Below are 144,179 nucleotides of genomic sequence, written 5' to 3'. Positions count from 1 at the left end.
TTTTGAGACTGCATCCAAGTACTGCATTTTGGACTCTTTTGTTGTCTATGATGGCTACTCCATTTCTTCTAAGGGATTCTTGCCCACAGTAGTAGATAATGGTCATCTGAGTTAAATTCATCCATTTCAGTCCATATTAGTTCGCTGATTCCAAAATGTCGACGTTCACTCTTGCCATTTCCTGTTGACCACTTCTAATTTGCCTTGACTCATAGAACTATCATTCCAGATTCCTATGCAATATGCTCTTTTACAGCATCGAACCTTGCTTCCATCACCAGTCACATCCACATCTGGGTGTTGTTTTTGTTTTGTCTCTGTCACTTCACTCTTTTTGGAATTATTTCTCCACTGATCTCCAATACAATATTGGGCACCTACTGACCTGGGAGTTCATTTCAGTGTCCTACCTTTTTGCCTTTACATACTGTTCATGGGGTTCTCAAGGAAGGAATACTGAAGTGGTTTGCCATTCTGTTCTCCAGTGGACCACAATTTGTCAGAACTCTCCACCATGACCTGTACATCTTGCGTGGCCCTACACAGCATGGCTCATATTTTCACTGAGTTAGACAAGGCTGTGGTCCATGTGATTAGGTTGGTTAGTTTTCTGTGATTGTGGTTTCTGTCTGTCTGCCCTCTGATGCCCTCTCTCAGCGCTTACCATACTACTGGGGTTTCTCTGACCCTGGACGTGTGTATCTCCTCACGGCTGGTCCAGCAAAGTGCAGTTGCCATTACTGTCCTTCACCCTGGGGTATCTTCTCTTAGCGGTTTGCTGCTCCAGTGCCACACACCTGCTATACAGTGCTGCAGCGCCGCCTGGCACTCACTTCACTGTTATGTAAATACTGCTAATGGTCTTTTACTTTATTTTATTTTTATTGGAGGCTAATTACTTTACAATATTATATTGGTTTTGCCATACATTGACATGAATCCACCCGGGTGTACATGTGTTCCCCTTCTTGAACCCCCTTCCCACCTCCCTCCTCCCCTTACCCTCTCTCTGGGTCATCCCCGTGCACCAGCCCCGAGCATCCTGTATCATGCGTCGAACCTGGACTGGTGATTCATTTCACATATGATAATATACATGTTTCAATGCCATTCTCTCAAATCATCCCACCCTCACCCTCTCCCACAGAGTCCCAAAGACTGTTCTATACACCTGTGTCTCTTTTGCTGTCTCGTATACAGGGTTATCATTACCATCTTTCTAAATTCTATATATATGCGTTAGTATACTGTATCGGTCGCATGAGGTGGCCAAAGTATTGGAGTTTCAGCTTTAGCATCAGTCTTCCAATGAACACCCAGGACTGATCTCCTTTAGAATGGACTGGTTGGATCTCCTTGCAGTCCAAGAGACTCTCAAGAGTCTTCTCCAGCATGGGGTCGCAAAGAGTCGGACATGACTGAGTGACTGAAGTGAACTGAACTGAACTGATACTGTATTGGTGTTTTTCTTTCTGGCTTACTTCACTCTGTAAAATAGGCTCCAGTTTCATCCACCTCATTAGAACTGATTCAAATGTATTCTTTTTAATGGCTGAGTTAATAATCCATTGTGTATATGTACCAAAGTTTCTTATCCATTTGTCTGCAGGTGGACATCTAGTTTGCTTCCATGTCCTGGCTATTATAAACAGTACTGCAATGAACATTGGAGTACATGTGTCTCTTTCAATTCTGGTTTCCTCGGTGTGTATGCCCAGGAGTGTGATTGCTGGGTCATATGGCAGTTCTATTTCCAGTTTTTTAAGGAATCTCCACACTGTTCTCCATAGTGGCTGTACTAGTTTGCATTCCCGCCAACAGTGTAAGAGGGTTCCCTTTTCTCCACACCCTCTCCAGCATTTATTGCATGTAGCCTTTTGGATAGCAGCCATTCTGACTGGTGTGAAATGGTATCTCATTGTGCTTTTGATTTGCATTTGTCTGATTATGAGGGATGTTGAGCATTTTTTCATGTGTTTGCTAGCCATCTGTATGTCTTCTTTGGAGAAATGTCTGTTTAGTTCTTTGGCCCGTCTTGACTTTGCCCAAAGCCCTGAAACTTGTATTTCTAGAAAACTGATGTAACCTGGCTCTCTGCTTCATTGCCTCCCATTCAAGGGAGTGGACTATCTCTTGTGTATTAATGTGTTTACTAAGGAACGCAATAATAATACTCTCTGGATCTGTTTCTTAAATTTCCTCTTCCATCTCCTTCATCTCTTTCTCCACCATCTCTCCCAGTTTTGCTCATGATGTATATTATACAGAAGCATTAAGTAACAGTAGGCACTGGTGAGATGATGCAGCTATTCAATCTCTAGATTCTATTTGCTCAGAGTCTGTAACATTAGCACTTAAGATAATGTGTCCCTGGGCTTATGCTGGCTAAACCTGGAAGCTATGGATTGTCCAGCACCTGCCAGATAGATTATATAAAACATCCTTCCAATGAAATTTTCTTGTCAGCATTTTAACAAAATGTATGGAAATCCCAAGACTATGTTACAGAATGCCAATCCCCCAATATAGTTTTTGTTTTACTTTATAGTTTTTCCATAGATACAATAGGCAGAGTAAAATACATGCATTTCCATCATGTCTTGGAAGAAAATCTATGACAATCTTTGTGTATTAAAAAGCAAACCTTTGCCAACAAAGGTCTATATAGTCAAAGCTATGATTTTTCCAGTAGTCATGTACAGATGTAAGAGTTGGAACATAAAGATGGCTGAGCACCAAAGAATTGATGTTTTTGCACTGTGGTGCTGGAGAAGATTCTTGAGAGTCCCTTGGACAGCAAGGAGATAAAAACAGTCAATCTTAAAGGAAACAAACACTGAATATTCATTGGAAGGGCTGATATTGAAGCTGAAACTCCAATACTTTGGCCACCTGCTGCAAAGAGCCAACTCGTTGGGAAAGATACTGATGCTGGGAAACATTGAGAGCAGAAGAAGAGGACAACAGCAGATGAAGTGGTTGGATGGCATCATTGACTTAATGGACGTAAGTTAGAGGAAACTCCTGGAAATAGTGAAGGATAAGGAAGCCTGTCATGCTGCCGTCCATGGGGTTGCAAAGGGTTGGACACGACTGAGTGACTGAAGAATTAACATCCTGTTAATTTGCCTTTACTCCTGAAAGAGCAGTCCCCAAATAAAGGCACATAAGTTTTTTTCCCCTAGATGTTTTCCTCATGGGTTTTCTCTCTCAACTCTCACTCCCCATCCCTCACCGACATGTCATCTCTTTCTAGCTTCCATCACTGTGTGTCTGTTGATATAAAAGTTTAGAGTTTATAAATACTTTATGTAAAAGGAATCAGTAGGTATCCATCTTATTTCTGGCTTATTTTATTCTATATAATGTTTCTGAAAGTCATTCACACTGTGTAGCAGTCATTTCTTTTTTGTTCTGTGATGCTTGCCTTGTCATTTGGTATGTCATTGTGTACATGTATGGCATTTTGTTAATCTGCTGTCTTTGTTGGGCATTTGACTGACTTTCATTATTGACAGTCATGAAACTGCTGAATACATGATTGTATTTTGGTGGAGATGTGCAATTCATTTCTGTTGGAAATTGTTATGGCTTGAATTGTGCCTCCCCTAATTCATTTTTTTGAAGTCCTAACACTCAGTATCTAAGAATGAGATCTTACTTGGAAATAGGATCACACAAACATAATCAGTTTAGAGGAGGTTATCCTGGAATAGGGTAGTCCTAATCCCATATGGCCAGTGTCCTTATGGAAAGGGGGGATTTTAGATATACATGCACACATAGGGGAAATGCCATGAGAAGACTGCAGTGCTTTTACCAAGCAGTGTTGAAAATGTTAGTCACTCAGCCATGTCCAACTCTTTGTGACCTTTGTCCATGGGATTCTCCAGGCAAGAATACTGGAATAAGTAGCAATTTTCTTCTCCAGGGGATCTTCCTGTCCCAGAGATCGAACCTGGGTCTCCTTAATCACAGGCAGATTCTTTACTGTCTGAGCCACCAGCGAATCCTAACCACCCTGAACACAACCGATCTTGTCTACCAGACAAGGAACTACCTAAAAGCCAGGACAGACATCTGAAACAGCTTTCTTTAGTGCCTTGAGAGGGAGCAATGGTCCTGCTGATGCTTTGGTCTCTGACTTCTAGCATCCAGCATGGTGAAATAATACATCTCTGTTGTTTCTGTCATCCAATTTGTGTATTTTGTTATGACAGTTCTAGAATACTAATATAGGTATACACTTAGAAGTAGAATTGCTGAGACACAGGGTAAGAATCAGTTAAACTTTGTTGTAAACTACCAATTTCCTAAATTGTTACACATTTTACAGTCCCAAAAGCAGTGTACATTTGCTTTATTCTTAGCATTTGGATTATCTGTATTTTTCATTGTGGTCATCCCAGTGAGTGTGTAGTGATTTTTCATAATAGAATTCCTTTTTGCATTTCTCTGGTTAATAAATTAATGTGAGCATCTAATCATATGTTTACTGACTTTATGAATGTTTTCTTCGTGAAGTTTCTGTTCAAGTCTTTTGTTAATTTTTGAACTCGGTTGTGTTTTCATTGATGTTAGTACATGTTTGTCTCTTCTGAATAGAAGTTTTTATTATATATATATATATATATATATACACACAGCATATATATATCTAATATACTGAATATATTTTTTCTCAGTCTATGCCTATTTTTTCCCATATTTCAGGTGATGTATTTGACAAGTAAAATATTAAATTTTGATGAAAAGTGAAAGTAAAGTCACTCAGTCGTGTCTGACTCTTTGCAGCCCCATGGACTGTAGCCTACCAGGCTCCTCTGTCCATGAGATTTTCCAGGCAAGAGTACTGGAGTGGGTTGCCATTTCCTTCTCTAGAGAATCTTCCTGACCCAGGGATTGAACCCGGGTCTCCAGCATTACAGACAGATATTTTTCCATCTGAGCCACCAGGAAAGCCCAAACTTTTGATGAAGACAGTTTTATTTTTTTATTCTTCTTTGGTTAATGCTGTTTGTATTTTTTTCTAAGAAACTTTTGCTTACTCCAGAACCAGGAAGATATTTCCTTTTGTCTTTAAGCAGAACTGTATGGTTTTAACTCTTTTCACATGTAGCTTTATAACTTATTTCAAATTAACTTTTGAGTATAGCCAAAATCTCAAGGTTTGCTTTTTTCACTTTTATGTACAGAAACTGTTCATTTGGTCAAGTTGGGAGACCCACAATTCAGTTCAGTTCAGTTGCTCATTCATGTCCGACTCTTTGTGATTCCAAGGAGAGGGCACACCAGGCTTCCTTGACCATCACCAACTCCCAGAGCTTGCTCAAACTCATCTCCATCAAGTCAGTGATACCATCCAACCATCTTATCCTCTGTCGTCCCCTTCTCCTGCCTTCAATCTTTCCCAGCATCAAGATATTTTCCAATGAGTCAGTTTTCACATCAGGTGGCCAAAATATTGGAGTTTCAGCTTCATCATTAGTCCTTCCAATGAATATTCAGGGCTAATTTCCCTTAGGATTGATTGGTGTGATCTCCTTGCAGTTCAAGAGACTTCTCCGGGTCTCTTGAACCACAGTTCAAAAGCATCAATTTTTCAGCACTCAGCTTTCTTTATAGTCCAATTCTCATATCCATATGTGACTACTGGAAAAATCATAGATTTGACTAGATGGACCTTTGCTGTCAAAGTAATGTCTTTGCTTTTTAATACGCTGTCTTGGTTGGTCATAGCTTTTCTTTCAAGGAGCAAGAATCTTTTAATTTCATGGCTGAAGTCACCATCTGCAGTGATTTTGCAGCCCCTAAAAAAAAAAAAAAAAAAAAATACCCCTAGACTAGGCCAAATGTAAAGGAACTTAAGGAGAGGGTTGAGATGCCAAATGTAAAGGGGCTTAAGGAGAGGGTGGAGATGGATTCAGTTCAGTTCAGTTCAGTTCAGTCGCTCAGTCGTGTCCGACTCTGCGACCCCATGAATCACAACATGCCAGGCCTCCCTGTCCATCACCAACTCCCGGAGTTCACTTAGACTCACGTCCATAGAGTCGGTGATGCCATCCAGCCATCTCACTCTCTGTCATCCTCTTCTCCTCCTGCCCCAACCTTAGGAATACTTATTTCAGATTCAATCAGAAGATTTAATTAAATTTAGCCACATAGTCAGAGAAGGCAATGGCAAGCCACTCCAGTACTCTTGCCTGGAGAATCCCATGGATGGGGAAGCCTGGTGGACTGCAGTCCATGGGGTCGCTAAGGGTCGGACATGACTGAGCGACTTCACTTTCACTTTTCTCTTTCACACATTGGAGAAGGAAATCGCAACCCACTCCAGTGTTCTTGCCTGGAGAATCCCAGGGACTGGGGAATCTGGTGGGCTTCCATCTATGGGGTCACACAGAGTCGGACACGACTGAAGTGACTTAGCAGCAGCAGCAGCAGCCACATAGTGGCTGCCAAAAGTAAGTTTATTTTTAAATCAGTGGCAGAGCATTTGTGAGACAGTGGGAACCATGTGAAGCAGAAGCCTGTGGCTAGACACTCACTCTGACTCCGTCCCCAAACCAAGGTGCACACGCTACTGCAGCACACAATCTGCCACATCCATTCCTACAAATCACATGGTGACCTTGTTAGGTTGGATCTGAGATCATGCAAGTAGTGGGGATCTTGTGGCCAACAGTGGGGACAGAAGGAAACAGCCATCTGGGGGTGTTAGCAATGCAGCTGCAGAGGACTATGTGCAAGCATGTGTGCATACACACATATATGTGCATTCATTGCATGTGCATATGTGTGTATGCACATGTGTGTGAGTGCATGTGTGCTATGTATTCATGTACACGTGTCCTCTCCAGAGTATGGGTCAGTCCATGGTGTCGGGTACACTCCCTTACAACTCCAAAACTCCTCCAGAAGAAATGGACTATGTACTCACTGTTGATCTTCAAAATTTACCTTTTCTTATGTATTTTTATCTTCTCATCATTTGTCATTTATTCAACATTTTGTTTACTTGCTTTTGTTTTAACTTTCAATGTTTTTGGAGGAGGAGTGGAGCATTGCATTTTTTTTAAATTCTAAGAGCTTCTTTCTTCCTTCCTTGCCTCCTTCTTTCTGTTCTTCCTCCGTCCTTCTGCCTCCTTCTTTCCTGCATTTTCTTATCTTTCTTTGTCTCTTCTTTAAATAGCTTGTTGCTGTTTTATGGAAAAAATATAATTTCAAACTTCACTAAGGATTCTAGACTTTAAAAATGTTAATATACCTTCCATTTCCCCAATTACCTGTTTGGTCCACTGTCAGATTTTGTTACTTTTCCCTTGGCCAGTCATTCATTCAGCAAATATTCATTGAACATCTTCAACGTGCATCAACAGTTCTAGTCCTTGGGGTACATCAGTGATCTTTCTTTAAATGTCTGGTTTTCTTGGTTGTCATTTTTAATTTCATATCTAAGACTGAAGCAATAATAAACTTGAATGGCATCTGGTCCCATCACTTCATGGGAAATAGATGGAAAAACAGTGGAAATAGTGTCAGACTTTGTTTTTTGGGGGCTCCAAAATCACTGCAGATGCTGATTGCAGCCATGAAATTAAAAGACGCTTACTCCTTGGAAGGAAAGTTATGACCAACCTTGATAGTATATTAAAAAGCAGAGACATTACTTTGCCAACCAAGGTCCGTCTAGTCAAGCTATGGTTTTTCCCGTGGTCATGTATGGATGTGAGAGTTGGAATGTGAAGAAGGCTGATCGCCGAAGAATCGATGCTTTTGAACTGTGGTGTTGGAGAAGACTCTTGAGAGTTCCTTATACTGCAAGGAGATCCAACCAGTCCATTCTAAAGGAGATCAATCCTGGGTGTTCATTGGAGGGACTGATGCTAAAGCTGAAACTGCAATACTTTGGCCACCTCATGCGACGAGTTGACTCACTGGAAAAGACTCTGATGCTGGGAAAGGTTGGGGGCAGGAGGAGAAGGGGACGACGGAGAATGAGATGGCTGGATGGCATCACCGACTCTGTGGACATGAGTTTGAGTGTACTCCGGGAGTTGGTGATGGACAGGGAGGCCTGGCGTGCTGTGATTCATGGGGTCGCGGAGAGTCGGACACGACTGAGCGACTGAACTGAACTGAACTGAACTGCGAGCCTGTGAGTAGGGATTGTCTACTGGAGCCCTTCACCTTGAAATGAGCAGATTAAGCCTCAGCCAGCCGGGCTTCCCTGGTGGCTCAGAGGTTAAAGCGTCTGCCTCCAATGCGGGAGACCCCGGTTCGATCCCTGGGTCGGGAAGATCCCCTGGAGAAGGAAACGGTAACCCACTCCAGTATTCTTGCCTGGAGAATCCCATGGACGGAGAAGCCTGGTAGGCTACATGCCCACGGGGTCGCAAAGAGTCGGACACGACTGAGCGACGGAACGGAACGGAACAGCCTTACTGAATGGAGGAAAGGGCAGGACCATAAGACTGCATACTTATCTCAAGTCTTCTAATGACCATATCAGACACTCTAAATCTTGAGCAGCTTGTTCATACCTCTCCACCGGGAGAGAACCAGTCTGGCTACTGAGATTCTTTTGTGTCTGTTGTTTGTGGGTGATGACATGGTAATAGGAATCTACTACTCCATATAAAAATTTAATTATTAACTTTCCCAACAACCAAACCTGCAAATGCTACATAGAGCCAAAACCATTCAGAGTTGAGGACAGTTGACACCTTTCGGTAATTCTGAACTTTCCCAAGCATCCATGTTGCATCTAATTTTTTGTGAACATTCTTTTATCTTCTTTATGTCTTCTTGAACTCAGTTTAATTCTCTTTTCTGCAAATGTTATCTTCTTGAGTCTTCTCTTTGCCTTGCTTTCATTTAAATGAAATCCTGGGAGGGAGAGAATATAAATGCATGAGGTCAGTCTACTACTTGGGACTAAAAGCTTGATTGGAAATTTTTGAATGTGTAGATCAAGTAGAGAAGAACCAGTGTTTTTACAATATAGAGCTTTCCCAGTCAGAAGCATAGTATGCCTTTCTGTTTGTTCAGATATATTTCATATTTCACATTTTTGGATTATCTTGATATACTTATGAGATTTATTTTTCACATAACTTGTCTTTCTTTTTGCTAGTATGACTGATGATTTTTCCCCCTGTAGGCAATTTTGTTGTTGGTTCCTGATGTTACATAAGAAATTTCATTAATACTTATATTAATTTTAATTTGAGTTTTTAAATTGAGCTCATATTGATTCAATTAATTTTTCAATTGATTATCTTATATTTACATGGTTAGCTATCTTGAAAAGTGAAACTGAAGTTGCTCAGTTGTGTCCAACTCTTTGTGACCCCATGGACTGTAGCCTACCTCCATCCATGGGATTTTCCAGGCAAGAATACTGAAGTGGGTTGCCATTTACTTCTTCAGGAGATCTTTGTGACTCAGGGATTGAACCCGGGTATCCCAAATTGTAGGCAGACTCTTTACCATCTGAGCCTCCAGGGAAGTCCTCAAACTATCTTACTGTCTACAAAAAAATAAGTTTTGATTTTTCCTATCTAACATGAAATCTTATTTGGTTGATATTTTTGATTAATACATAGTAAGAGAGCTTTCAAAGGTCATGACTAATAGCAATGATTGAAGCCATCCTTATCTTAAAACTGTTTCATATGGATGTCTAATTTGATGTTTCCTTAGATTTCTTGGAGAAAATGCCTAAAAGATATTTCCTTTTATTTTTGGTTTACCTGCACTTTTGTGTTTGTTTTTCTTTTCATGAATGCAGGGTGAATTTTGGAAGATATTTTTCACCTTCTATCATGTGCTGTTGCTCAGTTGTACCCAACTCTTTGAGACTCTATGGACTGTAGCCCACCAGGCTCCTCTGTCCATGGGGATTCTCCAGGCAAGTTTACTGGAGTGGGTTGCCGTGCCTTCATCCAGCTGGTCTTCCCAAACCAGGGATCAGACCCAGGTTTGATTTGTCGTGTAATCATATGCTTTTATCCTCTTTTTAATTTGCTAAAATGCACTAATGACTTAACTATCTTTACTATATCTCATTTTAATTGATCTATTCAAGTTTTCTATTTCTCTTTGAGTTGGTTTTAATAATTTATTTTTTTCTAAATAGAACATATATTTTGCATCAGTTTTCAAATTTATATATAAACTAAACATAGTATTTTATGCTCTTCTATACTTTATTGCCTCTATTTGTGTTTTTGTGATTCTCCCCCTTCTGGATCACAGCCGTAACATGGTGAAGGGGCTTGCTTAACTCAATGAAGCTATGAGCCATGCTGTGCAGGCCACCCAAGACAGACAGATCACAGTGAAGAGTTCTGACAAAACATGGTTCACTGGATGAGGAAATGGCAATCCACTCCAGTATTCTTGCCTTGAGAACTGCAATGAACTGTAAGAAAAGGCAAAAAGATATTACACCAGAAGATGAGTCCCTGAGGTCAGAAGGTTTCCAATATGCTGCTGCGGTAGCTATGCTACTGGGCTATTACTAATAGCTCTAGAAAGAATGAAGCGTCTGGGACAAAGCAGAAACAACACTCAGCTGTGGATATGTCTGGTGGTGAAAGTAAAGTCTGATGTTGTAAAGAACAATATTGCATAGGAAACTGGAATGCTAGGTCTACAAATCAAGGTAAATTGGATGTGGTCAAGCAAGAAACAGCAAGAGTGAACACTGACATTTTAGGAATCAGTGAACTAAAATGGACAGGAACGGACAAATTTAATTCTGGGGACCATTATATCTACTACTATGGAGAAGAAGCCCTTAGAAGAAATGGGATAGTCCTCATAGTCAACAAAAGAGCCCAAAATTCAGTACTTGGGTGCAATTTCAAAAATGACAGAATGATCCCAGTTCCTTTCCAAGGCAAACACTTCAACATCACAGTACCACAAGTCAATACCCCAAATACTGATTCCAAGGAAGCTGAAGTTGACTGGTTCTGTGAAGACCTACAGCATCTTCTAGAACTAATACTAAAAAACAATTTCATTTTCTTCATAAAGCGATGGAATGCAAAAGTAGTAAGTCAAAAGATTCCCACAATAAAAAGCAAGTTTGGCTTTGGAGTACAAAATGAAACAGAGGAAAGGCTAATAGAGTTTTGTCAAGAGAACACACTGTTCACAGCAAACACCCTCTTCTAACAATACAACAGACAACTCTACACATGGACATCACCAGATGATCAGTACTGAAATCAGATTGATTGCGTTCTTTGCAGCTGAAGATGGAGAAACTATACAATCAGCAAAACTAAGACCTGAAGTTGACTGTAGCTCGGGTTATAGCCTATTATTGCAAAATTCGTACTTAAATTGAAGCAAGTAGAGAAAGGCCTAGGCTTTTCATGTATGACCTAAATCAAATCCCTATGACTATACAGTGGAAGTGAAAAATAGATACAAAGGAGTAGATCTGGAAGACAGAGTGACTGAAGAAATATAAAAACCATCCCAAAGAAAAAGAAATGCAAGAAGGCAAAGTGGTTGTCTGAGGAGGCTTTACAAATAGCTGAGGAAAGAAGAGGCATGAAAGGCAAAGGAGAAAGGAAAAGATATACCTAACTGAATGTAGAGTTCCAGAAAAAAGGCAAGGAGAGATAAGAAGGTTTTATTAAATGAACAATGCAAAGAAATAGAGAAAAACAATAGAATGGGAGCTAGTGGAGGTGATGGAATTCCTCCATCACCTCCTCCAATATTTTTTTTTTTTTTTGGTATCTGAATGTCAGTCTTCTTATTTTTTTCCCCATGTTAAATTATTTTCACCAGGTTATTTTACTGGTTCCTTAATCCAAGTTGAAATTTTACAAATCTTAGCCTATAAGGTGATTTGCTAAGTATTATACAGTACATAGTGAAAGAGTGGACTTGGAAGTTAAAGATTGCACAATAAAATTAAATTTTTCTCTCAACTTGCCAGTATGCATTTCTAGACATGGTTTTCCTTTGTTTAATTATTATAGTTCTACATTTGGCCTTTAGATAAGCAGAATTAGACCATCACCTTTGAACCTTCATCACCTTCATCACCAGTTGAACCACATCACCTCCATCACCTTCATCACCAGTTGAACTCTTTAAAATTCTAAAAGATAATGCTGTGAAAGTACTACACTCAATATATCGGCAAATGTGGAAAACTCAGCAATGATCACAGGACTGGAAAAGGTCAGCTTTCATTCCAATCCCCAAAAAAGGCAATGACAAAGAATGTTCAAAATACAATACAGTTGTGTTCATTTCACATGCTATAAGTTAATGCTCAAAATCTTCCAAATTATGCTTCATCAGTGTACGAACTGAGAAATTCCATATTTATAAGCTCAGTTTTGAAGAGACAGAGGAAACAGAGATTAAATTGGCAACATTTGTTACATCATGAAGAAAGCAAGGGAGTTCCAGAAAAATATCTGTTTCTGCTTATTTGACTATGTTAAAGCCTTTGACTGTGTGCATCACAACAAACTGGAAAATTCTTAAAGTTATGGTAGTACCAGGCCACCTTACTTTTCTCCTGAGTAATCTGCATGCAGGTCAAGAAGTAATAGTTAGAACTGGACATGCAACACAGATTGGTTCAAAATTTGGAAAAGAGTACTTTAAGGCTGTCTATTGTCACCCTGCTTATTCAACCTATATGCAGAGTAAATCGTATGAATTAATGGGCTAGATAAATCCCAAGCTGGAATCAAGATTGCTGGGAGGAATATCAGCAACCTCAGATATGAAGATGATACCAATATAATGACAGAACCTGAAGAGAAACTAAAGAGCCTCTTAAAGAGGATTAAAGAGGAGAGTGAAAAAGCTAGTTTGAAACTCAACATTCAAAAAACTAACATCAGGCATTCAGTCACATCACTTCATGACAAATAGATGGGGAAAAAGTGGAAACTAACAGATTTTCTTTTCTTGGTCTCCCAAATCAATGCAGATAGTGACTGAAACCATGAAATCTAAAGACACTTGCTCCTTGGAAGGAAGGATATGACAAACCTAGACAATGTAATAAAAAGCAAAGACATCACTTTGCAGACAAAATTCTGTATAGTCAAAGTTGTACTGTTTCCAGCAGTTCCATACGGATGTGAGAGTTGGACTATAAAATAGGCTGAGTGCCAATGAACTGATGCTTTCAAATTGTGGTGCTGGAGAAGATTCTAGAGCTCCCTTGGATTTCAAAGAAGTCAAACCAGTTAATCTTAAGGGAAATCAACCCTGAATATTTATTGGAAGTTCTGATGCTGAAGCTGAAACTCTTATACTTTGGCCACCTAAGGTGAAGAAGGGACTCTGCAAAACTAGGAAAGATTGAGAGTGAAAGATGGGGGTGACAGAGGATGAGCTGTTTAGACAGCACCATTGATTCAATGAACATGAATTTGAACAAACTCTGGAAGACAGTGGAGGACACAGGAGCCTGGTGTGCTGCAGTCTATGGGGTTGCAAAATGCTGAACATGACTTAGGACTGAACAATGACAACAACAATTTATGTTCTTTGTCTCCTTAATCAATTCCAAGTTTGAAATTTAGTCCTTCTCAAGTTTTTTTGTATTTAGTTCAGTTCAGTCGCTCAGTCGCGTCTGACTCTCCGCGACCCCATGAATCACAGAACGTCAGGTCTCCTTCTCCATCACCAACACCCGGAGTTCACTCAAACTCATGTCCACAGAGTCGGTGATGCCATCCAGCCATCTCATTCTCTGTCGTCCCCTTCTCCTCCCGCCCCCAACCTTTCCCAGCATCAGAGTCTTTTCCAGTGAGTCAACTCGTCGCATGAGGTGGCCAAAGTATTGGAGTTTCAGCTTTAGCATCAGTCCTTCCAATGTTCACCCAGGATTGATCTCCTTTTGAATGGACTGGTTGGATCTCCTTGCAGTCCAAGGGACTCTTAAGAGTCTTCTCCAGCACCACAGTTCAAAAGCATCAATTCTTCGGCGATCAGCCTTCTTCACAGTCCAACTCTCACATCCATACATGACCACGGGAAAAACCATATCCTTGACTAGACGGACCTTTGTTGGCAAAGTAATGTCTCTGCTTTTTAATATACTATCTAGGTTGGTCATAACTTTCCTTCCAAGGAGTAAGCGTCTTTTAATTTCATGGCTGAAATAATTATCTGCAGTGATTTTGGAGCCCAAAAAAATAAAGTCTGACACTGTTTCCACTGTTTTTCCATCTATTTCCCATGAAGTGATGGGACCAGATGTCATGATCTTTGTTTTCTGAATGTTGAGCTTCAAGCCAACCTTTTCACTCTCTTCTTTCACTTTCATCAAGAGGCTTTTGAGTTCCTCTTCACTTTCTGCGATAAGGGTGGTGTCATCTGCATATCTGAGCTTATTGGTATTTCTCCCAGCAATCTTGACTTCAGCTTGTGCTTCTTCCAGCCCAGCGTTCCTCATGATATATTCTGCATATAAGTTAAATAAGCAGGGTGACAATATACAGCCTTGACGTACTCCTTTTCCTATTTGGAACCAGTCTGTTGTTCCATGTAGAGTTCTGACTGTTGCTTCCTGAACTGCATACAGGTTTCTCAAGAGGCAGGTCACATTTTATTATATTGGTTTCATAGAATCAGATTTTTGCTTTTTTGATCAAAAATATTATTTTTCTATTATTTGTTTTTATTAAATTATGCTTCTTAAAAATTAATTTCTAGTGTGTCTTACCATATGTTGCTCCTCTTGTGTTTCTGCATACTCCTTTTCCACAGGTTTTGAACCTGCTGTCAGGACCAAAGGAGGAAGCACTCAGGTTTTCTTATTAATTAAGCCAGATGTTGGAAAGAAATTGAAGGGGGGCAATAGGATTTTAAAGCTGTCATCAGACAAACATTAAACATAGAGTCACGCTCTTTAGTAAAGATGCATAGATTTTTGTGTCTCCTAAAGGAGACCAATCCTGGGTGTCCATTGGAAGGACTGATGCTAAAGCTGAAACTGCAATACTTTGGTCACCTCATGCGAAGAGTTGACTCACTGGTAAAGACTCAGATGCTGCGAAAGGTTGGGGGTGGGAGGAGAAGGGGACTACAGAGAATGAGATGGCTGGATGGCATCACCGACTCTGTGGACATGAGTTTGAGTGAACTCCGGGAGTTGGTGATGGACAGGGAGGCCTGGCGTGCTGTGATTCATGGGGTAGTGGAGAGTAGGACACGACTGAGCAAATGAACTGAACTGAACTGAAGACAAATGCCCAGGAGTGAACAGTATGTTTAGTTTCATTGTTTAAAAGATGCTGTCAATCTACAAACTCCTTTTCAGAGTAGCTATAACATTACACATAGTAATATACAAGAAATGCAATTCCTTTTCAGGCTCACCAGTATTTCTAATTGTCACTGTTTTTTAAACTGCTCTAACAGTTGTCAGACTTTATTTTTTTGGGCTCCAAAATCACTGCAGATGCTGATTGCAGCCAGGAAATTAAAAGACGCTTATTCCTTGGAAGGAAAGTTATGACCAACCTAGATAGCATACTAAAAAGCAGAGACATTACTTTGCAACCAAGGTCCGTCTAGTCAATGCTATGTTTTTTCCAGTGGTCATGTGTGGATGTGAGAGTTGGACTGTGAAGAAAGCTGATCGCCGAAGAATTGATGCTTTTGAACTGTGGTGTTGGAGAAGACTCTTAAGAGCCCCTTGGACTGCAAGGAGATCCAACCTGTCCATTCTATAGGAGATCAATCCTGGGTGAACATTGGAAGGACTGATGCTAAAGCTGAAACTGCAATACTTTGGCCACCTCATGCGATGAGTTGACTCACTGGAAAAGACTCTGATGCTGGGAAAGGTTGGGGGCGGGAGGAGAAGGGGACAACAGAGAATGAGATGGCTGGATGGCATCACCGACTCTGTGGACATGAGTTTGAGTGAACTCCGGGAGTTGGTGATGGACAGGGAGGCCTGGAGTGCTGTGATTCATGGGGTCGCAAAGAGTCGGACACGACTGAGCGACTGAACTGAACTGAACAGTTGTATATTGTTATGCTAGTGTGATCACAATTTCTATCTCCCTAATTATTAGTGATGTTAAACATACTTCCATGTGCTTATTTGTCATCTGAATATGCCTTTTGGTGAAATGTCTCTACACATTTTTTATTTTTAAATTGGACTGGTTGTTTCTTTAATGTTGAGTTTCTTTCCTATATTTTAGATCTGAGTCCTTTGCCAGAAATGCAGTTTGAAATATTTTCACATAGCCTGTTGCTGATCTTTTCATTTCTTAGGAGGGCTGTTTGCAGAGGGAAATTTTTAATTTTTATGAAGTCTAATTGTTTGATATGAACATAGACATCTCTTTATTTTGATCCTGTTTGATTTCTTTCATAAGTATTTTATATTTTTCAGGATACAAATTCCACATATGTTTTGATAGATTTACACCTAAATATTTCCTTCTTTTTTTTGACCAACTAAGTTGTATTTTATTTGTGAGTATAAAAAATACAGTTGAATTTTTAATGTCAATGTTGTGCTCTATAAGCTTGCTGAACTCACTGATTAGTTTCAGAAGTTTTTTGTTTGTGTGTAGAATCATTGTCATGTCATTTCATCCACAAATAAAAACATTTATTTTCTCTTTCTAAACTGTATGTCTTTTATTTTCTTTACCTGTGTTATTATACTGATTGGAACTCCCAGTACAATATTAAATTACAGTGCTAATAAAAGAGATCCTTGTCTTTTCTCAGTTTAAAAGGGGTAGAACATTGAATTTTTCATCATTAAGTGTGATGTCAGCTGCAGTTTTTTTATAGATGGTCTTCATTAAATTTAGAAACATCTCCTAGTTGTTCCACTCTATTTATAGTTTGTTAAGAGTTTTGGAAATCACAAATGCATGTGAAATTTTGCAAAGTGCTTTTGTGTATCAACTGATAAGATCAAATGGTTTCTGTTTAATTTGCTGACATGGTGAGTTACATTTTCTGATTTTGGAATGCTGAACAACTTTTGTGTCTCTGGAATAAAGCCCACTTGGCCATAATGTTTGTTGTTTATACATTGTTGGATTCAGTTTTCTAGCATTTTGTTAAGGATTTTTCCACACCAGTTCAAGAGGAAGAGTGTATATTTTTTCTTTTCTCTTTTTAGTACTGTGTCTGGCTTTGATGCCACTGTACTACTGGCTCATAGAATAAGTTCAGAAATTATACATCTTAGTCTATTTTCTGGATGAGATTTATGTAAAATTAGTTTTAATTGTTTAAATGTTTGGTATAGTTTACCTTATGATGCTCATGGGTCAAGATTTTCTTTTTTTGTCTAGAAAAATATTTCATTATAAATTCAATTTTCTTGATAGCTATGGGGGCATTCAAGTCATTTATTTCTTATTGGGTGAATAGTGATAGTTTAAGGTAGATTTTGAGGAATTAGCCCATTTTATCTAAGTATTCAAATTTATAATTAGAGTTGTTTATAGTCTTCTATTATTATCATTTTGAAATCTATGGGATCTCTTGAAGTATCACCTGTTTCATTCTTGATATTGGTGATCTGTGTCTTTTCTCTTTATACATTGTCACTCTTGCTAGAAGTTTGTCAATGTTACTGATCCTTTCAAAGAACTGAAATTCATTGACATCCCTATTTGCTTTAGTTTTAACTGATCTGCTCTTATCTTCATCATTTCTTTCCTTCTCCTTGTTTTTGGTTTACATTGCTCTTTTTTTTCCCAGCACCTAAGGAGTCCAAGTCCCTGTTATTAATGTTTATATATAATTTCCCAGCCACAATCACAGGCAATGAAGAAGGCCTTACCCGCTCTCCCCGCATAGGCTTGGTGCACAGCTACTGCAATGCAGCCTCTGAAGGGAGCTGCAGTCAGGACGCCTTCTCTAATTCATGTTCTTTCCTAGCCCAGACACCACCATTCAGAGGCCTCTTGATTTGGCTCTTCAACCAACATCATCCCCAAATCTTCCCTTTCAATCTTCCTCAGGCCCTTGGGTCTACAAAACACAGGAGCCTTTTGTTTAGGGCTTCCTTTGGTGGTGAGACAATCTGTGTGTGTCATCTATCTGATCTAACATGGACAACATCCCCCTGGGAAATGTAATAGGAGATGGCCAGCACGTTCTGCAGTGCAGCCTCCTGCTTCTATTATTGCAGTTCATAATTTAAAATTACTGTTATTTTCATTTTGTTGTTGTCTAACTTGCTGCTCCTACATCTGGCCCCTCTGCTGTCTCTCCAGCTGAGCTGAGTCCTTGACAAACATCAAACAGGATAGTCAATTAAGTACAATGCCATTATGGAAGAGTAAAAGGCTTGAAGATATCATAGGGCGCCTTTGGAGGGGGCTAACAGAGAATGTGGGGTATTCTGGAGGGGTACTAGTAAATCATTTGCAAGAGTATGAAAGTTTTACAAGGCACTTTGCCAAAAGATCTTGGAAAGTACTAGAGCTTCCCATGGGGTGCTTTATTAGCCAAGCCAGTGAGTCTTGGGGAGAGCTAATAGAAGTCACAGAGCATTGTTGGAGGATGCTAAGGAATTGTTTATGTAAGTTATTTGGCTCCAAGGGGAAACTTTTGGTCCTTCTGTTTAGCCTGGAATTCCTTTGATGAGTTCCTCTTGTAAGTTAACTTAGACACACCAACAGAGGAGTTCAAAAAAGTAAAGACAAACCGCCCCAGCACTGCCTGCAGCAATCTGACAGTGGAAACAGAGAGTGGGGAGCCTTCATGAGTTGAGTAACTCCAAGCAGTTATCAAACACAGATAAATGTCCTGAACCACAGCAAGCTGTTGATATTTCAAAAGGGATAAAAGAATGTAGAGCCGTTTGAGATCACTTTGACCAGTGACCATGAAGAGGCCTTAGAGATGTAATTAGATGATCTTAAGAGATAATTTTGATAAATTTAGTAAGGGAGAGTGGCATGATGTGGCATGCACTACTAAAATCCTCTACTTCAGAGTGCCCCGACAGTGGCTGATGCCGGGAAAACAGAAGTCAAGCAGGAACATCAAGAACTTTCTGAGTGCAGAAGTCTGGGCTCTGCTGGAATGAGCCTGTGCTATGCTATCCCTGGAGTCCTGTCCGGGAAACGGCTGTCTACCCCAGATTGGTTCTCCACCTGGCTCTGTACACTTTCCCCTAACCCCAGAAAACTCGTGACCAAAGCTGAGAGATGACCTTATAGAGATTTGTACTTTGGCAAATTCTGTGATTGATAAAGGGGCGGTGTCTTCTGCATCTTTCTATGGACCTCTGGATAGGTTGGAGGGATCAATTTCTTTTTTTCAGATTGCACAATTGTTCAGAAAAAAAGCAATATTAGTGGTTTGCTAAGACAATGTCCCTCTGTTCCTACAAGAGATCAGAGGCAATATGCCAAGGTTGAAAGTCCATGGAGAGGTAGGGAAACTGCACTGCTCACATCATTTAGAATCGGCTACACAGATAACACACTGTCCCTGCCGTTGAGATGAGGTGGAAAATAGCTCTCTGCTTTGGGGTCTGAGGTCACCAACACCAGAATACTTGGCCAAGCCTGATTATAGGTAGGTTCTTTTGGGTATCTACAAAACTTTATTGCTATGGCCCCTACTACTGAATTTATTATGGGAATTATCTATGTACATCCCTCTTACTCTTCCCCCCTCCCCAAGCCTTAACAGGAATTACTGCAGTTATGACCATTAGTGTAGTGTGGAGGAACACTATGAACTTCATAGGCTACTGTTAATGGCCTGGCCATTTGACAAGACACTGGCAAGCCTCAGGCTGACATATAAAAGAAAGTAAACATTAAGTACTATAAATTTAATGCTGCACTTAATGCTCCTCTTAATGCTGCTCTAGTAGTGTTTTGAGGGAAACATTTTGTACATTGTCTTTTTGTTTTCATCCAGATCAATGTAATTTTAATTTCGCTTGGGACATCTCATGAATAATGGATTACCTAGAAGTGTGCTTTTTACCTCCTAATTATTTGGAAATTCTTCTGTTACTGTTACCTTATTGATTTCTAGATTTATTGTCAGATAACTGCATGATTTCAGTGTTTTATTTGTTGAGGTTTGTTTTATTGCCAAGAATATACAGCTGGTCCATGAACAATGTGGGGGTTAGGGGTCCCAACTCTTTGTGCAGTTGAAACTCTGCGTATCGAGTTTGGCCTCTGTAGTCAGGGTTCCTTATCCATGGATTCAATCAATCATGGACTGTGAAGTACTATAGTATTTATTGAAAAAAAAAACTGCATATAAGTGGACCTACACAATTCAAACTTGTGTTCTTCAAGAGTAACTGTGGTCTATTTTTGTTATATGTTCAGTGTATTATTGAAAAGACACTTTTTGGGGAGTGTAATGTTCTATAATGTTGATTAGTTCATTTTGGTTGATGGTGTTGAGTTCTCTTCTTTACTTAATCTTCTGTCAAGTTGGTCTACCAATTGTTGAGAGAGAGGTGTTGATGTCTTCAAATGTAACTGTAGATTTGTGTAATTCTCTTGTTTCTTCATTTTTGCTTTGCATAGTTTCTAGATTTGTTGTGTTTTTGGTGCACATACTTTTAGGATTGCTGTGTCTCTTTGGTATATTGATTATCATCATTAGGTCTCTTTACATACACTATTTTTTTGGCTCTGAAGACAAATTTATATATTAGTATAGTTGCTCCTACTTTTGATGGATGTTTGCACAGCATATTTCTCCATACTTTTGCTTTTAACCTACAAATATCACGGTATTTTAAAGTGTGTTTCTTGTAGACAGTATACGAATTGGTTATATTTTTGTCTTCTTGCCAATTTCTGACTTTTAAGTGCTGTATTTAAATTATTTGCTGCTGCTGCTGCTAAGTCACTTCAGTCGTGTCCGACTCTGTGTGACCCCATAGACAGAAGCCCACCAGGCTCCCCTGTCCCTGGGATTCTCCAGGCAAGAACACTGGAGTGGGTTGCCATTTCCTTCTCCAATGTGTGAAAGTGGAAAGTGAAAAGTGCAAGTGAAGTCGCTCAGTTGTGTCCGACCCTTAGCGACCCCATGGACTGCAGCCTACCAGGCTCCTCCATCCATGGGATTTTCTAGGCAAGAGTACTGGAGTGGCTTGCCATTGCCTTCTCCGGTATTTAAACTATTTACATGTAATGTAATCATTTCTTTTTCAGGGCATTGTTTTTGTTGTTCTATCACTCAGTTGTGTCCAACTCTCCGTGACATCATGGACTACAGCACACCGGACTTCCCTGTCCTTCACTATCTCTGTGAGTTTGCTCAAACTCAGGCCCATCGAATCAGTGATCTATTGAAACACCTCATCCTCTGTCGCCCCCTTCTCCTCCTTCCCTCAGTTTTTACCAGCATTAGTGTCTTTTCCAGTAAGTTGGCTCTTCACATCAGGTGGCCGAATTATTGGAGCTTCAGAGTCAGTATCAGTCTTTCCAATAAATATTCAGGATTGATTTCCTTTAGGATTGACTGGATTGATCTCCTTGTGGTCCAAGGGACTCTCAATAGTCTTCTCCAGCACCACGGTTCAAAAGCATCAATTCCTCCACACTCAGCTTTCTTTATGGTCCAACTTTCACATTTGTACATGACTACAGGAAAAACCATACTTCAACTATACGGACATTTGTCAGCAGAATGATGTCTCTACTTTTGTAATACACTGTCTAGGTTTGTCATAGCTTTAATTCCAAGGAGAAAATGTCTTTCAATTTCATGGCTACAGTCACTGACAGCAGTGATTTTGGAGCCCAAGAAAGAAAATCTGTTACTGCTTCTACTTGCCCCCCTCCATTTGCCGTGAAGTGATGGAAATGGATGCCATGATCTTGTTTTTTGAATTTCATTGAATTTTTGAAATCATTTGAAGTTTATTGAGCTTTAAGCCAGCTTCTTCATTTTCTTCTTTCAGCCTCATCAGAGGTTCTTCACTTCCTCTTCAGTTTCTGTCATTAGAGTGGTATTATCTTCATATCTGAGGTTATTGATTTTCTCCTGGCAATATTGATTCCAGTTTCTGAGTTATCCAGCCTGGTATTTCACATGATGTACTCTGCATATAAGTTAAATAAGAGGGGTGACAATATACAGTCTTGTACTCCTTTTCCAATTTTGAATCAGTTCATTGTTCTATGTCTGACTGTATTACTTCCTGACCTGCAAACAGGATTCTCATGAGACAGATAAATTGGCTTGGTATTCCCATGTCTTTAAGGATTTTCCACAGTTTGTTGTGATCTACATAGTTAAAGGCTTTAGCATAGTCAATGAAGTAGATTAGATGTTTTTCTGGAATTCCCTATCTTTCTCTATGCTCCAACAGTTACTGGCAATTTGATCTCTTGTTCCTCTGCCTTTTCTAAATCCAGCTTGCACATCTGGAAGTTCTTGGTTCATATACTGCTGAAGCCTAGCTTGAAGGATTTTGAGCATTACCTCTGTAGAATGTGAAATGAGTACAATTATACAGTAGTTTAAACATTGTATGGTATTTTGAACACTTGTTGACATTGCTGTTCTTTGGGATTAGAATGAAAACTGACCTTTTCCAATCCCGAGATTTCCAAATTTACTGGCATATCAAATACAACATTTTAATGGCATCATCTTTTAGGACTTTAACTAGCTCACCTGAAATTCCATTACCTCCACTAGCTTTGTTTGTAATAATGCTTCCTAAGGTCCACTTGACTTCTCACTCTAGGATGTATGGCTCTAGGTGTGTTATCACACCATTGTGGTTATCTGGGTCATTAAGACTTTTTTTTTTTTTTTTGTAGTTCTGTGCATTTTGCCCCCTTTCCTTAATCTCCTCTGCTTCTGTTAGGTCCTTTTCATTTCTGTCCTTTATTGTACCTATCGTTGCATGAAATGTTCCCTTGATATTTCTGATTTTCTTGAAGAGATCTCTAGTCTTTCTGATTCTATTGTTTTCCTCCATTTCTTTGCATTTAAGAGGCTTTCTTATCCTTACTTACTATACTTTGGAACTCTGCATTCAGGTGGGTGTATCTTCCTGTTTCTCCTTGCCTTTTGCTTCTTCTTTTTTCAGCTATTTGATAAAACATCCTCGGGAAACCATTTTGTCCTTATGCATTTCCTTTTTTGGGGGATGGTTTTGGTCACTGCCTCCCATACAATGTTATAAACCTAAGTCTGAATTTTGCAATAAGGAGCTCATGATCTGAGCCAGAGTGAGCTCCCAGTCTTATTTTTGCTGACTGTATAGAACTTCTCTATCTTCTGCTGCAAAGAATATAATCAATCTGATTTTAGTGTTGACCATCTTGTGAGGTCCATGTATAGAGCCGTCATGGGTTGTTGGAAGAGGGTATTTGTTATGACCAGTGTATTCTCTTGGTAAAATTCTGTTAGCCTTTGCCCTGCTTCATTTTGTACTCCAAGGCCAAACTTGCTTGTTACTCTAGGTATCTCTTGACTTCCTCCTTTTGCATTCCAATCCTCTATAATGAGAAGGACACCTTTTTTTGTGTTAATTCTAGAACCTCTTGTAGGTCTTCAGAGAACCATTCAACTTTTGCTTCTTTAGCATTAATGGTTGAGGCATAGATTTGGATTACTCTGATGTTGAATAGTTTTCCTTGGAAACAAACCAAAGTCATACAATAAGCTCTGACAAGCTATGTATATGTAATATGCATATTATTATACATATATACACAAGTCATGTATGTGTAGTATATACTTATATATAGATACATACACACATATTACATATCATAACTTGTCAGAGTCTATATTTGTTGACATTTTGCTAATTAAAATGGTGTCTAAAATTTTTGTCCCATTAAGTCCCCCATTATAATATAATGATGTTAAATATTTCCTCCACTTTTATTGATAGACACATAAGACTATGTAATTCTTTCATCTAACACAACTTATAAAACTCAAGGGAAAAATTCAAGAAGAAAAACAAAGTCTACTGTATTTATTACTCTTTTTACTCTGACCAATTTTCTTTCTTCTTTCTGATATTTTCAGATTCCTATTTTTATTGTTTCCTTTCTGTTCAGAAATATTTCCTTAGGCAGTCTTTTGGTATAGGGAAAATTCTCTTAGTTTCTTTTCACCTGACAATGTTTTGATTTCCCTTTCATTCTAAAGGGTATTTTTACTGGATATAATATCTGGGTTGAGAGTTTCCTTTTAATTCCTGAAAAATGTGCCACTTCTGACCTCCCTGATTTCTCATGGGAAATGAACTTCATTTGACTTAATTTTTACTTGCAGTTAATATTTAACATTTGCTTTTTTCAAGATTTTTTGTGCTTAGTTTTCACAAATTTCACTAAGATGTGTCATAGAATGATTTCCTTGGGTTTATACTGTTTGAAATATGCTCAAATTCTTGGATATGTAGGCCTACACTTTTGTCAAATTTAGAACTTTTTGGCTCATTATTTATTCAAATAGTTTTTGGCCCTGCTCTTGTTTTCCTTTCCTTCTAGAATTCCAATGATATGTACATATATATCTTCTGTTACAGCCTTGCAGGTCCCAGAGGCTTTGTTCATCTTTTTGTCTGGGCTATTTGTACATGGTTGTTCAAATTGGATAATCTCTGTTATTATAGCTCCAAGTTTCTCTTAATTTCTCCTTTTTGTTGTTCTGTTTTCCTCTTATGAAGTTTCATTTTGATTATTATATATTTCAATTATAAAAAGTGAATTTGTATTTTCTTTATATCATTTGCTTGCTAAGATTTTCTATTTTATTTATGAGGCTTTCTATTTTTAATTTGTTTCAATTGCTTGTTAAAGTTTCTTCTATTAGGGCCATTTTAATTTTTGTGAGATAACTCTAACTTCTGTGCCCTTTTAATATTGACATCTGTTTGTTCAGTGTGATGTTTTTCTGTTTATTGGGATAATGAGTCATTTTTATTGACAATCTGAGCATTTTAGATATTATATTGTAAGACTTTGGATCTTATTTAATCTTGTTTTAGCAGTTTTCTTATGGCACAGCTTCTTTGAGAGAAGGCAGCTGCTTCCTTATTATTGCCATATGGGAAGTTCAGGTTCACTACTCAGATTGCATTGCCACCATCTGTCATTCTTTGCATCCTGATGTCCCTGGCTAGTTTTCTTATCTACCTTTTAGAGTATTCTTACATTTGTTTTAAGTAGACTCTAGGTTTTTATGAATTCCACTGTTACATAATAAGGTCAGTGGCTCATGTCTTCTTGGTGGACTTGGACCTCAGCATACTGTCTGATAGTAATTTAACAACTACTCCTTTTTTGCTCACTTCATCAGTAAATCTATGTTACTATCTTACAAAGTTTCTCGTATGTTTTTCCTTCGTTTCTCTCTTACCCTATTTGCAAAAAAAAGGGAAAAAAGCAACCCGATGCAGGTTTCTACGTCTTTATAAAAGAAATTCAATTAATATAATTATATTTATAATTAATATGGTTATTTTGGTTATATTTTAATTGATATGATTAGATATATGTGCCTGTGTGCTCAGTCACCCAGTTATGTCTGACTTGTTGTGACCCCAAGGACTCCTCTGTCCTTGGAATTTTCCCAGCAAGAATACTAAAGTGGGTTTCCATTTCCTCCTCCAGGGAATCTTCCTGACTTAAGAATCCAACACCCATCTCCTGCATCTCCAACATTGCACATTGCAGGCAGCATCTTTACTGCTGAGCCACGGTGGAAGCCTGGTTAGATATATTCCTTTTACTTATTTCACAGTTGCCATTTGTAATATTTCTAGTGTGTTTACTTCCTTAAATTTTCTTCTTCTTTTTTTAAAATTTATTTTAAATTTTTATTTAGTAAATGTTACAAAGCACAGTGCCAAAAACATTAACAGTTAAAATTTCACCAAATGAAAAAAATACTATAGAATATACAGTTGCAAAAAAGCTACATTATTTTATTTTATTTTTTTTTTAAATTTATTGGTTTTTTTTTTTATTGGAGGCTAATTATTTTACAATATTATATTGCTTGGTTTTGCCATACATTGACATGAATCCGCCCCGGGTGTACATGAGTTCCCCCTCCTGAACCCCCCCTCCCACCTCACTCCGCCCTTTATCTTCCCTCTGGGTCATCCCCGCACACCAGCCCCGAGCATCCTGTAACATGCATCGACCCTGAACTGGTGATTCATTTCACATATGACAACATACATGTTTCAGTGCCATTCTCCCAAATCATCCCACCCTCACCCTCTCCCACAGAGTCCCAAAGACTGTCCTATACATCTGTGTCCCTTTTGCTGTCTCGTATACAGGGTTATCATTTGCATCTTTCTAAATTCCATATATATGTGTTAGTATACTATATTGGTGTTCTTCTTTCTGGCTTACTTCACTCTGTTTAATAGGCTCCAGTTTCACCCACCTCATTAGAACTGATTCAAATGCATTCTTTTTAATGGCTGAGTAATACTCCATTGTGTATATGTACCAAAGCTTTCTTATCCATTCGTCTGCAGATGGACATCTAGATTGTTTCCATGTCCTGGCTATTATAAATAGTGCTGCAATGAACATTGGAGTACATGTGTCTCTTTCAATTCTGGTTTCCTCGGTGTGTATGCCCAGGAGTGCGATTGCTGGATCATATGGCAGTTCTATTTCCAGCTTTTTGAGGAATCTCCACACTGTTCTCCATAGTGGCTGTACTAGTTTGCATTCCCACCAACAGTGTAAGAGGGTTCCCTTCTCTCCACACCCTCTCCAGCATTTATTGAATGTAGACTTTTGGATAGCAGCCATTCTGACTGGTGTGAAATGGTATCTATTGTGGTTTTGATTTGCATTTCTCTGATTATGAGGGACGTTGAGCATTTTTTCATGTGTTTGTTAGCCATCTTTATGTCTTCTTTGGAGAAACGTCTGTTTAGTTCTTTGGCCCATTTTCTGATTGGGTCATTTATTTTTCTGGAATTGAGCTGCAGGAGCTGCATGTAAATTTTGGAGATTAATCCTTTATCAGTTGCTTCATTTGCTATTATTTTCTCCCATTCTGAAGGCTGTCTTTTCACCTTGCTTGTAGTTTCCTTTGCTGTGCAGAAGCTTTTGATTTTAATTAGGTCCCATTTGTTTATTTTTGCTTTATTTCTAATATTCTGGGAGGTGGGTCTTGGAGGATCCTGCTGTGATTTATGTCAGAGAGTGTTTTTCGTATGTTCTCCTCTAGGAGTTTTATAGAATCTGGTCTTACATTTAGCTCTCTAATCCATTTTGAGTTTATTTTGGCGTATGGTGTTAGGAAGTGTTCTAGTTTCATTCTTTTACAAGTGGCTGACCAGCTTTCCCAGCACCACTTGTTAAAGAGACTGTCTTTTCTCCATTTTATATTCTTGCCTCCTGTGTCAAAGATAAGGTGTCCATAGGTGCGTGGATTTATCTCTGGGCTTTCTATTTTGTTCCATTGATCTATATTTCTGTCTTTATGCCAGTACCATACTGTCTTGATGACTGTGGCTTTGTAGTAGAGCCTGAAGTCCAGCAGGTTAATTCTCCCAGTTCCATTCTTCTTCCTCAAGATTGTTTTGTCTATTCGAGGTTTTTTGTATTTCCATACAAATTGTTAGTTTATTTGTTCTAGTTCTGTGAAAAATATCATTGGTAGCTTGACAGGGATTGCATTGAATGTATAAATTACTTTGGGTAGTATACTCATTTTTACAATATTTATTCTTCCAATCCATGAACACAGTATATTTCTCCATCTATTAGTGTCCTCTTTGATTACTTTCAGTAGTGTTTTATAGTTTTCTATGTACAAGTCTTTTGTTTCCTTAGGTAGATATATTCCTAAGTATTTAATTCTTTTCGTTGCAACAGTGAATGAAATAGTTTCCTTAATTTCTCTTTCTATTTTCTCATTATTAGTGTATAGGAATGCAAGGGATTTCTGTGTGTTGATTTTATATCCTGCAAATTTACTGTAATCATTGATTAGCTCTAGTAGCTTTCTGGTAGAGTCTTTAGGGTTTTCTGTGTAGAGGATCATGTCATCAGCGAACAGTGAAAGTTTTACTTATTCTTTTCCAATTTGTATTCCTTTTATGTCTTCTTCTGCTCTGATTGCTGTAGCCAAAACTTCCAGAACTATGTTGAATAGTAGTGGTGAGAGTGGGCACCCTTGTCTTGTTCCTGATTTTAGGGGAAATGCTTTCAGTTTTTCACCGTTGAGGATAATGTTTGCTGTGGGTTTGTCATATATAGCTTTTATTATGTTGAGGTATGTTCCTTCTATTCCCACCTTCTGGAGGGTTTTGATCATAAATGGATGTTGAAAGAAGTGATTACATTAAGTTATTTTACAACTGCCTCAAGCTGCAAAAAGAAAAAAAAACCCAATGCCATACCTAAGTTATCCCTCTCTCAAAATAATACCATTTATATTATAAACCACAAGCTCCCCATCAAAAGACGGGAACTGCTTTTGTTAATTTATATATTTATATATATATATATATATATATATATATATATATAACTGTATCACTTTGCTATACACCTGAAACAAACAAAACGCTGTAAATAAAATATAGTACAATATAAAAAAAAAGTAAGTAACAGACCTTTGGGGCTTTACACCGAGTTAGAGTTCCTATCAGAGGGATAACAGCACCACAGCCGCACTGAATCCTCATGAAGGAGGCACACGAATGACTGGGTTACAAGAGTTACAGGAATGAGAGCTGCTCACTTCCCAGAAACTACAGCTCACAGAAAACCAACAAAGGCACGAGATACAGACCATTCACTTATGAATGTGTAAAACTCAAGAAAGTACACATCACTCCTACAACATGTCGAAAGTGCCTCAGAATTCACACAATACCAACTTTCTCGTGGTTCTGGTTAAATTACATATACCAGTTTATAACAAATGGCAAAATCTGTAACTCTGTTCAAAGTTTTAAAAGATTACTTAAGAATAGTTTCTTGTATTTCTATGCCACCTTTATAATTCTGGTTTCTCATTTCTTAATTAGTAAAGTCAACATACAGGTTCTATCCCAGTCTAATGTATACACTTCCAGAAGGAACGGCCTCTTAAATCCACAGAGTGTTGAGGTGGGGAGCCCCCAACTATGTCAGATTCATTTCACATATGATAATATACATGTTTCATTCCATTCTCCCAAATCATCCCACCCTCGCCCTCTCCCACAGAGTCCAAAAGATTGCTCCACACATCCAAGTCTCTGCTGTTGTCTAGTATACAGGGTTATCGTTAACCTCTTGTTATATTTCATATCTATGTGTTAATATACTGTATTGGTGCTTTTGTTTCTGGCTTACTTCACTTTGTATAATAGGCTCCAGTTTTGTCCACCTCATTAGAACTAATTCAAATGTATTTTTTTAAATTGCTGAGTAGTACTCCATTGTGTAAATGTACCACAGCTTTCTTATCCATTCGTATGCGGATGGACATCTAGGTTGCTTCCATGTGCTGGCTATTATAAACAGTGCTGCGATGAACATTGGGGTACATGTGTCTCTTTCAATTCTGGTTTCCTCAGTGTGTATGCCCAGGAGTGGGATTGCTGGGTCATATGGCAGTTCTATTTTCAGTTTTTTAAGGAATCTCCACACTGTTCTCCATATATCTACCTAAAGAAACAAAAGAACTATATATAGAAAACTATAAAACATTGGTGAAAGAAATCAGAGAGGACACTAATAGATGGAGAAACATACCATGTTCAAGGATTGGAAGAATAAATATTGTGAAAATGAATATATCATCTGAAAGTAACTTATAAGTTCAAGGCAATCCCTATCAAGCTACCAACGGTGTTTTTCACAGAGCTAGAACAAATAATTTCACAATTTGTATGGAAATACAAAAAACCTCGCATAGCCAAAGCAATCTTGAGAAAGAAGAATGGAACTGGGGGAATCAACCTGTCAGACTTCAGGCTCTACTACAAAGCCACAGTCATCAAGACAGTATGGTACTGGCATAAAGACAGAAATATAGATCAATGGAACAAAATAGAAAGCCCAGAGATAAATCCATGCACCTATGGACACCTTATCTTTGACAAGGAAGGCAAGAATATTCAATGGAGAAAAGACAATCTCTTTAAAAAGTGGTGCTGGGAAAACTGGACAGCCACTTGTAAAAGAATGAAACTAGAACACTCCCTAACACCATACACCAAAATAAACTCAAAATGGATTAAAGGTCTCAATGTAAGACCAGAAACTATAAAACTCCTAGAGGAGAACATAGGCAAAACATTCTCCGACATAAATCACAGCAGGATCCTCCATGACCCACCTCCCAGAATATTGGAAATAAAAGCAAAAATAAACAAATGGGACATGATTAAAATTAAAAGCTTCTGCAAAGAAAAGGAAACTATAAGCAAGGTGAAAAGACAGCCTTCAGAATGGGAGAAAATAATAGCAAATGAAGCAACTGACAAAGGATTAATCTCAAAATATACAAGCAACTCCTGCAGTTCAATTCCAGAAAAATAAACGACCCAATCAAAAAATGAGCTAAAGAACTAAACAGACGTTTCTCCAAAGAAGACATACAGATGGCTAACAAACTCATGAAAAGATGCTCAACATCACTCATAATTAGAGAAATGCAAATTAAAACCACAATGAGGTACCATTTCACGCCAGTCAGAATGGCTGCTATTCAAAAGTCTACAAGCAATAAATGCTGGAGAGGGTGTGGAGAGAAGGGAACCCTCGTACACTGTTGGTGGGAATGCAAACTAATTTTCTTCTTATTTTTATTAAATTGATCTCTTAAAAAATCTTGCTTTCTTTTTTTTTTTTTGTAAAATGGCATGTTCTTTTCTTGTCTTGTTTTACCAGTGGTCATCTTGCAGTTTATTTTGGTTTAAAGATTAATGGCTTTTTTTGAGGGAAAAAATTCCAGCATCTTAGGAAAGTGAAAAGACAAACCAAGTGCCACCACCCAACATTAATTAATGTTTATGAAATATTATTCCAGAGGCCACCCAATGAGACTGGTTGAATAAATCTTTAAATAAACTTAACATTTAAATTATAAAATGTTGAAACAAAAATTAAGTAGGAGGCATTGTTGATCACTGCCTAAACCAAAGGAGATATGAGATTCTAAACAACTCAGAAATTAAGAGGAGAAAACAGAAAAAGGTAAAAAGAAATGAGTGATTGTTTATGGTTATTTATTGCCATTCTGTGATTTGAAAACTATTTCATCTTTAGAAAGACTACGGTTGTCCTGCAATTAGTGATGAAGACGTCAGCTCATCCACACTTTCTCTTCCTCTCCCACACCATCTTTTGTTCGATCTCTAGGGGCTCTAATCTCCCTTTACCTCTATAATGACAACAATCTCCTGGAGCAGCTAAGAGTAGGCCTCCTTTTTCCTAGAGTGTCTTCATTTTCATGTATATTCCTCAGTGCAAGAGGGAGGAGAGTCTGTGGAGCTTCCTTGGTGAAGAAACAGGAAACACAGGGGGTCAGAAGTGTGTTTTCTGATTGTCAGAACTGGCTACCCACCTCTGTGCTCTTTCCAATATGCTAATACTTCAGTTTAATCCCTATTCCACATTATCCATTTCTGAACCATTGGGCAAGTTCTTTCAAGTATCTAAATTCTCTATACATCTATCCTATTCTACTTTCCAGGCACTTTCAGGAATAATCATACTTGCAAAAGGGATATTAAAAGAACAAAGTTTGATGCACATTTAAAGATGATCACTCTTTTAATTATTTTTTCTCTAGTCTCCTTTATGTGTTTAAAATTATTTTGTATTAAAGTGAAATTGATTAACAATGTTGTGTTAATTTCAGGTGTATAGCAAACTGATTCAGTGATACATATCATGTACTTATTTTTTTTCAAATTCTTTTCTCATTTAGGTTATTATAGAGTATTGAGCACTGTTCTTGTGCTATACAGTAGGTCCTTGTTGGTTATCTCTTTTAAATACAGTAGTTTGTGCATGTCAATCCCAAAGTACCAATCTATATATTTTTTAATAATAGGCAACTGTTAAATAACAGGCAACTCTGGATTTTTCTTCTTCCCAAGATTCTTATAATCATACCAATCCAATCTGTTTTATCTCTTTTTCTCTCACTTTTAATCATAAAGTAATCAAGAACTTTCAAACTTTACCATTTTCTTCCTGCAGCCTACAGTCCCTCTGTATGTCTCCTTTGCAGCAGCCTTAGGATCTTCATCTCACAGCTGCTGTCAGCTGAGATTTTCTACTAGAGAAGTCCTTTTGTATTGCATCCGGATAATCATGGTGTGTGCCTTTTAAGTTCTTTTGAGTGCAAGAGTTCTCAAGTAACAGTCATTCTTTTCAGGAGAATCATTAGTGAGGCTGATGTTCAAATGTGGTGAATGAGAACATGTAGGCAATGAGCTGAAATCATTTGCTAAAGATCACATCCTGAGTCAAGGGCTGATATGGAAACAGATGAAAGCAAACTGAAAGTTTGATGTCTTCAGAAATATGACAGCTTTTATGGAGAATATTGTTGAGATTGTTGATCTTTGCTATTTCCTCCCTTCACTTTGACCCTTTTTGGACACTTCCTAAGAATGTGTATGTACATTTTGGTCTCAAGCTTACCAGTGTTCATTCTGTAGCCACATTCAAGCATAAAAACCTAGTCCTAATCTGTTTCCCAGCTCATCTGCATCCTCACTCCTTCTATCTCACCACAGCCACCACTCCCATCAACATCACCATGACCAATACCAAAAGCAGCCACAGCTCTACCACCAAAACTCTGACAAGACCAACGTTGCCAACACCACCACTAATACCACCACCAACAACATTATTGGTGCTTCAAGCACTGCCACTGCTACCGCTAGCACCATGATCATCATCATCATCATCATCATCATCATTGCTCCCACTCTTTCATCATCACACCAACACCTCCAACACCACCAACACTGCCACAGTCTACCACACTAACCAGCATTTACCACTACTGCCAGCAAACACCACAGCCATGAATGCCATCACCACCACTATTGAAACTGTGTAGATGAGATGACTGGTATGGAGAACTTCTTTTATTGAGCTTTGCATTTGTGGATAATTATAAATTCACTAACAGTTGAAACATTAATAATGTAGAGGTCCTATATTTCTTTTACCCAACTTCTCTTGTAATAGCACCTTGAAAAACTATAGTTAATTTTAGTAACTAGGATATTGACATCAATACAGTCATGATACAGAATATTTTCAGAAATTCTCACAAAGATACTATACGCTGCCTGCCTTTTAACAGCCACACCTACTTTCCTCCTGCTTCTGCTTCCTCATTAATCCTCATCTCCATTTCTATAATTTTCCCATTTCAAAGATGCTATTTAAATGGAATCATATAGAATGTATTCTTTTGATATTGGCTTTTATTCATTCAGCATAATTCTTTGGATAATCATCAGCTTGAGGTCTTCAGTAGTCTTTTTATTTTCATTGCTAACTACTGTGTCATTGTATGTGTGTGTGTGTGTGTGTGTGTGTGTATAAGTCCTATATATAACTATACAACTGTAGTGTGTATGTATATATATATATATATATATATATATATATATAACAGTTGATTTACCTGATGAATGGCTACTAGGTTGTTTCCAGTTTTTCATTTTAACAGATGAAGCTGCTGCACACATTTGTGTACAGAGTGTTGTGTAGACGTTAATCCTTTATTTCTCTTGGAATTTATTTCTTTGGGAATTTTCTCAGTGAACTTGGTGGGTCATATGGTAGTTGCATAGTTAGTCATTTTCATGAAACTCCTAAACAGTTTTCAAGTGGCTGTACCACTTTATATTCCTACAAACACCATGTCAGTGATCCAGTTTCTTTTTATTTTTGCTAATATTTTATTTGTCACTATTTTGTATTTTAGACATTTTATTAAGTGTGCTTTGATATCCTGTTGTGGTTTTAATTTGTATTTTCCTTATGACTAATGAACATGAATATATTTTAATGTGTTTATTTTTTTTTTTTAATTTTTATTGGAGGCTAATTATTTTACAATATTATATTGGTTGGTTTTGCCATACATTGACATGAATCCACCCCGGGTGTATATGAGTTCCCCCTCCCGTACCCCTCTCCCACCTCCCTCCTCCCCTTATCCTCCCTCTGGGTCATCCCTGCATACCAGCCCCAAGCATCCTGTAACATGCATCGACCCTGAACTGGAGATTTGTTTCACATATGATAATATACATGTTTGGTACATATACACAATGGAGTATTACTCAGCCATTAAAAAGAATGCATTTGAACCAGTTCTTATGAGGTAGATGAAACTAAAGCCTATTATACAGAGTGAAGTAAGCCAGAAAGAAAAACACCAATACAATATACTAACACATATATGTGGAATTTAGAAAGATGCAAATGATGACCCTGTATATGAGACAGCAAAAGAGACACAGATGTATAAAACAGTCTTTGGGACTCTATGGGAGAGGGTGAGGGTGGGATGGTTTGGGAGAATGGCATTGAAAAATGTGTTTATTTTTCATCTGTATAGCCTCAATGATCAAACATCTTTTCATGGTGTTTTTCTCCATTTTTCTAACTGAGTTGAGTTTGATACATATATTCAATAGATTCTAGGTTCTAGTTGCTTATATGATTCATATGTGGTTTACCAATATTTTATCTTGGTTAGTAGTTTGTCTTTTCATTTTCTTAAAGGGATTTTCCACAGACCAAAATATTTAATTTTGATGAGAGCCGATTTATTATTTCCCCTTTAATGGATTGTGTTTTTTTAAATTAGTTTATTTATTTTAATTGGAGGCTAATTACTTTACAATATTGCAGTGGTTTTGGCCATACATTGACATGAATCAGCCATGGGGCATTGTGTTTTTTCTGTCAAATGAGAGATCTCTTTGCTCAGCCATAAGTGCCAAGATTTTTTCATATTTTTTCTAATATTTTTATAGTTTAAAATTTTATATGTAAAGCTGTGATATATTTAATAACATTTTATATAAGGCATAAAATTTAGGTTGGGGAGGTTCTTTTTCCTTTGCCTATGATGGTATGTTGCCTTATTTACATTTGTCAAAAATGTTAGGGGAAACACTGACAGAAACAGCCCACCCTGGCCAGCCACCATAGTAACAATTTGCTTGAGTTATTACATATCTTACATATCCTGGTAAGGAAGACAGAACTAACAAGCCACTACCAGTAAAAAGAATTTGAGAAAGGTCAAAAGGAGATGCCATATGTCCTACCAACTTCCCAGAATTCTCCTCATGGTAATCCATCTTGGCTGAGCAATGATTGGCCAGAGACAATCTGGAAACTAATATCATCACCATAAAACCCAAAACTTTAAGTCATGTGGCAGAGTAGTCCTCCAGGGTTCCCTTACCCTCTTGCTTTCCACCTGGGCGCCTCTTGCCAGGAAAGTCTCTTGCTTTGTCAGCAGGTATGTCTCCTTGGACAATCCATTTCTGAGCATTAGACAAGAGCCCATTCTCAGCTCTGGAAGAGCGCCCCCCCCACCCCAAAACAAAAGGGCTAGTTTTCCTCCATTGAATTTGTTTTTTAACTTTTTATATAAACTAACAAAACCTGAACAGCATTATAAATCAGCATTATATAATTAACTTTTATAAAATATTCCATATGACAATAGCAGAAAGCACATGCTTCTCAGCCTTATATGAGACATCCACTAAGATGTATCCCATGATGTACCTCATCAAGGTCCCAAACCATATATTAACATTTAAAAGAATAAAAATCAGGCAAAGTATGTACTCAGATCACAGTGAAATTAAACTAGAAATCAATAACTGAAAGATAGTTCAAAATTGTACAAATATTTGGAAATTAAGTAGCACCTTTTTAAAACTATTATTAATTTTTGGCCACATTGAGCAACATGTGGGATCTTAGCTTCCTAACCAAGGATCAAATCCATACTCTTCTCAATGGAAGCATGGAGTCTTAACCATTGGACCCCCAGGGAAGTCCCAGTAGCACCCTTTTAAAGCACACTTGAATCAGGTATTAATCTCTGTGTGGCTATTCCTCTGTCAATATCACAGATTTGATACTATACCAAATAATAATTCTTGACAGCAGGTAGGCTTTTTCCTTCCATTTTGTTTTTATTTCCAAATACTTTTCAGTTCAGTTCAGTTCAGTTGCTCAGTCTTGTCCGACTCTTTGCAACCACATGAATCGCAGCATGCCAGGCCTCCCTGTCCATCACCAACTCCCGGAGTCTACCCAAACTCATGTGCATTGAGTCAGTGATGCCATCCAGCCATCTCATCCTCTGTTGTCCCCTTCTCCTCCTGCCCCCAATCCCTCCCAGCATCAGGGTCTTTTCCAATGAGTCAAATCTTCTCATGAGGTGGGCAATGCCAAAGAATGCTCAAACTACAGCACAATTGCACTCATCTCACACGCTAGTAAAGTAATGCTAAAAATTCTCCAAGCCAGGCTTCAGCAATATGTGAACCTTGAACTTCCAGATGTTCAAGCTGGTTTTAGAAAAGGCAGAGGAACCAGAGATCAAATTGCTGGATCATGGAAAAAGCAAGAGAGTTCCAGAAAAACATCTATTTCTACTTTGTCAACTATGCCAAAGCCTTTGACTATGTAGGTCACAATATGTGTACTAGTTTCTCTAAAATCTATTCACAGAATAGGAGTTTTAGGCTGAAGGTCTTGCACATTTTTATCATTCATGGGTACAGACAAATTATTCCTCAAAGTTGTGTTCCAGGGTTCCTTTATGCTGGTAGTGTATGATGAATTGAGCCCTGAATTTAAGGTGGATGGCCAATTGAGTCCTGAACGTAAGGTGAATGGGGAGCACGTTTACTAAATTCCTTTTAATGTCATCACATGAGGGTATCAGAACTGCTAGCTTCCTTCCAGATGCCCATCTTTTTCCTTTACTAAAGAGCTTGAATGTTGCATACAGCCTTCAGCAACATCCTTAGCTTCAAACTCTCAATTTTCCAATTGTAGGGTGGATGACAGATCAACGTTCTACTAGCAAATGAAATGTTGGTAGAAATCCCTTAGAAGCACATGTATCCATGAACAAAAATGTGCAGGCTTATTGGGAAAAAGCCTCTCTGCCCATTTGTACCTTTTGAGCCTGCTTGGAAGGGAATGTAAAGCTAGGAGGCACAGCAGCCACATGTGACCTTTCGGTAACATGCATGAGGATGAAACCTTGCTAACTGTAGTGGACAAGACACCTTGAGGATCCACACACCAATAATAACTGAGACTACACTTGCATCACTGGTTGGAAATTTCCTTTTACCTATGGGAACTGCTCACTTAGAGTTATCTCTCCTGCCCTCCATGGGAAAGGTGATGGCAATGCACTTTCTAATGATCTGCCCAATGAAGGTGATGGCTAAAGCAGAGTTATGGAGACTCCACTGCTGTATCTTCATTTGGGATAGGAATATCCTAGTTCCAGAACTCTAGTAGGATTGACTGAGTCATCAATTGCAAACATTTTTGCTGTTCAGCTTCTCCCTTTGCTTAGACCTGCTTTCCTTATGACCTTAATGTTGTATCTCCCCAAAACTCTCCCCAGGGAACCTTCTGCTGTCTGAGATTATTTCCAGGGTACACACTCTAACACACACACAAAGCATGCAGAACACAAATATTGAAAGGGTCCAATGTCACTGGTTGGATATCATAACTGCCCTGAACTGCACTCAGGTGTTTTGCGATCAGTTCAATCACTCAGTCGCGTCCGACTTTTTGAGACCCCATGAATAGCAGCACGCCAGGCCTCCCTGTCCATCACCAACTCCCAGAGTCTACTCAAACTCATGTCCATCGAGTCGGTGATGCCTTCCAGCCATCTCATTCTTTGTCATCTTCTTCTCCTCCTGCCCCCAGTCTCTCCCAGCATGAGGGTCTTTTCCAATGAATCAACTCTTTGCATGAGGTGGCCAAAGTATTAGAGTTTCAGCTTTAGCATCAGTCCTTCCAATGAACACCCAGGACTGATCTCCTTTAGGATGGACTGGTTGGACCTCCATGCAGTCCAAGGGACTCTCAAGAGCCTTCTCCAGCACTACAGTTCAAAAGCATCAATTCTTCAGTGCTCAACTTTCTTCACAATCCAACTCTCACATCCATACCTGACCACTGGAAAAATCATAGCCTTGACTAAACGGACCTTTGTTAGCAAAATAATGTCTCTCTGCTTTTTAATATGCTATCTAGGTTGGTCATAACTTTCCTTCCAAGGAGTAAGCATCTTTTAATTTCATGGCTACAGTCACCATCTGCAGTTTTGCAATACAAGACAAATAAAACTAAATGTATTTAAGCTTCTGCCATTTGAACTTCTATTTCTTTTAGCAGGATCCAGTTTTAACTGGCAACTATAGTCTCACATGCTTGGAAAGTGGTCAAGGTCCTGTCAAACTTGGGAGTGTTAAAAATATAATGTTTTCCCTTATGTTATGAGGTTATGTAAAGACAAAGAAGGTGAAAATTGTCCTCACCTTTCCTTCACCTTCCCTCTCCCAAAACCACTCCTATTCTATGCTTCAGCAATATGGAAGCACCTTTGGAACTCAGATTCTGCTTTATTCCTCTTTACCACATGCTATTATTTCCATCTGAGAATATTTCCCTGAATATTCCCCTGAAAGGGCTTCCCTAGTGGCTCAGAGAGTAAAGAATCCCCTGCAATGCAAAAGACCTTGGATCCAGAAGATCCCCTAGAGAAGGGAATGGTAACCCACTCCAGTATTCTTGCCTGGAGAATTCCATGGACAGAGGACCCTGGTGGGCTATGGTCCATGAGGTTGCAAAGAGTTGGACACTACTGAATGACTAATCCCCTGAAAACATGTCATTCTTCACAACCCAGATCTGGCTCATTAGCATCATTCCCTGGATGTCCTACACTTCTACTATCTTCCTGTGGTGGACATAGATCCTTGCCTGCACAATACCTATTATCCCTTCTATCTTGATGGTGTAGTTTTGAACTATGTTCACTTAGCTAAATTGGAACCAACTTCCCCAAACTTCTTTCTGTATGGTTTTGGATAAGGGTTAACGAGAAAATAACTTGTGTAAGATTTAAAATGCAGTGGTGAAACAGTAGGCATTGTTTAGGCTCTGAAGTTTGCAAAGAACACTGGTGCTGTTGTTCTCATGTGTGTTGTCTCTGCCTTTTTGGCCCCCCTTGCTAGCTCATGGCTCCTGAAGCTCCACCAGATTGCCTTGTCCAGCTTCTCTGTGTTTTGGGCAAGGTGTATGCATCACTCCTTGGCAAAGGGCACTGACTTTTCCCATAGGTCACCCGTGTCATTAAGATTAGAGGCAGTGAGAGACATAAGTAGGTTCCACTTTATTCTCATAGCTTGCAGGCTGTCCTCATGCTTAATTCACAGGCTCTGCTTTGTCATTGCAATGACCCATCTCACATCCACCTTTCTGCCAGGCTGAGTTTAGGCTCAGAACCAAAACTGGACATACAGGGAAAATCTACATACCTTACTGTCTGCAACTTCAAATGATCTAATGCTGCTAATAAATCTCTTATTCTATACAACATAGTGATTCTGTTTCTGTTACTGAATCATGACTAATACACTTAAGAAAAATTCCTGATTTATTCAGTGTTAATATGATCAGCTACAAAATTAAATTACCCATATATTGCAGTAAGACTGGCTAATGATTTGTGAGTGTATACCATTGGATGAGGCTTCTGGGAAACTGAGGGTGAGTGTTCTTTTTGTTCCTTGACCTTCCTCTACTTCCCTTTTGGAACTCAGATATAAAGTTGGTGCTCCAGCAGCCTTATTGCAACCCTGAGAATAGAAGACAGAAACCGACATAGTGAAGCAGAAGGAAGGAGTCTGGGTTTCTTGTGTCTTCCTTCAGCTTATAACAGAGCCATTAACAGTCAACTCTAGACTTCTTTATGTGAAGGAAGAAATCTACAATTTAATGAAACAACAATAATGAAAACAACAAAAACACTGGAGTTGTAAGTCTATAGGCACTAAAACTGTTGTGAAAGTTCTAGGCCCTGCAACAGGCTTCATAAGCTGGGGATCTGACAAAAGGACTGAGGATCCTTAGGGAATCTGATTTGAAGTTCAGTGGGACTTTATTACAGAATCCCCACAGGACTGGGGAAATAGAAACTCTTGGAGGGCACAAACAAAACTGTGTGTGCACCAGAACCCAGGAGAAAGGAGCAGGGCCCCCAGAAAAGACTGAGCCAGACGCATCTGTGAGTGTTTGGGAGTCTCCAGCAGAGGCGTGGGTTGACAGTGGCCTGCCTCTGGTCAAGGGAAACTGACAGCAGCAGTCCTGGGAGGTGCAGCATGAAGGTATAAATTCTTTTGGAGGAGGTTGCCATTAGCTCTCTCATAGTTTGGCCCCAGGCCAAACTACAGAGAGGGAACACAGCCTTACCCATCAGCAGAAAATTGTATTAAAGATTTACTGAGCATGGTCTTGCCCACCAGAGCAAGACCCAGTTTTCTCCACAGCCAGTTCCTCCTACCAGGAAGCTTGCACAAGCCTCTTATCCTCATCCAACAGAGGGCAGATAGAATGAAAACCACAATCACAGAAAATTAACCAAAATGATCACATTATAGCCTTGTGTAACTTAACCAAACTATGAGCCATGCTGTATAGGGCCACCCAAGATGGATGAGTTATAATGGAGAGTTCTGACAAAGCACGGTCCACTGGAGAAAGGAATGGAAAGACACTTCAGCATTCATTCCTTCAGAATCCCATCAATAGTTAAAAAAAGGGAGTGGGGAGAGGGCAAAAAGACGTGACACTGAAAAATGAACCCCTCAGGTTGATAGGTGTCCAATATGATACTGGAGGAGAGTGGAGAAATACCTCCACAAGGAATGAAGAGACTGAATCAAAGCAGAGACAATGTGCAGTTGTGGATGCATCTGGTGGTGAGACTTAAGTCCAATACAATAAAATACAATATTGCATAGGAACCTGGAATGTTAGGCTCATGAATAAAGGTAAGTTGGAAGTGGTCAAACAGGAGATGAAAAATCGACAATTTAGGAATTAGTAAATGAAAATGAATGGGGATGGGTGAATTTAATTCTTATGACCATTATATCTACTAGTGTGGGCAAGAACTCCTAAGAAAAATAGTCAAAAAAAGAGTCCAAAATGCAATACTTGGGTGCCATCTCAAAAACAACAAAACTATCTCAGTTGAAAAAATTACATTGTTTTATGTGGTTATCAATAAACATAGAAGAAATATTTAACATCATTATATTACAATGGGGGCCTTAAAGGGACAAAAATTTCTAGACTCCATTTAAACTGGCAACATGTCAACAAAAATAGACTCTGAAAAATTACGTATATGTAATATGTGTACACATATATACACATATTACATATACATAACTTGCCAGAGTTTATTATATGATTAGAGTTCATTTCCAAGGAAAATTATTCAACACCACAGTAATCCAAGTCTGTGCCCCAACCACTAATGCTGAAGAAGCTGAATGGTTCTATGAAGATCAATAAGATCTTCTAGAATTAACACCAAATAAAATATGCCCTTTACTTCATAGGGGACTGGAATGCAAAAGTAGGAAGTCAAGAGATACCTAGAGTAACAGACAAGTTTGACCTTGGAGTATAAAATGAAGCAAGTCAAAGGCTACCAGAACTTTGCCAAGAGAATGTATTGGTTATAGCAAATTCCCTCTTCCAACAATACAAGAGATGACTCTACACATGGACATCACCAGATGGTCAATACCAAAATCAGACTGATTATATTCTTTGCAGCCAAAGATGCAGAAGCTCTATACAGTCAGCAAAAACAAAACTGGAACTGACTGTGGCCCGGATCATCAACCCCTCATTGCCAAATTCAGACTTGAAGAAAGTAGGGAAAACCACTAGGCCATTCAGATATGATCCAAATCAAGTCCCTTAAGATTATACAGTGGAAGTGCTGTCACTTCCAGATAGATTCAAGGGATAAGATCTGCTAGACAAAGTGCCTGAAGAACGATGGACATAGGTTCATAATATTGTATATCAGGGTGTGATCAAAACCATCCAAAAGAAAAAGAAATGTTGCCAGTCCAGGTTTGATGAATGATACAGGATGCTCAGGGCTGGTACACTGGGATGACCCTGAGGGATGATATGAGAGGGAGGTGGGAGGGGGGTTCAAGATGGGGAACACATGTACACCTGGGGCAGATTCATGTCAATGTATGGCAAAACCAATACAATATGTAAAGTAATTAGCCTCCAATTAAAATAATAATAATAATAAAAAGAAAAAAAATGTATAAAGGCAAAATAGTTGTCAGCGGAGGCCTTACAACTAGGAGAGAAAGAAGAGAAGTAAAAGGCAAAGGAGAAAAGGAAAGACATAGCTATCTGAATGTAGAGTTCCAGATGATAGCAAGGGGAGACAAGAAAGCCTTCTTAAGGGAACAATACAAAGAAATAGAAGAAAACAATAGAATGGGGAAAGCTAGAAATCTCTTCAAGATAATTAGAGATACCAAGGGAATATTTCATGCAAAGATGGGACAATAAAGGGCAGAAATTGTATGGAACTAACAGAGGCAGAAGAGGTGAAAAGACTATACAGAAGAACAGTACAAAGAAGATCTTAAACACCAAAGAAGGCTGAGCATCAAAGAAGTGATGTCTTTGAACTGTGGTGTTGGAGAAGTCTCTTGAAAGTTCCATGGACTACTAGATCAAACCAGTCAATCCTAAAGGAAATCAATCTTGAATATTCGTTGGTTGAACTAATGGTGGCCACCTGATGTGAAGAGCTGACTCATTGGAAAAGACCCTGATGCTGGAAAAGATTGAAGGCAGGAGAAAGGGATGACAGAGGATAAGATGGTTTGATGGCATCACCAACTCAATGGACATGAGTTTGACTGAACTTCTGGAGATGGTGAAGCACAGGGAAGCCTGGCATGCTGCAGTCCATGGGGTCACAGAGTTGGACACGACTGAACTGAAGTGAATGGCAGAAAGCAAACAGGGACTAGAGAGCCTACTGATGAGGTGAAAGAGGAGAGTGAAAATTCTGGCTTAAAACTTAACATTCAGAAAACTAAGGTCATAGCATCTGGTCCCATCACTTCATGGGAAATAGATGGGGAAACAATGGAAACAGTGATAGTCTTTATTTTCTTGAGCTCCAAAATCACTATGAACAGTGACTGCAGCAGTGAAATTAAAAGACAGTTACTCCTTGGAAGAAAAGCTATGACAAACATAGACAGTGTATTAAAAACAAAAACATCACTTAGACAACAAAGGTGAACATAGTCAAAGCTATGATTTTTCCAGCAGTCATGTATGGATTTGAGAGTTGGACCATAAAGAAGGCTGAGCATCAGAGAATTGATGCTTTCAAATTCTGGCACTGGAGAAGATTCTTGAGAGTTCCTCGGACAGCAAGGAAGTTAAACCAGTCAATCATAAAGGAAAGCAAACTGAATATTCATTGGAAGGACTGATGTTGAAGGGGATGCTCAAACTTTGGATACTTTGGCCACCTGATAGGAAGAACCAACTCATTGGAAAAGACCTTGATGCTGAGAAAGATTGAGGGCTGGAGGAGAAAGGGATGACAGAGGAAAAGATGGTTGCTTGGTATCACCAATTCAAAGGACATGAGTTTGAGCAAACCCAGGGAGATGATGAAGGACAGGGAAGCCTGGCATGCTGCGGTCCATGGGGTTGCAAACAGCTGGACACGACTGAGTGACTGAACATCAACACGTAGTAGGCATGCAGAAACATCTCAACTATGACTGAGCTAAATATTGACAAGGTTATTAATTCCCCTTGAAGAAACTGAAGTCCATTGAAAGAGGAAGCAATTTGGAATCTCATGATGCAGCCTATCATGAATTGTTTTCTTCCCCATTTATTTTTCCTGTGTCTACCTTTCCTAAAAGAAGTCTAAAATAATTGCATTTTAGGCTTATTACATGAGCTCACCTTACTCTTTACATGAGTTAACCTTCCTCTTCATCTGTACTCTTTCTTTAGTGATGTTTCTGGGGTTTTTCAAAATGTTACAGTCAAAGGTCATGTTCCCCTAAGTTGGGTCCAGTGTCTTGGGAAAAACAAGATCTGGATACAAGATAATTCTACAACTTAGCCACTGTCAAGATAAAATAAGGGAAGGGAAACTAGGAAAACTGCATCCACTGGCCAAAAGACCAATAAATGGAAAACCAAGTGGGGATGGGAGGTAAAACTGTTACCAAATCCAGGATCACACTGCTTTCCACAAAAGGACAATGACTTGAGCGGCAAGTTCTTGGGGCCAAAAATAGCAACTTTATTTCCAAAACCAGCAGACAGAGAAGCTGGTGAGCTCATGTCGCAGAGAACCACCGTGGCCAGGTTTGGATGCTAGTTTCTATTATGGAACAGAAGAGAAGATAAAAAGGTAAAGTAAAAATGATGATAAATTGTTGCAAATATTTCCTGGTTCCAGCCACACTCAGAGAGGATGTATTAACTTTTTCTTTCCTTCAACCATTCACAGGTGGGCCTAGTCAGAATGTTTCCTGTGAGCTAAACAAAGGCATTTAGCTTAACACTCAGACACCCTTAACAGGAGGGAGGGTTCCTAAACATGGGCCATTATATATCCTTTAATCTATAAGCATTGAACCTCTAGTAATTAACTAGTAGCAAAAGCAATAGAACACAAAGGTAAAGGTAAAAGAAATGGATTCAATATGTTTTGTTCTTCTCTATTATAAAACATTCTGTCAGAGGCAGTGGCAGCTTATCTGTACACAAGAGCATTTCCAGTGGAATCCAGTCCAATTCTCCCACTGCCTCCCACCCACTTGCTGCAACTAGTCTAACTTGCTCAGAATGGAAAAGTCAGCAGAACACTGCCCACTAAAGCAAGATGACTCATGCTGAAACAGAAGATCTAAACAGGATCAAGAATCCAGTAATATAATATCTAAAATATCCAGAACACAGTAAAAAGTCATTGATCACACCAAGAACCAGGGAAATCATGACTTAAATGAAAAAGACAGTCAAGAGATACCACATTAAGATGAATTTGAGAAGTTGGATATGTCTGCCAAAGATATTTGAGCAGCCATCATAGAAGTGGTTAAACAAATTAGATAAGAACTCCCTTGGAACAAATGGAAACATAAAGAAGAGTTCAGGAAAGAAATAGAATTTAAGGGAAAATGAGTCAAATAGAGATTATAGAATTGAAAAATATAAAAGCCAATGTAAAGAACTTGCTGGAATGGCTCAATAGGAGCACGTACATGATAGCACATACATATATAGTTTGAAACAGAACGTATTCAATCTGAACAAGAGAGCAAATTGACTAAAATGGACAATGACAATGAAAACAGAGCCTCAATGACCTGAAAAACAATCACAAAATATCTAATATCTATATTATAAATCTGTATCATAAACCTAGAAAGAGTGGAGATGGTACACACAAAGATAAACTGAAATGGATTAAAGATATAAATGTAAGACTGGACACTATAAAATTCCTAGAGGAAAATGCAGGCATGACACTCTTTGACATAAATCAAAAAAGTATCTTTTTTGGATTGGTCTCCTAGAGTAATGGAAATAAAAACAAGAATAAACAAATGGGACTTAATTAAATGAAAAAATATTTGCATAACAAAGAAAACCATCAGTTCAGTTCAGTTCAGTCACTCAGTCGTGTCCGACTTTCCGCGACCCCATGAATCACAGCACGCCAGGCCTCCCTGTCCATCACCAACTCCCGGAGTACACTCAAACTCATGTCCACAGAGTCGGTGATGCCATCCAGCCATCTCATTCTCCGTCGTCCCCTTCTTCTCCCTCCCCCAACCTTTCCCAGCATCAGAGTCTTTTCCAGTGAGTCAACTCGTCGCATGAGGTGGCCAAAGTATTGCAGTTTCAGCTTCAGCATCAGTCCCTCCAATGAACACCCAGGATCGATCTCCCTTAGAATGGACTGGTTAGATCTCCTTGCAATACAAGGGACTCTCAAGCGTATTCTCCAGCACCACAGTTCAAAAGCATCAATTCTTTGGCGCTCAGCTTTCTTCACAGTCCAACTCTCACATCCATACATGACCACGGGAAAAACCATTGCCTTGACTAGACGGACCTTTGTTGGCAAAGTAATGTCTCTGCTTTTTAATATATTATCAAGGTTGGTCATAAATTTCCTTCCAAGGAGTAAGCGTCTTTTAATTTCATGGCTGCAATCAGCATCCGCAGTGATTTTGGAGCCCAAAAAAATAAAGTCTGACACTGTTTCCACTGTTTTTCCATCTATTTCCCATGAAGTGATGGGACCAGATGCCATGATCTTTGTTTTCTGAATGTATAAACACAACTAAAATACAATCGGGAGAAAATATTTGCAAATGATATGACTGACAAGGGATTAATCTCCAAAATATACAAATAGTTCATATGCTTCAATATATTAAAAAAAACAACAATTAAGAAAGGATAGAAGATCTAAATAGACATTTCTCCAAAGAAGATATACAGATGGCCAAGTGCACATGAAAACATACTCAACATCGCTAATTATTAGAGAAATGCAATTCAAAACTACAATGAGGTATCACCTCACACTGATCAGGTGGCCATCATCAAAATATCTACAAACAATAAATGTTGGAGAGGATGTGGAGAAGAAGGAATCCTCCTGCACTGTTAGTGGGAATGTAAATTGGTACAGTTCACTATGGAGAACAGCATGAAGGTCTCTTAAAAAAATAAAAATAGAGCTACCATAGGATCTTTAAATCCCACTCCTGGGCATATATCCAGAGAAAACCAAAATTTGAAAAGATACATACACCCTAATGGTCATAGTGGCACTGCTTACAATAGCCAAGACATGGAGCAATCTAAATGTCCTAAAGCAGATGAATGGATGAAGATGTAGCATACTTATGGGGGCTTCCCTGGTAGCTCAGCTGGTAAAGAATCTGCCTGCAATGCAGGAGACCCCAGTTCAATTCCTGGGCTGGGAAGATCCCCTGAGGAAGGGATAGGCTACCCATTACAGTAAACTTGGGCTTCCCTGGTGGCTCAGACAGTAAGGAATTCACCTGTAATGTGGGAGACCTGGGTTTGATCCCTGGGTTGGGAAGATACCCTGGAGGAGGGCATGACAACTCATTCCAGTATTGTTACTTGGAGAATCCCTATGGACAGAGGAGCCTGGCAGGCTATAGTCCATGGGGTCGCAAAGAGTCAGACACGACTGAGCAACTAAGAGCAGCATAGTAACAATATGTTTATACAATTGAATATTACTCATCCATAAAAAACAATGAAACAATGCCATTTGAGGCAACAGGGACGGATCTAGATAGTATCATATTAAGTAAACAATACTTTGAGAGACAAATATTGTATCACTTATACGTAGATTCTAAAAAAAAATTGGTACAAATGAACTTAAATACAAAACAAAAATAAATCCACAGATATAGAAAACAAACTTATTATCAAAGGGGAAAGGGAGAAGAAGGGATAATTAGGAGGTTGGGATGAACATATACACACTATACTTAACATCTGGTAATAACCTATAATGGAAAAGAATCTGAAATATATATATATATATACACACACACACTTTACTGTATACCCGAAACTAAATGCAACATTGTATACCAACAGTAGTTCAATAAAAAAGAGAAAAAGAGAGTGGAAAAAGAATAAGGGGTTAAAAATATATTTGGAGAAATAATGCTTTAAAATATCTTGAATATGGAATAAGACAAACCGAAAGATTCAGAAACTTTCTCACACCTCAAGCAGGGTAAACCTTGGGTCAGGAAGATTCCCTGGAGAAGGAAGTGGCAACCCATTCCAGTATCCTTGACTGGGAATTACCATGGACAGAGGATTTTGGTGGTCCCAATAGTCCATAGGGTTGCAAGAGTCCAACATGACTTAACGACTAAACCACCACCACCAAAGAACTTCATACCAAGACAAACTATATTTAATCTTCTAAAAATTAAAGAAGTTACCCTAAAACCTACCAGAGAGAAATGATATATTTACTATAGAGGAACACCGATTTAAATAATAGCAGATTTCCTGTCGAATAGTATAGAGAACAGAAGGAAGTGGCATAATATTTTTCGTGTGCTTTATGAGCTATTATTTTATTTTCTTATATTTTCTTATATATTTATTTTTTTTGCATGAAAAATTACTTTAGTTATACTCATTCTACCTTATTTAATAGTAATAGTATTCCTGGACTTGAACATCTTATAAGTATAACTTTGATTTCATACAAAGTTTTTGATATATAATACAGTCTTTTTACTTTTGCTATCACCTAGTATTCCACTCCAGTACTCTTGCCTGGAAAATCCCATGGACGGAGGAATCTGGTAGGCTGCAGTCCATGGGGTTGCTAAGAGTAGGGCACGACTGAGCGACTTCATTTTCACTTTTCACTTTCATGCATTGGAGAAGAAAATGGCAACCCACTCCAGTGTTCTTACCTGGAGAATCCCAGGGACAGAGGAGCCTAGTGGGCTGCCATCTATGGGGCCGCACAGAGTTGGACATGACTGAAGCGACTTAGCAGTAACAGCAGCAAGTATTCTATAGTATGTTTGTATTCTTCTTCACTTGAGTTTTTAAAAGATCATTAAAATAATAGTTATTAATTTAGGGTATAAGTTTATTTCAGTTTTACATAACCTTCAAGTACATGATCAATTTTACTATAATATTGAAAGTGATTCATATATTTATGAGCAAGTAAAATGATTTTGTTCCATATAAAACTGCCTGTTAGAGAATCAATCTGCACTTTTTAAACTCACTTGCTTACTTCTGGAAGGATGAATCACTCCATAGAAACAATTTATTCTCACATACTCTTATATTAAATGACTCTGGTCTAAAGTACCTGTATTACTTGGAGATGGTCGAATCCTATTATTAAGAAAATAATAAATGGTATTAAGGTAGTCGATCTGATCACACTGACCACAGCCTTGTCTAACTCAATGAAACTAAACTATGCCATGTGGGGCCACCCAATGGTGGAGAGATCTGACAGAATGTGGTCCACTGGAGAAGGGAATGGCAAACCACTTCAGTATACGTGCCTTGAGAACCCCATGAACAGTATGAAAAGGCAAAATAATAGGATACTGAATGAGGAATTCCCCAGGTCGGTAGGTGCCCAGTATGCTACTGGAGATCAGTGGAGAAATAACTCCAGAAAGAATGAAGGGATGGAGCCAAAGCAAAAATACCCAGTTGTGGATGTGACGGGAGATAGAAGCAAGGTCCGATGCTGTAAAGAGCAATATTGCATAGGAACCTGGAATGTTAGGTCCATGAATCAGGGCAAATTGAAAGTGGTCAAGCAGGAGATGGCAAGAGTGAACGTAGACATTCTAGAAATCAGTGAACTAAAATGGACTGGAATGGGTGAACTTAACACAGATGACCATTATATCTACTACTGTGGGCAGGAATCCCTTAGAAGAAATGCAGTAGCCATCATGGTAAACAAAAGAGTCCGAAATGCAGTACTTGGATGCAACCTCAAAAACGACAGAATGATCTCTGTTCGTTTCCAAGCAAACCATTCAATATTACAGTAATCCAAGCCTAGGCCCCAACCAGTAACACTAAAGAAGCTGAAGTTGAACGGTTCTATGAAGACCTACAAGACCTTTTAGAACTAACACCCAAAAAAGGTGTCCTTTTCATTATAGGGGACTGGAATGCAAGTGTAGGAAGTCAAGAAACACCTGGAGTAACAGGCAAATTTGACCTTAGAACACGGAATGAAGCAGGGCAAAGGCTAAGAGAGTTTTGCCAAGAGAACGCACTGGTCATAGCAAACACCCTCTTCCAACAACACAAGAGAAGACTCTACACATGGATCACTAGATGGTCAACACCAAAATCAGATTGATTATATTCTTTGCAGCCAAAGATGGAGAAGCTGTATACAGTTAGCAAAAACAAGACCAGGAGCTGACTGTGGCTCAGATCATGAACTCCTTATTGCCCAATTCAGACTTTAATTGAAGAAAGTAGGGAAAACCACTAGACCATTCAGATATGACCTGAATCAAATCCCTTATGATTATACAGTGGAAGTAAGAAATAGATTTAAGGGACTAGATCTGATGGATAGAGTGCCTGATGAACTCTGGACGGAGGTTTGTGACATTGTACAGGAGACAGGGACCAAGACCATCCCCGTGGGAAAGAAGTGCAAAAAAGCAAAATGGCTGTCTGAGGAGGCCTTACAAATAGCTGTGAAAAGAAGAGAAGTGAAAAGAAAAGGGGAAAAGGAAAGATATAAGCATCTGAATGCAGAGTTCCAAAGAATAGCAAGGAGAGATAAGAAAGCCTTCCTCAGTGATCAATGCAAAGAAATAGAGGAAAACAACAGAATAGGAATGACAAGAGTTCTCTTCAAGAAAATTAGAGATACCACGGGAACATTTCATGCAAAGATGGGCTCGATAAAAGACAGAAATGGTATGGACCTAACAGAAGCAGAAGATATTAAGAAGAGGTCGCAAGAATACACAGAAGAACTGTACAAAAAAGATCTTCACGACCAAGATAATCACGATGGCGTGATCACTGACCTGGAGCCAGATATCCTGGAATGTAAAGTCAAGTGGGCCTTGAAAGCATCACTACGAACAAAGCTAGTGGAGGTAATGGAATTCCAATTGAGCTATTTCAAATCCTGAAAGATGATGCTGTGTAAGTGCTGCACTCAATATGCCTGCAGATTTGGAAAACTCAGCAGTGGCCACACGACTGGAAAAGGTCAGTCTTCATTCCAATCCCAAAGAAAGGCAATGTCAAAGAATGCTCAAACTACCACACCATTGCACTCATCTCACACGCTAGTAAAGTCATGCTCAAAATTCTCCAAGCCAGGCTTCAGCAATATGTGAACTGTGAACTTCCAGATGTTCAAGTAGGTTTTAGAAAAGGCAGAAGAACCAGAGATCAAATTTCCACCATCCGCTGGATCATGGAAAAAGCAAGAGACTTCCAGAAAATCATCTATTTCTGCTTCATTGACTATGCAAAAGCCTTTGACTGTGTGGGTCACAATAAACTGTGGAAAATTCTGAAAGAGATGGCAATACCAGACCACTTAACCTGCCTCATGATAAACCTGTATGCAGGTCAGGAAGCAACAGTCAGAACTGTACATGGAATAACAGACTGGTTCCAAATAGGAAAAGGAGTTCGTCAAGGTTGTATATTGTCACCCTCCTTATTTAACTTATATGCAGAGTACATCATGAGGAATGCTGGGCTGGAAGAAGCACAAGCTGGAATCAAGATTGCCGGGAGAAATACCAATAACCTCAGATATGCAGATGACACCACCCTTATGGCAGAAAGTGAAGAGGAACTAAAAAGCCTCTTTAGTAAAGTGAAAGAGGAGAGTGAAAAGGTTGGCTTGAAGCTCAACATTCAGAAAACTAAGATCATGGCATCTGGTCCCATAACTTTGTGGGAAATAGATGGGGAAACAGTGACAGACTTTATTTTTCTGGGCTCCAAAATCAATGCAGATGCTGATTGCAGTCATAAGATTAAAAGACGCTTACTCCTCGGAAGGAAAGTTTTGACCAACCAGATAGTATATTAAAAAGCAGAGACATTAATTTGCCAACCAAGGTCCATCTAGTCAAGGCTATGGTTTTTTCAGTGGTCAATATGGATATGAGAGTTGGACTGTGAAGAAAGCTGATCACCGAAGAACTGATGCTTTTGAACTGTGGTGTTGGAGGAGACTCTTGAGAGTCCCTTGGACTACAAGGAGATCCAACCAGTCCACTCTAAAGGAGATCAGTCCTGGGTGTTCATTGGAAAGACTGATGCTGAAGCTGAAACTCCAATACTTTGGCCACCTCATGGGAAGAGTTGACTCATGGGAAAATACTCTGATGCTGGGAGCGATTGGAGGCAGGAGGAGAAGGGGACGACAGAGAATGAGATGGCTAGAAGGCATCACCGAGTCGATAGTCATTATTTCGAGTGAACTCCAGGAGTTGCTGATGGACAGGGAGGCCTGGTGTGCTGTGATTCATAGGGTTGCAAAGAGTCGGACACGACTGAACGACTGAACTGAACTTAACTTCAGACTTACCAGGTGACGCTAGTGGTAAATAACCCAGCTGCTAATGCAGAAAACTTAAGAGATATGGGTTCAATCCCTAGTTTCAGAAGATCTCCTGTAGAAGGGTATGGCAACCGAATCCAGTATTCTTGAATGGAGAATCCCATGGACAGAGGAGCTCGGTGGGCTACAGTCAACAGGGTCACAAAGAGTTGGACAAAACTGAAGCAACTTAGCACACTGGCAAAGTTTAACACATTTCAGCTCTAAGATGTAGAGAGCGGAAAAGCATGTCACTCTTACCCTCATCACAAGAAAAAAGCTGGCAAACTTCAAATTGATGACTTTTTTTGAGCAAATCAGAGAATGGAGGGTTAGGGTAAATGTGTGCATGTGCATGCTGTTACTTCAGTCATGTCTGACTCTCGGCAACCCTGTGGACCTTAGCTCATCAAGCTCCTTGTCCATGGGATTCTCCAGGTGAGAATACTGGAGTGGGTTGCCATGCCCTTCTCCAAGGGATCTCCCTTCCCCATCCAGGGATCAAACTCATGTCTCTTACCTCTCCTGTCTTTGGGAGGTGGGTCTTTACAAATAGCGCCACCTGGGAAGCCCAAGAGGGCAAATTAGTTCAGTTCAGTTCAGTCATTCAGTCGTGTCCGACTCTTTGTGACCCCATGAATTGCAGCATGCCAGGCCTCCCTTTCCATCACCAACTCCCAGAGTTCACTCAAATTCATGTCCATTGGGTCTGTGATGCCTTCCAGCCATCTCATTCTCTGTCATCCCCTTCTCCTCCTGCCCTCAATCTTTCCCAGCATCAGGGCTTTTTCCAATGAGTCAACTCTTCGCATGAGGTGGCCAAAGTATTGAAGCTTCAGCTTTAGCATCAGTCCTTCCAATGAACACCCAGGACTGATCTCCTTTAGAATGGACTGGTTGGATCTCCTTGCAGTCCAAGGGACTCTCAAGAGTCTTCTCTGACACCGCAGTTCAAATCATCAGTTTTTCAGCGCTCAGCTTTCTTTATAGTCCAACTCTCACATCCATACATGACCACGGGAAAAACCATAGCCTTGACTAGACAGACTTTGGTTGGCAAAGTAATGTCTCTGCTTTTTAATATGCTATCTAGGTTGGTCATAAGTTTCCTTCCAAGGAGTAAGCGTCTTTTAATTTCATGCCTGCAGTCAGCATCTGCAGTGATTTTGGAAAAAATAAAGTCTGACACTATAGTCAGCCTTAAATCTACAGTGATAGTATGTTGCAAGGAGACAAAGACAAATGATTTACCTGGACAGAAAACATGGAATGCTAAATATGTCTGTAAGAAAATCAAAGTAGATATTCTAATACAGTTTCCAAAGGCCAAATGTGGACTGGCATGAGAGCATGACAGACTCTAGGGGCTGAAGACAGGAATCTTCACACCAATTTGCAGACTTCCCAAGAACTCCATCAGGCTCCCACAAAGAGGAATGAAGAGACCTGAGAGAAAGCCACGCCCCTAGATGGGGGAGGGAAAAAGCAGTCACAGTGAAAACTGCCAAAACTCATCACAACTATGAATGAACAGTCTTCCCTGGGTCTTGAAGATCTCCTGGAGAAGGAAATGGTAATCCACTCCAGTATTCTTGCCTGGAGAATCCCATGGACAGAGAAGCCTGGTTGTCTACAGTCCATGGGGTCGCAGAGCCAGACACGACTGAGCGACTTCACTTTCACTTTTTCCCTGGTGGCTCAGCTGGTAAAACATCTGCCTGCAATGCTGGAGACCCAGATTCAATCCCTGAGTCAGGAAGATTCCCTGGAGAAGGAAGTGGCAACTCATTCCAGTATGCTTGCCTGAGAAATCCCATGGACAGAGGAGTCTTGTGGGCTATAATCCACAGGGTCACAAGAGTCCATCATGACTTAATGACTAAACCACCACCACCAAACTTTAGGGGAAAGGTAAAAATTATGTAGCCTAAGAGTACATGTGACAACTCATTACAGCTGGGGGAGAGGGTGGAGAATGGAGGGGAGAGCCCTCTGCCCCGGAAGAGGGGCAGGTATATAAGCTAGGCCCAGAATTTACCTAGTGAGGGAGGGGTACTTGTAAAGACCACAGCCCCAGGCTGCATGTTCACAGTGCCTGCTTGAGACTGAGGCTTAAGGCAAACATCAGAAAACATAGCCACAGTATGTTAGCAAGGATAAAGTTAAAATAGGAGATAAGAAATCAAAGAGAATCTGATGGCATTATCAGAACTTAAAGGCTTATGTATGTGTTGTCATAAGCGTTAGTGAGAATGAGGAACACAGCTGCTGACAGCATCTACCTGTTCAATTATTGGTTGCCTTCAAGTTTTTCTCCTCACCTTTGGTTTTCAGTGAAATTTGTTGTACCCATGGTTATATATATATGTATTTATTTATTTCTTGATTTCTGAGCTTCAGTGATCTCTGGTTTACTATATGTTGCTAGTTACTAATTATGGAATATTCTGTTTTTTCTTCAAATATGCATATCTTCAACTCCATTCTCTTTCTTCTTCATCTGGGATTCTAGATAGAGAATTTGTGACAATATCAGTTTACATTTCCATCAGCAGTGAATTAATTTTATAATTTCTTTGAAAATATGCCAATTAAAAAAAAAGATAATTTGTGTCATTCTTGTAGGTGTGCAGTGATATTTTATTGTGAAATTTTTGTACTATTTTCCTGATAACTAAAAGGTTGGAAAATTGTCCAACATGTGTAAAATGTTTAAAGAATGTTTATTAAATGAATGGCTAAAGAACACAATAAATGAAGTACAAGGAAAGGCATGACTTCAATTAAAAGTACATATTCCCTGTTTTGTGGCAGGAGAGTTCCTCTGATCATTTAGTCCTATGCTCACATGTGTGTGAGGGTGGATCACCAATGGGACTTAGTTTATCTGAACTTGCCATTCCTCGTGCAGTGGCAACCAGTCCTCCTCCTTCCCATGAGCTTGAAGACACCAAGTCACAGAATGTTCTTATATCTGCCAGTTTTTCAGCTCTGTATTTACTTGTTTAGTTGGGTTATGATTAAATAGGACACAGGAACTCTGTGATGTACTGGCACATGAGTTCCTAGTGAAGTAGAAATTGCTAGGCAATGTGGGACTCTGAGACCTCGGTCTTGTTCTCAATAAGCATCTTAATCCATTAAGCTCGGAGAAGGCAATGGCAAGCCACTCCAGTACTCTTGCCTAGAAAATCCCATGGATGGAGGAGTCTGGTAGGCTGCAGTCCGTGGGGTCGCTGAGGGTCGGACATGACTGAACAACTTCACTTTCACACATTGGAGAAGGAAATAGCAACCCACTCCAGTGTTCTTGCCTGGAGAATCCCAGGGACAGGGAAGCCTGGTGGGCTTCTGTCTATGGGGTCACACAGAGTCAGACATGATTGAAGTGACTCAGCAGCAGCAGCAGCATACCCTTTGTCCTGAATTCCTGGAATGTGTCCTTGGTCTGAAAAATTGTCAGCATTCAGAAGGGCAATAATAATTAACTCCTGTTTCATATGCCTGAGGGAAAAATAACTGGTGATCATTAATCTTTAGTCCATATATCTGGTCCATTGTAAAATGGCTATGGGGCATGAAAAAGGTAAACAGAAAGATGTTAAGTTAAACATTTTGACCTCTACACTGATTGGTTAAATATGATGTATTTTACGGACTGGGGCCAACCAAAAGTGTAGAGATTAATACTGTTAGGGATATAAACTGCTCCAAGCCACCTTTGCAGGACTGTACTCCCTCTCAGTGTTTATTCTGAGGTTTGTACTTTCCTTCTCTTTAATAAACCCTATTCTCTTGCTACTATGAGTCTCTGTGTGTTCATGAAGTTCATTCTTCAGCACCATGAACAAGAACTCAGATACTTGCTACACTAGTGAGCACACTACTAGAGTCTGACTGAACCATTGCAGTGAGTCTTAGTGGAGACAGCCAAGAGTAAAGAATGACAGACATCAACTTAATGAAGCCAGGGTTTGTACACACCAAGTGTTGTAACTGAGGAACTCAGTGTAACTACTAGTCTCAAAGAGCAGGGGCCTGAAGAGTATCAGAGTCAGGCTTTCCAGGGCTATAGGCACAAAGGGAGCCAGAAAATATTTGATATTCTGAGTGGTAGGTGAGCAAAGGAGACCCTTCCATGCCACTGTCTTCAGCAGAGTCTTGTGCTGGGTAAGCTCAGTGGCTGCCAACCATGGTCCCACTGAGCATATCTCATGTTTGTGTCTGCACCATCATGATGAGAGTGGTTCATGTCTTCTCTGATGTTTAATGAAGCTGACACTGATTCAGCCTTTCCTTGAAAGAGGACTTTCTTTGAAAGAGGAAAACTAATTGTTTGCTGAGAACCAATCACTGGTATCAGAATCAGTTCAGTTAAGTCGTGCCCAACTTTTTGTGACCCTATGAACTGAAGTAAGCCAGGCCTCCCTGTCCATCACCAACTCCCAGAGTCTACCCAAACCCATGTCCATCGACTCGCTGATGCCATCTAACCATCTCATCCTCTGTCGTCCCCTTCTCCTCCTCCCCTCACTCTTTCCCAGCATCAGGGTCTTTTACAATGAGTCAGCTCTTCACATCAGGTGGCCACATTATCTGAATTTCAGCTTCAATATCAGTCCTTTCAAAGAATACCCAGGACTGATCTCCTTTAGGATGGACTGGTTGGATCTCCCTGCAGTCCAAGGGACTCTCAAGAGTCTTCAACAGCACAGTTCAAAAGCATCAATTCTTCAGGGCTCAGCTTTCTTTATAGTTCAACTCTCACATCCATAAATGACCACTGGAAAAACCATAGCCTTGACTAGACGGATCTTTTTTGACAAAGATCTGCTTTTTAATATGCTGTATAGGTTGGTCATAAGTTTCCTTCCAAGGAGTAAGCGTTTTTTAATTTCATGGCTGCATCACCATTTGAGTGATTTTGGAGCCCAGAAAAATAAAGTCAGCCACTGTTTCCAGTATCTCCCCATCTATTTGCCATGGCAGGAATAAAGACCATCCAACAAGGGAGAAAAAAAAATGCAAAAAAGTAAAATGGCTGTCTGAAGAGGCTTTACAAATAGCTGTGAAAAGAAGTGAGAAACAAAGGAAAAAAGGAAAGATATAAGCATCTGAATGCAGAGTTCCAAAGAATAGCAAGGAGAGATAAGAAAGCCTTCTTCAGCAATCAATGCAAAGAAATAGAGGAAAACAATAGAATGGGAAAGACTAGAGATCTCTTTGAGAAAATTAGAGATACTAAGGGAACATATCATGTAGTTCAATTCAGTTCTGTTGCTCAGTCGTGTCCGACTCTTTGTGACCCCGTGAGTCACAGCACTCCAGGCCTCCCTGTCCATTACCAACTCCCGGAGTTCACTCAAACTCATGTCCATCGAGCCGGTGATTCCATCCAGCCATCTCATTCTCTGTCATCCCTGTATCCTCCCACCCCCAATCCCTCCTAGCATCAGACTCTTTACCAGGGAGTCAACTTGTCGCATGAGGTGGCCAAAGTATTGGAATTTCAGCTTTAGCATCAGTCCTTTCAATGAACATCCAGGATTGATCTCCTTACGATGGACTGGTTAGATCTCCTTGCAGTCCAAGGGACTCTCAAGAGTCTTCCCCAGTACCACAGTTCAAAAGCATCAATTCTTCGACAATCAGCTTTCTTCACAGTCCAGCTCTCACATCCATACATGACCACGGGAAAAACCATAGCCTTGACTAGACAGACCTTGGTTGGCAAAGTAATATCTCTGCTTTTTAATATGCTATCCAGGTTGGTCATAACTTTCCTTCCAAGGAGCAAGCGTCTTTTAATTTCATGGCAGTAATCAGCATCTGCAGTGATTTTGGAGCCCAAAAAATAAAGTCTGACACTGTTTCCACTGTTTCCCCATCTATTTCCCATGAAGTTATGGGACCAGATGCCATGATCTTCATTTTCTGAATGTTGAGCTTCAAGCCGACATTTTCACTCTCCTCTTTCATTTTCATCAAGATGCTTTTGAGTTCCTCTTCACTTTCTGCCATAAGGGTGGTGTCATCTGCATATCTGAGGTTATTGATATTTCTCCCGGCAATCTTGATTCCAGCTTGTGCTTTTTCCAGTCCAGCGTTCTTCATGATGTACTCTGCATATAAGTTAAATAAACAGGGTGACAATATACAACCTTGACATACTCCTTTTCCTATTTGGAGCCAGTCTGTTGTTCCATATCCAGTTCTAAGTGTTGCTTCCTGACCTGTATACTGGATTCTCAAGAGGCAAGTCAGGTGGTCTGGTATTCCCATCTTTTTCAGAATGTTCCACAGTTTATTGTGATCCACATAGTCAAAGGCTTTGACATAGTCAATGAAGCAGAAATAGATCTTTTTCTGGAACTCTCTTGCTTTCTCCATGATCCAGTGGATGTTGGCAATTTGATCTCTGGTTCCTCTACCTTTTCTAAAACCTGCTTGAACATCTGGAAGTTCATGGTTCACATATTGCTGAAGCCTGGTTTGGAGAATTTTGAGCATGATTTTACTAGCGTGTGAGATGAGTGCAATTTTGCGGTAATTTGAGCATTCTTTGGCATTGCCTTTCTTTGGGATTGGAGTGAAGACTGACCTTTTCCAGTCGTGTGGCCACTGCTGAGTTTTCCAAATGTGCTGGCATATTGAGTGCAACACTTTCACAGCATCATCTTTCAGGATTTGAAATAGCTCAACTGGAATTCGATCACCTCCACTAGCTTTGTTTGTAGTGATGCTCTCTAAGGCCCACTTGACTTCACATTCCAAGATGTCTGGTTCCAGGTGAGTGGTCACACCATCGTGATTATCTTCATCGTGAACATCTTTTTTTGTATAGGTCTTCTGTGTATTCTTGCCACCTCTTCTTAATATCTTCTGCTTCTGTTAGGTCCACACCATTTCTGTCCTTTATCGAGCCCATCTTTACATGAAATGTTCCCTTGATATCTCTAATTTTCTTGAAGAGATCTCTTGTTTTTCCTATTCTGTTGTTTTCCTCTGTTTCTTTGCATTGATCACTGAGGAAGGCTTTTTTATCTCTCCTTGCTATTCTTTGGAACTCTGCATTCAGATGCTTATATCTTTCCTTTTCTCCTTTGCTTTTCACTTCTCTTCTTTTCACGGCTATTTGTAAAGCCTCTTCAGACAGCCATTTTGCTTTTTTGCATTTCTTTTCCTTGGGGATGGTCTTGGTCCTTGTCTCCTGTACAATGTCACGAACATCCGTCCATAATTCATCAGGCACTCTATCTGTCAGATCTAGTCCCTTAAATCTATTTCTCACTTGCACTGTCTAATCATAAGGGATTTGATTTAGGCCATATCTGAATGGTCTAGTGGTTTTCCCTACTTTCTTCAATGAAAGTCTGAATTGGGCAATAAGGAGTTCATGATCTGAGCCACAGTTAGCTCCTGGTCTTGTTTTTGCTAAGTGTATAGACTTTCTCCATTTTTGGCTGCAAAGAATATAATCAATCTGATTTTGATGTTGACCATCTGGTGATGTCCATGTGTAGAGTCTTCTCTTGTGTTGTTGGAAGAGGGTGTTTTCTATGACCAGTGTGTTCTCTTGGCAAAACTCTAATAGAGTTTTTGAGTCCTTAGTGGACACAAACCTTTATGACTAATGTCTTGACATTCTATCTAGTGAAAGATTACATTTTAGCATATTTCATATTTTCGTTCGTTTCGTTTTCGTTCCGTCGCTCAGTCGTGTCCGACTCTTTGCGACCCCGTGGACTGTAGCCTACCAGGCTTCTCCGTCCATGGGATTCTCCAGGCAAGAATACTGGAGTGGGTTACCGTTTCCTTCTCCAGGGGATCTTCCCGACCCAGGGATTGAACCCGGGTCTCCCGCATTGGAGGCAGACGCCTTAACCTCTGAGCCACCAGGGAAGCCCAATTTCATATTTTAACAACTCATTATTAATAGTTCAATTAAAGCAATTCATGTTGGGTCTGGTGAACTTGGATTTTGAAGTTCCTATTTCTACCATGGTTTCATCAAGTAGTATATGTATGTGAAGAGTATACATAGTAAACAGAGCTTTCCAGTTTAACTCATGATTAAAACTAAAACCTCCAGCAACAATTTGTGTTCCTTTTTTGCTTATGGTTTCCAATCTATAGCTAAGAATTCCCTTTTGGGGGACAGCATGCAGAAAGTTTGCTGACAAAATGAATTGTGACTAGACCTAGTGGCAGGGACAGTTGATTTCTTACAGTCTCTGTGGTGATGCTGGCAAAGTAGTAAAAGTTGCTGGTCCAGTCAGTCTTTTATTTTATTTTTTCTTAATTGGTAAATTCAGCATGCAGGTTCTATCCCAGGCTAATTTATAGTCTTCCAGAAGAAATGGCCTCTTGAATCTACAGAGTGTTGAGGTGGGGAGCCCCCAACCATGTCAGATTTGTTTCACATATGATAATATACATGTTTCAATGCCATTCTCCCAAATCATCCCACCCTCGCCCTCTCCCACAGAGTCCAAAAGACTGTTCCATACATCCGTGTCTCTGCTGTTGTCTCGTATACAGGGTTATCATTATCCTCTTGCTATATTCCATATATGTGTGTTAATATACTGTATTGGTGTTTTCTTTCTGGCTTACTTCACTCTGTATAATAGGCTCCAGTTTCATCCACCTCATTAGAACTGATTCAAATGTATTCTTTTTAATGGCTGAGTAATACTCCATTGTGTAAATGTACCACAGCTTTCTTATCCATTCCTCTGCAGATGGACATCTACGTTGATTCCATGTCCTGGCTATTATAAACAGTGCTGCGATGAACATTGGAGTACATGTATCTCTTTCAATTCTGATTTCCTTGGTGTGTATGCCCAGGAGTGGGATTGCTGGGTCATATGGCAGTTCTATTTCCAGTTTTTTAAGGAATCTCCACACTGTTCTCCATAGTGGATGTACTAGTTTGGATTCCTACCAACAGTGTAAGAGGGTTCCCTTTTCTCCACACCCTCTCCAGCATGTATTGTTTGTAGACTTTTGGATAGCAGCCATTCTGGCTGGCATAAAATGGTACCTCAATGTGGCTTTGATTTGCATTTCTCTGATTATGAGTGATGTTGAGCATCTTTTCTTGTGTTTGTTAGTCATCTGTATGTCTTCTTTGGAGAAATGTTTGTTTAGTTCTTTGGCCCATTTTTTGATTGGGTCATTTATTTTTCTGGAATTGAGCTGCAGGAGTTGCTTGTATAGTTTTGAGATTATTCCTTTATCAGTTGCTTCATTTGCTATTATTTTCTCCCATTCTGAAGGCTGTCTTTTCACCTTGCTTATAGTTTCTTTGCTGTGCAGAAGCTTTTAATTTTAATCATGTCCCATTTGTTTATTTTTGCTTTTATTTCCAATATTCTGGGAGGTGGGTCATGGAGGATCCTGCTGTGGTTTATGTCGGAGAGTGTTTTGCCTATGTTCTCCTCTAGGAGTTTTATAGTTTCTGGTCTTACATTTAGATCTGTAATCCATTTTGAGTTTATTTTTGTATGGTGTTAGGGAGTGTTTTAAATGTCCAAAGTTTCACCATGTGCAACTAGCCTGTAGGATCTGTGGGAAATATGTAAAAACAGATTGAAGGCATCCAAAATATGAGAAGAATATACACTGAAGATCTTGTCACTGAGAGTGTGGACAGTAGTCTGAATGCTCTTAATATTTTGTGTACCTTGCAAGTTTAGTTGTTAATTATGTTGTTTGGTAATACTGTTTTAAAAAGTTTAATATATCCTTTCAGCAGCAGTAAGTCAAAATTTTAAAATAAATGTTTAATGACAAAGTACTAAAATTAGTTTTTCAAGAATGTTTATAAACATGTACAAAATGCAGATGTAACCATTACAAGAGCTATTTTTATTAGTGAAAGTATAAATCGCTCAGTTGTGTCCAACTCTTTACAACCCCTGGACTATACAGTTCATGGACTTCTCCAGGTCAGAATACTGGAGTGGGTAACCTTACCCTTCTCCAGGGGATCTTCCCAACTCAGGAATTGAACCCATGTCTCCCACATCACAGGCAGATTATTTAGCAACCAAACTACAAGGAAGCCCATAGTGTTATTAAGAAACACACAAAAGCAGAGGACAGAAGTATGAAGAAGATGCATCAATATTTATTTCAAAAGTCAGTTCTTATTTTAAGAAGATTGTACTCAAAGAGATCTCCTGAAGGAACATTTACATATTACTCAGTAAAGCACAACTTTTCTTTTAGATCAACTGACTCATTTTCCAAAATAACATATTTTTAATTCTAATATTTCTTGCACACATGCTAAAAAGAGTAGTTGCTCAAAATGAATTGGCTCTGTTATAAGAAAAACTTCCATCAGTTAAATATGTAAAACAGAGAGGATTTCTAACAAACAAACCTGTACCAAAAAAAGAAATATAAAAGAAAAAAAATTGACACAAGGATAATGACCCCACAGGGAAACAGAACTGTGGGAAAAGATAAAGAGCAATAGACAAGGTATATGTTAAAAAAAAAAAAAGTGTTTTGAGATTTTAGAAACTACTGGAAAAAAAGTAAAATTGCTAATTTTTCTTAGACTAAGTCAAAACAGCATGCCTTTAGAATATCTAGGATAAATTCTGGATGAATAATGAAAGAATGTATCAGTCATAAATTAATAGAAAAAGGATATTGATGAAAATATCTAATTAATTTAGAAGGTAAACAGATAAAAGGAAACATTGAAAAGGTATTATAGAAAACAAGCAGTAATACAGTAGATAAAAGACAAAATGAATCAATATTTATATAAAATTGATTTTATATAAGGTAGTATGCTTTTCAGGTATTATTAAAATTGAGAATTTTTATAATTGGACATTACTAATATAAAAAACTCAAAACTGTTGCTCTTCAAAAACTCATGTAGATAGGATGAAAGACAAACTACAGACTGGGTGAAAACATTTGCAAACCACTTATTCAGCAAAGTACAATCCTGGGTGTTCATTGGAAGGACTGATGCTAAAGCTGAAACTGCAATACTTTGGCCACCTCATGCGACGAGTTGACTCACTGGAAAAGACTCTGATGCTGGGAAAGGTTGGGGGCGGGAGGGGAAGGGGACAACAGAGAATGAGATGGCTGGATGGCATCACCGACTCTGTGGACATGAGTTTGAGTGAACTCGGGGAGTTGGTGATGGACAGGGCAGCCTGGCGTACTGTGATTCATGGGGTCGCAGAGAGTCGGACACGACTGAGCAACTGAACTGAACTGAACTACTATATATAATATATAAAGAACTCCAAGCATTTAACAGGTTAGAAATGTAAAATTAAAATTAGAAAATGACCTAAGTCATGAACAGAAATTTCAACAAAGAGTTATACTGAGGGAAAGTAAGCCCATGAAATGATGTTTGGCATAATTATCCACCGAGGAGATACAAATTAAAATCACAATGAGATATCAGTATAGACATATCAGACTAACTAAAGTAAAATTTTAAAAAATAGTGACAACATCAAATGCTTTTTGGACAAGGGAAAACTGAATCCCTCCTGTATTGCTGTTGGGAATATAATATGATCCATCATGCAAGAAAACACACCACCACCACTTAGGACAAATGTGACACTTCAGTGCAATATGTAAAAGTTATTATTTTTAACGTACTGTTTTAATTGGCTACCACATGGGAAAAATAATGTATCTTGGCTCCTACTTCACAATTTACACAAAAATCAATTTCAGGTGGATTGTTCATGTAAATATAGAAAGCAAAACTATTAAACTTTAAGAATACAACATAAAATATATCTTCATAGCTTGATGGCAGGCAGATATTCTTAAATACGGAATAGAAGTGCTAATATTTTAGAAAACTGCTGCCAACCACACTACAACTGAGAATTTGCATTTATCAGAGGACATTGTTAAGTGTTAAAAGGCCAGTGCATAGAGCAGATATTATATATAATAAATACATCTAGCAACGGTCATTTGTCCAAAATATATAATACATAGTTTCACAGGGCGAAAGACAAGAGCAATCATTGAAAGGGCCATAAAAAGTAATAAAAATGACAAAATCCATTAATCATCTGGGAAATGTAAATTAACACACAATAATTGCAGCTATATTGTTTGCAAACGAGGCTTCATTAACTTCTTAGCTTCTGTAGACGTGGATTTTTGAAATGAGAATTAGTTTTTCCTCCCATGAGAAGATAACATTAATTTCTACAAGATTGACATGCTTTCATACAAGACACCAGAAGGCCTTGAATCTTAAATGACCTTGTAACTCACTTTGACCAGTGGAACGTGGAAGAAGTGTTGCTGAGGACCTCCTAGGAATGCTGTAGCCACCATGCAAAGAAGCCCAGGCCAGCCCCCTTGAAGAAGACAGAACATCTGGAGAGGGAAGCAGAGCCAGTCATGAGTACAAAATGTCACATATGTGAGCGTGGCCATGTGTGGACCAGTACCATTTAGCATCTGGATGACTGAAGCAGCATGGGTGTTCCCTGGAAACACTAGCAAAAGTACTACCCTGATGAAAATAGGCCAAAACCTTTGAGGCATATAACTGGCCCATGTAGAAAAATAGTGGTTATTTAAGCGTGTAAGTTTTGGTGTATTTTGTTACACAGCAATTGCAAACTAAAACAATTATGCAGCACTGCACACTCACCAGAGTTGCTAAAATGCAAAACAAAGACAAAACCAAATGCAGAGCATCTGGAACTCTTACACCATAGAGGTGAACAACACTTGACAACATCTACTAAAGTTAGACACACACGTACTCTAACACCCAACAATTCCACTCCTTAGTTACATGCCCAGGATAAAATGCATCTAAAACACATGTAAAAATGTTTATTGCAGCAGGAGAAGACTCTTGAGAGTCCCTTATACTGCAAGGAGATCCAACCAGTCCATTCTAAAGGAGATCAATCCTGGGTGTTCATTGGAGGGACTGATGCTAAAGCTGAAACTGCAATACTTTGGACACCTCATGCGACGAGTTGACTCACTGGAAAAGACTCTGATGCTGGGAAAGGTTGGGGGCTGGAGGAGAAGGGGACGACGGAGAATGAGATGGCTGGATGGCATCACCAACTCTGTGGACATGAGTTTGAGTGAACTCGGGGAGTTGGTGGTGGACAGGGAGGCCTGGCGTGCTGTGATTCACGGGGTCGCGGAGAGTCGGACATGACTGACTGACTGAACTGAACTGAACTGACTGATTTATAAATATGAAAACTTCAATAGCTCAGATATCCTTTTAAAGTAAAATGGATAAAAAATTGTGATATATTCCTACATTATACAGACATGAGAACAAACCACAACTATGCACAACAAATACACAGCTATACACATAAGCATCGAAAGCATACTCCTAAGAGAAAGACGTGCAATTGAATTTTTATAAAGTTCAAAAGGGAGCAACAGTAGTCCATGTTGTCAACAGTGAGGAGAGCAGTTAAACTTGAGGGGGAGTGTGGGGAGGCAAAACAAGGAGGCTTTTGGAATGCTAGTAACACTTACTCTCTTGATGTGAATGCTGGTTGAGTGCGTGCTAAGTCACTTCAGTCCTGTTTGATTCTTTGCCACCCCATGGACTGTAGCACACCAGGCTCCTCTGTCCATGGATTTCTCAGGCGAGAATACTGGGTTGCCATTTCCTCCTCCAGGGGACCTTCTTGACCTGTACTTATTTACTTTATGAGAATTCATCAAACTGTACACTTAATGATCAGTGCACTTCAGTGTGTGTGTGTATGTATATATATATATAAAATATATATAGTAACGTACATATATTATTCTTCAATACAAATTAAAAAAACAAAACCCTACAATGAAAGAGAATACCTTCTTCAGAAAAATAGTAGTGTTTTGTTATTAGAAGGATATGACTGAAAAGTTGGTTGAACTGCATGAATAGAAACCAAGGATAATTTAAAATACAATTTTAAGATGTCCACATAACTGATATAAAATTGTTTTTGTAATTTTTGTTTTAAAGTTTATTTATATAGATTATATTTAAAATTATTTTAAAATAGTTTTTGAATAGGACAATTTTGTGGCTCCAACAATATAATACAACTAATTTGTGATCAATAAATAGTTTTCAAACTTTAGATCTTTTTAATGCTTTCTCTCACTCTCAAATGTTCCCTATTTTGAAACAAAAATTATATGGTTACACATCTATCATGCTCCACTTGTTTTTTCACATACTAACATCTGGGGGTTTATTTCTATTTGCTGATGGTTGCTCAAGGTTTGCTCTTGAGTTTATTTTTAAATAATTTTTCTATAAATGTTTTCTTCGTGTAATGAATTTCATGGCTCTTTGCTTCACTTGCTAAAACAGATGGTTTGGGGTATTCAGTTCAGTTCAGTTGCTCAGTTGTGTCCGATTCTTTCTGACCCCATGGACTGCAGCATGCCAGGCCTCCCTGTCCATCACCAACTCCTGGAATTTACTCAAACTCATGTCCATTGAGTCGGTGATGCCATCCAACCATCTCATCCTCTGTCGTCCCCTTCTCCTTCCTCATTCAATCTTTCCCAGCATCAGGGTCTTTTCCAATAAGTCAGTTCTTCTCATAAGGTGGCCAAACTACTGGTGTTTTAGCTTCAGAATCAGTCTTTCCAATGAAAATTCAGGACTGCATTCCTTCAGGATGGACTGGCTGGATCTCCTTGCAGACCAAGGGACTCTCAAGAGTCTTCTCCAACACCACAGTTCAAAACTGTCAATTCTTCAGCGCTCAGCTTTCTTCAGAGTCCAACTCTCACATCCATACATGACTACGAAAAAAACCATAGCTTTGACTAAATGGACCTTTTTCAGCAAAATAATGTCTGCTTTTTAATATGCTGTCTATGTTGGTCGTAGCTTTTCTTCCAAGGAGCAAGTGTCTTTTAATTTCAAGGCTGCAGTCACCATCTGCAGTGATTTTGAAGCCCAGAAAAATAAAGTCTGTCACTGTTTTCCCCTGTTTCCCCATCTATTTCCCATGAAGTGATGGGACCAGACACCATCATCTTAGTTTTCTGAATGTTGAGCTTTAAGCCAACTTTTTCACTCTCCTCTTTCACTTTCATCCAGAGGCTCTTTAGTTCTTCTTCACTTTCTGCCATAAGGGTGGTGTCATCTGCATATCTGAGGTTATTGATATTTCTCCCAGCAATCTTGATTCCAGCTTGTGCTTCCTCCAGCCCAGCATTTCACATGATGTACTCTGCATATAAGTTAAATAAGCAGGGTGAGAATATACAGCCTTGACGTACTCCTTTCCCAATTTGGAACCAATCTGTTGTTCCATGTCCAGTTCTAACTGTTGCTTCCTGACCTGTTTACAGGTTTCTCAAGAGGCAGGTCAGGTGGTCTGGTATTCCCATCTCTTCCAGAATTTTCCCTGGTTTGTGGTGATCCACAGAGTCAAAGGGTTTGGCACAGTGAATGAAGAAGAAATAGATGTTTTTTTTCCGGAACTCTCTTGCTTTTTCAATGATCCAACAGATGCTGACAATATGGTCTCTCGTTCTTCTGCCTTTTTTAAATCCAGCTTGAACATCTGGAAGTTCATGGTTCATGTATTGCTGAAGCCTGGCTTGGAGAATTTTGACCATGACTCAAAATGGTTTGTGGTATGCTCTCCTTCTAACTCACTGGTTCTTAACTGCTCAGAATTAGAGCTTTCATTGCAAATCTCTTGAGAATTCTGCATCTCCTCTTTGAGAACAGTGTTCTACCTCTTTCGCTCACACACATTTTCTTGCAGTGTCAGGGATCATTAGGAGACCTGATCTGAAGGAATCCTCTGGTGGTCTTTAAGCCAGGTGCTGTTGGCGTGGCCAATTTCCTCAGCTGGGAAGACCCACTCTCCAACAGAGCCTGGAGTTCATAGGAGGGTGTGCTGCTCTATGTGTTGCCTGGTGGCCTCCCCACCACATCCCATGGTGGCCTTACCATTTCCATGTGTGGGGCTGCTCTGCTTCTTGTCCCCTCTAACTGCCCTCCTGCCTCCATTTCTCACGGATTCTGAAGAAGCCCCACCAGCAGCTTGAACTCTCACTGAGCCCATGTGGAATCCTCTCTTTCCTCTGATTTTCTTTGCCATTTGGACCTTGATGAATTTACCTCTTTTTTAAAATTACTTATTTTTTTCTGTAGGTTTCTTATCTTACCAAGAATATTACATATTTTCTAGGTTTATGGCTGTGATTTGAGATGAACCCATTTCAACAAGATAATCACAATATTAAAAAAAAATGTCTTTACTGCTTCATTGACGTCCAACATTCTACTTGATTAAAAAAAAACTTCCCTTGTGCCAACTCTTACTGTGTTGAAGGTATTGGTTATGGATGAAGGAAGTGTTGAACACAGAGGCTCAATGACTTGCCTAGGATCTCTTGGCACGATATGACAGAATGAAAATAGGTACTCTGGTCTGGTATGGGACTCTAGCACATGCCTTGTTCCAGCCAGCTTCTTCTTAGGCCATGGCTATGTCCAGTTCTGACAGTAAACCTAGCTGATTGTGGTGAATTCTTTTTTTTATTTTTTCCTCCCTGCGTTTATTTCTTTTTGTTTTTCAATACACCACAGCAACCATGAGTTTGGCATCATGTGTTGAAAGCTTTTAATCTCTGGATTTATATGACCCCTATTCAAAACTCAGATAAAATACAGAGAATTGATCATATCTTATAGAATTAATTATTTTAAAAAAAGCCAAATGTACACATGTACAGGTAATGCTGAATATTAAAGATGGGGGAATTTTAAAAATCTGATCTCATGGAGCCTGCCTCAGACCACACTACAGGTTCCCTGGGTGCCTGCTTGGAGGTCTCCACGTACACGTGTCACTGAACTCTGGTCCCACTGCTTGATTAATGATCGAAAATCAATACCTGTGGGGCAAGAATTGTTTGAAAGCAAAGTTAGTTTTAATCAGGAAGCCGGCATCTTGGAAGAAGGTGAACTCTAGTTCAGTTCAGTTGCTCAGTCATGTCCGACTCTTTGCAACACCATGGACTGCAGCACACCAGGCTTCCCTGTCCATCTATCACCAACTCCCAGAGCTTTCTCTAACTCATGTCCATCTACTCAGTGATGCCATTCAACCATCTCATCCTCTGTCATCCCCTTCTCCTGCCTTCAATTCTTTCCCAGGATCAGGGTCTTTTCCAATAAGTCAGTTTTTCGTATCAGGTGGCCAAAATATTAGAGTTTCAGCTTCAGCATCAGTCCTTCCAATGAATATTCAGGACTGATTTCCTTTAGGATTGGCTGGTTTGTTCTCCTTGCAGTCTGCACTGGTTCTAGGGCATGTGGGCTTCAGCAGTTACATCATACAGCTCATCAGTAGTGGCACAAGGGCTTAGTTGCCCCACGGCATGGGGAATCTTCCCAGATCAGGGATTGAATATGTGTCCCTTGCATTGGCAGATAGATTTCCTTCCACTTTACCACCAAGGAAGTCTGAGGTGAACTCAAATCCCCCAAAACTCTGAAGATTCTGCTCGGCTATGAAAATCTTTAAAGGGACAACAGGAAGTAATCTTAGCTAATTATTGAGATGAGCGATCAAACTCATAGTCATCTCCCAGTGTTTGCAGGCTTGTTGACTCCTAGTGATCTTTCTTTAGATGCCATCTTTTCACACAGTTTGTTCACAAGCTACCTTGTTCACACAGTCTGTTCGCAAGATGACTGTTTGCTTGGTCATCTGTTAATTACTCATTCTTCATTTCTACTTCTTTGATCAAGGAAAGAACCAACAAATTAGGCAAGGTACAGGGTGATCAAAAGACTTAAAAGTTGTGCTTGGGCTGGAGATGAGCAGAACATGGCCTGCTGTTTTAAGGTTGGTTACAATAAAGATCTGCTAAAGTGACAAGACAAAAGGAGCTTCCTGCAGAGAGCTCTTTCATGCAAAAAAAAAAAAAAAAAAAGCTGCTTACATCCACTTTACAAACAAAGGTGAGAACCACAGAGAAGGGGCCATTTCATGGTAAATAGAAATTTCAGTGCCTCTGCCATCATTTCTTGGGGTGAAATATTTCAACATAGGACAGAAATAACTGTGGTCCCACAGAGATGCTGCAGAAACCTCTTCTTTTCTATTAATAGCTACTTTTAATGTTTTGCTTTCCTGGAGCATTTTCCTCCTGCAGGGGGAGAACACTCTGCATGGAAAAAGCAACTGGTAGACAGACACAGGTCTGTAGCCATCCAGCCATCTCATTCTCTGTCTTCCCCTTCTCCTCCTGCCCCCATCCCTCCCAGCATCAGAGTCTTTTCCAGTGAGTCAACTCGTCGCATGAGGGGGCCAAACTATTGGAGTTTCAGCTTTAGCATCAGTCCTTCCAATGAACACCCAGGATTGATTTCCTCTAAAATGGACTGGTTGGATCTCCTTGCAGTCCAAGGGACTCACAAGACTCTTCTCCAGCACCACAGTTCAAAAGCATCAATTCTTCGGCGATCAGCTTTCTTTACAGTCTAACTCTCACATCCATACATGACCACTGGAAAAACCATAGCCGTGACTAGACCGATCTTGGTTGGCAAAGTAATGTCTCTGCTTTTTAATATGCTATCTAGGTTGGTCATGACTTTCCTTCCAGGAGTAAGCGTCTTTTAATTTCATGGCTGCAATCAGCATCTGCAGTGATTTTGGAGCCCAGAAAAATAAAGTTTGACACTGCTTCCACTGTTTCCCCATCTATTTCCTATGAAGTGATGGGACCAGATGCCATGATCTTAGTTTTCTGAATGTTGAGCTTCAAGCCAGCCTTTTCACTCTCCTCTTTCACTTTCATCAAGAGGCTTTTGAGTTCCTCTTCACTTTCTGCCATAAGGGCGGTGTCATCTGCATATCTGAGGTTATTGATATTTCTCCCAGCAATCTTGATTCCAGTTTGTGCTTCTTCCAGCCCAGCGTTCCTCATGATGTACTCTGCATATAAGTTAAATAAGGAGGGTGACAATATACAACCTTGACGTACTCCTTTTCCTATTTGGAACCAGTCTATTGTTCCATGTCCAGTTCTAACTGTTGCTTCCTGACCTGCATACAGGTTTCTCAAGAGGCAGGTCAGGTGGTCTGGGATTCCCAACTCTTTCAGAATTTTCCACAGTTTATTGTGATCCACACAGTCAAAAGCTTTGGCATAGTCAATGAAGCAGAAATAGATGTTTTTCTGGAACTCTCTTGCTTTGTCCATGATCCAGTGGATGTTGGCAATTTGATCTCTGGTTCCTCTGCCTTTTCTAAAACCAGCTTGAACACGGTTCACATGTTGCTGAAGCCTGGCTTGGAGAATTTTGAACATGACTTTAGTAAAGAGTAACTATGATAGTGTTACTACCTGTGGGTATCACACAGTGAAGTTTTTCCACACTGGATGTGAGTGACTTGCTTCTCTGCCATACCAGAGATGCTGCTGTTCCTCCAAGGGGTGTCTCCGTTTAAGGCCCAAAGGTCAATATAAAAATAAAAGACAGGGTACAGAGTCTGACCTCCTTGTTTAACATTCTGGAGCAATTAAAAAGTCCCCTCCAACCCAATCATATTTGCATCAGCATTCTTAAATTGCATGCTGTTTTCTGAGGATCATCACGATTTAAAATTTAATAATCTTGTTGAAAAACAAATCAAGAAATGAAAAGAAAAATGAACTGGAGATATTGCATTTCTCTGGAAGGCTACCACTAATTAAGATATTGAAAGCAATTTTAACACCATTTCTCACCACCGTGACAAATCTGACAGGTTTACAAATTAGCATTCTGGGACTCTCACACTGAATGTCCATGTTTTGTCAGATTCTGTGATGGATCATAAATGGACTTGGTAATTGTTGCAAGTTGATACAATACCTTGCAAAAAGTAAAGCACATTCTCTGGTGATTGCAGGAAACTGGCCTTTTCATTTGCATTAAAAACTATTGTTTTTGGCAGTGACGAGAATAAACGAATAGCATTTTGTAAGGCTAAGTTACTAATTCTTCTTTAGATAAATTTCAGGTTCAAAAATGATTATATACCAGTCTCTGTGCTAGATATCCAATCCATGTGGTCTACTTAGTAGGATCCTTCCAGAATATTTGGAACCCAAGATACAGATGGGAAATATTTCACAAAATGTGGGGTGACTCCAAATCGGTACTTTTCCAGCAAATAAGCTGCTCAGAATAATTTCTCATCTTATGCACGGCAGCTGCTACTGGGCTCACTGAATCCCTGTCTCCCACAGGAGAGGAATAATTCAACGGCTGTTCTGAAAGGTCACTTCTGCCAGGAAATTTTTAATAAATCAGCAGACATAAACCCTGGGATAGGTTGCAATAGCTTTTTTTTTTCTTTACCTTTCTTTCTGTTTTCTTCTCCTATGCATCTTCACGCCCTTCTCTTCTTCTTCTTAATATAAAGCTATCTTGTGTAGGTAGATTGCTGAGCAGGAGGAGAGATTCAAGTTGAATTTCTATAACATGCAGGGTTGAGCTTCAGAGGTTTTGAAGGTTGAGTTTCAAAATAATTTTAGATAGAGGAACCAGAAATAGAAGCATCCCTTTTCTAAATATTGTCCTTTTTCCATACATAGAGCATTCTTCCTCTTTAGCCCAAGATAAAGACTTAAAATCTTAGCACTGACATCCAGCATAACTTCATTCTAGCCATGAGTTGGGAAATTACATCCGTTATCTTGTTTACTTCCATCAGTTACCAAGTAAATAGGTTTTTTTTTTTTTTTCTTTTATTTCAGAAGAAAATAAAGAGGCTCAGAAGAGTTAAGTGACTAGTTTAAGGTGACACTGCTAGCAATAAATCAGCATTCAGCTCAAGCCTGTGTGCCTCTGGCCCTCGACTTACTCCTGTTCTGTTTCACTATGGCTTGGTTACTTTTATGGGGCTTCCCTGGTGGTGTGACAATAAAGAATCTGCCTGCAATGCAGGAGACCCGGGTTTGATCCCTAGATCAGGAGGATCCCCTAAAGAAGGAAATGCAACCCAATCCAGCATTCCTGCCTGGGACATCCCATGGACAGAGGACACTGGTGGTTACTTTTATCTGCTAGCTTGTGGAAGACACAGATCGTGTCTTTGCTCTGATTCATAAATGCCTGTGCAGTGAACATACAGCAGTTGCTCAACATGGGTTTATTGAAAGTGTTAGGAGCCCTAACATCTGAGTAGCCGTGATAGGCCTGAGACCTTGCTTAGGCCTAAGTTTCGATTTCCTGGAGACAGGGTGGAGGCTAAGTTCACAGAAACTCCTCCCTAAGAATATCCCGCCAGCGCCAAAAATAAGAAACTCCTCCCTAGAAAAGTCCCTCCTGTGCCAAAAATTGGGCCAATCAGAGGAAAAAGGGAAATCCCCCAGAAAGACCCTGCGTACGCATGAACTGGCCAATGAGCTTCTGCGTGCACATTAACTGGCCAATGAGCTTCTGCCAGCTTGATCTTTTGAACAAAAATAGGTGCTTATGTAATCTAAGACTGTAAAAACCTCTGTGACCTGGGCTTGGGGCTCTTGTCCCACTCCACTGCGCTGGAGGAGGCATGAGCCCTAGCTCGAGCTAGAAAGAAGCCCCATTCTTGCTTTTGCATTGCTGCGAGTGTCTTATTCTACCAGTATGGGGGGACCAGACTCAGGGCATAACAAAAGGAAAAACAAATGAATAAGCAAATAAATGAGTGCATGAAGCTACTATTGCTCCAATCACTTGCTCAGCATTTCTTGATTTAATATCTGCAGTGAACCAGGTCAGTGTCCCCAGAAGCACATTCTGAGACAGAGAGTCACATGCACTTGATTTGTTGAGAGAGTGATCTGGGGAGAAAGAAGATGAAGGAAGAAGGATAGAACCAGGCATGGAGCTAAGCAAAGATGTGGTCTCACCTGGAGTCTGACTTCAGCCTGACCTCACAGGGAGCTCTGGAGTGGAGACTGGAGCACAGAGTGCAGTTAGACGAGGAGCAGACTTTTCTCATCAGTCGTTAGCGGTGAGCTGCCCGTATGCGAGCGGACATAATCTCCAATCAGAGCGTTTCTATCCACCAAGGGCGATTCTCTGGAGAAAAGGGCAGCAGGAGCTGGGGATGAGTACTCGAGGTGAAGGGATTGGCAGGAGCCAACAACACCTTTTTGAGCACACATTATCAGAGTCTTATGGACGTTTCCCCAGAGAAACCTCCATCGGAGTGCACTTCCAACGACTGCAGCCCACTCTGACATTGCCATTCAGGGCCCACTCTAAGACCAACCTCCCTCAGGTTGTCTCCCTGGACCACTCCACACAGGGATCTTTCCTTTTCAGAAGTCCCACAAGTGCTTTCCTGAACCAAATGCTTATACAGTTAATCATTGCCTTTAAATGCCTTGAGATTGTAATATATGCATATGATTATGTCTTTATTAATCCTGAAAATTCCTCCAAGGCATAGATTGTGGCATCAAAGGGCAATCCTTACCTTGATGTGCTTGGCCATGTTAGATGTTGTCAGGGATGTAGTAGAAGGTGTTGGTCCTGTGTAGTAATTAATAATGATAGACTGAAAGTAATAAATAATAATATACACGCTGTAGTGCTATTTGTCAGGCAGTGTGCTAAGCACTCAAGCACACAATCTCCACAAATTTCTGTCAAGTAGTCTATTATTAGGAATGCTAAGAGCAAACCTGCATACAGAGTGACTTAAGCAAGTTAGGGATTTTTTCATACTGCATCTGGGAATGGGAGTACTCCTGACCTCGGTTTCCAGGCTCTCTGTGATTCTCTTGAACTTTTCTAAGTGCCTGTTACCCCGTGCTCCCACAGTGGCTAATGCTGCTCCCACAAGCGTTCGTTTGATTCAAGACAGGAAGGATAAGTTGTTGCTGGCTGCATCAGACAAAGTAAAACCCTTTCCAGGAGATGCAAGGAAACTTCTGCTTCCATGTTATGGCCAAAACTGTGCTATAGGGTTATCCTTTCAGCAAGAAAGGCTGCAAAACTATGCATTTCTTTTTCTCAGATTCTTCCTCATCACAGTGGGATGAACTGCAATAAGAGAGAACAAGAATTTGGAATGTCTTTCAGGTCAATCCACAGACATTATCTGCTTCACGAAATTACTAAATTCATCTCCATTTCACAGAATAGAAAACTGATACAATGAAGTAATTATCCAAGAGCTGGTAAGCAGTGGGTCCAGTATTCATTCAATTATGATTGCATAGGTTGCATTTTTGACTACTGTGCTGTATTACCTCTTTAGTTACTATATCTTAGAACCACATTTTTATCTCAAAAATGATAACTCCAGGGGAACGGAACGGACCTTAGAGCAGTCGTCATTAACAATAAAAATATCTAAACCCTGGGTTAATATCCATCTCCAGAAAAGACTAGCTGTGAGGAAGCTGGGTTTAGGTTGATAAGGAGAAGCTCTTACGATGTGAGTACAAAGAGGATGATGACCTCTGTTAAGCAGAGTGATGGAGCAGACACACATGTTGACTCCTCCATGCTTAATACAGAAGTCATCCAAAAATGTCTACATTTTTTGTTGACCTAGGAGAGACCACCACTATTTTTTGATCTCAGAATTCCAAGGTGTTTTATACATCCTCATTTTGGTAGTTCAAACCTTCCTGGGTGAGACAATTCATTTAATTTTTATGTGTTTGAATCTCTATGCAAATAAGACACAGAATAAGGTTTCTTGGTGGAAGGTGTGGTATAAGTGTAGAACTCAGGAAAGGAAGGGGTCCTAGCTACCTACTGTTTAATTTATAGGTAGGACTGACTCCCAGGACACAAGCAGAGACAATACAGCTGAGATGGTGTTGACAAGGTGCTAGATGTGGCACCCAGGTGTACTGGAGTTTGCTTACACTGATGCAACAGAGTCCATTGCTACCATTTCTTCCCAACTCTGTTCAGTGATATCACATTGGCACTTAAAGTCATGTACAGTGGAAGTATCAATACTTAAAGCACACATGTGACAAACAATACAAACAAGGGATTTTCTCCCCCTCTGAGAGCTAGTTGTTAAACATTGACTAGCACATCGACTTATTAAACTCTTCAGACAAGTAAAATCACGTTCCAAGACCCACCCCACCCCCCAAAAAAAAGAAAGAAAAAAGAGGAAGGGAAACTGAACGAAACAATATCTAATTTGTCTAGGACTTGAGGAACTCCTCAGATGTGCACTCCCAACTGCTGACTAGACCCCATTATTGATATGAAAGCAATATCGTGCTTCCATCAGCAGCCTAGGGCTCTGGGTGGGGGGTGCTTTTTGGGCGACTGGCTTAGATTCCTTTAATCAGCATTTGTTTCTTGATTTACACACCTGTTAAGTATCATAAATCCAATGGCATGTGGTTACATTTATGATAAATTCTTTAAATATGAGGGACAAATTTAAATATTATCAAGCTCTTGAAGGCAAGCTTACAGACCAGTTCACCTTGTGTGTTGGAGCTCTACTCTCCCATTCATTATCCCTCTGATGCAATGGCTTTTCACAAGCAATCAATAGCTAACCTGATAAATGGGAGGGCTCCTTAAAAATCCATTGCTTGATTGCTGAGACTGAATGTTTTATTCATTGACAGCTGTGATTTATCATTTAGTGGCGAGAAGGAAAACGTTTGTTCCAGCTGTTCTCACCAATGTTGCCCAGCAGTGGGGCTTTCCGTCTGCTTCCACAGAGCAGATTGATTTTCAGTTGGGGAACCACAGCTATATTTAGAATGTCAGGTCATTAGCTATCTGTAAACAATCCAGATGCATTATCCTTCTCATTGTTCATAATTAAATTCCTCATCATGGGAATTGTATTGCAGAGTCTTTGATCTCATATTCAGGTTCCAAAAACTATGAAGTATTTCTATCCATGTGGAAATAGCTCCTGGCACTAGGGAAATAGTCCAGTTCCCGAATGACACAGTGATAGCTACCATCATTGAGGGCCTACTATATGCTAGACATTAGATTAGGTCTTTATTTGCATTTTATACTTTAAAATCTTTATAGTAACTACGAATGACTTTCACTATTGGTGCCCACCTGGTTCTCTGCAGGGGTGCACGGTGACAATAACAGTCAGAGTTCAATATAAGGAGTAGAACCACTAGGAGTGATGGGGAGTAAGGGACTGATTATCGGGACTTGATACTATGACTTGTGAAAGCAAGTTAGCAGCTTATGTGTGGCTATTTATTCTGCATCTGATGTTTTACCTGTGGTCAGCAGGGCTTCAGCAGGCAATAGTGAAGGGAAGGTGGGCATACAGTAGAAGAAAGCAAAGACAAATGGAAACCTGCAAAAAGCAGTTGGATCCCGTGGAAATGGCCTGGAAGCTGCTTCTGATGATAATGGTGTCCTACAGAAAATCTGGTGCTACTCACAAATCTGGCCCAAGTGTTCAAGGAGTTGAATGAGGAGACTCCAAAGGATCTGGTGGAGCTGTCAGCCCAGCTGTGGCCACTGGAATGGGAGCAGCCTCAGGAGGAGAGTCAGCAGGGCCTGGGGAACTGGCTGTATCTTCTTGTCAATGAGTGAGCCAGCAGACCTGCAGCAGCATTCAGGAGCTGCGACACATACTGTGCCTCTGAGGTATAATTCTAGACTGGCTCCTACTGACTGCAGCGATTTGCCTGTGTGCTGGCTTTCTCTCCCATGATGGCAGGTAACAAACCTGCTAACTCCCACTCTTCAAGAAAGCTCTTCTCTTATCAGGCCCCAGAAGCAATCTGGCCATAGGCACAAGGGACTCCAGGGGTGGCTCAGGAGCACAGACTTGGGAGCCCAAACAGAGTTTAAATCTGACTTCAAGTCCTCATGATGATCTCAGACCTGTTAACTCTCAGCCCAGTTACTTTGAGTGAAAAATAAGTTGTTCATCAGTACATCTCTGGCTTGTGTGAGGATTTCACGAGAAAAGGGTGAGTGCAATCTGTTGTAATACCCATCAACATATGTGGCTCCTTTCTCTTCCCCTGTATCCAGAATGGCCTTGGGTCCTTATCCTGATACCATAACCTTGCCTCACTTCCTGTTCTTGAAGAACAAGTGGTTCTGTTCCCCTCTCACTGGTGCCCTGATTTGGAGCACTGTCCTGCCTATCCACAGGTCGGAGAATCCTGCCTGGTTGATGGAATCCTTTCTGGGGAGCTGCCTTCTTGGAACTCTTAGAGTCTTTCCACTGATCTCATCAGTGCCTTTGTTCCCTGGTGTGTGGCTGAGAGCATGAGGAAGGAGAGTCTTCTGAGCCCCATGAGGACATGGCTTCCCTTGAAGAGTATTGTGATGACATGGATGTGGATTCTGTTGACGGAGAGGGTGAGGAAGATCTCAGCAGCTCTGCTACAGACCCTTCAGTACTGCCCCTCTCTGCTGTCCCCACAGGTCTCTGTAGATGGTCAGATACTCTCTAGGCACGTGCAGTGGGCTCTGACCCTACCACAACCCCTCTCCAGGATGGGGTCCCTTTTCAAGGTCTAGAACATCTCAGTCTTCTCCACTCTTGGAGTTTTCCAGGCCAAGCCTATATGTCACCTGTGTTTATAAATGACAACTAATACTTGGGAATTTCCTAGTTATAAAATGTTTTCTCCAAATTATCTTTACCTATAGATTTTAGACTTTGACACAGTGAGCCCAGCTTGGATATCTTACTCCTCCCTTTGTTCACTCTTTGCTTCCTGAGGGCAGTTGCTCCTATCTCGACTCTGCCAGTGACCTGTTACACAAGTCATTCCAAATGTCACATTTTCTGTTCACTGACTTCCTGCAACCCTCTGGGTACTCTTTCTAATGTTCTCTGTAGTCCATCTATTTCTATTTTGAAACTGAAGAAAGACTTTGATATTGAGTTCCACAAACTGTTAGGAAAAAAACCTACACATTGCCTGGTGTTCTCCAGTTTTGTAGATTAGGGAATAAGGAATCAGAAAAACAATGGGCTTATCCCACTCTTGTGGTTAATGAGGTTTAATAACAGAGCTGTTCTCCCCTTAGTCAATTGACTCTAGTCAAAGGCAACATTCACCTACCTCTAATCTTAAACCAATGCACTAGAGACTAAGTCCAAGGCCTCCCTGCAAGCACACCCCTTCCTACTTGCTTCATTCTCAGTAGAGGCAAAGAGAAGCAACACCTTGAGTACCAGTACTCTCCCTTCCCAAGTATCTGTGTTGCCCCTTGACACTTTTGCTGCTTTTAGGGAATCAGGGTGAATATCTGAAGTATATTTTTCCAGCATGACTCAAGCTTTCTTGCCCCTTTTCCTGTAACTCCCAATAGAGAGGTGTCCTCAAGACACAAAGACCTAAGGAGGAGCAGTGATGGGCAAATTAGCATCTGGTTCCAAATGCGCTGTGTGGGGTCTTATCCAGGACTGGTTGGCTCATGTGACTTAGACTTGTGTGGGGTTTCTTGCTCCCAGTATCCAAGCCTGGTCTCTGGTGGGCCCTAATCCCAAGAGATGACTGATGGTTCCATAGTGCTGCAGGTGGGAGGAAGTAAACTGAAGGCACAATGGCCAGCTTTGTTCCAAGGAAGAAGACAGAGAACAGGAGTGGGGGGTTGGAGGGAGAGAGAGAGAAGACAGGAGGAACAGGGAAAGAACACTTGACCTCCCCATCTGTCCCCTAAGTTCAAGAAGACACATCTTTCGGACTTCTCTGGTGATCTACCAGTCAAGACTCCACGTGCTTCCACTGCAGAGGGCACAAGTTCGATTCCATCTTGGGGAACTAAGATCCAACATGCCACAATGTGCAGCCAAATAAATAAGTCAAATTAAAAAAGACATTTCTTTAATAAAAGTTCTTTTAAAATGTTCCATGACAGTGGGAGATTCAAGTGTAAGTGGTCTACCAAAAGTCTGAAATGCAGGGCAGAAAAGAGAGGACAATATACAAGGACAAGAGAAGACGGAAAAAAGAATAGTAAGGGGAGAGAGCAGAGGAGCCAGCAGAGAGGGCAGAGGGGGTGAGGGGAGGAGGGGAGAAGGCGAGGAGGGGAAGGGGTCAGGCTCCTCCCAGAGCCTGGTGGTGGCGACTAGCAGGGGGCGGGGCTTACTTTCCAGTGGAAACAGGGATTAGCTACTGGCATTGTCGTTTGCCTTCTACGGTCTACTCTGTGTGTGTAACACTGTCAGCCACCTCCTATTCCAGGACGAAGGACATCACTGCGATCTCTTCCAGAGTGCCTGGAAGAGAGAAGATGCTCAGGTGGGAAAAGGAAAGAATGATCGATTTTGCTCAACACCTAAAGTAAAAGACTAACAAGCACAGACACAGATAGGTTAATCCTTTGCAGATAAAGCCTGATTGCGCTCTCTGTTTGGCATCAAACCATAGCAGGTGGGATTCAAGGTCAATAAAAGGTCACTTCACTCTTCTCAAGACTGTTTCTTTAATAACACAGGTGAGAGCAACTGAGATCCACACCTGGAAAGGCCCCTCTAAAGGCTTCTTGGTAGTGCAGGGGAAATGGCATGGGTTAGAAGCTGCTTTCTACATGGTTGACCCCCATCTCGATTCTTTAGCCAGAGAGACCAGCACAAGTCAGACTAGACCACCATCATACTGCTTGGCCCCAGCTGGATTCTTCATGTTTAAAAAAAACAAGGGATGAACTAATCTTAGTCCCAAGGTCTCCTTATCTTTGGAGTAGCAGGCCGGGTTCAGGGTTCAGGCTGCAGCCTCTGAGTTTTTCTTGCTCCCCAAGATTCTTGCCCTTCACGTCCTTCAGGACCCCCTGACTCCAGCCTTTCTCTTGGTATTTCACCTGGGTGTCCCTGGGTCATGGGTACTTTCTTGCAAGTTCTGCAAAGGGTCCTTATACTCCTCCCCAGTTATCCCTGATCTGATTAATGGTGCAAGAGCCAAACTGCACTCTCTGTGGTAGTCCCACATTCTTACAAAGAGGAAGATTTTAAAAAATGTGTGTGAAGGAGACTGTCAGCATTACTATTTAATTATACTGCTAATTAACCTTCAACGATTTGTATAGCACATAAGTAATAGCACTGCTTATATATGCAAGAGAAGGCTGATCACTGAAATGTGCGTGACAAAGAGATTATTTGAGTGAATTTCTTTAAAATGTACCAATTTAATAAATAGCAAAAATACCATTTGACGTTTATTTTTGCGGGCCACCATTGCAGACCATCACATCCTGCTGCCAGTTGTGAGACCTTCTTCAAGCACAGCTGCCCTGGATAATCTAATAAGTATATATGTCAGCCATATACATAGCATGTATCAGTTTTTTCAAGCCTCACAGCAACCCCTCAGAAGAAGGTAAATCCCTTTTACAAATGAATTTCTTAATGCACGAATCAATCAAGCAGCTTGGAGCATATGGTGTTGAGTGACACAGCTGAGACAAAGCCACACTGTGATGTGCTCTGGAGTTCACGCTCTGCTCACTGGACGGGGCCCCTGTTTCTCATGCTATTGGTCAGCGTCTTTCCACTTACAGATAGTGTGAGTCTGTGTTCTCATCTACAGAGCTTCTGGATTGCCAGTCTCTGGATGGCACAGTGCTGCTCTTAGGGTAATTCATTTTTCTTGCAGTAGTTCATTCATACTGCATAGACTTGGACAAGAAATATTTCAAAGAAAAACGTCAAAATGACGTTCGGGGATTTTCAAGGAAATGCTATATTCCACCACTTAATTTTGTATTTCTAAAATAATGTCTGTTAACGACTGCCTTTTATTATGCTATCAATGTTTTTAGTGACCACTCATTCCTATAAAACAATGCATTCAGATTTGAAGCAAATTGGAGGGAGATCTCACGTTGAATGAGAAGAATGATAAAGATGCTCAGACCTGCAAATTCAGGATACAGAAAAGAGAACATGGATTCTGAAATAGCCTGTTTTGCCTGTTGTGGTTACAAACAGAATCAGTACTTAGTAGGAGGGGCGGCGTCCTGTGAAGGCGAGTCATGTGAGAGAAGTGTGTTATTGATACAGTGGTCATAACATCTCTCAACTACAGTGCTTTCCTCTGTTAGCTTCCCAATAATTGAGTATTTCTAATTTAGTTAGTTCACATTTTGTACCCTTTCTGTGCACAAGATAAATCACTGCAGGCTTGCAAAGCAGAGAACCTGGAAACATATTGAGTATAAAGAGAGATTTGACAAAAATCCAGCCAGAAAGGGGCTGGCTGGCCTTGGGAAGGTCTAATCAACTTCTGTCACAAAAGGGCTGTTGTCTCTGACCTTGTGTGTGTGTTGCATTCCAGGCCACTCTTCAGGCAGTCCTACACAATTTGTGTATAAATAAATTAAATAAACAGATATTCAGGGGACTTACTCCCCAAGCAGAAGAATTCTGTTAGCTTCAGAGTTTGTGCGCTGGCCAATAATTAAACCACTGCCGCAGACACTTAGGGTTTGTAGGCTGGAAGAGTTTTCAGTAAGAAGACTGATGCTCAGAGAGGGAATGAAGGTTTCCTCAGATTCTCCTAGGTGGTGGTTGGTAGGAGCAGGGCAATTCAGGTCTCTTGATCAAACTCTCTTTTCAATCCCTCTGTGAGCCCCAACATCAATGTCAGGTAGCCTTCCTGGGAATAGGCTTCTTGTTTTTGATGTGTGCAGTGAGCACCAAGATCTGCTCCTGGAGAAGGGGCTACCCACCACTTCCCTGGGTCAGTGACTGCAGACAAGGTGAGCTTTCCTCAGAGAAATTGGTGGGTTGGAACTTCTCCCCATTTCGTGAGTTTGATTAACTGGAACAAATCCCTCAAATATCTCAATGAAATTATACCCTCTTTCCACTAATTTCCAGCTATTTTAAATTATTCCTAAAGTAGTTTTAGTATCAGAATATATTAGAACAGCTTTCAGTTCAGTTCAGTTCAGTCATTCAGTCGTGTCCGACTCTTTGCGACTCCATGAACCACAGCACGTCAGGCCTCCCTGTCCATCACCAACTCCCAGAGTTCACCCAAACCCATGTCCATTGAGTCGGTGATGCCATCCAACAATCTCATCCTCTGTCGGTCTCTTCTCCTTTTGCCCTCAATCTTTCCCAGCAACAGGGTCTTTTCAAATGAGTCAGCTATTCCCATCAGGTGGTCAAAGTTTTGGAGTTTCAGCTACAACATTAGTCCATCCAGTGAACACCCAGGACTGATGTCCTTTAGGATGGACTGGTTGGATCTCCTTGCAGTCCAAGGGACTCTCAAGAGTCTTCTCCAGCACCACAGTTCAAAAGCATCAATTCTTTGTCACTCAGCTTTCTTTATAGTGCAACTCTCACATCCATACATGACTACTGGAAAAACCATAGCCTTGACTAGACAGACCTTTGTTGACAAAGTAATGTCTGTGCTTTTTAATATGCTGTCTAGGTTGGTCATAACTTTCCTTCCAAGGAGTAAGCTCCTTTTAATTTCATGCCCACAATCACCATCTGCAGTGATTTTGGAGCCCAGAAAAATAAGGTCAGCCACTGTTTCCCCTGTTTCCCCATCTATCTGCCAAAAATGATGGGACCAGATGCCATGATCTTAGTTTCCTGAATGTTGAACTTTAAGCCAACTTTTTCACTTTCCTCTTTCACTTTCAACAAGAGACTCTTTAGTTCTTCTTCAGTTTCTGCCATCAGGGTGGTGTCATCTGCATATCTGAGGTTATTGATATTTCTCCTGGTAATCTTGATTCCAGCTTGTGTTGCATCCATTGAAGCATTTCTCTTGATGTACTCTGCATATAAGTTAAATAAGAACAGCTTTAACACACTTTAAATTCATCTCATGAAGTGAATCTGAATTGGGTTCTAGACATCTGGAAAGGTAGCTCCTAGAACTCCTCCTGGAAATTTTTTATTGCCTTTGTTCCCTCTTGGAGTGGTGTGATGCCAGCTGTGCTAAGTTGCTTCAGTCATGTCTGACTCTTTTCAATCCTATAGACCATAGCCCACTAGGTTCCTTTGTCCATGGGATTCTCCAGGCAAGAATATTGGAGTGGATTGCATTCTCTTCTCCAGGAAATCTTCCCCAGCCAGGGATCAAACCCATGTCTCTTACATCTCCTGCATTGACAGGTGGGTTCTTTACCACTAGCACCAGCTAGGAAGCCTCAAGTATGGGCAACAGTTTACTTCTAATTCTCCTGCCTGTTTTATCCTTATTCAAAGCAAAGAGAAACCCAGAAAACACTAAAACAAAAGTTTTTAGAATAAATCCATTTGATTCTGGATAGACAGATCATGCTGTAATAACTAACAACCACCAGACTTCAGTCTTACACAACAAAAGTTTATGTCTCATCCCACTCATGGGAAGTCCTTTCTAGAATATAGGCAGCTCTCTGGGGCTGCTTTTACTGATTCAGCCAGGAAGAGACACCCGTGCCTAATGCTTTTATCTCATTGACCTGTCCAGGGCTGCACTTAGAGCACACTGCAAAGAGCTGGGACTGTAGCCACCTGTGCCCTCGGTCAGGAAAGAGGCCTGTACACTGTGAGTGCTTAAGTCTGTATTTGCACAGACTAAGCTGAAGTTCCCATCCTCAGACTCTGTTCCTACCCTTGCACAGCCTCTCTTGTGAAGGTTGCCTTATTCCAGCATCCTGAAAGTGTTGACCTTTGCACAACTGCTATTTTCCACATCTGATGGGAAATCTGACCTTGTCAATCTCACCCCCTTAATACCTTCAGTGTACACCTTTGTCTTTATTGCTAATAAGTCCTCATCATGGCTAGAAAATATGTCTATTAGTAATGTTCCCTTCCAATCTATTCTCCATCTACAGCAAGGTTAGTTCTTTAATGTAAATCTGATTTTGTCGTTCATCTTCTCAACAAACTTTAGGGAACACCTATAGTTTTAGGTTCCTTGGAAGGAAAGCTATGACAAACCTAGACAGTATATTAAAAAGCAGCACCATCACTTTGCCAAGAAACGTCTGTATCATCAAAGCTGTGGTTTTTCCAGAAGTCATGTACGGATATGAGAGTTGAACCATAAAGAAGGGTGAACGCTGAAGAATTGATGCTTTTGAACTGTGGTGCTGGAGAAGATTCTTGAGAGTCCCTTGGACTGCAAGGAAATCAAACCAGTCAATCCTAAAGGAAATCAACCCTGAAGATTCATTGGAAGCACTATGCTGAAGCTGAAGTTCTAATACTTTGGCCACCCAATGTGAAGAGCCAACTCATTGGAAAAGACCCTAATGCTGGGAAAGATTGAGGGCAGGAAGAGAAGTGACAACAGAGGATGAGATGGTTAAATGGCATCACAAACTCAGTGGACATGAGTTTGACCAAATTCTGGGAGATAGTGAAGAAATTGGAAGCCTGGTGCATTGCAGTCCATGAGGTCACAAAGAGTTGGACATGACTTAGCAACTGAAAAACAATAATAATAAATTCAGGCTTTGGTCCAAGCTCCCTAAATGTTAGGCCTCCATGGCACTCCCTTTCATGGCCCAGTCTCATCCTCCACCACACCACAGCCTGCCCTTTAGTCTGGGCACGTGGGATGAATTGCAGGTGTGAAAACCCTTTGAAAAACACAACGCCTTTGCACAAATCTCAATTTTCTAGAGTTCCTAATCCTTTCTCTACCTCATTCTTCAAAACCCACCTCACATATCAAACCTTTGTCTAGCTGCCAACCAGAAGGCATTTACCCTTTCTCTGTGATCCTTCTTTTGTTAGTCACTATTATAAATATGTCCAACTACATTTTAATCATTATTTCAAAGGCCTACACTGATGAATCCAGGGAGACAACTTGAAGGCAGGGCTGTTATTTACAGCCATGTGTCTCACAGGACCAGGCAAACGAATTGCCACATGGCAGGAAATCAGTGAATGACTGTGGAATGAAAAATTCTGGAAAGAAAAACTCTGGAACACCATCTATCAAAGGGAGCAAGACTTTTGAGTAATCACAGCCTCACATGTCTGTGTGTACCTGTGTGAATTGTTTATGTGAGTATCTATGTATAATCAAGTTTTTCTTAACTTTCTAAATCATTGTGAGGTGCCCATCTTGGGAAGGTATCTTCAGAACTGTGGTTATGGAACTAGAAAAGACAATGGCCTTCAAACCTTGCGCCTATCTAGGGAGGAGTTAGATGAAGGCCCTCCAAGAAAGGCCTTCCAAGAAATGCCCACAGTTGTTTCTGGGCAACTGGATGTCATTGGAACTGTAGATAAGAAACTTTCGTCAAGTTGAGAATTGTGTCACTCCACACTTGGACTTTAAGTCTCTGTCATTAGGCCTGGGAATGTTGGTCTAATTTGATCTGGTCAAATTTCCCGAGGTCTCTGCTGGACTAAGGTATGGCAAGGACAGATGACAGGAGAGCAGTGCCCCAGCCAAGCAGAGGGACAAGGGCAGGGAGTGAATTGGAGTCTTCTTTTGCCAGGAGACTCCTACTATGGAGCATGAGCAGTCACAGTTCTGCTCATGAGTCACCATTGACTGTTTCTTTCCTCCCACCCCCCTCTCCATCCCCTTACTCTGAACTCTGGCATTTCCTCAAAATAGGGTGCACCATTCATGCCTTCCCTTGCCTGTCCTTCCCGACTTAGGGGCTCAGCTATTGATTCAAAGCCCCTCTCATGCCTGTCTCAGCCTGGTTACTTTTCTCTCCTCTGCTCCTTTCCCCCTGGCTCCTCCCCATCTTTATACTCCCGGTAATGCTACCTGTGTTCATCTACCCCTGGCCCAGAAGCCCTTCTCAGCCAGTTACCAGATCTGATTCATCTGTCTCTCACAGCTCCCACAGAGCACTTGGTGAGCAGCCTTTTGTGAGAGAAGGAGAAGGGGTTGGGTGGGCCGCTCAGTGAGTGTGGGGGGGTGTAGGTCCACATGGGTGGGTGAATGTTGGTACCGGAGGGGGTGAGTAGCTTAGTATGTGGGGAGGGTGTGTTCATGAGTTAGGCAGATGGTGCCTGAGTGCAGGGGTTAGGAGCGAGTACACGAGTGAGCTGGAGTGGGCAGTGAGCGAGCGGGCAAGTCAGTGGGAGAGTGGGGGTGTCAGCGGGCATCTGAGCGATTTGGGGGTTGAGTAGGTGGGTCAGATATGGAGGGCAAGAAGACAGAGGAGTGGAGAAACATGACAAAGCCAGAGTGGGAGCCAGAGCCCTCACCCTCAGCACCCATGCTGCCCCCAGCCCTCTCTCTGAATGTTAGCTCCTGTCACTTCACACCCTCACTGTCCTCCAGTTTATACAAATATGTGCCAAAGACTCATTCAGAAGCAGAAGGTGCAGACCACGTGGAACATCCTTCAGCCCAGAGACTGGTGTGGAGGAAGGCAGCTTCTGCGGGACCCTTCACCACTGTCCCTGGCAGAGAGGAGGTGACAGGGCTAAGCATGATCATCTCCTTTCTGGCAGAGCCCTCACATTCAGCTGTGGTACCAAGAGAGAGAGACCTGTAGGTGACAGTGTACATGCACTACACAGGCCCCGTGATGTGACCATGGGCGTGACTTTTTGAGAGCAGAGGCAGTGACCTCAGGACCCAGCTTAAAGCTGACAGACGGGGCTCAGGGACTAGGAAGTGAAGGGTTGAAGGGAGAGGACTGTCGAATGCCCTGGAGAAAACAACCACCTCTCTGAACTTAATGCTCACATTCACAGGCTGAGAACCCTGAGAGGACCTAGCGCTATATTACTGTTGGATTTGAAAAATAAATTGTAACTGAAAAACTGAGAGCCTCAAAAGAATTATAGCAAGTTGGGTTGTGCTTGGAGTCTTAGTTCATAATCAGACTGAAATCACAAGCAGTGTGAGTGGGTGAGAATGCTATTTCCCAAAAGGTAGAACCTTAAGAAAAACACGTTTTGAAAGTTAATGAGCAGGGAAGAGGCAAAAAGAAACATGATTTGTTTAAAAAACATATGGAGGAAGAATTCTCAACAGATTCACAGCATTAGTAACTCTGATTGTCTGATGTTTGTGTGTCAAAGACAGACCACCGACTGATTTATGAAATCGCATTAATGGGCAGTTACAAATTTCATTGCTTTTATTAACTGCTTGAAATGTTATTTACTTGATTGAATTACAGTTCTGGCCATTAACACTTTGAAATAACCTCCCAGTTAATTAGCATGGCATTACTGTGGCAGTGCTGTGACTATCCTTGGAGGATTACGTCAGCACCAAAGAGCCCAGGGTGACGGATGCGCCTGAGGTAAATGCCACCAGAACCAGCAGTAATTGGAGTATCACTATACACCTTAGCTTATCGGACTTCTCACCAATACTTCTATCCAGGGAATGAGAAGACCGCTTTCAGGGCTCTTAATGTCCCTTCAGTGGACCCTGAGTCTAAAAGAGGATAGGGCCCAACATGATCTGATGTGCGCCAGGTGACCTAGGTAAGGTATCTCCTTGTAACCTTGTTATGGGGGGCACATGTTTCTATCTATATTTACAAATGAGAAAAAGAATGTTAAAGTGACTCGCTGACATGCCTGCATACTACAGCTGTTAAGTGGTGGAGTGGTGTTGGACTCACATTACTCTGGCCCACAAGTCACCTGATCTGTCATCTTTCAGGAGCTTTCTGAAGCATTAGAATAGGAGGCTACATTGATAGGTGTGAGTGTTCTATTTCCACAGTGTGGCAATGCCGTGACCTCTGAAGCCAGCCAAGCTGCTATGGGGGTCTGTGGGCATGTTTTGGATCACATATCACACCATCAGATTCCTCACAAGGAAGCTTCCCTCTGGTGCAGGGTGAAGCCATGGGTTGCCTGATAAGCTGAGCCTCTCTTTTGATGAACAGCTTCTGCTATAATCACTTTTAGATTTTTTTTTTTCCTTTTTACAAGAAATACACAGTGTAATAACCATCTAGCTCCTTTATTTCTCAGTGGAGCTGTGTGTGTTCAGCACTGACCTCACTGGCCTTGCATTTGGCTGGAAGCAGTGCTCTTATTAAATCAGAAACCAAAGAGGACCCCTGCCCCTTAACCCTGACCCCAAGACAAGCCTGAGGCTGGCCTCATCCTGACATCACCAAGGAGTCTGGCATTTAAATGCCAACATCTCTCCAAAGATCCGTGATGAAAGCAGTAGGCCGTGCACTTTTTATACTTCATTTCACATTACAGGAAAAAAAGGGAAAATGTCAGAGGAAATTTGTTTCTGAAACCCAAGGCACATTTGTCATTGGTCAGAGAGGGATATTGCCATGAGGTGACTTCAAGAGACATTGGAGCCCCTCCAAAGTCACCTCATGTCCTCAGACTGCTGTCTATAATCTTGCCATCAAAGCAGCTGGCCATTGCTGAGTATCTGCTATGTGCCAAGGACTGTGCCTGAGCTTTTGCATGCTCTTTCTCTGTTCCTCTATCTCCTTACCTATCCTGAAAACCAGGTGGTGTAGCAAGTCTGAGAAAGATAGCCTTGGCAAAATGGGGAGAAATCCAGATCCTTCCAGGCATGTGGCCTTGGCGTGGTGATATCCCCATTGTCCAGAGGCTGGTGATCAGCCTGCAGCTTCAGAAATGGAGTTCAGTGAACAGGGCCTTCATTCATTCACTGTTTGTTGAGTACCCCTTTGGAAAGCTACTTGTCTAAGTTCTGAGGTTTTACTGGTGCATAATGGAGGAGTTTCTTCATAGAGTTTCTCTTCTGGTGGGGAATCTGCTGGCAAACAAAAATGGTAATTGCAGACCACAGTGATTGCTTGAATACAACAGTATGGATGAGAAAGAGAAGGTGGGTGGGATGAAGGGGGACAGGTGCCATTAATCAGCTCCTGAAATGACATCCAGAGTTTCAGTTCATTAATTTACTGGGAGAACAAAGTGCAAATAGGCCTAGACCTTGTGTTGTTACCAGTGTTTTCTCTGAGATGGATCAATGAACTCAAAACAGTGATGAGAAAGTGCTTGACCAGTTGGAGCTCGAACATATGAGTTCAGTGTAGAAATAGCATGTCCAATTATGGCATATCCACTGAGCCAGCCTGGTGTCTGTGTTACCAACTTGGGAATATTTGAAGGTCCTCTAGACCACACTGACCTTGGGACTCCTGCATTTGTCTTTTTGACTCTGCTTTTGTGACCCCTTGTACCTCTCTTCTGACTGACCTCACCTTTCTATAAGCCACTTTACTTCTTGTTTCCCTAGCTGGGCTTCTCAAGAAATCAGAGGCTGGAAAAACAAATTTGAATGAGGAACGAGAAGGTAGGAAAACGTCTCAGAGAAGAGAAAGTCAAGGCAAGGATGAGTATGGAGTAGCTCTCATGAGTAAGGAATCCAGGGAAATTCCTGAAGCGGCCTATGAACACTTTCTCAACTCTTGACCCAGCTTGGTAGAGGGTGGCTCAGGGCATTAATTCAGTGATGTTTCTAGGCTGTACAAGCATCATGCTAAGGTACACAGATGCCCCAGCTGTAACAACAGAAGATTTCCAAGGCACAAAGTAGTAGTAGTAGTAGTGAAAATCACTGAGTCGTGTCCGACTCTTGCGACCCCATGGACTGTAGCCCACCAGGTTCCTCTGTCCATGGGATTCTCCAGGCAAGAATACTGGAGAATGGCAATACTGGGTTGTCATTTCCTTCTCCAGGGGATCTTTCCGACCCAGGAATCGAACCTATGTCTTCTGCACTGCAGGCAGATTCTTGACTGACTGAGCTAGGAGGGAATCCCAAAGGCATAAAGGGGGAGATCCAAAACACCGGTCAGAGAGAAGGCTCCATTGAGTAGCACCTGGTAAAAGGGTCCTAACAGTGGTGGCTGGAGTGAGATGCGACTTAGAGGACCTGAGTGGGGCACAAGAGATGCCCTGCACATATTAGTAAAATCTGTCATTTTTAAGTCAAAATATTGACTTAGAATTTGATCAATATCCTACTTTAACCAGTTACTCTTCAGTTAGGTTTTACTTGCTTGGCAGTTGTTCCATGCCTTGAAGCTGACTTGGGCCATCCCTGCATTTTACACACAAGCTATTTCTATTAGGGCAACCGAAGTCTCCAATTTATAAATGCCCCATTAAAACAGACAAATAAACATCTATAACAAGGCTTAGAAACAAGGAGTTTGCCCCAATTCACCATACCCATTGATGCTGAGAGAGGACTTGAACACAGAGTTTGCTACATTTTTGGCCACATTATGCTGCCAAGAGGCCTGCTAAATTCTGAAATTTTATATATTTTTGTTTGAATTGCTTCAAAAAATTCTTTTTTTTTTATCAACTTGTTTTCTTGTCTTAATAAGCCTTTTAATGCTTCTTCATTTCCTGTAGAAGAGGTTGTGAACACCTTAAAATGGTTTTCAAGATTCTCCAAGAATTTCCCAAACAACTTTCCCTTCCTAATAAACAGTCAGTGGAATGACCGACAGCTCTTAGACACTTTTAAGACCCTCATAGTCCCTGCCTTTACTATTTCTGATACTTGGCATTCCCTCTACTTCTACATCTCCTAAAATAATGAATGGGATTAGTCAGTGGGTCGACGTTGAATGAATTTGAAAAGCGTAATGGGAAAAGCCAAGCTTGCTTGGAATATGGTGTTAAATATGGAACCCTGCTGAAGTGAATGAGGGGCACTTTAGAAAAAGTCCTCAACTGTCTTAGGAAAAGCCCGAACTTCAGTGAAGAGACTGTTAATAGACATCTGTGTTTGGAGGACACTAGAAGTGAGGACTCAGAAGGAAATGAGGAACAGGTGATTGGAAACTGAAGGAAGGGACCCTCTTGCTATGCAGTGGTAGCAGTCTAAGCAACACTGTACCTTGCACAATCTCAGAGAGATTTAAAGAGTTAGGAGTATCAGTAAACTACTTGTGGTTTGAAGATGGATGGGCAGTATGTTGGGGAATGTAGTTGGTCTAAAGTGTTGAAAGAAAATCCCACCTGATCACCACAGGCAACGGGTTCTCTAGGTACAAGGGACTGAATTCTGCCAGAAAGCCTAGTCAACTTAGATAAAGAACCCAGGATGGTCAGCACCTTGTTTTCAGCCTTATTAGACTAAGGAGAGGAACTGGGTGAATTCAACCTACAGGATTGTGTTGTTTTAAGTCCCTGAAAGTGAAAGTCACTCAGTCGAGTCTGATTCTTTGCAATCCCATGGACTATACAGTCTACGGAATTCTCCAGGCTAGATTACCGGAGTTCCCTTCTCCAGAGGATCTTCCCAACCCAGGATTGAACCCAGATCTCTCACATTGCAGGCAGATTCTTTACCAGCTGAACCACCAGGGAAGCCCAATTAAAAGTCAACTGACTGGCTAGGTTCTTGTCAGTTATTTCTGCAGCCTTGTGGGCAGTGAAGTGCTTGTGCTCAGTTGTGTCCAGTTCTTTGCCACCCCATGGACTGTAGCCTGCCAGGCTTCTCTGTCCATAGAATTTTCCAGGCAAGAATACTGGAGTGGGTTGTCATTTCCTCCTCCAGGGGATCTTCCTGACTCAGGGACCATACCCACATCTCCTGTCTCTTGCGTTGCAGGAGGATTCTTTACCCATGGAGCCATGGGGAAAGTCACTGGTTTTGGGTAATTTGTTCCAGCTGCAATGAATAAACACTACACTAAAACACATTGCACCTCTTAAATCTGTTGTGTGTATCTTTCTTGTTTTGGGACAATTCTCACCCACTCTCACATGTTTCTTCTAACCCATTCTTCCTGTCTCCCCTTTTTTTCTCAAATTAAATGCATACTAGAGATTCTCACTGTGTTCTCTTGTTGTTCTTCCTTCTAATGCATGTTTATCTTTTTCCCCCTTACTAATATTTAGACAGATAGGTAATGAGAGTTTATTCTACTAGCTTATCTTTCAGTTTAACAATCTTACTTTCAACTTTGTCCGACCTACTGAGTTCTTAATTGCATTTTTGTATCTCAGTTTTAGAAATTTCATTTAATTCATTTTGATATATTCTAGTCCTCTAATGAATGGTTATGGTTATATATTGGTATATTTTCCATTGTTATATTCCTATTTTTGGATTTGTGGCATTTTTTTTTTTCTTCCATCCTTCAGTCTCCAAGGGATCAGCTGAGTCACTATTTTCTGCTTGACTTTCTCCTGGGCTGCTCCTCCTTTAACCCACAGCACTGAAACAGCATAACCTCCATGATGTCAAACTTAGAGACTTTTTCAGGATGTTAGACACTAAAGTACAGGTTCCTTGGAAACTTTTTATTCCACCTTGCAGAGAAGGAAAGAGGATGACCTTTAGTCATAGAAGGATTTGATGGGCCAAGCCCAGAAGTAAAATGCACCATTTTTGTTCACAATCCATTGGATAAATGTGATCACCTCAACAAGGAAGGAAGAAAAGTGTGGCCTATACTGGTGCCCAGAAAGAAAGAAGACAGAAAACTTATGTGGTGTCATGGTCTAGACTTAGTAGGTATTTGGTGAGTTTAATAACAATGGGAATGTTGCAAGATAAACCAAATGATGCTTGAATATGACTTCAGGCTCAGTCATCCCTGTTCAATTCCTGAATGTGATTTAAGAATGTCCTACAGCAAAATGATAAACAAAAATATAAAAAGATAAAGGCATTCTGCTCATTCTTTTAGGAATTAAATGCTGCATTCTTAATAGCAGTGGATTTTCTTGTCTGAAGTGCTAAGATAGTCCTTATGACTTAGAATTTACAATGACTCTTAAAAATATCACTCTTGCACAAATTAATTCAGCCATTCCTCTGGATATTCAGGTTCAATGAGCTGGAATATATGTTCACTGGGTATTGGATAACTCAAAAGTTTCATCTAACATAAGGCTAAAATGCTTTCATATCCAAGGAGAATATGAATTTATTTCAAATTTTCATTATTGTTAAATTGTGGTTTAAAGTATGGTTTAACTAAGTACATTTACCACCTCAGGACTTTTAATAGGCATTTGGGGAATACAAGAAAAACAAAATCAAAGTACCTTTTCTTGAAGGTATTGTACCATGGCTAATGTAACCTAAGTAAAGAAATGATGATGAAATAGTAGTCGGAAAACATCAACATTTGGATCTGAATACAAAAATCATGCAACGAGAGTTTATTATTAGTGACCAATTTTAGCTTTAGAGAAAAACTCAACAGAAAGTTTAGATAGCTCTCAGAGAACTCCCTTTCCCTAGTTTCTACTATAATTAATGTCTTGCATTAGTGGGGTACATTTGTTATAACTGATGAATAGATAGTAATATATCATTAATTTGAATCTATAGCTTGCATTAGGGTTCACTGTTCATATTTTAAAGCTAGATTGGCTTTGGAAAATGTGTAATATCATGTATCCACAATTTATGATATCATAAAGAACTGTTTTACTGCCCTAAAAATCCCCTGTGCTCTTTCTGTTCATTTCTCACTCCTTTCCCCATAAAAGAACAATAATTTTTCTTTTTTTAATTATCCCTGTAGTTTTGCCTTTTCACGAATGCCATGTAGCTGGTATTGAGAGGGTAACAGGCAGGAAGGCCAGGGGTCTCCAAAAGGAGGAAATAGGCTGCAAGTGTTAGATATTTTTCTCTCTCTCTTAAGCAGCAGGAGGAAACAAACTACAAGTGTTAAGATATTTTCCCCTTCTCTATACAAATTTAAAAAGACATTTCTCTTAAAATTATGCCTTGCCATGATGACACCTGGCTCCACCTGAACTTAACTTTTCTCAAACCTTGAGCTAACCAATGCATTTTTCTTGTGGAAATGTTAGTCTTAAATTATGCTAACAAACTATGTATTTACCCTAGACTCTGTCTTAAAGTCAGTTTTCGCCTAAGACTAAGAAACGACTTCAGTTCAGTCAGTTCAGTCGCTCAGTCATGTCCGACTCTCCGCGACCCCATGAATCACAGCACGCCAGGCCTCCTGTCCATCACCAACTCCCGGAGTATACTCAAACTCATGTCCACAGAGTCGGTGATGCCATCCAGCCATCTCATTCTCCGTCGTCCCCTTCTCCTCCCGCCCTCAACCATTCCCAGCATCACAGTCTTTTCCAGTGAGTCACCTCGTCGCATGAGGTGGCCAAAGTATTGCAGTTTCAGCTTTAGCATCAGTCCCTCCAATGAACATCCAGGATTGATCTCCTTTAGAATGGACTGGTTGGATCTCCTTGCAGTATAAGGGACTCTCAAGAGTCTTCTCCAACACCACAGTTCAAAAGCATCGATTCTTCGGCGATCAGCCTTCTTCACAGTCCAACTCTCACATCCATACATGACCACTGAAACACCACCGCCTTGACTAGACGGACCTTGGTTGGCAAAGTAATGTCTCTGCTTTTTAATATACTATCAAGGTTGGTCATAACTTTCCTTCCAAGGAGCAAGCGTCTTTTAATTTCATGGCTGCAATCAGCATCTGCAGTGATTTTGGAGCCCAAAAAAACAAAGTCTGACACTGTTTCCACTGTTTTTCCATCTATTTCCCATGAAGTGATGGGACCAGATGCCATGATCTTTGTTTTCTGAATGTTGAGCTTCAAGCCAACCTTTTCACTCTCCTCTTTCACTTTCATCAAGAGGCTTTTGAGTTCCTCTTCACTTTCTGCCATAAGGGTAGTGTCATCTGCATATCTAGACAATGGATAATAAAGTTGTGGTACATGTACACAATGGAATATTACTCAGCTATTAAAAAGGAAGCATTTGAATCAATTCTAATGAGGTGGGTGAAACTGGCGTCTACTATATAGAGCGAAGTCAGAAAGAAAAACACCAATACAGTATATTAAGACATATATAAGGAATTTAGAAAGATGGAAATGATGACCTTATATGCGAGACAGCGAAAAGAGACACAGATGCAAAGAGCAGACTTTTGGACTCTGTGGGAGAAGGTGAGGGTGGGATGATTTGGGAGAATGGCATTGAAACATGTATATTATCATATGTGAAACAGATCAAAAGTCCAGGTTTGATGCATGAGACTCGGTGCTCAGGGCTGGTGCAGTAGGATGACCCTGAGGGATGGAATGAGGAGGGAAGTGGGAGAGGGGTTCAGGATGGGGAGAACATGTACACCCATGGCTGATTCTTATGAATGTATGGCAAAAACCACCACATTATTGTAAAGTAGTTAGCCTCCAATTAAAATTAAAAAAAAAAAAAGAAAGAAAGAAACAACTTGACAAAGCAGTATGTTTTACTCATGAAAATATTCTCTTAAGCTATGTTAATGAGACTTGTATTTGCTTGGAAATCTGCCTTTCTTCAAGATTCATATCAATTGTTTTATGGCCTGGTGCCAATGTTATCTCAAAATTACATATTATGGATGAGGAGCCTGTCTCTGAGTTTTGAGACATTCCTTTCTTTAATTAGCAGACTGCTAGTAGAAAGTGAAAGAGGAGGGTGAAAAAGTTGGCTTAAGGCTCAACGTTCAGAAAACTAAGATCATGGCATCTGGTCCCATCACTTCATGGGAAATAGATGGAGAAACAGTGGAAACAGTGACAAACTTTATTTTTTTGGGCTCCAAAATCACTGCAGATGCTGACTGCAGCCATGAAATTAAAAAACACTTATTCCTTGGAAGGAAAGTTATGACCAACCTAGACAGAATATTAAAAAGCAGAGACATTACTTTGCCAATTAAGGTCCGTCTAGTCAAGGCGGTGGTGTTTCCAGTGGTCATGTATGGATGTGAGAGTTGGACTGTGAAGAAACCTGAGCACTGAAGAATTGATGCTTTTGAACTGTGGTGTTGGAAAAGACTCTTGAGAGTCCCTTGGACTGCAAGGACATCCAACCAGTCCATTCTAAAGGAGATCAGTCCTGGGTGTTCATTGGAAGGACTGTTGCTAAAGCTGAAACTGCAATACTTTGGCCACCTCATGCGACGAGTTGACTCACTGGAAAAGACTCTGATGCTGGGAGGGATTGGGGGCAGGAGGAGAAGGGGATGACAGAGAATGAGATGGCTGAATGGCATCACTGACTCGACGCATATGAGTTTGATTGAACTCCGGGAGTTGGTGATGGACAGGGAGGCCTGGTGTGCTGCGATCATGGGGTCACCAAGAGTCAGACACGACTGAGAGACTGAACTAAACTGAACTGAGTAGCTATATAACATCCAGATAAAGACTAGCAGGGGGGGCACTCTTTCTGTCCCCTTCTGATGTTTATGTCAGAAACTTTTTCCATCTCTTTTATATTTTACTTAAACTATTACACAAAAGATCTGAGTGATCAAGCCTCATCACTGACCCTGGATTGAATTCTTCTCTGGAGGCCAAGAATCCTGGTGTCTTTCGCGATTCAGCAACAACTTTTCAGTATTAGAGCATGTGACTTTTTAAGACTGACTTCTTTCACTTACCAATATTATCTAAGGTTCTCCCATGTCTTCTTGTTGCTTGATACCTCATTTATTTTTATTACTGAGTAACATTTCACTGTGTGGATATACCACAGTTTGTCTATCCTTTTACTTATTGGTGGACAATTTTGTTGCTATCAAGTTTTAGAATTGTTATAGAAATTTGTTTGCAAGTTATTGTGTTAAAATAGGCTTCCAACTCATTTAGTTATATCAAAGAGTGCAAGTACTGGATCATAAGGCAAAACTATGTAACTTTTCAACTAACTGGCATGCTGTCTTCCAAAGTGGCTACATCATTATCCTTATGTACCAACATCAAATAAGATTTCTTGTTGCTCACCAACATTTGATGTTGACTGTGTTTTGAATTTGGGCCATTCTAGTAGATATATCTCGTTATAGTAGTATCTACTTTTAATTTGCATTTTTCTGATGCTTTCTTATGCTGATTCCCATCTGTTTATCTTGTTTGATGAGGCATCTGTTAAGGTCTTGGGCCCATTTTTTAAAATGCCTGTCTGATTTCTAATTGTTGCATTTTAAGTGCTCTTTGTATATTTTGGATGAGAGTTTTTCATCAGACATGGGTCTTTCAAACATTTTCCCCAGCATGTTGCTTGTTTTTTTCATTCTCTTAACCACAGTTTCACAGATCAGAAGCTTTTGTTCTTAATGAAGTCCAGTTTATCAATTTTTTTCTTTCATGGACTCTTTATATTGTATCTAAAAAATCATCACCAAACCTAAGCTCACTTAGATTCCCTCCTATATTATCTTTTAGGAATTTTGTAGTTCTATTTACATTTAGATCTGTGGTCCATTTTGAGTAAATTTTTGTGAAAGGCGAAAAGTCAAACTCTATTTTATTTTATTTAGCACTTGAATGTCCAGTTTCTACAGCACCAATTGTTAAAAGAATTTTATTTTCTCCATTGTATTGTCTTTGGTTCTTTCTCAAAGATCGGTTGACTATATTTATGTGGCTCTATTTCTGTCTCTATTCTCTGTCCCACTGCCCTATTCATCTATCCTTTCACTAAGTGTTGCGATGAATCACCCAGTCTTAGTGACTATTGTTTTACAGTAAGTTTTGAAGTCAGGTAGTGTCTACCACCCCCTCAACTTTGTTCTTTGATTAATGATTTTCTTTTTCTTTCTTTTATTCCTTTCTTTCTATGGGAGGGGATTAGAGTTTAGCTTTGAATTTTATTTCCAGGCACATGCAAAATTACTTAGAGATATTCCTTGTTTATAGGATGAAGTCCAGATGCCTGAGTATTTAGAGACATTTATAGTCTAGATTTTTTTAAAATCTATTACTAAATCTACATCTATTACTACAGTCATACCTATACACTCCCTGTTCCTCAAATTCCCCTCAAGCTCTCATAATCTTCATTTTGAGCCCATTGTTCTGTCTGATTGGAATGCCTTTCTGTTTGTGTCCACCTGGATAAATCATCTAATCCTACTGAGTATGTCTCTGAGTCATTCCTATAAATGTGTTTTTTTTTTAAATATTTAATATTTATTTAGCTGTGCAAGGTCTTAGTTGTGGCATGTGAACTCTTAGTCACAGCATATGGGATGTAGTTTTCAGACCAAGGATTGAATCTGGGTCCCCTGCATTGAGAGATTGGAGTCTTACCCACTGGACAACCAAGGAAGCCCCTATAAATGTGTTTTCTGATCTTTCCTAGTCTGATGTGGTACTTCTTTCTATTTATTCTTCCATCACAGACACTGTATTCTAGAGTTACTTTTGGGATACAATAATCTATCCTAGAATAGACCTTCCATCTTGATAAAAGACCAACTAGAAATGTTTAAATAACACAAACCAAGGTTATGTTATAATAATCACTATGAAGAAAAAAAAAGGATTCTAGTTCAAGATGGCAGAGTAGAAGGATGTGTGCTCATTTCCTCCTGCAGGAGCACCAAAATTATAACTAGCTGTGGAACAGCCATCAACAGGAGGATGCTAGAACCCACCAGAAAAAATACCTCATATCCAAAGAGAAAGAAGAAGCTGCAATGAGATGGTGGGAGGGGCACAATCACAATAAAATTAAATCTTATGCTTGCCAAGTGGGTGACCCACAAACTGGAGAACAATAACACCAAAGAAGTTCTCTGTTGTGAAGGTTCTGAGCTCCACATCAGGCTTCCTAGCCTGGGGATTTGACAAAGGGACTGGGAAGCTGACCTAGAAGGACAGTGGGATTTGATTATGGGAAGTCCACAGACTGAGAGAAACAGAGACTCCACTCTTGGAGGACATAAACAAAATCTTTCATGCACCAAGACCAAGGGGAAAGGAGAAGTGACCCCACAGGAGCCTGAACCATGCCTATTTGCTAGTGTTAGAGGGTCTCCTGTGGAGGCATGGGTCAGCAGGAGCTCACCACAGGGACTGGGCCACTAGGAGCAGCAGTCCTTGAAGTTCCCCTTGGCATAAATACTGTTGGAGGTCACCACGAACCCTACCATGGAGCCCATAGAACCCAGGGCTGGGTTGTAACAAGCCAAACAACTACCTGGGAGGGACTACAACCCCACCAATCAGCAGAAAATTTGATTAAAGTTTTACTGAGCAAGGTCCTGCCCACCAGAGCAAGATCCAGTTTTTCCCACCCAGCCTCTCCCATCAGAAAGTTTACACAAGCCTTTAAACCTCATCCACCAGAGGGCAGATAGAAGAAGCAAGAAGAAACACAGTCTCACAGTGGCTAAAACAAAAACTACATTGCAGAAAGTTATCAGGATGAAAAATCAGGTAGTTATGCCCCAGATGAAGGGACAAGATAAAACCCAGAAAAACTAAATGAAGGGAGATATGCAACTTTACAGAAAAAGAATTCAGAATAATGATAGTGAGAATGATCTCAGGGGCAGAATGGAAAAGATTCAAGAAATGTTTTCCAAAGAACTTAGATAAAGTAAAGAAAAAAAGAACTGAGATGAACAATACACTAGAAGAAATCAATAGCAGAATAATTGAGGGAGAACAAATAAGTGATCTGAAAGACAGAATGGGGGAAATCACTGCCACAGAACAGAATATAGAAAAAACTTGAAGACAGATTAAGAGACCTCTGGGACAACATTAAACACACATTGTAAGGGTACCAGAAGGAAAAGGGGTTTCTCTGGTGGCTCAGAGAGTAAAGAATCTGACTGCAATGCAGGAGACCTGAGTCTGATCCTTAGGTCAGGAAGAACCTCTGGAGAGGGGAATGGTTGCCTACTCCACTATCCTTGCCTAGAGAATCCCATGGACTGTGGAACCTGGCAGGCTACAGTCCATGGGATCACAAAGAGTCCAACACGACTGAGTGACTAACACAGAGAAGGAGGGGACAGAGAGAGAGGCTTAAACAAAATAGTTGAAGAGATAATAGCAAAAGCTTTACTAACAGGGGAAAGGAAATAGTCAACCAAGTCTAATGCTGAAGAAGCTGAAGTTGAATTGTTCTATGAGGACCTACAAGACCATCTAGAACTAACACCAAAAAAGATCTTTTTTTCATCATAGGGGATTGGAATACAAAAAAAGGAAATCAAGAGACACCTACAGTAACAGGGAAGTATGGCCTTGGAGCACAAAATGCAGGGCAAAGGCAAACAGAATTTTGCCAAGAGAATGCACTGGTCATAACAATCACCCTCTTCAAACAATAGAAGAGGCAACCCTACACATGGACATCACCAGATGGTCAATACCAAAATTAGATGGATTATATCCTTCATAGTTTAAGATAGAGAAGCTCTATACAATCAGCAAAAACAAGACCAGAAGCTGACTGTGGCTCAGATCATGAACTCCTTATTGCCAAATTCGGACTTAAATTGAAGAAAATAGGGAAAAATCACAGGACCTTTCAGGTATGACCAAAATCAAATCCCTTATGATTGTACACTGGAAGTGACAAATAGGCTCCAGGAATTAGATTTGATAGACAGAGTGCCTGAAGAAATATGGATGGAGGTTTGTGACGTTGTATAGGAGACAGTGATCAAGATCATCCACAAGAAAAAGAAATGAAAAAATGCAAAATGGTTGTCTGTGGAGGTCTTACATATAGCTGAGAAAAGAAGAGACGTGAAAGGCAAATGAGAAAAGGAAAGATGTACTCATATGAATACAGAGTTTCAAAGAATGGCAAGGAGGGATAAGAAGCCTTCTTCAGAGCTCAATGCAAAGAAATACAGAAAAATAATAGAATGGGAAAGACTAGAGATCTCTTCAAGAAAATCAGAGATACTAATAGAATATTTCATACAAAGATGGACACAAAAAAGGACAGAAAATGTATGGACCTAACAGAAGCATAAGATATTAAGAGATGTGGCAAGAATACACAGAAAAACTATACAAAAGGGATGGGGGAGCGTGGTGGGCTGCCGTCTGTGGGGTCACACAGAGTCGGACACGACTGAAGTGACTTAGCAGCAGCAGCAGCAGCATAGTCATTTAACAAATGAAGTCAGGTGATTTGGGGTATACCAGGCTTTATTTAATAAAAGTTCTTGACTTATAATTCTTATTATACTAATAACTGCTAGCTATGGCTATATTATTTTCTATGTCACTTGTTTCACTGAGCCTGTGATATAATGCTGATATGCAGTTCCATATGAGATCAATAATTGTAATAATGTGACTCTGGGTATGAGAAAAGGCAACAAGAGGAAATATTTTCCTGGATCAGGAGGCTAGTAAGACAGTGGTCCAGAGAGTTTTGCTAATTGCAAGGCCTGGTCCAATTTTAGCACACTGAGTGGCCCATCGCTTCCCTAGACCTGGGAATGAGCCTTCCCAGCAACGCGGGACACAATGGCCATGAAATGGTGTCATATGGTCAGATATGTGGCTATGAAGGGACCTTGCTGACTGGAAGTTGGTACTTGCCAGCTGCCTCTACAAAGATTACGTCATGACCATTGCAAGCTGCTGACTTTCAACACCCTCTGAAAGAAGTTCAGGGTGAAAATCAGGAATGAGGCACTCTATGCTCTGAAAAAACTGGCAGAACAGGCCTTCAGATAGTCAGATCTTTTCAGAAAAAGGTTTTATGAGTTCCAATTCTTGCATCTTCTATACCTAGAAAAACACTAACATCATTAATGGTGACATCTGCTTTGGCTATTAAAAAAAAATTTTTTTTTTTTTTTACAATTAAAACTCAAAATAGAGTAGCTATGGTTCAGACATCCTGGGAAATAACTATTTCTCAGATATCCTGAAAAATGATATTATGGGTGTGATTTCAGATTAGACGCTGTGACCTAATGTAGAATTTAATGCTCCTGTAATGCATTTTTGCTTCTGTACTTTGCTTGCTGCTTGTAAAACCAAAGTTACTCCATTTTAAGATAAGGTTGTTTTCAAGTAAAGATTCCTAAAATTGTTTTTGAATAAGGATGTATAATGATCCCTGGATCAAACTCTCCCACGGAGGAAGATTCCTCCGTTTGAACAACAGAAAAGGGGGGGATGTAAGAATAGGTTAGCATAAGAACGGCCATCTTAGAAGCCGGAAAAACCATTTTTACTGAGTATGTGACTTGAGGGAAGAAGAACTAGATAAAACCTGGGAGACAAGTTAATCTTAAACACCAAGGATGTGGGCGGCTTCGACACTGAAAATTAGGTAAACAGGTCTGATAAACTTATCTCCTTAAGACCCCAGGAGAGAGATAGGCACAGCTGTGTGTGTGTGTAATGAAAAAAATTCCTGTGAGTTAGGTAATTTAGAAATATCATGATTTGAAAATGCTATATAACCCCTTGGCTCTGAGTGCTCAGGGTCCTTGTTGAAACCCGCTGCGTTGGGCAAACACTTGGACCCCAGCTAGCTGGAAATAAACCTCGCTGTGTGTCTTGCAAAAAAAAAAAAACTATACAAAATGATGTTAATGACCAACATAACCATGATTGTAAAGCCAGACATACTGGAGTGCAAAGTCAGGTGAGCCTTAGGAAGCATCACTACAAACAAAGCTAGTGAAGGTGATGGAATTTCAGATGAGATATTTAAAATCCTAAAAGATGATGCTGTTAAAAAGTTGCACTCAATATGCCAGCAAATTTGGAAAACTCAGCAGTGGCCACAGGACTGGAAAAAGTCAGTTTTCATTTCAACTCCAAAGAGAGGTAATGTTCAAACTATTGCACAATTGCACTCATCTAACCTAGATAGTATATTAAAAAGCAGAGACATTACTTTGCCAACAAAGGTCCATCTAGTCAAGGCTATGGTTTTTCCAGTGGCCATGTATGGATGTGAGAGTTGGACTGTGAAGAAAGCTGATCGCCGAAGAATTGATGCTTTTGAACTGTGGTGCTGGAGAAGACTCTTGAGAGTCCCTTGGACTGCAAGGAGATCCAACCAGTCCATCCTAAAGGAGATCAATCCTGAGTGTTCATTGGAAGGACTGATGCTAAAGCTGAAACTTCAATACTTTGGCCACCTCATGCGACGAGTTGACTCACTGGAAAAGACTCTGATGCTGGGAAAGGTTGGGGGTGGGAGGAGACGGGGACGACAGAGAATGAGATGGCTGGATGGCATGACCGACACGATGGACATGAGTTTGAGTGAACTCTGGGAGTTGGTGATGGACAGGGAGGCCTGGCGTGCTGTGATTCATGGGGTCGCAGAGAGTCGGACATGACTGAGCGACTGAACTGAACTGAACTGAACATGTTAGCAAAGTAATGCTCAAAATTCTCCAAGCAAGGGTTCAACAGAAGCCTTTCAAAAACCAAAAACTTTCAGATATTCAAGCTAGATTTAGAAAAGGTAGAGGAATTAGAGATCAAATTGCCATCATCTGTTGGATCATCAAAAAAGCAAAAGAGTTCTAGAAAAACATCTACTTCTGCTTCATTGACTATGCCAAAGCCTTCAATGATGGGTCACTACAAACAGGAAAATTCTTAGGAGATGGGAATACCAGACCACCTTACTTGCATCTTGAGAAATCTGTATGCAGGTCAGGAAGCAACAGTTAGAACTGGACATGGATTAATGGACTGGTTCCAAATCAGGGAAGGAATATGTCAAGGCTGTACATTGTCACCCTGTTAATTTAACTTATATGGAGAGTACACCATGCAAAATGCTGGGCTGGATGAAGCACAAGCTGGAATCAAGACTACCAGAAGAAGTATCAGTAACCTTAGATATGCAGATGAAAGTACATTCATGACAGAAAGTAAAGAGGAACTAAAGAGCCATTTGAGGAAATTGAAAGAGGAGTTTGAAAAAGCTGCTTAAAACTCAACATTCAAAAAACGAAAATCATGGCACCTGGTCCCATCACTTCATATCAAATAGATGGGGAAGCAATGGAAACAGTGACCTATTTTATTTTCTTGGGCTCCAAAATCACTGCGGATGGTGACGGCAGCCATGAAATTAAAAGACACTTGCTCCTTGGAAGAAAAGCTATGACCAACCTAGACAGCATATTAAAAAGTAAAGACATTACTTTGGCAACAAAGGTCTGTCTAGTCAATGCTATGATTTTTCGAATATGGACGTGAGAGTTGGACCATGAAGAAAGCTGAGTTCTGAAGAATTGATCCTTTTGCACTGTGGTGTTGGAGAAGACTCTTGAGAGTCCCTTGGACTACAAGGAAATCAAACCAGTCAATCTTAAAGGAAACCAGTCCTGAATATACATTGGAAGGACTGGTGTTGAAGCTGAAACTCCAATACCCTGGCCACCTAATATGAAGAACTGACCCATTGGAAAAGATCCTGTTACTGGGAAAGATTGAAGACAGAAGGAAAAGGGGATGACAGAATGAGATGGCAGGATGGCATCAGAGACTTGATGGACATGAGTTTGAGCAAGCTCTGGGAGCTTTTGTTGGATAGGGAAGCATGGCATGCTGCAGTCCTTGGGATTGCATAGAGTTGGACAAGACTGAGCGACTGAACTAACTGAAGTCAACTATACATCAGTAAAATATATATATTAAAGAAAAAATGAAGGACCAAGAGAGAAACTAAAAGACAAAGGAGATCCTACTTTAGGAAAGAATTAAAGAAGTTTCTGAGTAGGATCCTTTTGTATTTATTGGAAAAATTGCCACACTGAAAATGTATCTCACGAAAAGTCTTGTATTCAAGGAGAAGAGAGCTCCTTGCACTGAAGAGCAAGTCTGGGTGGTGGTAGTGAACAAGGGGTGGGGCATGAGGTGAGGCTGGATATGTAGTCAACATTCACACTAGGCAGAGCTTTAGATACCCTAGTATAAAGGATCAATTTTCTTCTAGGCCAATGGGCCCAATAAGGGCTTTATATAGGGCAGTGAAATTATCTTATTTATACTTAAACTCTCATCAACCGCTGTATAGTGAATTATATGAAAGCAATAACAGGGTTGCCATGTAATTTATTACCCACTGGAACACTTTTCAGTGTGAAATCGGTATTATTAATAATTATACTGAGTCAATAGAAACATACTGGGACATGTGGAAGCTCAAGCAATAATAGACACAAGGCAAAGCTAATAGTGGTTGCTAGATTCTGAATTAGGTGATAGCCTAATAAATAATAAATAAATATTAAAAAAACAAATGACTTCCATGATATGTTTTGGAGGTAGAATCAAGCGTATTATTGCTGATATTAGTCTAAAGGATGGAGAGTAATCAAGACCTTTAGTCTCTGATTTAAGCAACTATATGAACAGAATTTCCTGAATTGGGAAAGGAGTTTAGGGGAGATTTTGTTTAGGATAGAGGCAGGGAGAAAGTATATATGTATTCCATAGTAAACCTCTAAACTCAGTTGTTGATAAGATATTTGGTTGAGACAGTGGGTGGGACATTTGTATGTGTATTCAGGAACTTAGAGGTGAACAATGGATAAGAGATATATATCTGGGATTCATCAACAAGTAAATGAATTTGCATAAGTACTAGTGGAAGTGGTCAGATGTAAAGTGTGAAGAAAATGAATACAAAAGGGCATAGGTTCAGGCCCTATGAAACAGAAGTATAATATGGCAGAAGAGAAGAGAATATGTGAGACTGAGAAGAAACAGCCTTTGAAATGAAAGACGATTCAGAAGACTGTAGACATGGAATTCAAGAGAGGGAGTGTTTCATGAAGGGTTTAACTTTGTAAAATGATGTTGATTGACAATGGAGTATTTCTCAGCCATCAAAAAGAATGCATTTGAATCAGTTTTAATGAGGTGGATGAAATTGGAGCCAATTATACAGAGTGAAGTAAGCCAGAAAGAAGAACATCAATACCGTATATTAACGCATATATATGGAATTTAGAAACATGGTAACCTGAAACCTGTATAAGAGACTGCAAAAGAGACATAGGCATTTAGAACAGTCTTTGGGACTCTGTGGGAGAGGGTGAAGGTGGAATGATTGGAGAGAATGGAATTGTAGCATGTATATTATCATAAGTGACCAGTCCAGGTTCGACGCATAAATTTTCCTCTGTTCATTTCTTTGCATTTGTGCTTTTTTAATAAAATTCTTTTTTAGAAATAAAAAAAAAAAGAAGTAGAGGGTATAAGGACAAGGAAGTACCTACTAAATGATGAGTCACTGTGATCTTAAGGACGCATTTTCTTTAAGTGGAGCCAGAAGAAACCTAATGAATTGCAGGCTTGGTAGAAGGGACAGTTTGCGTAAATATCTATCTATCTATATCTCTAAATACAGATAGATAGATAAATAGATAGATAGGTAGATAGATATAATTTCAAGAAATTTGTCATAGAGGGAAAGAAATAATGAGAGGGAAGCCATAGATGGATGAAGACATGAAACTTAAGGAAAGTTTTTTTTTTTTCTTAAGATTAAAGTTAAAAGAATATATTTGTATTCTGATGGATATCTATTAGAGGAATTAAATGAATAGTCTTGTTTAGGCTTCAGAGACAAAGTAGGGCAGGCCTCTGACCTTGCTTCCAACCTCTCTGGACACTGCCATGACTGGGGGTGACTGGGAGTGACTGCCTGCTGTGAGTACAAGACTTCAGCACCGTAGATAAGATGTGGGAGAAATCTTGAGATTGTTGAGCCCCTGGAGGGGGCCTGGCCAAGCAAGCCCCAGCTTAGCTACATTCAAAGTTTTACACAACAAAACAAATGATGTTAACAGGAAACCAGGCTTGCAATTTGGTCACAGATTGGTGATAATATCAGTTTTCATCCATTCTGGTGTTATAAGCGAGAACCCTGGATTGCAATCTTTGAAGTCTCACCCATGGAGCGGATGAACTGCTTGGGACACTTTCCCAGTTGGGACTCCAAATGTGCTGTGACATGGGACTTCCCATTGCTGATTCAGTCTGGATGTTGGTCAAAACCCAATCTGGTGATGTATTCTCTGCTCTATTTCTCTTTTCTTTTAATGTTAGCATATTGAAAGTAAGCTAGATAATTCTCAAATAAATATTTGCATTATTTGTTTGTATGTAACGAGTGGCTTATTTTGTTAACAAATCCTTTGTACCTGAGACGAAAGTGAAAAAGTGAAAGTGAAAGTCACTCAGTCGTGTCCAACTCTTTGTGACCCCATGGACTATACAGTCGATGGAATTCTCCAGGCCAGAATACTGGAGTAGGTAGCCTTTCCCTTCTCCAGTGGATCAAACCCAGGTCTCCCACATTGCAGGTGGATTCTTTACCAGCTGAGCCACAGGGGAAACCAAAGAATACTGGTGTGGGTAGACTATCCCATCTCCAGGGAATCTTCCCAACCCAGGAATCAAACCAGGGTCTCCTGCATTGCAGGCAGGTTCTTTACCAACTGAGCTACCAGGGAAGCTATGTGGGAAAGAGAAAACTTTCGGCAAAACAATACTCTCCTTTCAAATACCCACTGCAAACTATTTACTTGGTTGTCTTCTCTACTTTCTTTTAAAAGTGATTTATTACAAGGCTTCAAGGTTCTACTAGACAACATGATACAAAACAGTCCCTCAGTGAAGGGCACTGAATGAGGACTCGGGACTGCAGGCACCAGCACTTGTTATTTGCTGTCTTTTTGATGATAGCCACTCTGACAGGGGTGCGACAATATCCCATTGTGGTTTTGATTTGCATTTTGCCGATGATTAGTGAAACTGAGCATATTTTCATGTATTTCTTGACCATCTGTATGTATTCTTTGGAAAAATATCTATTTAGATGCTCTGCCCACTTTCTGCTCAGATTGTTTTCTTTCTTGATATTGAGCTTCTATTAGGTCTTCCATTGTGGCTCAGACAGTAAAGAATCTGCATGCAATGCTAGAGACCTGACTTTGATCTCTGGGTCAAGAAGATCCCCTGGAGAAGGGCATGGCTACCCATTCTAGCATTTTTGCCCTGAGAATCTCCTGGCCAGAGGAGCCTGGTGGGCTACTACCCACAGGATTGTTCTATATCTTGGACATCGATCCCTTATTGGATGTATTGTTTGCAAATATCTTCTCCCTTTCACTATATGTCCCTTTTGTTTTGTTGATCGTTTCCTTCACTGTGTGAAAGAGAGATTTTTAGTTTGATGTAGTTCCTCTTATTTATTTTTGCTTTTGTTTCCTTTGCGCAAGGTAGCATATCCAAAAACATATTACTAAGGCCAATGTCAATGAGCACACAGCCTATGTTTTTTTCTGCATATGCTTTTTATGATCTAACATTTGTCTTCAGTCCGTTTTAATGCATTTTTGTTCACAACATGAAAATGAAGTCCAGTTTGATTTTTTTGCATATACTTGTCCTGTTTTCCCAACACTGTTTACTGAAGAGGTTCTCTTTCCCCATTTAATATGCTTGCTGCCTTTGTCATAGATTAATTGCCCGTATAAGTGCAGGTTCATTTGGGGTTTTGTATGCTATTCCACTGATCTATGTGCATGCTTTTTCTTTATGCCAGTACCATCCTGTTTGGATTACTGTAGTTTTGTATTATAGTTTGAAATTAGGGTGTGTGATACCTCTGATCTTGTTCTTCTTTCTCAAAATTGGCTCTTTGGAGTCTTTTGCATTTCCATACAAATTTTTGAATTATTTGCTCTAGCTATGTGAAAATGCCATTGGTGTTTTAATAGAGATTGCATTAAATCTGTAGGTTGCCTTGAGTAGTATTATAATTTTAATAATATTAATTTTTCCAATCAAGAATATGGTATATCTTTCCTAGTGTTTGTGTCATCTTCAATTGCTTTAATCATTATCTCATAGATTTCTGATACAAGTCTTTTACCTTCTTAGGTAGGTTTATTCCTAGGTATGTACTCTTTTTGATGCACTCATGAATGGGATTGTCTCATTAATTTTTCTTTCTGATAGTTCATTGTTAGTGCATAGAAATGCAACAGATTTCAGTATATTAACTTTGTATCCTACAAATTTACAGAATTCCTGATGAGATCTAGTAGTGGTGAGGTCTTTATTATTTTCTATGTATAGTATCATGTCATCTACAAACAGTGACAGTTTTACTTCTTCATTTCCAATTTCAGTTCCTTTTAATTCTTTTCCCTATCTGACTTTATGCTAGGGCTTCCAATACTATGCTGAACAAAAGTGGTAAAAGTGGGCATTCTTGTCTTTTTCCTGGTCTTAGAAGAAATGCTTTCAATTTTTCACCATTGAATGTGATGTTAGCTGTGAACTTATCATATATGGCTTTTAATGTGAGATATGCTCCCTCTCTACCCACTTTTTGTTGAGTTTTTATCATAAATGAATGTTGAATTTTGTCAAATGCTTTTTCTGCATCTATCGAGATGATCATATGATTTTTCTTAATTTGATATAGCACATTGATTTGTGATTGTTGAGCCACAAATCATTGTATCTGTGGGATATATGCCGCTTGATAATCTATGATCCTTTGATATATTGTTTAATATGTTGTTAATATTTTGTTTACACCTATGTTCATCAATGATATTGGCCTGTTGCTTTTTTCTTTTTTTAGTATCTTTGTCACTGGTGGATAAGGCTGTGTTCTGAGGCTAGTGCAGCCCCACTGGTAGGTGGAATGAAGGGTCCCTGATAGACAGGGCCAGGCACTGGGGTTGCTATGGGCTTAGAGAGTCTTACCACAACTGGCTTGCCAACTGGTGGAGCTGTTTCCCTGCTTAGATAGTTGTTTGGCCTGAGATATCCCAGTATTGGTGGTAAAAGGCCGGTGGTAAAACAGGTCCCAGCACTAATAAGCTAGAGGGAGAATTCCAAAATCGCACCAGCACCAGTGTCCTTGTAGTAAAATGAGCTCCTTGGTACGACTGCCACCAGTATCCGTGTTCCCAGGGTGAGCTACAATAGACACCTGACTCTCCCAGAGGCTCTCCAAGATCAGCAGGTGGGTCTGAACAGGTCCCATTCAAATTACTGCTTTTTCCTTGGGTCCCAAAGCATGTGAAATATTTTGTGCACACTTTACTAGCCTTCAAACCTGAACATTTTGGGGTTTCATCTTCCTGGTGCAGAGCCCCCAGGCTGGAGAAGTTAATGTGAAGCTCAGGCCTCTTGCTCCTTGAAGTAAACTTCTGCAGTTGCAATTCTATTTCCATTTGTAGGCCAACTTCCTGTGGGTATGAATCTTGACTGTATTATGTTCCCATCCCTCCTATCCATCTCATTATGGTTCCTTTTTTATATCTTTGGTTGTAGATCTTCCCTAGTAGATTTTGGTCTTCACCATCAATGGTTGTTCTTTAAATAGTTGTAGTTTTAGTGCATCCAAGGGAGGAGGTGAACTCAGGATCTTCCTACTCTGCTATCTTAGCCATTAATCTCCTCTTTTATACTTTAAATCATATATAGATTATTTATAATACCAAATACAAGGTAAATGTATAAATAGTTGTCAACATGTGGTAAATTCAATTAAAATTAATTTTAAATTAATTTAAACTAATTATAATTAAAAAAATAAATTCAACCCATTGTTAATTGAATCCTCAGATGTGAAACCTAAAGATATGAAGGGCCTACTGCATGGCAACCCACTCCAGTGTTTTCACCTGGAAAATCTCATGGACAAAGGAACCTGGCACCTACAAGTGCATAGGATCACAAAAAGTCAGACATGACTGAAGTGACTTAGCAAACATGCAATGCAAATATAATTTCTATTCACTTATACCAGAAGCATACTAAAATAAGGTTGTAAAAGGTATTCCTCCTTTTCTGAAGAAATAGAACAAGTAATGACTTTGTCGGTGAGGAAAACTGTGTATTTCTGTACAAACACATCTTTTTCCCTGAAAATAGTTAGGATCAGAAATAAGGGCAGTCCTTGACAGGTGGAAGCAGAAAATGCTTTTATTTTAAAGTAAGAAGAGTCAGAGTTGTGTTTTGATCAAGCATGAAGATGAGTTTATCTTGACTTTCTTTTTTAGCAAGCAGGAGCTCCATTAAGTAAGTTCCTGATAGAGTGATCATGGGTTCTCCCTTCAGCTCTGACCCCAATCATAGTGGATTTTAACCCCATCTAAGAGGAATGATGAGCAAGCAGTCTTAGTTTGGGGTGTCAGAGTGTGTCCCTGGCTGACAAAGCAACCATAGACCATGGCTTTTCTCCCCAGTTCATGGATGCCACAGATCTGATCTTAGCTCTTACATTTTTTATTTTTTTGTCCTTCCTAACTGAAGTGACTTAGCAGCAGCAGCAGCAGCAACATGCAGCAACTTTCCTCTTTGTAGCTAAAACAAAAGTGATGATTTTAATATTAATTTTAAGATTTTAAGCTTTAAGGAAAAAGCTTAATTTTAAGCCTTAAGGGAAATGTAGTTCATTAGTAATAAATACAGTGCAATTAGGTTATGGTATGTGAAGCTGAAGATAGGACTTCATATTCAATCACAGTGGCCACTCCTGTGACAGCTAATTTCTAAATTTTCCCTAAATTACATTGAGACCCAAGAAGGATGAACAAAAATAAATCCAGATTTTAAAAAAATACACTGTAATTAAACTGCAACATTCAGGAGTATCAACAAAGAAATGAAAACTGGATTAAGGTTTCTCTTTACAATAACAGAAACCAAAAAAAAAAAAAAAATAGTATCTCCAAAGTGATCATAAGTAACTGAAGGTTATTGAAATAATTTTTTTTTTCAAATAAACAAAGGCTAAGTTAACAATCAACAGATTGCAAGAGCTAATAAGATATATACTTCATGGAGAAAGAAATTAAATCCTGAACAAAGGTCTGAGATAAATAAGAATATAAAGAAAAAGGAAGTGACCCAGGTAGGATACACTGAATAAGAACTAGCTATGGAAACACAATGGTAAGAACATGCAAAATGGGAGGGGTGAGTATTCAGAGCTTCAAGAGACAAGTTTCAAACTTCTTACATTTTTTCTGACTAAAGGTGGAAATTACAGGTCAACTTTATACATTTTGAAATGAAGTATACCTCTTCAAAGCTCAAATATGACCACCAAAAGGACAAAACTCAGATTTCTAACAACCAAAGCAATAGAAGTATAGAATAAATATAAATACCTTAATCAATCTAATAGAAGGTGAAAAAAGAGAAAAAGAGGAGTAATCATAGAAATTGCAGGGAAAATAGCTCAGAATAACATAGTTATAAGAGTAGATATAAAATTATCAGTAACCAAAATAAATTGATTAAACTTTCTAGTTAAAAATAATGTCTTAAATTATATATTAAACCAAAACCTATTTGCTAATTATGAGACATACTTAAAACATAAGGACAAAGAAAGGTTAAAAGTAAAAACGTAGAAAAATGTATTCAAGTAAAATATCAATAAAACCGCTGAGCAGTACTAATACCAGCAAAATATAATTTATTTTGAGAAAAACAACATTAAGGATAAAGAAATTGCTAGCTCATAAAAGGATAAAATACTCAGGAAGATATAAGAACTCTGAACGTTATTTATTAATTTACATAACATTCAATTGGACAAAGCAAGCATTGACAGGTTTAGCGAAAATTATAGGTCCAACATCATATGAGTAATTTAATGATTCTCTTAGTGATTTATTTACTTCATGAGAAAAAACTAGAAAACTTATAGGATTAAAAATATAATAAAAAAGCTTGATTTAAAGCCATCTCACCTCAATAATGTGAGAATATAACTTATATTTAACTATGCTACTCAAACACTTAATCACAAAGTCCTCACATTAACTAAGGAATTGGTATTTGAGGTATCTTATAGGCCATTTCATCTGAATAACATAAAATTAAGTAAATCAAGTTTTAAAAATCCCACATGTTCAGACCAAAGGAAAAAAAAAGGGACAGAGAGACAACATAACTTCTTCATAAATCGTAGGTAAAAGAAGAGATGATAGGAATTAGAAAATAATAGTAGGAAAATTTTGCAAAACCCCTTCCACGTTATTAAATTCAGTAGTCAATTCCAAATCTTCACTTTGTTTCTGTTGACAGGATCGCTCACCTCACCGTAACGCTTTCTTCATCTGTCCTTCCAACACCTCCTTCTCTTCAGACCTTCTTCTCAGTCTCCTTTGCTGCTTCCTCCTCTTCTAACTTCTTCCCATGGGAGCACCTCAGAAGGTGGCCTTGAGCTAATTTCCTTCTCTCTCCTCTTGGGCATCTCACCCACTGCATGTCTTTAAATGCTACTTGCACACTTACAACTCTCACCTTGCATTTCCAGATGGACTAATTCCCAGGTCTTACCTTCATATCGACTCCACGTGGATGCCTAAGAAGCACCTTGAACCTTACTGGCCACCACAGGAGTCCCTGATCTTTCCCCACCTTAGTCCACTTATAGACTCCCATTTCAGTTCAGAGAAAAGCTATTCTTTTTGTTACCCAGGCCATAAACCTAGAAGCTTTATGGATTATTCTTTTTTCTCATATATTCTATACTGAATCTCCAGAAAGTCTTGCTGGCAGTTGTTTCACAAAATATTCAGAATTGAATCTTTGCATTGACTGCTGCTACCCAGTTCTGAGCCTCTCTCTTGACTTACCACCTATTCCTGTCTTGCTGCTTTTACTTTTCTAATCTCTGCAGTCTCTTTTCCATGAAAATTTAATTTTAGTACTCTTGCTCAAAATCCCCAATGGCTCTTCATCCTGCTCAAGGTAAAAGTCAAAAGCCTGGCACTATGCACTATATCACAGGGCTCTAAACCCTCCCTCATCCCATTCTGCTTTTAATATCCCTTGTTGTTCAGTCATTAAATCGAGTCCTTCTCTTTGTGACCCCATGGATCACAGCATGTCAAGCTTCCCTGTCCCTCAGCCATCTCCCAGAGTTTGCCCAAGTTCATGTCCATTGAATTGGTGATGCCATCCAACCATCTTATCCTCTGTCACCCTCTTCTTCTGCCTTCAGTCTTTTCCAGGGTCTGTTCCAATGAGTCAGCTGTTCATATCAGGTGGCCAAAGTGTTTGAGCTTCAGCTTCAGCATCAGTCCTTAAAATGAGTATCAGGGCTGACTTCCTTTAGGATCAACTGATTTGATCTCTTAGTTGTCCAAGGGATTCTCAAGAGTCTTTTCCAGCACCACTGTTCAAAAGCATCAATTCTTCATCACTCTGCCTTCTTTATGGTCTAACGCTCGTATCCATACATGACTACTGGAAAGACCTAGCCTTGATTATACAGACCTTTGTTGACAAAGTGATGTCTTTGTGTATTAATATGCTGTCTACATTTGTCATAGCTTTCCTTCCAAGATGCAATCATCTTCTAATTTCATGGCTACAGTCACCATCTGCAGTGATTGTAGAGCTAAAGAAGAGTAAATCTGTTACTGCTTCCACCTTTTTCCGCTTCTATTTGCATGAAGTGATGGGACCAGATGCCATGATCTTAGTTTTAATATTGAGTTTCAAGCTGGCTTTTACACTCTCCTCTTTCACCCTCTTCAAGAGACTCTTTATTTCTGCCATTAGAGTGGTATCATCTACATATCTGAGGTTGTTGATATTTCTCCCAGCAGACTTGATTCTAACGTGTAACTCATCCAGCCCAGCATTTCACATGAAGTGCTTTTCATATGAGTTAAACAAACAGGGTGACAATATACAGCTTTGTCATACTTCTTTCTCACTATTGATCCAGTCAGTTGTTATACAAGATTCTAACTGTTGCTTCTTGACCTTGCATACAAGTTTCTCAGGAGACAGTTAAAATGGTCTGGTAGTCCCATCTTTCTAAGAGTTTTCCACAGTTTATTATGATCCACATATCTCCCTGGTTGTCCTCCAAAGTGGCAGGCACAACTTACCTTCACAGGCCTTTGCATCTGCTGTTCCCTCCAGTTGGATCCTCATCCCCTAGATTTTGTTTGTCCCCATTCCTCCTTCAAATCTGTGCTCAAATATCATATGCTTGTTGAAGTTTACCCTCCTGAACCCAGAGCTCCTGTTACCCCTGCTCTACACCATTGTTTCTATCTGGTATTTATCACCTTCTAACAGAAGACATGAATGAAGCACCTTGGGCCATTGTCTGCTTCCTCCTCTAGAATACAAACCCTGGGAGAGCAGAAGCTTAGATACCTCTTTCACCAGCTGTATCCTCAGCACCCAGAGCAAGACATCCAGCCCATAGTAAGTACTTAAGTAATATTTATTAAAAGATTAATAAAGAATAATGAAAATGTTATATAAAAATGAATGGGATACAGCTGAATAGTTTCTAGAATGAAATTGTCTTAAATGCTTATATTAACAATGAAGAATACGAATAAGAGATGACTCATTGGAAAAGACCCTGATGCTTGGAAAGATGGAAGGCAAAAGGAAAAAGGAGTAGCAGAGGATGAGACAGTTAGATAGTATCATTGACTCAATGAACATGAATTTGAACAAATTCCTACAGATAGTGAAGGACAAAGGAGCCCGGGATACTGCAGTCCATGGGGTCAAAAGAGTTGGATATGACTTAGTGACTAAACAACAACAAATACTAATAAGATAAACATCCAAATTCAAGAAATAATAAAAATAACAGATTAAACTAATGGAAAAGGAAAAAGAAAGAAATGTTAAAAGACCAGAGATAGATATAATGATAGTATCAAGAAAAACAAAATTGGTTCTTTGGCAATCACTGTCTAATAGTACTTTCTATGATGTGAAAATGTTCTGTGCTGTATAATGTGGTAGCTGTTGGTTGATTAAAATGAACAACTTAGATGTGTCTCAGTCTGACTCAAGATTTGAATTTTTTTGTTTTATTTGATTTAAATTAATTTCAATAGCCATATGCAGTTTGTAATACTGCATTGCATGGCACAGTTCCAGAGTATTCTTATATAGTGCTATATAAGCCCTAAGTGCGTTTGAATGTTTATGTATACTTTCCAGGTGTGCTTCCTTGGAATGTATATGTGCTCTTCCCAGGTGGTACAGTATTCCATATGTGTGTGTATGTATGTGTATATATACTATATATTTATATACACACAAAAAGGGGCTTACCAGGTGACACAGTGATAAAGAATGAACTTGCCAATTCAGGAGATGCAAAAGACTCAGGTTTGATTCCTGGGTTGGGAGGATCCCCTGAAGCAGGAAATGGAAACTCACTCCAGTATTCTTCCTTGGAAAATTCCATGGATAGAGGATCCTGGTGGGGTACAGCCCATAGAGTCTCAAAGTGTCAGACATGACTGAAGTGACTTAGCGTACACACACACACACACACACACATAAACACACACACACATACATACACACACACACACACACACATAAACACACACACACATACATACACACACACACACACATATATATAAGAATTTTTATGAAAGAGAATGGGAGATAACTAGAGACACCCTAAATGACTGTCAGTATTTAAATATATAAATAAGGTGTGATAAATTCATACAATATTATTTTTACAATTTATTAACTAGATTAATTCCATTGAACAATATGTAGTGCTAACACTATACTGTTATAAGTCTGAGAAAACAGTAGTTTCAAAGATTTAAACATAATGTGTCTATGAATATTTTGTTTATTATATATTCAAAAATATTCTTTTGAGTAAAAACTAAATGCAAAATAATACCTAAAGTATCATACTATGTATTTAAATTTTTTTAACTGCAAAATTAGTACTTTGTGTTTTGAAGATTGTAATATTTGCAAGAAAGTTGTTTATTGGTATTTGACATAGCTGTATTTTCACAGAAATTGTTACCTCTGTGATGGAGGTCAAAAATGGCCTCGAGGTGGGATAAGTAGGGCCCTTGCATTACTTCATTTCTTAAAAATCTGAAGCTAATGGGCCACATATTAAAACTTGTCAAAGTTGGTGGTGCGTAAGGGTGTTCATTATATCGTTCTCTACAACTTTTCACACAATTGCAATACTTCATAATAAAAAAGAGAAAACAATGAAGAGAAGGAACATGAATATAAACTCTAAAGTCCCTGATGCTCTGTTTCCAAAACTTCTAATGAGATCCTCCCCATGAGGGTCAGCAAGACCCCTGCTGTGGAGATACACCAGATGCAGCCTGTGGAAAACACATCTTACTTAGTTTCCTACTGAGCCAAATCCTTTGGAGGGTTAGGAGGGCATGAGCAAGTAGCAGGGCAAGGCTGGACGGGCTGGACACCTCCCGGATCTCCACCTGTGGTGTTTTCTTTTGGAAGACCACATGGAGACTTCATGTCACCTGGCAGAATTTCACATGGCAGTTAACAACCTGGCCAGGCCTGATACCAACATAGGGGGAATCACCTCCATCGTAAGTGACTTGACACCCTTAACTTTGAATACACTTGCACCTAATACAGTGACACCCAACCCAAGCTGTTTCCTTTAGGAAATCATTTTCTGTCCTGCAGGCTCATTCTTTCCTCAAAGTATCCAAAGTGTCTGTTCCGCCTCCATTTGCCAAAGTCACCTGGCTCACTACCCATTCCACTGTGGGGACTGTGGCAAAGCCAGCTCAAAGCCACATCCCTTGCTGTGACAGGGCTCACCCCACCATCTGCATGTCCCTTTGGTTTAGAGTTCGTCAGTCTTGTTTTCTCTGGACAGGAGACATGCCTCTGAATGAGAGAAAGCCGTGTGGATGGATATCAGAGTGTCATCTGGCAGTGATGGAGATGCTGATGAGGGCTGTTCTCACACTGAATGGTAGCTTGGATCAACCCACCAAGTCACAGGATGGAGCAAGCTTCAGGACTCCCTTCCTGGGCAGCACCTGTGTCTCCATTGGGTGGAGCCTAATGAAGGTTCTCACAGGTGGCCAATTCCCTCAGTGCAGGTCCTTACGTGGGGAAGGAACAGTTAAGAGCTTTCCTCCAAGAGATTTCATGAGATTGTTGAAAGGAAAAAGGAGATGGTGATTGTAATGAACTTGGAATGGTGACTAGTGCACAGTGAAAATTCAATAGTGACAGGATTGTTGTCATTGTTGTTGTTGTGTATTATGGCCAGGACAAAAAAGTGAAAGCAAAAGTGGTGGCTTCCCAACCCAGGGACCAAGCGCAGGTCTCCCGCACTGCAGGTGAAGCCCAAGTGAAATAAGCCAACCACAAAAGCACAAATATTATATGAGGCACTAGTTAAATTCTGTACCCATTAAGCATGCCCCATTTTCCCCTCAACCTAGCCCCTGGCAACAACCATTCTACTTTCTGTCTCGATGAATTTGACTAATCTAGATAGTCACATGTTTATTGCTTATCTGTTCATCTATTAATGAACATTTGGGAAAGTTATGACCAACCTAGATAGTATATTAAAAAGCAGAGACATTACTTGGCCAACAAAGGTCCGTCTAGTCAAGGCTATGGTTTTTCCCGTGGTCATGTATGGATGTGAGAGTTGGACTGTGAAGAACGCTGATCGCTGAAGAATTGATGCTTTTGAACTGTGGTGTTGGAGAAGACTCTTGAGAGTCCCTTGGACTGCAAGGAGATCCAACCAGTCCATTCTAAAGGAGATCAATCCTGGGTGTTCATTGGAAGGACTGATGCTAAAGCTGAAACTGCAATACTTTGGCCACCTCATGCGACGAGTTGACTCACTGGAAAAGACTCTGATGCGGGGAAGGATTGGGGGCGGGAGGAGAAGGGGACGACAGAGAATGAGATGGCTGGATGGCATCACTAACTCGATGGAGGTGAGTTTGAGTGAACTCCGGGAGTTGGTGATGGACAGAGAGGCCTGGTGTGCTGTGATTCATGGGGTTGCAAAGAGTCAGACACGACTGAGTGACTGAACTGAACTGAACTGAACCACCTATTGGTTATTGTGAATAATATTCTTATGAACCAGGGTGTACAAATATCTTTCTTTTTACTTATTTTGTATTATACATAGATACAGAAGTAAAATTCCAGTAATTCCATGGTAATTCTAGGTTTAAATTTTGGAGAATTATCATACCATTCACCACAATGTCTACACCATTTTATATTCTTACCAGGAATTCACTAGTGTTCCAGTTTCTCTATATCCTCTCTTGCTATTTTTTTGTTTGTTTGTTTGTTTTAATCTTTGTAGCAATCACCCTTAATGGGTATGAAATGGTATTGAATTCTGATTTTGAAGATTTTAAACATTTTGAAGTGTATAATTCAGCAGCATTCACAATGTACATTCAGTACATGCACAATGTGGTGCAATCTTTACCACTATTTAGTTCCAAAATATTTTATCATGTGAAAAGGAAACTCAGTACCCATTAGCATCACTCTCAATTCACTTTACAACCACTGATCTGTTATCTATCCCTATGAATCTGCCTATTCTGAGTAATTTATAAAATGGAACCACACAATATGCAACTTTTCTGTCTGGTTTCTTTTATTTAGAGTAATATTTTTAAGATTCATTCATGTATAGCATGTAAATACCTGAGACTGCTAATTTTACGTATCAACTTGGTTAGCCACAACACCTTCCCAGTTGGCTCAGATGGTAAAGAATCTGCCTGCAGTGTAGAAGACCTGGGTTTGATCCCTAGATTGGGAAGATCCCCTGGAGAAGGGAATGGTTACAAACTCCAGTATTCTTGCTGGAGAGTCCCATGGATAGAGAACTCTGGTGGGCTATAGTCCATAGGGTTGCAAAGGATCAGACATTACTGAGTGACTTTCACACTTCACACTTGATTATACCATAGGAGCTAGATATTTGTTGCTTAGAAAGTATTTTTTAGATGATGTTTAAATCAGTAGACTTTGAGTAAAAAAAAATGCCTTTTAAAAATTTATTTTTAATTGAAGGATAATTGCTTTACAGTATTGGAATGGTTTCAGTCAAACATCAACATGAATCAGCCATGGGTATACAAAAGTCACCTCCTTCTCAAATTGTTTTTGTAATATGGATGGATCACATCCAACCAGTTGAAGGCATTAAAGAAACAGCTGACTTTTGTTGAGGAAGAGGGAATTCTGCCAGCAGAATTCACACTTCCCAATTTCCCAGTTCAGTTACTCGGTCATGTCTGACTCTTTGCAACCCCATGGACTGCAGCATACCAAGCTTCCCTGTTCATCACCAACTTCCGGAGCTTACTCAAACGTGTGTACACTGTCAGTGATACCATCCAACCATCTCATCCTGTCTTCCCTTTCTCCTCCCACCTTCAATTTTTCCCAGCTTCAGGGTCTTTTCAAATGAGTCAGTTCTTCACATCATGTGGACAAAGTATTGGAGTTTCAGCTTCAACATCAGTCCTTCCAATGAATATTCAGGACTTATCTCCTTTAGGATAGACTGGTTGGAGTCTAAGGGACTCTCAAGAGTCTTCTCCAGCATCACAGTTCAAAAGCATAAATTCTTCGGCACTCAGCTTTCTTTACAGTCTAACTCTCACATCTATACATGACCACTTTGACTATATGGACTTTAGTTGGCAAACTAATGTCTCTGCTTTTTAATATGCTGTCTAGGTTAGTCATAGCTTTTCTTCCAAGGAGCAAGCATCTTTTAATTTCATGGCTGTAGTCACCATCTTCAGTGATTTAAAGCCCAAGAAAAAAGAAAATAAAGTCTCTTACTTTTTCCATTGTTTCCCCATTTATTTGCCATTAAGTGATGGGATCAGATGCCATGATCTTAGTTTTAATATTGAGTTTCAAGCCAGCTTTTATACTCTCCTCTTTCACCCTCATCAAGAGACTCTATTTCTGCCATAAGAGTGGTGTCATCTGCATATATGAAATTGTTAATATTTCTCCCAGCAAACTTGATTCCAGCTTGTAACTCATCCAGCCATTTTTCATGATGCACTCTGCATATAAGTTAAATAACCAAGGTGACAATATACAGCCTTGATGTACTTCTTTCCCAATTTGGAACCAGTCTATTGTTCCATGTCTGGTTCCAACTGTTGCTTCTTGACCTGCATACAGATTTCTCAGGAGGTAGGTAAAGTGATCTGGTATTCTCATCTCTTTAAAAATTTTTCTTAGAAAGTTTTTCTAAGAAGGAATGTTTTCAAAATCCAGACATTTGCAGCATATATAAGTACCTTTCATTTTTATTGTTAAAAGGTATATACCTATATGGATATACCTCCATTTTATTTATTCATGAGTTAATAGGCATTTGAGCTTTTTCCAATTTTGGGATATTATGAAGAATGTTCTGTACAAGTGTGTAGACATATGCTTTCATTTCTATTGAATATATACCTAGGAGTGGAATTTCTAGTTCATTTGTTAAATTTATGTTTAGCATTTATTAATAGCTGCACCATTTGAATCCTATCAGCAATAGATGAGGATTCGTATTTTGATCTTTACCAACACTTGGTATTTTATGCCGTTTTGTATTTTAGTGATCTTAGTGAATGTGCAATGGTATCCCATTGTGATTTTTATTTGCCTTTCCCTAATTGTTGCAAAAAAAGTGGGATGTGAGAGTAAGATCATGTCTGATATTGGGTGAATCCCTGAGATAGGCTGGCTTCAAGTATGAAAGAATTCAAGAACAAACTAGAGTACACTGAAAGCAAGTTTATTTAGAAAGAGTACATACTCCTTAGAATCTCAGAAGGCTGAGAGGTAGTCCCAGGGCACAGGGTCACCTTGGAAAGTGAGAGGACCCCCAAAATGTGGAGCGGTTAATTTTTATGGGCTGGGAAGTTTCATAGGCTAATGAATGGGAAGATTATTCCAACTATTTTGGGAAGTGTTGGGAGTTCCAGGAATTGGACCACAGTCCACATTTTGGCCTTTCCTGGTCAGTCTTGGAACTGTCATTGTGCCTACAGGTGTGTTGCTTAGCTAATGTATTACAGTGAAAATATGAGAGGCTCAAGGTCTCCTGGAAGTCAAATCTTCTGCCATCTTAGGCCTTGGACATTCTATCCAGTCTGTGTCCTATCCTGTTCTCAATGATTATGTCATTCTCTTAACAGTTTTGCTCTGTCTCCTTCCTTCTTATCTCATAATGACTAATGAGAGTAAGCACCTTATCATATCCTTATTGGCCATCTCTGTGTCTTCTTTCCAAATTTGCTGGCATATTGAGTGCATCACTTTTACAGCATCATCTTTTAGGATTTGAAATAGCTCAACTGGAATTCCATCACCTCCACTACCTTTGTTCCTAGTGATTCTTTCTAAGACCCACTTGACTTCACATTCCAGGATGTCTGGCTCTAGGTGAGTGATCACACCATCGTGATTATCTGGGTCATGAAGATCTTTTTTGTACAGTTCTTCTGTGTATTCTTGCCACCTCTTCTTAATATCTTCTGCTTCTGTTAGGTCCATAACATTTCTGTCCTTTATTGTGACCATTTTTGCATGAAATGTTTCCTTGATATCTCTAATTTTCTTAAAGAGATTTCTAGTCTTCCCCATTTTTTTGTTTTTCTCTATACCTTTTCATTGATTACTGAGGAAGGCTTTCTTATCTCTCCTTGGTATTCTTTGGAACTCTGCATTCAAATGGGTATATCTTTCCTTTTCTCCTTTACCTTTCACTTCTCTTCTTTTCACAGCTATTTGAAAGGCCTCCTCGGACAACCACTTTTCCTTTTTGTTTTGTCTTTTTTTTTTATTTCTTGATCAACAGAATTACAGAAAATTTATTCAAGTGCCTCTGTAAACATAATTTTCTTTCTAGTTTACATAACTGATATTAACAGATCACCCTATAAAAATATAAATCATTCCAATCTACCTTTTAATGATTCAAAATAAAGAACTGCCTATTAATCTGCTAAAGACTTGCTCTCATTTCAGCAGTAGTTTTTAAATTTCTTTTCCTTGGGTATGGTCTTGGTCCCTGCCTTCTGCACAATGTCAGGAACCTCCATCCATGGTTCTTCAGGCACTCTGTCTATCAGATCTAATCTCCTGAATATATTTCTCACTTCCACTGTATAATCATTATGGATTTGATTTAGGTCATACATGAATGGCCTAGTGGTTTTCCATACTTTCTTCAATTTAAGTCTGAATATGGCGATGAGGAGCTAATGATCCTAGCCACAGTCAGCTCCCACGTCTTGTTTGTGCTTCTTCAGCAGTAGCCACAGGACTGGAAAAAGTCAGTTTTCATTCCAATCTTAAAGAAAGGCAATGCCAAAGAATGTTCAAACTGCTGCACAATTGTACTCATTTCACACACTGGCAAAGTAATGCTCAAAATTCTCCAATCCAGGCTTCAACATTAAGTGAACTGTGAATTTCAAGATGTTCAAGCTGGATTTAGAAAAGGCAGAGGAACCAGAGATCAAATTGTTTGATCTCTGGTTGGATCATCCTTTGGATCATCAAAAAAGCAAGAGAGTCCTAGAAAAACTTCTACTTCTGCTTTATTGATTATGCCAAAATCTTTGACTGTGTGAATCACAACAAACTGGGAAATTCTTCAAGAGATGGGACTACCAGGCCACCTTATCTGCCTCCTGAGAAATCTGCATGCAGATCAGGAAGCAACAGTTAGAACTGGACATGGAACAACAGACTGGTTCCAAATTGAGAAAGGAGTACATCAAGGCCCTGCTTATTTAACTTATATACAGAGTACATCATGAGAAATACTGGGCAAGATAAAGTACAAGCTGGAATCAAGATTGCCAGGAGAAATATCAATAACCTCAGATATTCAGATGACACCACCCTTATGGCAAAAAGTGAAGAAGAACTAAAGAGCCTCTTGATGAAAGTGAAAGAGGAGAGTGAAAATGTTGACTTAAAACTCAACATTCAGAAAACTGAGATCATGGCACCTGGTCCAGTCATTTCATGGCAAATAGATGGGGAAGCAGTGGAAACAGTGACAGACTTTATTTTGTTGGGTTCCAAAATCACTACAAATAATAACTGCAGCCATGAAGTTAAAAGATGCTTTCTCTTTGGAAGGAATGACCAACCTAGACAGCATATTAAAAAGCAGAGACATTACTTTTCCAACAAAGGTCCATCTAGTCAGAGCTATGGTTTTTCCAGTAGTCATGTATGGATGTGAGAATTGGACTTTAAGGAAAGCTTAGTGCCAAAGAATTGATGCTTTTGAACTGTGGTGTTGGAGAAGACTCTTGAGAGTCCCTTGGACTGCAAGGAGATCCAACCAGTCCATCCTCAAGGAAATAAGTCCTAAATATTCATTGGAAGAACTGATGCTGAAGCTGAAACACTAATACTTTGTCCACCTGATGCGAAGAACTGACTCGCTGGAAAAGACCTGGCGTACAACAGTCCCAGGGGTTGCAAAGAGTTGGACACGACTGAGCAACTGAACTGAACTGTTTCCTCATTGGAGAAATGTTGATTGACCTTTGCCAACTGGCCAATTGCCAATTGTCTTTTGCCAATAACTATTGAGTTATCTATTTTACTATTGAGTTGTGAGTTTTCTTTATATATTGTTGGTAAAAGTCTTTGCCAAATACTTCTCTTATTCTATTGGTTGTTTTTAACTTCTTTTGGTAGTATAATTTGCAGCACAATTTTTTTTTTGAATTTTTACAGAGTCCAAAATTTTAGGTACCCCCAGACAAGTTTGTAAAGAAATACAAAATAGTTTATGGGTAACGTTTTCATGATTCCTCTGATTTTATGGGAGAAACTGAGAACTGGGCTGCTGCTACTCAAGACCAAGACCACCGTGGCTATACTGTGAGAGATTGAGGCAAGGGTGAGTAAACACACACAGTATTGAACATAGCTTTTTGACTGGGTGTCTGCTTAGTTGCTATATGCTTTTGATTGTTTACCAAAAACCCTACAAAGTTGACCTAGATGGCTTTTTGTCTAAGAAGGAGAACTTGGAGCTTTCTAGACTTTTGATGAAGTCTTAGTTCTTCCATTTTGATATCCTTTTTTAAAAATTGTTTTGACTATTAGATACCCTTTTACTTTTCCATATAAATTTCAGAATCATTGTGTCTATTTCTGCAAAAAAAACAAAAAACAGACAAACCCAAAACAGCTCGTTTTTCTATAAAGAAGAACTGCAATTTTGAAAAAATTGCTCTCTAAACAATTTCAAATCTTATTTAGGTCTTTAACATCTTTCAGTGATATTTTAGACTTTTGAAAGTATTAGCCTTGTGCCTCTTTGATAAATTTGTCCCTAAGTGTTTTATTCCTTTTGATTCTATTATAAATGGAATTGTTTTCTTCATTTCATTTTTGCATTGTTCATTGTTACTGTATAGAAGGACAACAAAATTTTTCTTAATTGCTGAACTTGCTGGACTTATTTTCTTTCTGAACTCATTTCTAGTAGTGATTTAATGCACTGTTTAGAATTTTTTGTATACAAGATCATGCCATATAAAAATATAGATACTTTTGTTTCTTCCTTTCAAATCTGGATACATATTATTTGCCCATAGCTGACTGGAACTGTTGAGTAGTGGCAAGAGTGGACATCCTCCTTTTATTCCTATTCTTTAGTGTTTAAGTATGATGTAGCTCTGGGAGGATGCTAAGTTGCTTCAGTCATATCCATCTCTTTGAGACTCTATGTACTGTAGTCTGCCAGGCTTCTCTGTCCATGTGATTCTCCAGGCAAGAATACTGGAGAGGGTTGCCATGCCCTCCTCCAGGAGATCTTCCCAACCCAGGTTTCAAATTCAAGCCTCTTACATCTCCTGTATTGTCAGGCACTTTGTCTTTACCACTAGCACCATGTGGGAAACCCTGATGTAGCTCTGAGATTTTCATATATCTTTCTTATCATGTAGAGAAAGTTAATTTTTGTTTGCTGATTTTTTTTTAATGAAAGATCATTAGATTATTTTTTTTCAATTGTGTTTCATAGGTCTATTGAGGTAATCATGGGGTTTTTGTGTTTGTTCTATATTTATAGATATAGGGCTATATATAGAGAGATATTTATAGATATAGGGTATTTCATTAATTGATTTTTAGATTTTAAACACACTTTGCATTCCTGGTATATTCCATTTGGTAATAGTGTAAGACTTTTTTTTTTCATATGTTGTTGGAATTGATTTAATAGTATTACTCTGAGGATATGTGCATCAAAATTCAAAAGGGTATTGGTCTGTAGCATTTTTTATTTATATATTTTTCTCTGGTTTTGATATTGGGGTTATACATTGGTTTTGATATTGATATTAATACAATTAAATGGAAAGTATTCAGTCTTCTTCAATGTCTTGGAACATGTTGCAAAGGATTGTGTTAATTATTCTTTAAATGACCAATATCACTAATGTGTGTACCTGGGGTTTTCTTTGTGTGGATATTTTAAATTATTGCTAATCAGTTTATTTCCTTTTTCAAGGTTATTCAGATTTTCTATTTCTTCTTAAGTTTATTTTGTCATTATTGTCAAATATATTACATTTTACAGGTACAATAATCATTGCTTTCTAAATCAGTAAGAGAAGAATGAAGAGGAAATATGCAATGGTATTGTTTTTTATAATTATGCTTGCTAATATTCCTTGTTTTGTTATTTAAATTAAAATGACTCTCTGGGTTACTTATTTCTTTCTGAACAGTATTTATTATTTCTGAAAGATACATCTGCTAGAAATATCTTCTTTCAGTTTTTGCCTATTTGGGAATGTGTTTATTTTGCCTTCAATTTCTCAGAAATAACTTTGAGTACATATGATTCTTGGCTGACAGCCACACACCCCCCCCCCCACTTTAAATATGTCATCCCATTGCTTTCAGTCCTCCATTGTTTCTGATAAGTCAACTAAATTGCTATTTGATTTCCCCTGTATATAACAAGTCAAGGTTTTCTTGTTACTTTCAAGATTTTTTCTCTTTGTTTTTGTCTTTCAATATTTTGCTATGATTTTTTGGGTGTATATTTTATTTTATTCTACTTCAAATTGATTAAACTTGTTGAATGTGTAGTTTAATGTTTATTACAAATATAATTTCTAAGCCATTATTTTTGAGTATTTTTTTTTTTCTGTTCTTATCCCCCTCTCTTGTTTGTTCTGGTTCTTCCCCTATGTTATTGCACTGACCACATTCCCAGTTTCTCTTGTACTCTGTTCATTTTTCTTTCTTCCTCCTCTCTGTTATTCCAATTACACTATCTCTGTTGATATGTGTTCAACTGTGCTGACTCTTTCTTAATGCTAGATCTTATTTACTGTAGAGCCCCTCCAGTGCCTTTTTCATTTTGATTATTGTACTTTTTAACGCCAGTATTTTAACTTTTCAGTATTTTCTAGCCTTTAATTTATATTCTCTATTTGATGAGACATTTTTATTCTATCTTAATCATCTTTAACAATTATTTCATTTGGTTCTTATAATATATTAAACTTTTAGCTTGAATGTAATGTAGTTTGTTGATATCATAAAAATACCAGATTCCTCTTAATACCAACATATTTATTGTTTTTTGACACTGACTTTAGGGAACTTCCCCATGCTCTGGTCCAAGTAAACTCAGTTTCTTTGAGAAAAGTTACTGAGCTCTTTGTTCTTACTGCCTCTCTCCCCCACTGTGCAAATCCTCTGTGCCACTGTTACAGAAATGGGGATAACAACCCATTTCTATAAAAAGTAACATATAATTTTACCATCAGGGAAGTAAGCAGGGAAAATAACCTCTGGTCTTCTCAGCCTGCTATTTTCAACATAGAAATTCCACCCTATGTGGGAGATGGGGCATGGTATGGTGGTGCCCAGTATACTTATTTGGTGTACAGCTTTCAACCTCCAACTTGGGGGGTTGGTAGATTAAGAGATTCTCACATCTCTTGAAAACTCTTGGTTGGTATAACTTAGAACAGTGTGGATGAGATATTCTGGTGGTCTACTTCTCTAAGGAAGACACTATAGTCCTAGACTTGGAATTGGATCAGAGGAAGCCCTGTGTTCTTGGTTGAACCCTCCTGAGACAGAACTTCCATTACATTGAACCAGTGGGGTGGGAGTGTGTCATGGCTTAGATGCCACACTCTTATTTGCTTAATGAGATTTAGTAGATGTTCTTGAATAAATGTTCCCCCATTTCCTGTATGTCCTTAGGGCAACTTCCACAGTCTTTAAGTGTTTTCTAAAATAATTATCACCATTTATGGTAAGTACACAGAATTCCTCATACTGACATTTAGGAAGTCACCTGCACCTTTATAGATAATTTTTACTTCTTACTAATACTTAAAAAATAAGTTCTCACTTTTCTACAGTAAGCGGAAATTCTTTTTGAAAGAAAATCCCAATTAGCAACATAAACATTAAAATCTAGGCGTTTTCTGTCGAGGGAATCCACAAGGACAAACATAGACTTTATAGCCAATTCATTAGAAGGATACCTCTGCATTTAACTTGAGCTGTAGGAAGGGCTTGGTCTCTTTTGAGGAGAAAAAAAAATTCATCACTTGCAACAGCATAAAAAAGTCAGGCTAGAATGTAACAGTTGGTTCGGTTAGGTTCAGTTCAGTCGCTCAGTCGTGTCCAACAATTTGCGACCCCATGAATCATAGCACGCCAGGCCTCCCTGTCCATCACCAAATCCCGGAGTTCACTCAAACTCATGTGCATCAAGTCTGTGATGTCATCCAGCCATCTCATTCTCTGTTGTCCCCTTCTCCTCCTGCCCCCAATCTGTCCCGGCATCATAGTCTTTTCCAGTGAGTCATCTCTTTGCATGAGGTGGCCAAGGTATTGGAGTTTCAGCTTTAGCATCAGTCCTTCCAATGAACACACAGGACTGATCCCCTCTACAATGGACTAGTTTGATCTCCTTGCAGTCCAAGGAACTCAAGAGTCTTCTCAAACACCACAGTTCAAAAGTATCAATTCTTCAGAGATCAGCTTTCTTCACAGTCCAACTCTCACATCCATACATGACCACGGGAAAAACCATTAGCCAATAAATGCTCATAAAAATTAAAATAATAACACAAGTCTGAATAATAAACCTCAACTTTATTAATAATCAGAAAAAAAAGAAAAACCATAGCCTTGACTAGATGGAACTTGTTGGCAAAGTAATGTCTCTGCTTTTTAATATGCTAACTAGGTTGGTCATAACTTTCCTTCCAAGGAGTAAGCGTCTTTTAATTTCATGGCTGCAATCAACATCTGCAGTGATTTTGGAGCCCAAAAAAATAAAGTCTGACACTGTTTCCACTGTTTCTCCATCTATTTCCCATGAAGTGATGGGACCAGATGCCATGATCTTTGTTTTCTGAATGTTGAGCTTCAAGCCAACTTTTTCACTCTCCTCTTTCACTTTCATCATGAGGATTTTTAGTTCCTCTTTGCTTTCTGCCATAACGGTCGTGTCATCTGCATATCTGAAGTTATTGATATTTCTCCTGGCAATCTTGATTCTAGCTTGTGCTTCTTCCAGCCCTGCGATTATCATGATGTACTCTGCATATAAGTTAAATAAGCAGGGTGACAATATACAGCCTTGACATACTCCTTTTCCTATTTGGAACCAGTCTGTTGTTCCATGTCTAGTTCTAACTGTTGCTTCCTGACCTGCATACAGGTTTCTCAGGAGGCAGGTCAGGTGGTCTGGTATTCCCATCTCTTTCAGAATTTTCCACAGTTTATTGTCATCCACACAGTCAAAGTAACTATGGCTACCATAAAATGGCTACCATAAAATGGTGAAGAGGTCTGAGGCATTGAAATTCTTACAGCATGTGAATCTAGATCTTGGTGGGATATTATTTAAATATAACCTGCCTGTACCAATTTACTCATTTTATAGGTGAAAATTCTGTGTAGTCATAGTGAGATTGCCAGGGCTGGGGTAAGGCCTCCAGATTCCCGGGTCTGGGTGTTTCCAATAGGAATAACATTTGACCTACTATTAGCTTCATCCCTGAAATACATATGTTTCTTTGACAAAGTACATAAATTCTGGCAAAGACTTGCAATGTTTAAGTCTAGATTCTGGCACCTACTAGTTGACTTATTAATTAGGTGAGTCACTCCTCTGAGTTGGAGAAAATACTCAGTTTTCAGTATCTAAGGCTCAAATAGAAAATTGTAATACAAAATTACTTTATAAACTCCAAAATACTTATCTATTTCAGGGTTTCTAGCCACAAACAACAGAACTTGGGCTAGCTAGCTTGGAAAAGTGCTGATCGAATAAGACTGCATAGTGCAAAGGATGAGTGGGAAGGCTGGAAAATCATACCCAGCAATCAGGGGGCACAGGTGGAGGCAGGGCCAGCTAGGAGCCGCTGCTGTCACAATCTGGAGACCATCCAGTTGAGGATCATACTCCTGACCCCAAGCAGATGCTCACTGCTACATCTTGTTCTCCTCATCACCCTACTTCTCATTATTGCTGCCTCACCTGAATGCTGATCTTCCTCAAGATTTCAATCATCCAAACCTGTCTTTGGGTGAGTGATGGGGCAGCAGCATCCAGCATCTCCAACTCCTACGGTGGGAATGGAGTCTAGATGCTGAGCAGTCAAATGAAGAAGATCCACTGTAATCACTATTGCTACTATGAACCATGTGATTTCCCCTCATTCCTGAGCAGCAGTCCAGGAACTTCCAACCTGGCTTGCAATGAAGAAACTCTGAGGACACAGAGACTGAGTGTCTTGCCCATGCCACACAGCCAGGGACTCATGGAACAACACCAGGAGGACAGTGACCCTGGTATTTTCACACAAACATAACACACTGGCCTCTCTTTGATTCTCAAATCCATATAAATCCATATAATCTCTGGGCTGGATGAGGAAATGCATGATTTGAATTGTGCAGACATTATATTCTACAGTTTGTTACTAACCCTACACATAAAGACATGCATTTTTACAGTTCTGTAAGTGCCATAATTTTGCCGAGTTTTCTAGTGTCTCCATTGCTATAGGACAGCTAAGCAGATGACTGATTTATTGAAATCATACAAATCGTACCCCAAGAAAACCAAGAGGGGAATGAAGAGGGGGTTGCTGAGCCTCTTCAATCCTAGGAACCAATTATTTATCATTCTATTAAGATTTTACTTAGTGGCTCTTAGGAATCCAGCATAGGGATTCACCAACTGAGGGAAGACAGAGACAGAAAATATGACCCTTACATAGAAGCTCAGTTTTGGGGGAAATACTGTCTAGATGGAAAAAATGCACAAATCATTTCAGTGATTATTGGGGACCCACAACTAAGAAGGTGAAAAAAGAAAACACAGTTTAAAAAATTAGTTTCTCTTAAACTTACTCAAAATTGGAAAAGGTGTACAACAAGGCTGCATATTGTCACGCTGCTTATTTAACTTCTATGCAGAGTACATCATGTGAAATACTGGACTGGGTGAATCACAAGGTGGAATCAAGATTTCCAGGAGAAATATCAACAACCTCATATATGCAAATGATACCATTCTAATGGCAGGAAATGTAGAGAAATTAAAGAGCCTCTTGAAGAGGGTAAAAGAAGAAAGTGAAAAGGCTGACTTAGGAGATGGTGTGGAGAAAATGAAATGCTCTTGCACTTTTGGTGGGAATGTAAATTGATACAGCCACTGTGGAAGATGATATGGAGATTCCTTAAAATCTAGGAATAAAACCACCATATGACCCAGCAATCCCACTCCTAGGCACATTCCCTGAGGAAAACAAAATGGAAAAAGACACATGTATCCCATTGTTCACTGCAACACTATTTGCAATAGCTAGAACATGGAAGCAACCTAGATGTCCCATTGACAGATGAATGGATAAAGAAGTTGTAGTATTTATACACAATGGAATATTATTCAGCCAAAAAAAGGAACAGACTTGAGCCAGTTCTAATGAGGTGGGTGAACCTATTATACAGAGTGAAGTAAATCAGAAAAAGCAAGATAAATATCATATTCTAACACATATATACAGAATCTATTAAAATGGTACTGAAGAATTTATTAACAGGGCAGTAATGGAGAAGCAGACATAGAGAATAGACTTATGGACACAGGGAGAGGGGAGGAGAGGGTGAGATGTATGGAAAGAGTAACATGGAAACTTACATCACCATGTGTAAAATAGATAGCCAACAGGAATTTGCTGTATGGCTCAGGAAACTCAAACAGGGCTCTGTATCAACCTAGAGGGGTGGGATGGGGAGGGAGATGGGGAGGGAGGTTCAAAAGGGAGGGGATATCTGTGTACCTATGGCTGATTCATATTGAGGTTTGACAGAAAACAACAAAATTATGTAAAGCAATTATCCAATTAAAAATATATAAAATTTTAAAAAGTCAATGGGAAAGTCAACATTCAAAAAACCAAAATCATGGCATCTGGTTCCCTCACTTCATAGCAAAAAAAAAGGGCGGGGAGGAGTGGAAACCATGACAGATTTTATTCTCTTGGGCTCCAAAATCCCTAAGACTGGTGATTACAGCCTTGAAATTAAAAGACACTTGCTCCTTGGAAGGAAAGCTATGACAAGCCTAGACAGCATGTTAAAAAGGAGAGAAATCACCTTGCCAACAAAGGTCCATGTAGTCAAAGTTCTTCCAAAAGGCTTCTCAGGTGGTGCTAGTGGTAAGGAACCCACCTGCCAATGCAGAAGACATGAGACCGGGTTTAGATCCCTGGTTTGAGAAGATCCCCTGGAGGAGGAAATGGCAACCCACTCCAGTATTCATGCCTGGAGAATCCTATGGACAGAGAAGCCTGAAGGACTACAGTCCATAGTGTCACAAAGAGTCCAAAGGCTCAAAAGACACAACTGAAACAACTTAGCACATACGCACATGGTTTTTCCAGCAGTCATGTATGGATGTGAGAGTTGGACTATAAAGAAGGCTGAACATCAAAAAACTGATGATTTAGAGTTGTGGTGCTGGAGAAGATTCTTGAGAATTCCTTGGACTGCAAGGAAATCAAACCAGTCCATCCTAAAGGAAATCAACCCTGAATATTTATTGGAAAGGTTCTTAAGCTGAAACTCCAACTTTGGCCACATGATGAGACAATCTGACTCATAGAAAAGATCTTGATGCTGGGAAAGATTGAGGGTCAAAAGAGGAGGGGGCAACAGAGGATGAGATAGTTAGATAATATCAACGACTCATTGGTCATGACTTTCAGCCAACTCTGGGAGATAAAGGACAAGGAGGCCTGGCATGCTGTAGTCCATGGGGTAGTATAAGACTTAGTGAGTGAAGAACAACACATTTATTTCCTTTGTATTCTTTTTAGCACATATTAAAATTAACATTTAAGTTTGATTTAAAACTTCAACTTTTAAAATTGCATAGCTTTCTTTTCAAATTTAAAATCTCAAGTCTTTAAAATACAAAGTCTTAGGTACCATTTGAAATTTTTATTTCAGAAACTGGGCAATTCTTAGATCTTATCTACCAGTCTACTGATCTTTTCCCTTTGTAGAGACCTAAATGCTGTCATTAATGGTTTTATATCAGCCCTAACTCAAGGCAGCTGAATTTGATACACATTTAATACCATTTCCTTCAAGATTTAACTCATCTTTTGGGGCTTGAAGTTCTGAACACAACACATCTGACCTATTTCTAATACTGTGAGCATTGTTTCTCATGAGGAATTTTAGATTTCAATAAAATATTTAGTGTACTGAAAAAGGATGTAGAAGCAGCAGTGACCAAGTCCAGCATTGCCCTCAGTCACACTGCAACGAGTGCAACTACAGCTGTTTCCTTTTTGTTGACCCAAAGGAGACTTTTCTTTCCAAGGAGACTGAATTCTACATTGATATGATTGAAGTCCCACCCCAGGGTTCCTCTAGGGCTCTTCACAATAACTGTGTTCTAGTTCAGGTTGATGTTGATGTGTTCTGGGATGGCTCCTCAAGTGGTTTTCATTCTCACAGTATACACAGAAAAGAGCTCAAAGTTATTTTGATTTTGAAGTTTCCCCCAATTGCACTTTACCAAATGCCACTTCTGTGGTGACATTTCCCCTCCTCTTTGCTTGGATCTAACTCTTCTGATGTTAGGAAAAGGAACTATGGATCAGAAAAGTCAACTCTTCTTAGATAGTTTGCCACTTATTTTGATGGAAAGCCATTTTGGTCTTTTTGAGTTGACTTCTTTTGTGTGGTACTGGTCATTCCCCATATAGATGTTGTGTGGGATGACTTTGAGTGTTCTATTCGGCCCTCTCTGTCACTGAATCAACTCTTCACTCTTAGAAAAGCCTGGGGGAGGTACCAAAAATCAATTTAGATCATGAGAGCTTAGTATTTCTGTCTACTGTGGACTCTGGTCACCAAATGCAGACAAAAGGCCCACTCAGCACCATTACACAGATGTACACATTGTAACAGATGGCTTGCTTTTTATTATAACTACTGAAGGTTCTCAAAGAAGAGAATTGTGTAGGATCTGGTGCTCAATCAAAGTTTCTTAGAGGAGTTCGACAGACTACAGACTTAAAAACTGATTTCATAATCCTGAAGCAACCAAACCCCTATAAAACTTAATCAAATATCTGGGCATATTTTAGAGTCTGTAGATTTTTGGCATGTTCTGAATGTACAACCTAAAATAGATAGTCCTGTTGCCAAGTGTGTAGTGTGACAGTCATTATTCCTCTGACTCATGAGTTTGCTAAATTAATAGATAGTGAATATTACATATTCAAGAGAAAACAGAATACACTTGCAGAATGGTATGATAAAGACTAATGAAAATCTATTTCCCATAAAACAATGAGAACACTGGAAAAAATTTTGATGGCAGTCTCTCAAAACCCTGGAGACTAACCCAAAATTAACACCAAAGGAAAATGGCTAAATGTAAGTAACAACAGAGAGTTTGTGTAATTTTAATTTACCTTATTTCCATCTTGCTCTACTCAGTAACCTTGAAAACTGACAGACTTGCCATCATAATACTTTTGGTAAACAATAGGCTAACAGCTACCAGGCAGAATAGATTTTGAGGTCCCTCCAAACCCTCATTTGCATAGAATTATCATTATTTAAAATATCTAGCAGTTCCCTTGAAAAAGCCTACTCTCAGGTTTTGTTTTAATTTCAGTTGACCCAGAGCACATTCAATGCAAATAGCTTTTTCCCAAAGTCATCTATCAAATAATCAGTATAAATTGATGAATATTCCAGCTGCTTTCTGTGGTAATAACAGTTGGAACTAACACAAAGCCACCAACAGTTTTAAAAGGAAAATCTGGAGAATTAGGTATCCATAAAGGGTCCTGAATTAGGTATCCATAAAGTATCCATAAAGGGGCTTCCCTGGTGGCTCAGAGGGTAAAGAGTCTGCCTGAAATGTGGGAGACCTGGGTTTGATTCCTTGGTCAGGAAGATCCCTTGGAGAAAGAAATGGCAACCCATTCCAATGTTCTTGCCTGGAAAATCCCATGGACAGAGGAGCCATGCAGGCTACAGTCCATGGGATTGCAAAGAGTAGAACATGACTAAGCAACTTCACATTTTTACAAAGGGTCCTGAAAGCTCTGATGGATTAATGAAAATCTGGAAGATATCATGCATTTGCAGGTCTGAATGTCCTAGAAAATTCTGAGACAGCCCTATTCTCTCCCTTTGGCTGAACATGAGCCTGTGCGCAAACAAGCAGTGAGGGGTAAGGCAACGTTACCATCTGCCAGGCTAATTGTTAAACCAGTGTCTTAACCTACATGCAGAGCCCCTCACTAGAGGCTGGGAGACTTTTCAGATCAAGATATTAGGTAAGTATCAGTACAGTCATTGACTGACCTCTTAGATAGCTAAGCAGAGACTTCAGTGGCTACATATAAAAAAGAGTACAGAATTTACAGATTTAGTTCAGAAAGGCCAGAAAACAAACACCAATAACAACTACTTATTGGCCCTAGCATGATAATAGGCATATTAATCAGTTGATTAGTATCAAGAATCCATTAATAAACCCTTGCATTTATGTTCAATCAATCTTCAACCAGAGTGCTAAAATAATTAAGTAGAAAAATATTGTTTCAACAAATTTTGTTAGGGTAACTGGATATCCATATTCAAGAGAAAGACAAGAACCCCTTATAACTTACTCTTTTTTTGTCTATATACATTATTTTCCTCCATATTATTCTGAAAAACAATTTCCATATGCTTCACCCAGACTTGTTTAAAACAGCCATTTCTTTTTAATTTATTTCTGCCTGGATTTTTATGATTTATTTCCTTCTATTAACTTTTTAATTTTTTTTTGTCCTTCTTTATCGTGTGAAGTTGGGTTCTTTATGTGATGTCTCTCTTATTTCATGAGGTAGACTTGTATTGCTGTGAACCTCCTTCCTAGCACTATTTTTACTGAATCCCACAGGTTTGGGCTGTCATGTTTTCACTGTCATTTATTTCTTTGCATATTTTTGCTTTTATTTTTATTTCTTTAGTGATCTCTTTGTTATTCAGAAGTGTGCTGCTTAGCCTCCATCTGTTTGTGCTTTTAATATCCACCCCCTACCCTGTGGCTGATATCTAATCTTAGAGCACTATGATCAGAAAAGATGCTTGAGATTTCAATTTTTTTTTTTTTTTAATTCATCAAGTCCAGATTTGTGACCCAGGATGTGATCTATCCTGGAGAATGTTCCATGTGCACTTGAGAAAAAGGTGGAATCCGTTGTTCTGGGGTGGACTGCCCTGTAGATATCAATTAGGTCTAACTGGTCTAATATATCATTTAAATATTGTATTTCCTTGATAATTTTCTCTCTGGATTATCTGTTCCTTGTTGTGAGTGGGGTATTAAAGTCTGCCACTATTACTGTCTTTCTGTCAATTTCCCTTTTAATAATTGTTAGTATTTGTCTTATGTATTGAGGTGCTCCTAGGCTGGGTGCATATGTATTTATAATTGTTATATCTTCTTCTTGGATTGATCCCTTGATCATTATGTAGTGTCCTTCTTTGTCTTTTATAACAGTCTTTATTTTAAAATCTATTTTATCTGATATGAGTATGGCTACCCCCACTTTCTTTTGGTCTCCATTTGCATGAAATATGGTTTGCCTTGGAAACGAACAAAAATCATTCTGTCATTTTTGAGATTGCATCCAAGTACTGCATTTCAGACTCTTTTGTTGACCATGATGGCTATTCCATTTTTTCTAAGGGATTCCTGCCCACAGTAGTAGATATAATGGTCATCTGAGTTAAATTCACCCATTCCCATCCATTTTAGCTCGCTGATTCCTAGAATGTTGACGTTCATTCTTGCCATCTCCTGTTTGACCACTTCCAATTTACCTTGATTCATGGACGTAACATTCCAGGTTCCTATGCAATATTTCTTTTTACAGCATTGGACCTTGCTTCTATCACCAGTCACATCCACAACTGGGTATTGTTTTTGCTTTGACTCCATCCCTTCATTCTTTCTGGATTTATTTCTCCACTGATCTCCTGTAGCATATTAGGCACAAAACAACCTGGGGAGTTCCTTATTCAGTATCCTATATTTTTTCCTTTCCATACTGTTCATGGGGTTCCCAAGGTAAGAATACTGAAGTGGTTTGCCATTCCTGTCTCCAGTGGACCACATTCTGTCAGACCTCTCTACCATGACCCATCTGTCTTGGGTGGCCCCACATGGCATGGCTTAGTACCACTGAGTTAGAAAAGGCTGTGGGCCGTGTTATCAGATTGGCTAGGTTTCTGTGATTATGGTTTCAGTGTGTCTGCCCTCTGATGCCCTTTCTCAACACCTGCCATCTCACGTGGGTTTCCCTTACCTTGGACGTGGGGTATCTCTTCACGGCTGCTCCAGAAAAGTGCAACCGCTGCTCCTTAACTTGGACGAGGTCACCCCTCTTGACCTTGAATGTGGAATAGCTCCTCTCAGCCCTCCTGCCCCCGCACAGCCACTGCTCCTTGGGTGACAGACTGATCTCTGTTCATTTCTAAGGCAAACCATTCAATATCACAGTAATCCAAGCTTATGCCTGAACCAGTAACGCTGAAAAAGTGAAGATGAACAGTTCTATGAAGACCTACAAGATCTTTTAGAACTAACCCCCAAAAAAGATTTCCTTTTCATTATAGGGGACTGGAATGCAAAGGTAGGAAGTCAAGAAACACCTGGAGTAACAGGAAAATTTGGCCTTGGAGTATGGAATGAAGCAGGACAAAGGCTAATAGAGTTTTGCCAAGAGAACGCACTGGTCATAGCAAACACCCTCTTCCAACAACACAAGAGAAGACTGTACACACAGACATCACCAAATGGTCAACACCGAAATCAGATTGATTATATTCTTTGCAGCCAAAGATGGAGAAGTTATATACAGTCAGCAAAAACAAGACTGGGAACAGACTGTGGCTCCAACCATGAACTCCTTATGGTTAAATTCAGAATTAAATTGAAAAAAGCAGGAAAATCCACTAGACCATTAAGGTATGACCTAAATCAAATTCCTTATGATTATATAGTGGAAATGAGAAATAGACTTAAGGGGCTGGATCTGATAGACAGAATACCTGATGAACTATGGACGGAGGTTCATAACATTGTAAAGGAGACAGGGATAAAGAACATCCCCATGGAAAACAAATGCAAAAAAGAAAAATGGCTGTCTGAGGAGGCCTTACAAATAGCTGTGAAAAGAAGAAAAGTGAAAAGCAAAGGGGAAAAGGAAAGATATAAGCATCTGAATGCAGAGTTCCAAAGAAGCGCAAGGAGAGAAAAGAAAGCCTCCCTCAGTGATCAGTGCAAAGAAATAGAGGCAAACAACAGAATAGGAAAAACAAGAGATCTTTTCAAGAAAATTAAAGATATCAAGGGAACATTTCATGCAAAGATGGGCTCGATAAAGGAAAGAAATGGTATGGACCTAACAGAAGCAGAAGATATTAAGAAGAGGTGGCAAGAATAGACAGAAGAACTGTACAAAAAAAGATCTTCACGACCAAGATAATCACGATGGTGTGATCACTCACCTTGAGCCAGACATCCTGGAATGTGAAGTCAAGTGGGCCTTAATAAGCATCACTTCGAACAAAGTTAGTGGAGGTGATGGAATTCCAGTTGAACTGTTTCAAATCCTAAAGTATGGTGCTGTGAAAGTGCTGCACTCAATATGCTAGCAAATTTGGAAAATTCAGCAGTAGCCACAGAATTGGAAATGGTCAGTTTTCATTCCAATCCCAAAGAAAGGCAATACCAAAGAATGTTCAAACTACTGCACAATTGTACTCATCTCACACGCTAGTAAATTCATGCTCAAATTTCTCCAAGCCAGGTTTCAGCAACATGTGAACCGTGAAATTCCAGATGTTCAAGCTGGTTTTAGAAAAGGCAGAGGAACCAGAGATCAAATTGCCAGCATCCTCTGGATCATCAAAAAGCAAGAGAGTTCCAGAAAAAAAATCTATTTGTGTTTTATTGACTATGTCAAAGCTTTGACTGTGTGGATCACAATGAACCGTGGAAAATTCTAAAAGAAATGGGAATACCAGACAACCTGACCTGCCTCTTGAAAAACCTGTATGCACGTCAAGAAGCAACAGTTAGAACTGGACATGGAACAACAGACTGGTACCAAATAGGAAAAGGAGTACGTCAAGTTTGTATATTGTTGCCCTGCTTATTTAACTTATATGCAGAATACATCATAAGAAATGCAGGGCTGGAGGAAGCACAAGCAGGAATCAAGATTGCTGGGAGAAATATCTCAGGTATACAGATGACATCACCCTTATGGCAGAAAGTGAAGAGGAACTAAAAAGCCTCATGATGAAAGTGAAAGAGGAGGGTGAAAAAGTTGGCTTCAGGATCAACATTCAGAAAACTAAGATCATGGCATTTGGTCCCATCACTTCATGGGAAACAGATGGGGAAACAGTGAAAACAGAGTCAGACTTTATTTTGGGGGGCTGCAAAATCACTGCAGATGGTGATTACAGCCATGAAATTAAAAGACTCTAACTCCTTGGATGTTGGAAATTTGATATCTGGTGCCTCTGCCTTTTCTAAAACCTGCTTGAACATCTGGGAGTTCACAGTTCACATATTACTGAAGCCTGGCTTGGAGAATTTTGAGCATAACTTTGCTAGCGTGTGAGATGAGTGCAATTGTGTGGTAGTTTGAGCATTCTTTAGCATTGCCTTTCTTTGGGATTGGAATGAAGATTGATCTTTTCCAGTCCTGTGGCCACTTCTGAGTTTTACAAATTTGCTGGCATATTGAGTGCAGCACTTTCACAGCATCATCTTTCAGGATTTGAAATAGCTCAACTGGAATTCCATCACCTCCACTACCTTTGTTTGTAGTGATGCTTTCTAAGGCCCACTTGACTTCACATTCCAATATGTCTGGCTCTAGGTCTGTGATCACCTTATCATGACTATCTTGGTCGTGAAGATCTTTTTTGTACAGTTCTTCTGTGTATTCTTGCCACCTTTTCTTAATATATTAGCTTCTGTTAGGTCCATACCATTTCTGTCCTTTATCGAGCCCATCTTTGCATGAAATGTTCCCTTGGAATCTCTAATTTTCTTGAAGAGATCTCTTGTTTGTCCTATTCTGTTGTTTTCCTCTATTTCTTTGCATTGATCACTGAGGAAGGCTTTCTTTTCTCTCCTTGCTATTCTTTGGAACTCTGCATTCAGATGCTTATATCTTTCCTTTTCCCCTTTGCTTTTCGCTTCTCTTCTTTTCACAGCTATTTGTAAGGCCTCCTCAGACAGCCATTTTACTTTTTTGCATTTCTTTTCCATGGGGATGGTCTTGGTCCCTGTCTCCTGTACAATGTCACGAACCTCCGTCTAGAGTTCATCAGGCACTCTATCTATCAGATTTAGTCCCTTAAATCTATTTCTCACTTGCACTGTATAATCATAAGAGATTTGATTTAGGTCATATCTGAAAGGCTTAGTGGTTTTCCCTACTTTCTTCAATTAAAGTCTGAATTTGGCAATAAGGAGTTCATGATCTGGGTCACAGTCAGCTCCTGGTCTTTTTTATGCTAACTGTATACAGCTTCTCCATCTTTGGCTGCAAAGAATATAATCAATCTGATTTCGGTGTTGACCATCTGGTGATGTCCATGTGTAGAGTCTTCTCTTGTGTTGTAGGAAGAAGATGTTTCCTATTACAAGTGCATTCTCTTGGCAAAACTCTATTAGCCTTTGCCCTGCTTCATTCCATGTTCCAAGGCCAAATTTGCCTGTTACTCCAGGTGTTTCTTGACTTCCTACTTTTGCATTCCAGTCCCCTATAATGAAAAGGATATCTTTTGGGGGGGTTAGTTCTAAAAAGTCTTGTAGGTCTTCATAGAACCGTTTAACTTCAGCTTCTTCAGCGTTACTGGTTGGGGCATAGGCCTGGATTACTGTAATATTGAATGGTTTGCCTTGGAAATGAACAGAAATCATTCTGTCATTTTTAAGATTGCATCCAAGTACTGCATTTTGAACTCTTTTGTTGACCATGATGGCTAGTCCATTTCTTCTATGTTTTCCTGCCCACAGTAGTAGATATAATGGTCATCTGAGTTAAATTCACCCTTTCCAGTCCATTTAATTCACTGATTCCTAGAATGTCTATGTTCACTCTTGCCATCTCCTGTTTGACCACTTCCAATTTGCCTTGATTCATGGATCTAACATTCCAGGTTCCTATGCAATATTGCTCTTACAGCACCGTACGTTGCTTATATCACCATTCACATCCACAACTGGGTATTGGTTTTGCTTTTGCTCCATCCCTTCATTCCTTCTAGAGTTATTTATTTCTCCACTGATCTCCAGTAGCATACTGGGCACCTACCGACCTGGGGAATTCCTCATTCAGTATCCTATCATTTTGCCTTTTGATACTGTTCATGGGGTTCTCAGGGCAAGTATACTGAAGTGGTTTGCCATTCCCTTCTCCATTCGGCTGTGGTCCATGTGATCAGATCGACTAGTTTTCTGTGATTATGATTTCAGTGTGTCTGCTGTCTGATGCCCCTTCGCAATACCTACCATCTTTTTTGGGTTTATCTTACCTTGGGCGTGGGATATCTCTTCACAGCTGCTCCATGAAAGCGCAGCCTCTGCACCTTACCTTGGACGAGGTGTATCTCCTCAAGGTCGCCCCCCTGACATTGAACATGGAGTAGCTCCTCTCAGCCCTCCTGCGCCCTTGCAGCCACCGCCTATTGGAAGTGGGGTAGCTCCTCTCAGCCGCCGGCCCTGGCCTCAGGTGTGGGGTAGCTCCTCTCGGCTGCGCCTCTTTGCATGGACAGTTGCCCCGGGGCTGTCGTCTCTCGGGTCTACGCCGCCGGGCACCGGCACAACCGACCATGCAAAGAGGCACCTGGATCATGGAGTAAGCAAGAGAGTTCCAGAAAAATCGTCTATTAATGCTTCATTGACTATGCCAAAGCCTTTGACTGTGTGGATCACAATAAAATTTAGAAAATTCTGAAAGAGATGGGAATACCAGACCACCTGACCTGCCTCTTGAGAAACCTCTATGCAGGTCAGGAAGCAACAGTCAGAACTGGACATGGAACAACAGACTGGTTCCAAATAGGAAAAAGAGTATATCAAGTCTGTATATTGTCACCCTGCTTATTTAACTTCTATGCAGGGTACATCATGAGGAATGCTGGGCTGGAAGAAGCACAAGCTGGAATCAAGATTGCAGGGAGAAATATCAATAACCTCAGATACGCAGATAACACCACCCTTAGGGCAGAAAGTGAAGAGGAACTCAAAAGCCTCTTGATGAAAGTGAAAGAGGAGAGTGAAAAGGTAGGCTTGAAGCTCAACATTCAGAAAACAAAGATCATGGCATCTGGTCCCATCACTTCATGGGAAATAGATGGAAAACTGTGGAGACAGTGTCAAACTTAATTTTTCTGGGCTCCAAAATCACTTTGGATGCTGATTGCAGCCATGAAATTAAAAGACGCTTACTCCTTGGAATGAAAGTTATGACCAACCTAGATAGTATATTAAAAAGCAGAGACATTACTTTGCCAACAAAGGTCCGTCTAGTCAAGGCTATGGTTTTTCCCGTGGTCATGTATGGATGTGAGAATTGGACTATGAAGAAGGCTGATCACCGAAGAATTGATGCTTTTGAACTGTGGTGCTAGAGAAGACTCTTGAGAGTCCCTTGGACTGCAAGGAGATCCAACCAGTCCATTCTAGGGGAGATCAATCCTTGGTGTTCATTGGAAGGACTGATGCTA

General features: G+C 39.8%; 1 non-coding gene across 1 annotated transcript; it reads right to left on the bottom strand.

Annotated features, from left to right (window-relative positions):
* Positions 1-81,275: 81,275 nt before the first annotated feature.
* LOC129538756 (small nucleolar RNA SNORA19) lies at positions 81,276-81,405 on the bottom strand. Its single transcript, XR_008682297.2, has one exon. It is a non-coding gene; the product is annotated as a small nucleolar RNA SNORA19 (small nucleolar RNA).
* Between the last annotated feature and the right edge of the window lie 62,774 nt (positions 81,406-144,179).

Source organism: Moschus berezovskii, chromosome 2 (assembly GCF_049115385.1).
Source record: "Moschus berezovskii isolate FMDL1 chromosome 2, NW_MosBer_1.0, whole genome shotgun sequence".
NCBI classification, from domain to species: Eukaryota; Metazoa; Chordata; class Mammalia; order Artiodactyla; family Moschidae; genus Moschus; species Moschus berezovskii.
Note: the sequence above shows the minus strand (reverse complement) of the source record. Positions and strands in the feature narration are given on the sequence as shown.